Source organism: Tachypleus tridentatus, chromosome 10, assembly GCF_004210375.1.
Source record: "Tachypleus tridentatus isolate NWPU-2018 chromosome 10, ASM421037v1, whole genome shotgun sequence".
Taxonomy (NCBI): Eukaryota; Metazoa; Arthropoda; class Merostomata; order Xiphosura; family Limulidae; genus Tachypleus; species Tachypleus tridentatus.
The window spans coordinates 137,913,522-138,026,796 of NC_134834.1; the positions used below are offsets into that span (position 1 = coordinate 137,913,522).

At 33.8% G+C, this 113,275-nt stretch overlaps 1 protein-coding gene and 1 long non-coding RNA gene across 2 annotated transcripts; one reads left to right on the forward strand and one right to left on the reverse strand.

Annotated features, from left to right (window-relative positions):
- Nucleotides 1-21,741: 21,741 nt before the first annotated feature.
- LOC143230435 (nucleolar protein 4-like) lies at nucleotides 21,742-97,362 on the forward strand. Its single transcript, XM_076463979.1, has 10 exons — nucleotides 21,742-22,969; nucleotides 54,622-54,759; nucleotides 57,972-58,280; nucleotides 70,177-70,282; nucleotides 70,932-71,128; nucleotides 71,899-72,039; nucleotides 74,115-74,318; nucleotides 75,346-75,468; nucleotides 93,005-93,410; nucleotides 94,644-97,362. Exons 1-10 carry the CDS (start codon nucleotides 22,541-22,543, stop codon nucleotides 94,805-94,807), a joined length of 2,217 nt encoding a protein of 738 aa, XP_076320094.1. The 5' UTR covers nucleotides 21,742-22,540; the 3' UTR covers nucleotides 94,808-97,362.
- Nucleotides 31,648-44,089, reverse strand: LOC143230436 (uncharacterized). The gene is made up of 3 exons (XR_013016440.1): nucleotides 43,770-44,089; nucleotides 32,891-33,026; nucleotides 31,648-31,868 (listed from the first exon to the last, which is right to left on the reverse strand). It is a non-coding gene; the product is annotated as an uncharacterized LOC143230436 (long non-coding RNA).
- Nucleotides 97,363-113,275: the final 15,913 nt, after the last annotated feature.

Genomic DNA, 113,275 nt, shown 5'->3' on the forward strand with positions numbered 1-113,275 from the left:
ACTACATAGAGCCCGCTAATCAGATACTTTCAAAACTTCTATTTTGTGCGCTAAATCTATAAGGAACTGTGTGTGTTTTCTTATAACAAAGCCACATCGGGCTATCTGCTGAGCACACCGAGGGGAATCGAACCCCTTATTTTAGCGTTGTAAATCCTTAGACTTACCGTTGCACTAGGGGGGGCAATCTATAAGGAATAACACAGCATAGAAAATTATCATACGTTTAATTATTGCAAATTATGGTGACTGGTCGCTTTCAAGGTTCCTTTATTTTTCTAATTGAAAATACATCAAAGAACATAATAAAACCCGTCCTGCAAAAGGAGACTTGAAGTTCAATAAAACCATGGTGGCTGTGGAGGAGTTTATTATTGGATTCTGGTGATCATTGGTATCCCAAGTAAAGTGTACTACATATACAACTACACATGACGTTTGAATCGAAAATTTATATTGCTTGAAGATGTGAATGAATATAACTAGTGTTTTAAGTTAATATGATTTGAAATTTAACGGAATGCTCTCCATAGTGAATAACATTTTAATTTGTTTCATTACAAGCAACTACATCAATACATACGCAATTTTTTTCAAACATGTAAAGGAAACGTATGCCATATATAAAATATCAAATGGAAATCATTAGAACATTGTTGTACAAAAAGTGCCTACTTTCAACATAAAAAGTTGATGAGACAAAAACTTCATGTACAGTTATGCAAGATTTGTTTTGCAAATAGATATATATTTTGTGTGAGAACTAAAGAGTTTCTGATTTAAGACTATGACTTATTCAAGAAAAGTGAGACACACGTCTCAGTTATACATCTTGTGCTTTATCACTTATGCTTTTGCGTAGGTCGTACTGTCTCAATATATTGTTGGCCTATATACTGGACTAAAAACGTATTACCTTTGATTTTATAAAAAAACTTATGCAAAATATATCTGACACTTGTCTCTCTTTGATAGAGTGTGTTTTTCTTATAGCAAAGCCACATCGGGCTATCTGCTCAGCCCACCAAGGGGAATCGACCCCTGATTTTAGCGTTGTAAATCCGGATACATACCGCTGTACTAGCGAGGGGCTCTCTTTGATAGAAGTTCTGTAGATAATGAAATAAAGCTTAACTAAACAAACCATGCCTCGCCCACGCATGGCCAGAACCGAGATACAAGTCTTGTGGCTGTAGCTCCTGTTAAGGTTATTGCAAGATCGATGACCGTACGTCAGGGTCGGAACTCTTTTTTTATCACTTGTGCACTCAAGTGTATCACGATAAATCTTGTGTTCTATAGCATGAAAACTTGAAGTAATTTATTAAAATGTCCTCATAAATTACAACCGTCAAAATTTAGTAGGGCGCTTCACAATATACTTTTCACGTGCTTTCAAAATCTTCAGGTGAAAATGTTACCTGGGAGTTCTCCAATAAATGAGTTTCCTCGTTTTATACAAGTTAATATACACTGCTGGCCAAAATCTTAAGGCCAATGAACATAAAGAAAAAATATGCATTTTGCGTTGTTAGTTTCAACCACTTATTTGAGTACAGCTTGAAAAGATGAAAATAAGAAAAAGGAAAATAAAATTAAAAAACGTTTTTACCATTTAATACGGAAAATGTAAACACTATGAAATTAGCCTAGATACTAGCTGGTCAAAAGTTTAAGACCATACTGAAACGAAGCGTTAATCGGTAAACACGTAATTTTAGTCATTTGTGTTCAAACATTAGCGTTATCAGTATCTCCCACTGACATCTCCTGTGTTACATTGGGTAAAAACATGGCAAAGGCTAAAAAGTTGACAGAGTATGAACGTGGCAGAATTGTCGAGCTGCAAACGCAAGGTCTCTCTCAACGTGCCATCGCTGGTGAGAAGATTGGGCGAAGTAAAACTGCTGTTGCAAATTTCTTAAAAGACCCTGAGGGATACGAAACGAGAATTTCAAGTGGCCGTCCCAAGAAAATTTCGTCGGCGTTGAGCAGGAGGATTCGACCGGTTGTCCGACAAGATGCCAGCTGATCGTCGAACCAGATTAAGGCTTTTACGGACGCAGCTCAAGAACAATAAGACCGCATCTACGAGAGAAAGGCTTTAGAAACCGTAAACGTCTTCAAAGGCCACGCCTCCTTCCACACCACGAACCAGCTCGGTTAAACTTTGCTGAGAAGCCCCAAACATGAAACATAGAAAAGTGGACGAAGTTTTTGTTATCTGATGAGAAAAAAATTTAACCTGGATGGTCCACATGGCTTCCAACGTTACTGGCACGATATGGATATCCAACCAGAGATATTTTCTACATGACACAGTGGAGGAGGCTCCATCATGATCTGGGGTGCTTTCTCCTTCCATGGAACAATGGAGTTTCAGGTTATACAGGGGCGTCAAATAGCAGCTGGCTACATTGGCATGTTGGAGAGAGCCCTCGCTTGTGTGGAAATGACTAGATCTTTCAGCACGACAACACTGCAATCCATAATGCCCGCAGGACAAAAGACTTTTTCATGGCGAATAACGTGATTCTTTTGGACCATCCAGCGTGTTCGTCCGAACTGAACCCCATTGAAAATGTTTGGGGGTGGATGGCAAAGGAAGTCTATAGAAATGGACGTCAATTCCAAACAGTGCATGATCTTCGTGAAACCATATTCATCACTTGGAACACCATTTCAGCCACCCTTCTGCAAACGCTTATATCGACCATGCCAAAGCGAATGTTTGAAGTTATTCGCAATGACGGCCGTGCAACTCACTACTGAGATCTCTTGTTGGGCATTTCCTACCCTGTTTAGGACTTCATTTCATTATGGTCTTAAACTTTTGACCAGCTAGTATTTAGACTAGTTCCAAAGTGTTCACATTTTCCCTATTAAATGCTAAAAAAGTTTTTATTTATTTATTTTCCCTTTTCTTATTTTCATCTTTCGAAGTTCCACTCAAATAAGTAGTTGAGTCTAACAACGCAAAATGCATATTTTTTCTTTATGGTCATTGGCCTTAAGATTTTGGCCAGCAGTGTATTTTGATTATATACGTATTTTTCTAAATTTTCTACAACCGACGTGACGAATTTCCGATAGCCATTTAGAGATATATAACGTAAAAGCAAAATTTGTGTTAGGTTTTTAGTTAAGAGCCTTAAAAAAAAGCAAACTTGATTGGGTGACTGAAAAAACTAATATTGTTAAATATTTGGTCTAAATTAAGACATCGTTTCATTTTCAGATAACCTATCATGTCAAAAGCGACAAGGCATAAACCGTATTATAAAACTTGGTAAATGTTATGTGATAAATGAACCTATAAACAGTTAGGTTTGACTGGCCCAAACAGAATGTACACGTAATTAAATTAATGTTAATTTAAGACATATAATAAACGGGATGGTGGCTTTTGCCATTTAGCTTTCTAGCAACTTTGCCTGGGCTGTAACTTCTGAGTTAACAGCTTTTTTCTAGATAATTAACTTTAAAAAAGTGTCAACTGGCCACAAAGAAGTAATATTTTTTCAGATGTTTAAAGCGTTCATTGCTCACGTGCAGCTCTCATCTGTATCAGATATGGAACCGCAAAACACAATTTATTTTATGCGTATAGTATAACATCCAGAGCGTTTCTGATTTAAACGGCGGTTTCTCTTTGAAATTCTTTCATGTTGAGAATTCCTATTTTTTTGTTTGTTTTGTTTTTAATTTCGCACAAAGCTACTCAAGAGCTATCTGTGCTAGCCGTCCCTAATTTAGCTAGTCATCACTACCCACCGCCAAGTCTTTGGCTACTCTTTTTCCAACGAATAATGAGATTGACCATCACATTATAACGCCCCCACGGCTGAAAGGGCGAACATGTTTGGTGCGACGGTTATTCGAATCCGCGATTCTCAGATTACGAGTCGAATGCCTTAACCCACCTGGCCATGCCGGGCCGTTTCCTATTTTAATTCACTAGTTGTACAAACACGGAGTTACAAAACTATTCTTCACACTAGGCATGGGGCTGTCTGGATAATAATAATTTAATTCAAATATGTTCTTTATCTATAGCTATATTCATTAAGTTTGAAATTAATTATGAATTTTACAAGATATCTCACCTGCGGACGTCAAGATATTGAGGTAGTAAGTTGGGAAGTTAGTGGGACGCGATCAGTTCATCGTTGCAATTGTGAGCAAGAACATCGAGTAAAAACTCATCTGATTAATTACATAAGATGTCCAACGAAATTTTAATGCTTTGGTGAGGGGGGACGAAATGGTTAGAAATTGAGAACATAAGGCTACTAATAAAGAAGATTCTAGGTTTAATTTCCTGTTTTCTACACAAGTTGAAACAAAGTCAATATAACAGACTACACATCAAAAATAAAAATATTGATCAATTAGTTGCAATTACGAGCTCAGCACCATTGTCGATTTTTCAATAAACATTTTAAGGTGTAATAATCTGTTTACTGAGTCAGAAATGAGCTCTGAGGTGTCTGAACAAGCTAATAAGTAAAACTAAAAACAGTTTAATTCAATTTAATTAATTAGTTAGTTATCACCATTAGATTCCATCTAGGAACATAGGGCCGCAATCGCTTGCGGATTCTTCAACAAGTATTTAAGTGAGTAGGTTGTTAGCCCACTGCACCGAGCCGTCCCTAATTTAGTAGTGTAAGACTAGAGGGAAGGCAGCTAGTCATCACCACCTACCGTCAACTCTTGGGCTACTCTTTTACCAACGAATAGTGGGATTGACCGTCACATTATAACGCCCCCACGGCTGGGAGGGCGAGCATGTTTGACGCGACGCGGGCGCAAACCCGCGACCCTCGAATTACGAGTCGCACGCCTTACGCGCTAGGCCATGCCAGGCCATAATTTAATTAATTAATAAACTATAATTATAGTTACAAATCTTTCTAGTCTAGCTAATATGTAGAGATAATGTCCTTAGCCGACCTTTATGGTAAACAGTTATTCTATTCATCCCACTTCTTACTGTCCAAAATAAATGATAAAAAATACTTCTATCTTTTGTACCGTTCAGAACAATATCACAACACTTACAACATAAAAATAATATTGAAACATTTAATAAACATGGTATGCGTGCTCGCTTTTGATAAGGTTATGAATATTTGTTCGCCCGATACGTTCAAGAAAGACATCAACATTTGGTTAACTGCAATAGTGTGGTTGGAAAGTAATTGAATATCACTTATTTATTATGCGGTCAGCAGGTTAGATGGTGCTGTATGATAAAAAGAAAATTAACACTGTAACGTTGTTTTGTAACAAGAGAGTCTAAAAGAATGATTAACTGGTGATAAGAAGTTATCATTAGATATCAACATTAAAGTTAGTTGCTGCTTGGTACAGAAGAATATTATACTTTTGCAGTACAGTCACTTAAGGAACGGTATGATCATCAATAGTTATAAGTTCGGAAAGAGTAGTTGTTATTCATTTAGAAAATATCATTATTTTCTTCCCATGTGATATCTAAAGATGAGAACATGTTGGCAATTTTATAAGACCAGAGAAAAAACCACGCTGTTGCTAAGTTGCTAGTTAAAGATATGAACATTTCATTTGTGAATATTACTCTAACTACTGCTAACTATGATATAGGGAGGGATCTATATATAAAGTAAGCTACACTTGTCTAGTTATGATAATTATTCAATGTCGTCTTAAGAAAAGAAACATTATGGCAACTTAAATCTAATGAAGATCAAAATAGATGATTATGTATGGTAAGGAAGGATGTTAACATTAGTTTGCTTGTTTCTGTGTAGCTAAAAATGAATATGAGCATGATGCTTACTAAAAGTGGTTTGAAAAAAATGTTAACACTGCGTTAACCATGATGTTATATTGTAGTTAGAACAGTTGCGTAGCTAGGGTTTTCAGCGCCCGGGGACAAAGTCAGTTTTCGCGTCCCCTCGTGACGAAATGTAAGCCATAATTCCTAATTATGTAACATCAATTTGGCGCCCCCACCCCCGATGCCACGCCCGGGGACAAATGTACCCCCTTGCCCTTCCGAGAGATTTGATTTGATGTTACTGTGTAGTCGATAAGTATGCAGACATAGCTTACTGCTGTGCAGTTGGTATGAACACCGTGCTGTATATAATCATGAGCGATATGAATATTAATTGACGCTGTGTTATCGTGGAGCGTGTTAAACACTTGTAACAACATTTTGCTACACGATAGGGAAGTATGGGTATATCTGTTTAGAAGCTGATATGTGTTTAGGAAAGATGAGTTGTCATTCCTCTGCTTTATTATTGGAGAAATATTGAAAAAAGCTTGGGTAATGCGAGTGGTCAATAAAGATTAGGTACTTCTATGTGACCGTGGATGATATGTTGCTTTAGCTGTTGTTATATTTAGTCCAGAATATTATGATTATATTATACGTGGTCAAAAAAAAACATGAACAACAAGTAACGTTCGGGTATGTTATTATCAAATTAGCTAATATAACGCGGACAGGAAAGAAGTGAACATTATTTTAGGTACTATGTGGTAGAGAATTTGTTTGTTTGTTTGTCTTGGGAATTTCGCACAAAGCTACTCGAGGGCTATCTGTGCTAGCCGTCCCTAATTTAGCAGTGTAAGACTAGAGGGAAGGCAGCTAGTCATCACCACCCACCGCCAACTCTTGGGCTACTCTATTACCAACGAATAGTGGGATTGACCGTCACATTATACACCCCCACGGCTGGGAGGGCGAGCATGTTTAGCGCGACGCGGGCGCGAACCCGCGACCCTCGGATTACGAGTCGCACGCCTTACGCGCTAGGCCATGCCGGGCCTGGTACAGAATAATGTGAACATTTAAATTAACAGTTGCTAATTTTTAGAACAGAAGTTAAGAGAAGAGAATAGATATCGGGGTAGCTGCTTCAGTGCGACCTGGTAGGATACAAACATTGCTTAAGATGCTGACATGTGGTTGGGAAGGATATCAACATCAAGTAATAAAGGAATATATATACTCTTCAAAAACAGAAACGCAAAAGGCAAAATTTGAGACACATTGTTAACAAGTTTATTCCGGGTAGTTCTGTATGACATGTGTGAAACTTTGCACATTCACTGCTGAACATCCAAAGTCTGCAAAGGCGAAGTCCACGCTCACTAGTTGAAGTTTAACGTCACTTAACGTCAATAACGAGTATGCCCCCCGTCAGCATCAATAACTGCTTGGCATTTCCTGCCCATGGAAGCGATGAGATGACGAATCACATCCTGTGGAATGGCTGTCCACTCAGCCTGCAAAGCTGCTGCAAGCTGAGGTAGAGTCTGCTGTTGAGGTTGTCGCCGTCGCAGACGTCGGTCCAACTCGTTCCAAAGATGTTCGATGGGGTTTAAATCTGGTGATCTGGAGGGCCAGGGAAGAACGTTGATGTTGTTGTGTCTCAAGAAGACAGTGGTGAGTCGGGCTGTGTGAGGACGGGCGTTGTCATGTTGAAAAACGTCGTTGACGTTCACCATGATGGGTTGCACATGGGCCTAAGAGTCTCGTCGACGGTTGCGTACGGTCTCATCGGAAATCCTACGCAGCCCTGGTATGGTTGAGGCAGTAGACGTCGCAGTAGTGGTCCTATCCCGAAGGTGACGTAACCGAATGTAGCGATCTTGTGCGGGCGTGGTCACACGAGGTCTGCCAGATCGTGGACGGTCACGAGTTGATCCATGTTGTTGGTGACAATTCCATAGCCTTGTGATGGTGCTTGGGTGGACATTCACAGCTCTGGCAATATCTGATCGAGATTCGCCTGCTTCCAAGCGACCAATGGCGTTGTTGCGTTGTGCTTCAGTCAGTCTTGGCGTAACTGTATTGTGTGTCGGTGGCTTAACACTGGGCTATGGAAACCGAGAACCCGGTTTTTATAGGGATTTTGCACATGTTGCACTTGCAGAACATGTATATCTCTCAAACAAATTTATTGGACACGCATGCGTTTTGGCGAAAAATCCGATGTTTTCCTCCGTTTTCAAAGTGCACAACTTTTATTGTCATTTTGGTCTGACAATCAGTGCCTTAACACGTTTAACATCACATACTCTTAGCTTGTAACGTTATTACATATATTTCTCTTGAAAATAACAAATATATCCCTTTTGCGTTTCTTTTTTTGAAGAGTATATTAGAAAACAATGTGCTAGACGACTACAAAATGTGAAAATCAGGTTACCTATTGCTAAATAGTTAGGAAGGACATAAATATTACTGGAGAGGTTGCCATGTGGTTGTTAATGACATCAAAATGTTAGTTGCCGCCAGCAGCGAGCTTTAAAATTTGCCGCCCCAGCCCAAATTCATTTTGTAGCCCTTTTGGTTTCTCACATTTGTTTTGTTTTTCACGTTTCATTTTAAGAGTTCACATTTATAAGTTTTCTGTTCATATTTCGGTGCAGATATCAGTATATTTTATTCGTTAAGACATATGCATTCCATATTTTTAAATTTGTATTTATAGTTGTTCATGTTATATTTACGATATAAGTAGTCACAACTTTTCAAATATTTCTACATTTCTTGTATTTATTATAATGTCATAATTGCTAAAATACCAAAAGCAGTTGGTTTTGCTTCTAAAATATCTTATCTACTGTAATTGTTTAGTCTTTTTCAAAAGAGAAAAAAAGTCTCTTTGCAGTAAAAGTGTCGCAACTGTGGATACATAAAATATCTTAGTCATGTCCCAGTTTCGATATACACACTGCAAAGTTTTATTCTGAACTATTTTACTCATATTGTTAGTTTGATTCCTTTCTATATTTTCAATTTTTAAATAACTTGGAAATAAAGACATTCGTTTCTAATAGATTTCTTCAAACATTTTTGTGTGTTTTTTTTCTTATAGCAAAGCCACAAAGGACTATCTGCTCAGCCCACCGAGGGGAATCGAACCCCTGATTTTAGAAACATTTTTGAAATACTCTTAAAGATTCTCAGCAGACACCAGAATTTTTATTCTGAAATTATGTTTAATAGTCGATTACAGGTGGCGCCACTGAATTAGATCCGCACGTGACGTAATTTTGACATTATATTTGCACCCTGTGAATGAAGAAAAATAATGTTCTCCGTGACGAGAAACGGAAGCGAAACATGCAAATCATTACCCTTATTTCAAATCTACATGAACATAGGATAAAAATTCCTCGAAGTTCGGGGTTGCAAATTGCGTAACAAAACGTTTTTCATGTATCATATAAGCAAAATTTCAATTATAATATGATGTTAAATAATAACATAAATTATCGTTCAAATTTTTATATACTTCAGTTATTTTATTAAGTTCAAATTGCAGGCGACCTAATGTTATAGTTTCTAATCTAAATGTTTATATTCTCGAGTTTAATAAGATTGCAGTTTTGGTTTCAGTTTTCGCAGTTCTTGAGTTCATTATGCATCACAATGTCCCATTAAAATTTAAAAAATGAACATAAGAGGGCACATACACAGCATTCGGTTTTAAGTTTTGTATTATATCTCGCAAACCATTGTACGCACCCGATATGCTAGTAACGTTGTTTCATGATTCCCTTCGACAATCAGCAATATCAATTTTCTCATAAGTAATAGTATAAAGCTCTGCATTTCAAGGTTTTCAGCTTTGTGCCTAATACTGAAAGAAAAGTAAATAAAACGTTCAACTAGTGTTCAACCTGATTTAATAGATCGTAGAACAATGCCCAGTTGGTCGATATGAGATATATCATGGGTGTAATCTACAATGATACAGAAATCATTTGTATCTCTGAATGATCTTAGTATCGTTCTTTCTACTTTTGCGGCCATAAATTGAATGAATCCATTCCAATTTTTATAAGAAAGATAAGACGTTCTCCCACAGTCAACAATTCCATATTTTGCATTATGCTCTGCCAAAAATATATCGAATTCAGCAATTATTTTTAACGACCTAATAAAACTGCCCTTTTGAGGCGATTCAAACTTTCATATTTTATTCTAAAAGAGCCATGAGGATAGTTTTTTAGCCACAGCAGCAACTTTTTAAAATAATTCTGCAATAATCAATAATGTATATTAATAATGTATAATAATAATAATAATGTATATTTTAATTTGGCCAGTGTGATTAGATTGAATGTGTTGGGCTCGTTGAATAGCTTATCCCGCTTGTTTTACGTTTAGATGGATCTTTATGGGAAGTCAGGAGATGGTGAAGTTTTCCTGTGACAAAATAGAAGTGCCTTAGGACATTTGACATGCGTCACAAAAAAATAACAACTCCCAAGCTAAGTGAATAACAAAGTCGTTTCTACTCCATGTTTTTCTCCATTTAGCTATTGCCACGAGAACGTACTTCTCTTTAATACATCTATTTCGTCGGATTATTTTCTCACAAATCTTCAAAGATCATAATCTATAGTCTGTTTAATACGGTGTTTTAGAAATATTAGATGGTAGAATTAATGATTACCCATTAAACTAAGTCATCGCTAACAGGTGGTTTGTTCGTAATATTGCTAGGTTCATTGTTGATTATAATTTTACCTTCTAAACTTTTTATAGAATTGGAGACATTGGTATAAAAGCAAGTAATTGACTTTTCACCAAATAAATCACAAAAATAAATCTGGATTTTTGTTCACTAGTAGTTTTTGCTTATCTTTCTTTTTCTTAGCTTGTTCGTGATATTAATAACAATTGGGTCTTTTTCTTAATAACTAAAGTAGAACACACGTCATCCAATAATAATTGTTTCGATATCTATAAGAAATGTTATTTTATGGTATTAAAGGTAACAGTCAGGGGAGTTTTTACTAATTATTATAGACCCGGCATAGCCAGGTGGGTTAAGGAATTCGAGTCGCAATCCGAGGTTCACAAGTTCAAACCCCCGTCGCACCAAACACGCTCGCCCTTTCAGCCGTGAGGGCGTTATAAAGTTACGGTCAATCCCACTATTCGTTGGTAAAAGAGTAGCCCAAGAGGTAGCTGTGGGTGGTGATGACTAGCTGCTTTCCCTCTAGTCTTACACTGCTAAATTAGGGACGGCTAGCACAAATAGCCACCGTTTAGCTTTGCGCGAAATTCAAAGACAAACTAATTATTATACAAAGTACAGCACCAAACATTTTACGTTATCTGAAAACACATGTAATAGACTACACAGCCTGTTAAGCGAGTTGAAATGAGAAGGTGATAATGTTTCAAACTGGCAATGCTGGCTACAGCGCGGATGTAACAACACTCAGTTGATAAACAGAACTTGTATGTTTGTGTTTTTATATAGCAAAGCCACAAAGGGCTATCTGCTCAGCCTACCGAGGGGAATCGAACCCCTGATTTTAGCGTTGTAAATCCGGAGACATACCGCTGTACTAGCGGGGGTCAAACAGAACTTCATAAATGGAATTAATTAACGGTATCGCAATGAAACATTTTAAGAAACCAGCTGTATGATTATGAAATGTTCCCCAAATTATTTTCTACATTTTAGTATGAGAATTCTGTATCATATAATTAATGCGAGATTTCCAAATAACATACAAAAGTTATATATTTTTTATTTAAGAAACTTAGTGTCATACTCCGACAAGTACAACTAAAGTTACAAAATTCCAATTTTAAATTAAAACTATAAAAATATTATAAAAAATGTGTTCACTTTAATTAAATAAGTTTTAAAATTTATGAAAAAATATTCCAACAAAGTTAAAAGCACATAACTGTTCATGTTAGTACGTAAAAAGTAGAAAAATATTACTTCAGTTTTTACTCGTTGCTGCTGTAAGGTTACAGGAGATATTAAGATTAAATTAAATTTTGTCATGTAGTTAGCCATCTTGTTGGTAAAGACATTAACATAATGTTTAATATTTGACCAGGAAAGGTGAGATGTGAGGTTAGTTGCTGCTGTAGAATCGAGATATATGTAACCATCGTGCTAACTTTACATCGTTTGAAACTGCAAATGTCGTGCTCGTGTTATACAGCAACAAGTATAAATCATTTTTAATTGCTGATTTATTTATTGTCAGAAAGGATATTAACTCCGGCTTTATAGACTGGAAAGTATGATCATCATACAAATGCTATTTAGTTGAAAAGTGTTAGTTATATGATTTACTTCATCAATAGTAATATAAACATAGCAGTAGATAAAGAAAAGATGAGGACATAAGGTTTGTTACTTCTATGTATAAAGAAAGAACTTTGTGGCCAGGAAGGACGAGAACCTTATGATAACTTTTGCTTTTTAATTATCAATATTTTTATATAAAGAAAGGTACTGTTATATGGGAAGGAGGACTTTGAGTCAACTGCTTGTATGTGATTGTGAAAGTTATTAATATAGAATAAACTACTGTTATATGACTAGTAAGGATGAGAACCTCTGATTAACTGCTGCCAAATGATCATGAAAAATATTAACATAAAATAAGCTACTATGTGATTAAGAAAAGTATATTAAAAAAAAACTGAGTTCAGTCTCTGATCTATAAAAGGTCAAGTACCTTGTGTTATTCCTGCTATGTGATTATGAAAAAAATACTAACAAAATCTAAGGTGCTGTGCCGTCATCGGAAAGGATGAGTATATTGTGTTAACTGATACTATGTGATTGAAATTAATATAAAATAAGCTGCAGCTGTGCGATCAGAAGCGATGAAAACTTCGTGTTATTTCCTGCAATGTTATGGTTAAATAATTAGCAAATTCATTTACCACTATGTAGTCAGTATGCGTGAGAACCTCGGACTAACTGCTGACATGTGGTTATTAAAGATATTATCATATACCAAGCTTAGTTACCTGCACAGGAAGGATAAGCTTCAGTTTAACTACTGTTGTAAGATTACAAAACATATTAACATAACGTAAGCTGCTATGGTCAGAAAAGATTAAAGCTACTTTTTATTGTTGCTTTGCGGTTATGTAGATACTAGCACAAAGTGAATTACTGCTTCATGTTCATGATGTGTTAACTGCTGTAATGTGTTAATGAAACATTAGCAAAGTAAGGAATAGATATGTGCACAGTAGTAATAAAATTTCGGATTGGCTGTTATTATGTGATTATTAAATATAATAGAAAGAAAGAAATAGCTTCTTGCTCAAGAAGCTAAGGTTAGTTGCTGTTATGTGATTGTGGAAGTTAATATAGAATAAGTTGATAGTATATAGTAAAAATAATGCAAAACTCGGGTTAACTTCTGCTGTATGATTATGAAAAATTTTCACATAAAATAACTTACAGATATGTCATCAGTAATGGTGAATACCTCACGTTGATCTGTTTCTACAATATTATAAAATATATAAACATACACTGAAGTGTTGCTGTGCAGTCAAGAAAGGTAAGAACTTCTGGTTAACTGCTGTTGGGGGATTTAGAAAAAATTCAATATATACTAAGATGTAACTATGTGACTGGAAAAGATATGAGCAGATTGGATGTCTCTATATGATTATTGAGTGTAAGAACATCAGGTCCACTAATGATGTGTTGTCAGGAAGAAAGTAAACGTGTTAGTTGATTTTATGTATCCAAAAACGATGTAACGATCAGGAAATCATCTGCTTCTATTGGTCGATAAACATATGAAAATCTATTTAACTGTTATGTCGTTTAGGGAAGGTGTCAATATTGCATTAACAGGTAGTTAGTATAGATACCATCATGACGTTATCTGCTGTTTCACATACAGGAATGTTATTATTATTACGTTGTTATGAGGAAGGTGAATATCAATAAGTCGTTGCTACGTAATTGATAAGTATGTTACTATCAGGTTAGCAAAAGTAATGTGATCAAAAAGGGGTCAGATGTCAGATATCGGATGTCCTCAGCAAAGACGTGAATGTCAGTTTAGCTAATGTTGTTTGAATTACGTCAGTACCAAGATTAATTGAGGCTTAGTAGTCAAGAAAGATTTGAATACTGCGAATGCTTAGTTCTAGGAGATATCGCTGTTATATGGGAACACCAGGTTAATTGTTGCTATATGATTGATAAGGTTATGAACATTATGTTAGGTGCTGCTGTGTGATCAGGTAGCGTGAGACTGTCGGGCTTATAGATGCACATGAAAGATATGAACATAGGTTAAATGTTTTACGTAATTCACAAGAATACGAACGTCACGCTAGCTATGAAAAAGATACAAACATTTGACTAGCTGTATTTATGTCGTCTGCACGACTATAAACATCTGTGTAAATACGGTCAAAATGAATGAGAACACCAGACATACTACTGCTATATAGTCATGAATAAGGTGATTTAGAAGCATGAACTATATTTCTGTTTTCCTGTGATCTTGTGAGACAGAACCATCATATAACTCATTGCTACATGGTTTTTGTGTTTATGATCATTAGTCTGGCCATTGCAATGTGTTAAAAAAGTATAAAAACGTTAGATTACATACTTCTGAGTGGCCAGTTAGGATGTTAGCATCAAGTCAGCTGTAAATATGTTATCCGGAAGAACAGTAATACTTAGCTACATAAAACTAGATCCATCTTGACTTGGTGTTTGATGTTATCATTTCATATTTCTGTCTTTATTTGCTACTTAAATTATTTGATGTATGTTACAAAGCTGGAACACTGATAAAAGATCACCAAGCAACAAATATCATTTGCTACGACAAGCAGGAAGTCTTATTCAGTATATGTCGAGAAAACCCACTTGTAGAGAAATATATATGTAAAAACGGCTCGTTTGGGTTGAGAAAATATTTAACATAGAGGAGCGAACAAAGTTCACCTGTGAACCTGACGATAACCGAAGGTCAAAACGTTGTTCGCTCCTCTACGTAAAATATTTTCTCAACCCAAACGAGCCGTTTTTTACATATATATTTAGGTAGTCTTATTAGTATTAGAGATCGTTGCTATGATACCAGGGATAACAATTGAGAGTCATTTTTGCTACTAGTCGTAACACGAAAGTTCTCTGTGCTTTCGTAATTATATAATGGGTTTTAGTGGTGTCCATCTAAGTAACATTTTAATCATCGAGCTACCTTAAGACTCGATGAATACAAAAATAGATATACACGGCTTATTAAAAAAAATTCACATTTACATTGTTGACTGTTTTAATTCGAGATTGTTTAGTATTATTTTTATCTATATATCTGTTATGTTTATTATCTGTGAAAGATTATGAAAATCGCAACTTATTTATGATGCTTGATGGAACTTCTCATATGATTAAATGGTCCAATGTCAAACTTGCAGATTATGTGGAAATTTTGGAACGTGTAAGTGATGTCAGAGAGTGGTTCGGTTTGTTTTCTTTTTCTCTCTTTCTCTAGCTTGGAGAGCCACTTCTTGTAATAATAGCCTGGGCAGTTGATCTCGCGACGTATATATCAATCGTTTTCGTTATTATCTGTATATATATATTGTAATATTTATTATCTCAAATCTATTTTAAATGTTTTATTTTATTTTATTCATGGACGCCCCACAACCAGACTGAGCAGTTGGTCGATGATGTTTATAAGGTACACATGTCAAACCTTACACCACTATAAAGTTCAAATTAACCATAATATTGTGCATTATGCAAACATGACTTAAAAAGAAGAGCGATTATATATGTTGTAAGAAAAGTTAAGTATATGATAAGAGCTTCTTTGTAATTCGAAAAGTTGTAAAATACCCTTTTACTCGCTTACAGCTAGAAACTTGTACACCTTATTTCTTTAACTGACCTCCTAGCGAGAGACGAGCCCATCTCAAAGGGTAGTTTAGATACTTGTACGAGTTAGGTACTTTTCTCCCCTATGAATATCGTTTGGAATAGTCGGTGACTTATGCAACGCAGGATTATATTATAGCACATGTTTAACGCTTTATTTGAACTTCGGTAATTGATCCAGGACTTGGAGTTGTTTAATTTCGATCGCCTATTACATTATTGTACTCGAGTCTTAGGTTGATTAATTTACTTGGATCAAGTAAGGTATGCACATAATATAAAATTCCAAGTTTTAGAAAAAATTGCATCATATAAATATGACGAGATATAACCTTGATCTTTCCAAGATAATCTCAAATGTTTAACCCCACATATTTATAATTTTCTATGTTATATTTCTGGATGCTTATAACATCAAACAAGTGCTCTAAATTGTAATTCTTTCTTAATAGGAACAGAGGTTATAGTATTTGACAACAATTTTGGAAGCATGACTCCTAATCTTTTACAGATGACTTAAAATTTTAATTTTTTTTACTTTAATTGAATTTCTGGATGTGTAAAACGTCAGAAAAGTCTTAGATTATTTTTATAACTTGAGTATATTAAAATAATAGTAGCGATTTGGCGGCTATCTTTTTTCTTTGTTAATTTTAAAAACAAAACCACAGATTTGAGCTTTTCTGAACTACTAAATTAAAGTTGTGTGAAAACAATTGTATACTATATTCTATTCAAAGGTACCCTGATAAGTCTGATTTCCTTACGACGGTTTGTCGTTTATTTAGAAATAACACATTAATAGCTTAGTCCTATTTTACTTTTTTCATGTTGCTTTAACTTTAAAAAATCACTAATTATATAAAAAGCAAACTATTATTATTACATAACGTATAGCATATTCGTGATTTTACTTTATACATAGCAAATATATATTCTCCCAGGGATGTTCATTTGGATAAGAGGGAGGAAGTACTAGTTTTGCACTTTACTGTGTGTACTGTAAAGCAATAGTATTTTATAAAATTGAAGAGTTTCCAGACGTCTCCGTAAGAAATTGTTATCCACTAAATTAAACCTTAAGTGATGTTGGTGCTCTTACACTACAGAAAAAAAAACAACAGACCTAGCTTTTGACCTAGTAGTTGTTTATCGCCACAAATTTTCTCAAATACGATATAGTTTTTTTTTGGTGATATTTATCAACATCTTATAAATTATTTTTTAATTGAGTAATATAAAGTATTACAAGTTATCATTTAATACAGTGCTTATTATTTATTTACTAGTTAACTGTTGTATTTGTAATAGAAAAGAAATATTAGATAATGTTTTCTGAGAAATTTCCTGTCCAATCACTGTTTGAATGTTTTGTTTTATTATAAAAACGTAACTGCAAATTCTAAAATGTGTAATACACTAAAATATTTTCAAAAATTTTAGTGAAACCAACTAGCTAAACAAATTTCTATACTATTTTTCATGTGAGTGAAAATGCCTTTCGTTGTCTAGGACAGACTAACTAGTAGGATATAAGGCGAATCCTTCGGGCGTATATTCTTGTTCTTCTAACTTTTTCTCGCCATGCTGAACACTTCTTTCTTCCCTGCTTCTAGCCTAAACCACTCTCGTTATCACTGACTTAGAATAGAATTACGTACCGCCAAGAGGAGGAACCCGGTAAAAAAATTCGAACTGCCGCTGCTTTAAATTTCGTCCTCCTAGTGCAGTTACCACATAATTCTTACCAGCATCTTACTCTGTAACCACTTATTTATATGTCTATCCCTGTGTTTATAAATATAATTATTTACCAGTATCTGTGTGTGTTTGGTATGAACCGTGATTTTAAATAAAGACTAAATTTGAGTTTCATATAAACAGAATAATGTAAGAAATGTTCGAAACGATTGAAGTTATTTAATTTCATATACGACAAATTTGAATTAAGTGAATAATCCAATTCACTATGAAAAAAAAAATGGTTGTACTGTACTTATTTTAATACTTTTTGTGTTGTTGTAGTGATTTGCATTGAGAAGTATATTTTATAATTGTTTATCAGGAGTCCTGCAAGATAACCAAAGATACATTATGGGTTACTGATATTCAAGGTAATAAGCTCTAGCCACAGGGAGAGAGGCATATTTGTCGGTTATTCATGGGTTACAATTTAACGAACACGACATCACTATGAACATTTATTTAATAGTGTTGCCGTAGTCAAGAAGGTTTTAGTCTTTACTTCTTATATTTCATTTTTATGTCTTCCGCTGGTACAGCGGTAAGTCTACGAATTTGCTATACGAAAACACACACTTTTATAAAGCGATATGCATTAAATTAGATTTCCTGTAGGGCCCTCTTCCACTCCAAGAGTATCAAGTAAATATTCTAGTAATTTGTGTATCATTTAGTTACAAAGCAACTGAGGTCGGACTTAATCTATCGTTTAGTGTGCTGGGACTCGTGGATTCGTGTTTTTAGACCCGTTATCTCACAAACACACACCGAAGTTTGCAATTGCGCATGTGCCATAAGAGCGACGATGAAATCCTATTCATTCAGGTTACAGTAGCAGAAGAGTTGTCGGTAGATGTTTTTGGCTAGGCGAAAGACAGTTCCTAAGAGTATGGCAAACTTAAGAATTGCCGACAGGGGGAATAAATGTAAAAGGCTCAATTACTCTCTACCCTGGGAACATCTTTTGTACTTACGATTCCGACTGTATGAATACATTACATTGATAAGCTGTTCAGAGCTTTTAACATAACTAATTACATTGATTTCATGGTGTCAGCTTGTGGATCAAAACGCTTTTATACAGAGACTTCGTTTGTTGTTGGCCCTAACAAAGATCTTAAACAAAGCAGAATGAACGACAACATCATTTTTCCCAGGGTATATTGTAGTATACTTCAATTAGTGAATTACTGATGTTGGCGTGTTTTTTTTTTATTTGTGCTAATAAGTTCATTTTTGAAGAAGCAGTAAAACTTACTGACAGCGAAGACAAGCAAATATATAAACTACTGAAGACGACTGTAAAGTTGGAATCTATTTCTTAACTTTAAAGGAAGAAAGCAGGTTACAGTTAGGTATAAATAAACAACTTAATTTCTCTGAAAAGGGACTGAATGCCACCTGAAGGGGTACGTGTTTTAATCATTAACAGTAAAGTAGTTCGTTGTTTGTCGGTCAGTTAGTATATACTATAATGATGTCACATAAGAGACGCTTAACGTTGCAATATGTACTGTTGTGACGTCAGTAAACTCTGCGCATGCCACGAATTACAAGAAGAATTATGATTCTGTAGACTACAACACAAAATAACATACGAACTTCAAGAAATAAAAATATTTGTTTCTCTTAATTTTGGTTTTATTTATATTTGAAATAGAACCCTTTTGAGGACCCTACGGAAGTACATCTAGCTGTATCTATGGGTATACCCTTCGGATAACCTAGTTTAACTAATTCTTAACTAAAGAACATATGTACATATAAATAGTAAACTAATAACTAGAACGTATTTAAACATATCAGTTGGATTTACTATATAAAACTTCGCTTATCTTAACGAATACAAAATATTTTGTCAATCATAGAACACAGAAACATTTTACATAAAACATCTTTGTTAATAATCTTTTTAGCACAGTTTCATACACATTTTATAGCCACGGTAAAATACCAGTTTAATTAAATTTTATTTAAAAGTATTCTGAATAAAGCTTTCAAAATTATCATATAAGCTTGTGAATGTTTTCTTATGGTAAATTTCACATTGAAATTCATAACTGTTACTAATTAGGGTGTCCAAAAAAAGGAAATTTATAGTCTTGCTGATTTTCCTTAGCAACGTTTATACTGTTATGTCTACTATTTAGGTATTGAAGAAATTGGGAAAGTTGATCAGTTTTTAAAGATGGTGAAGATATTAACATATCTACTTTCGTACAATTTTTGCCCCTGTGAAATGTTTATACTGTTAACTCGATTTATGTGCTAGGGAAAAGCTGATCTTAATGAGTACTTCAAGTCTGATAAAAAAAGCAAATGAAATATTTTACTTCTATGTGACTGAATAAAACATTTGCACGCATTCAGAATTGTACCCGAATAGGATTTTAAAAACTCTTGCTCTATCCTAAAATATTCCCCTTTTCACATTATGATATAAGGAATTGTTGAAATGTAACAAAACATGATCAACAGGATGCTTCAAAATTAATCAATAAATAAACAACAACAAAATAAATGCTATATACTTTGTTTGAGTGGCTTTTTATATTTAACTTTTAAATTAATTGAAATGAAAAATATCAAAATAAAATCACATTCACTAGTCACACGTCATAATTACTTAACTACCATGCAATTTTAAAGGAGATCCGCGGAGCTGACATATCGTGAAAACAGTTTTTGTATATGGCAGACATTATCAGTGCAGTTACTGTTTTATTTTATTTCAAAATCACTGGATAGAATAGTTACAAATAAATCAAGTAATTTCATGCGTATTATGTCTCATGATAGCCTTATTTACTGAAAAGATCATCCCTTTCATTTACATAACATTAATGGGTTCTAGAAGATCTCAACATAAAAGTGCTGATAATTGTGAACAAGTGACCACAGATTTCGGACTGTACAATCAAAATAATATTTTATGTTACATTCACATAAATGTTTCCAAGATTCAGAAGCTTTCACAATAACAATTTAACTTTTTTTTATTGAAACACCAAGTTTCAACTTTTTAAAACCAAAATTTTATGCAATGATAATTTGTTAAATGAGAGCTTAAATTTAAAGTTGCGTGCATGCTATTTCAAAGCAACGCTCTTTTTCGAACCTTTAAGTTTAATTATTTAAACCCAAGATGTATTTGATTTTTTTCTAATTCTGAATTTTTAAAATTATGGATTATATCATTAATTAATACACCTTAATTTCTATTTATTATAAACATTATATTAACTATACTTTTATTGAGGGTATAACTACAAATATATACATAGAAATCCAAAACATAACCGTAATTATGAGTGTTAAAATGGCAGGATTTGCAAAATGATAACATATGTGAATTAACAATGTTGAAAGAATTACTGAAAATTTGTACTCCAAGTTGTGAAAAAGGTAGAAGTATTACATTCATCTCTTACCAAGAATTTCTAGTACTACGATAGTCAAACAGAATAAATTTTGTTAATAAATGTAGGTGTAGCACACTTTCAGTGTATAAGGTAGAGTTATGAATGTCTTTTAAAATGACGTTCTATCACAAGTGAGTGAGTCTTGACGTTTTGTTCTTTCTCAATTGTAATTCAACAGAAGATTTTGAAACTAGATGTAATATTTTATGAAAATGAAAACTATTTCTGTATCCTGTGTTTGGAATATTTTTAATCATCTGAACTTTTGTTTAAAATGTGGTTAATGTAAAATTAACAGAGAGAAGCTTGAAATTTCAGAATGCAACTTTTATTTGTAACGTCAGTTGTAACTTGTTGCAATACTAAGTAAGATATAGCAACCACTATTCTCGTCACGCCTACAAGATGATTTTTGACCTAACTTACTGTCTCTGGTCGTAATACATATTATGCATTGCGGCTCAAATCGAGTGGAATAGGTGAAAAACACACAACCACTTGCTATAGTACTACACACCCGCGCGTGGCAGCCAGGTTTTTCGCGTACACACCACAACACATTTGTGTTATTATTCGGACCCAAGTGACTTATCGAACGCCATTTGCTGTCTACTGATATAGTTGTGGGCACGCTATCACTCGAGGGGCTGTTTCGCCTTTGTGTTGCCATCCATTATAGATCATCCACGGGCCGGGCATAGATTCCCGCTAGCTTCGTGCTTTCCATCTTGCACGGCACAGGATATCCTTTCTTGCCAAATCAATAACTCCTGAGCACAAAGACACGCCAGGAAATACGAAACCTCATAGCCGCCAGGGAAACAATCACCATGGAGGAGGAGGTGGGGGTAAGGGGAATAAAAGATATTGCATCAAGGTGAACTGAGCTTCTACCTGACGTATCACATGACACCCTGAAACAGCCCTAACTTGTCTTATTTGTTTTTCTGTCAACGACACCGTACACGCAACGCCTCCACGCGGCAATAAATGTGAAAAGAAAGTTACTTAGTGTTATAATATGGCTAACTTATTCCAGTTTGGGACGTAAATTATGTGATTATTATTTCTATGCAAATTACATCTGTGTAAGATATTTTAACTTTCAGTTAGGAAAAGTACTATCCAAACAAGTAGAAATTTAAGTTTTTGAATAAAAGAGAATAAAAAGTAGTGTAAAAAGCTAGTCAAAGACAGGCTGTTCTGCCGTAATAATAATAAAACAATTTTGTATAAAGCTTGAGGAATTGCCTGCCGTGTTTAGTTGTCAAGACATAAACTTTATGGAAATGGAGGACCGAGACAACTTAGATTAGAGGCTGGTGGCGGGCACGAGGGACTGTGTGAAGGTTCGATAGTACGAGGGCGCGTGTAGGTCTCTGAGTGGCTGGCGGTCCTGGTTGTGACGTTACCACACTAACTGGAGGCGAAGCATTTGAAGGTGTTCAGCGTGTAGCGGCAGCCCGAGATTTCTACATCCCAGCAGAAGCAGCATGGGCCCAGTACTGATTATTTAACGCCCCGTGTAATCAGCTGGTTTCTAAGAAAGAGTGTTCTCAAGACAACCTACAGTCTTGTTACGATCATATTAATCGTTCTTTAGGACGTGACTAAACCATTACTTAAAGTTCAGTCTGGACTGCTACATAATTTGCACATTGGCGTATGGAAAGACGTCACAACACGCGCCACGCGGCTGCCCTAGCAGCAGCTATTGCCGCCTCTTCCTCCTGCAGTCCTGAACGTTCAGATGCGAGGAAAGAGAAGCAAAAAGAAGAAAAGGTACCCTTAAGTGTTAATTCAGATACTCCAGTTTTAGGAAAAGTTATCATAAACAAAGGAGAAATGTACGAAAACTTCAAGTCTTGGGTCATGAAGACTTACGGAGACAGTGCCAAGACTAAGACTGTAACCCGCAAAAAGTACACACGTATAATAACAATCCTGAAAGGAGAAGAACACAGCAATGCTGAAAATTCTAAATTCCGCTTCTGGGTGAAAGCCAAGGGTTTCAGAATTGGTTCTCCCCTTACCCAACGCATCGAAAGAGGACGTTCAGATCATCATCTCTACGTCCCTTGTAATAAATTGTCAGTAAGTCAAGCGCATTTTTTATTATTTAAAGTTTTCTAGTTTATTACTTCCATATTTATATTTATATTTTGCCCCAATTTACAGCCATGCGCCAGTCATTAATTGCTCAACAGATCAATAACTCTCCCTCAATCTTAAAAGAAAAAAAACAATCAGATTTTATTGTTGCCTTATACATTTGTATTTTTTGGTATAGCGAAATAGATAGAACAAAAAAGTATTTTCTATATCTTTTCTGGTTTCATTTTTAGTAGCTTACGATTGTTAATGGTATCATCACTAGTTAGTTTTATTTTTGTACACAAGGTCTAAAGTTTCTAATCAATAGATTTTTTTAGTCGATATTCATGACTGCTAAACACTGTGGGCTGTTTCAGGTGAATGTTATATAAGTGTCAGTACAAACCCAGAAAACAGTCAACACGCCATTACTGGTAAACTATACAATAGTGTAAACTATACAATAGTGCTTTACTTGATTTAAACAGCAATGAAATAGTTTATTTTACATCTTTTTAATTTCAAATGTTTTTTTGTCTGTGTGTATTTTCTGAAAAGTTATAGTAGTTTAGTTTTTATTATACATAGCAAAAAAGTTCAAGCAGTAAATGACGTCATAATTACATCACTTGACCTTCAGAACTACTGTCGTCAACAGTTATCTAGACAGCTTGGTGAAGCCTTGATCTTAAGAGTTATTGATTTTATTTCTCAAACTTTTCTCGTTCTGCTGCAACATGTGGCCGTTCAGCGGTGGGCTTCTCTGCACAGCTTGGTCTTTGGACGTGATAGTCTCACTTCTAGGGACAACAAATGGCGGGTCCTTGTCAAATAGTTGCTAAAAGGAAGTATAAAGACAAAGTACAGCTGATGTGCTTACCAGCATTATAACGTATACTGGTATTGCTACAAGTACTTATTGTTTTGTCGTGGAGACTTAGTTCCACACACGAATTAACAACTAGCTTACAACACACACAGACATTGGTATTGTGGAGCATCGCAACATAACAAAATTATGACATATTTGAACATCTATATGTATGTTTCTAGGTACAATAGTTGTTGTTCAAATGTTATATTGTACATTAACTGTATCGTAGGTTTTACAAGAATATAAACATATCTAATGAATGAATATGCGAAAACACTCTGTTACTTCAGGGGTTTTATTCCCTTTCAGAGAGCCCTTTCAATGAGTATTGGCATACATAAAATTCCAGAAGATAACAGTAATAATAGCTTATTTATGAACTAAAATGATTTACGAAACCGCTCAGTGCATTTCTCCTACAGTCCTGTATTTAGCATGCTGACGCTAAGCTAACAATTACAAATTCTAGTTATCCATTGCCAAAGAAAGACGGGAAAAAAAAACAAGCGGCAAAAATGTATTGCCGTATTATAAGCTGTGTTTAAAGATATCTGGTATGCGTAACGTTTCACAAAGAACACGTCAATAATTTTATTGGTTGAAGATGACTTTTTTAATGAAACTTTTACGTAATTCGAATATAAAGACTAAAGTTGATTATGCGCGAAAAGTGAGTACGATGAGAATGACAAATAACTGTAAATGTTATAAATGGTTTTACACTTGAACCTCTTACATTACTATTCACTCAGCAATAACCGCTGCCAAATAATATATTTAAATCAAACGTTATGCTGACTTTTTGTTGGAACAATAATCCATATCCTGGAATTACAAGATCAATTAGTATTGATTATAATGTTGTTTTTCTCGGATAAAAATGGTTCTCTTTTCCTTGTTTAGTTTAGAACAACTCTTAATGAACCAGATAAGAAGATTTGAAATCGTCATTGGAAAACAGGAACTTTGCCCTCCTACTCCACCTTCCCACTAAAATTATACTCTCGATTATCAATTGGATTTATTACAATTCCATCATCATCCTTTTGAAATAAAACGTGAATTGAAATATGGTCTATAAAATCAAAATGTCTCTGCTCTCTGGGTTATACATAATTCAGAGAGAGATCAAGTTTCATATGCTGTACTTATAATTAATAGTAGAAAACACGATACGACACAAATAAAACTTTCCGTGCTTCAAAACTTTGAATTTCATCTGTCTGAGATGTTGATACAATGCAAAACTTTAACTGTAAATATATAAAATCCAATACTAAACTAATCTGACGGTTCTTTCTTCCCACTTGCCATCATATTCCTGAACCTGTTTCCAAAAGTAATAACACCTCAGAGTTCATAGCGATAAATTGTACACTGCACTTAAAAATAGATAAAAAGGTATTAATACAAAGTTCTTAAAAAATTAACAACGCGTAATCCAGATAGATGTGGAGACTTTAGAGAGATAGGTAGTTCATTAAGAGCTCTTATTCAGTTTTAAGGTAACATCAAAAGATCCTGAATAACCAAATATTTCGAAGGAACTGCAAATTAAAATGAAGCAAAAATCGACTGTTTTGTTGTGAAAAAGAAACTTTATGTTACGATCTTATCCAAACAGTTAGACTACAAGTAAGAATATGACTAAAACCAATGGATATTAATCTTCTTAAATTTAATGTATAATACAGAGCACAAAATGTTATGTTTTTAGCAAGTTCAGCACTTAGCGTTTCCCCTGGTGTCTTTTGAACACTGGCTTCGTTATTTGTTTTATCCGAATATATTGTCAAACTGAATTTTACCGGATCTAACAGAACTTCTAATAAAGTCTAAAGTATAAAATGTGTATAGTAATACGCCCTAATGTGTACCTGGTTGCCTTGACAACGAGGCTATCGACATTAGGGAATTAGGCTCCCCCGAAGCTGAGTAGCGTCAGTGTTGAGCGCCACATCAAATGTAATGTATTGTTTAGGGGTTGTTCTTTGAAACTTGGTGCAACTTTAGCTTTTGCAGCATGTGTCTTTAGTACGTTATTAGACCTGAACGCATATTAATTGTAACAAATACGTGAAAAAGGGTATCTAACACATTTAAAAAATTCTGGAAAAAATACCTTTAAGTAAATATAAATACGTTGTTTAACAATAAATAAATAAATGAAATAAAGCGCATAAAATACAGATCTTACGAAATCATTATTTCATTAATAAGGATGAGTCCATATAAGTGCACTCCTACAAATAAACAGTTTTGAAGTTGCATATTCTTCTACACAAAACGTAGTTCTAAAGATGTGTATTCCTTGACAGAAGTGTAATCGTGTAAAAAAACTAATATATGTCTCCTATTTCATAAAAATATGTTTGGTAAGAAAATGGTTCTAAATAAGTATTTCCTTCATGCAAGAAGGTTCTGTAAATAAACATAATTGAAAGATATGTTTTCATTCGTACTAGTAAACTTTCATACGCAGAACACAATTTTCAAGATATGTATTCTTTTATACAATCGTTTCTCGCAAACGAAAACAGTTTTATAGCTGTGGTGCTTCAAACAAGTGTTAATTTAAATACAACACAATGTTAGGTGTGTTATTTATTAAGAAAACAGTGTTACAACTTACGTGTTTCTTCGTACAAGCGTGTTGCATAACTATATATAATTCTAAACTTGTGCTTAAATAAAATAGACGTGTTCTTGAACGCAGTAATGTAATGTTACTTTGTACAGTTGTGTTCTTGTTAATAAACCAAATCTGAAAATCATGTGTCCATTCAGAGAAACGTATTTTGTATACATGCAACATCGGTTATTCATAGAAAGGTACTTTCGCAAACATACATAGATATAAATTCTACTGATGTGTTTTTCATGAAAAAATGCTCAGTTAACAAACACAGCTTTAGAAATGTGTTTCATTCATAAAAACGTAGCTGTAAATTAAAGTTTTAACATGGGCATAATCTCATATAAGCATGTTTTATAAAGAATTTCTAAAGAAGTGTTTATTCTTATAGGTATTTTGTAAAATGATACTGACAGTTTTAAGAATACATTTCTTCATAATACGTTATAAACGAAATTCCGTGAAATGCTTTTGAAAGATTTAAAGGTTTGTCATCCGTCGTGGTAGTAAACTTTTATAAACAAAATTATGTTCTGAAGATACTCGTACGTTTTCTGATGTTTACTAGAAAATGCAGTGTAAGAAACACATATCTAAAAATGTGCATTTCTTTATACAAGCGTTCTTTTATATACAGAACAGGTTTAAAAGCGTGTTCCTTACGGAATACTTCCTCTCGTAATTAAATACATTTCTAAAAATCTGTGTTATTACACACAAGGTTTTCAGTAAACAAAGTTATACGTTTCTGTGTCCCTCATATAAACGAATTAATCTACACAGATTTACTTTTTCATACAGTGTTTATCATAATAAATAGAGTACTTAAGTTCTGTTCCTACATGTAAGCGTTTTATAAGTACACGTTGTAAACGTGTTTCTTCATACAAGTGTTTTCGTAAATAGTTTTGAAGTTCTGTGTTTCTAAATATAACCATGTTTTTCAACACAGAACGGAGTTCTAAATGTATGTTTCTTGGTTCTAAAGATATATTTCATTAAATAAAGGTGATGCTGTAAATAAAACATTATTTCAAACTCGTGTATTTCTTCGTACAGCGTCTTTTCGTTAGCATGCACAATTCAAAAGGTTTATGTTTCTTCATACAAACATATCTTTGTACATAATGTTAAAGATCTGTTTCTTCATAATGGCATGTTCTGTAAATAAAAATGTGTATGACTTCATACTAACATTCTCTTTCACACCAAACACAGTTCTAACTTTGTGTTTCCTTGTATAAAATGCAGTTCTATTAATGTCTGTTCCCTCAAACAAGACTGTTCCGTAAACAAAGCTACATGTACTTTATATAAACGAGTTCATTTATACAGAACACAGTTCTATAACCCCAGTTCTATAACTTATAACGCTAGAAACTTTATGTTTCATTACAAACAAATACAGTTCTATAAATTAATTTCTTCATTCAATGTACCTCAAGTAGTCAAAATTCTAAAGTTCCATTTTCTTCATACAAGTTTGTTAATTGAAAACAACATTCAGATGCTCTGTTCTTCTTTGAACAAGCATTTTATACATATATTTCTAAAAATGTATATTTTTCATTAAAATGCATTTAATAATTATAATGATTTTTGTCCCTTTGTATACGGGTATTCATGTTAAATAATTACGTCCTGAAACTATTAGTGTTTAAACGTGTTCTTGTGCACAAAGCATAATTCCAAAGATTTATTTTTCTTCCAACAATTTTGTCTTTAAACAAATACAGTATTAAAGTTGTGTTTTATTTTGTCGAGACGTTTTCTAAAGAAAAAGAACACGATTTGTAGTTGTATGTTGCTTTAAACAAGTGTTTACCGTAAATAAGCAACGCTTCAAAGATGCTTTTATATTTCTTCATACTAGAATGGTTTTGTAAACAGGACACAGTTCTAAAGATTTGTGTTCATTTATACAACTTGTTATTGTGTAGAAGTAAGCTATGTGTGGCCTAACTGTAAGTGTGCTTTAACTGTGAACTCTTAAATTTATTAGTTCGCTGGCAGTTGTCATAAAAATGCGCCCTGCACTTTGGGACCATGGATGCCCTATAAAAGTAATGGTTAAATCTCATCTTCGGTCAAGCGGTATTTACTATTGACTATCTGCCTTCCATCTGGCCTACCATTTCAAAATTAGAGACGGTTATGCAGAAATAACCTTTGTGGAGTTTTGGGCAAAAATTCTGTAACAATGCATAAAGAGGTTGTTCTTATTTTTAAACAATTATTTAATACATATTTCTAATAGTAAATGTTGTCTTTCCTTACACCACAGTAAAATAATCATGTGTATTATTATTTGTCTCGCTTAATAATATAATGAAAATAAATCATCTATATGCGAAGAGCTTTATGAAACGTAATACCAATAACATGAACAATGTAATTTGTAGAATCCGATTTGTCCATGTCAATATTAGAAATTACAACTGAGAAAATTCATAATATGTAAAATAGATTGGTATGTAAAATAAAATTGCATAGTAAATCATTAAATGTTTGAAAGGAAAAGATATAGATACACATTTAGCAAATGCACTTTGAGGTTGAATGAACAAAAAAATTAGTATATACCAAATTGACTGGTTAGAACGTTGGATGAAAAAAAGAGTTTGACTAAACTCACAAGATGTTTAGTGGCAAAATCTGAATATAAGTAAAATAGTTAGGATGTTGGGTAAAGAAGTTTTGAATACAATTAATAAACTGGCAATGATATTCGGTTTTGTGAAACTTGGATGCACATAATAAACTGGTAGGGGTATTTGATAGAAAATAATTTAATGTGTTTCGTAATGTGGAAAGAATGTAGGATGTAAAAGATGCTTATACACTTAGTAGGCAAGATGATGAATGGAAAATGTTTGAACGTGCAGAACCAGAGTTCTTCTTACTGCTCTTGACGAGGAGTTGGTGAAAAGGAAACAGTGACGTCACTAAGGAGGCAGAAAAAGTACAACATGTGTAAAATATTTTGCTACTTTGCAAATGTTAGGCCGCACAGTTGTTTCAGATATGTCACAAAATGAAATAATTAGCTCTACACGAGTGTACTTGAAGTGTATTGTATTCTTCATATACTAGGGGATAAAGTCGTCAAGATACTGCTACATCATCATTAAACTCTTCTTTGGACACAAACGGATAGGATGGCTGATGCACTTTGTTTTACTATTCCTGTTCATTTTGTTTATTTAATTGGAAAATAGCGTCCAGAATTCATAAAATGTTCTTAACATACCTTATCAGATTAGCAAAGATACTGTGATAAAAAAAAGTGGATTTGTTTTATATATCGAAAACTTGGTTTGGTTGTTGTTAAGCGCAAGGCTACACGAGGGGCTATCTGTGATATATTCTTTATGGGTATTGAAAGCTGGTTTTTAGCTTTATAAGACCGTGGATTTACCGCTAAATCACTGGAGAGCTAGCTCTAAATAATGATTTGTATAGTAAATTGCTAAACATCTGAATATGGAAAAAGCTAGACAACAACTTTATGTTTTGGCAAGAATGTTGTGCAAAAATATTTGGACATATATAAGAATTTGAAATAAGTTAAATAAGAGCAATTCCTCTTAAAAACAGTTTACAGAATTGTGTGTAAAACTGAAAGTGGCTTTCTTGACAGTGTAATAGGTGATATTGGGATGGATGTAAATCAAATTAATAACTATAAATATGTGTATGTGAACTTTGAACTCGGTCACTCAAAAAAATGAAAAAATGTGTTAAAATATTAGCAGAAATATGATAGATTTATTTTATTTGTTAAAATATTTCACACTAGAAAAGCAATAAAATGAAGTCAGACAATAAAGGAGAAGAAAGATTCATTACGAGCGGTTTCATACTACAGAGGACAAAGGAGAGTAGAAATCTAAAGGAGAAGAAAGGACGAAAGTTATAACTACTGTAATATTAGTTTTACGAAATATTGGGATGGGCTATGATGATCCTGTTCTACGTTTCTTCAAGTCTGCCAATCGATTTCTTGAATTCCTCCACGGCAAGATGGCCTAGGAACTGAAACTTAGTATTTAAGTGTACCAATGCGGACTCATCCATTAAGCTTGGAGCAGTACAACCTTGAGAGCCTACCAGCTGGTGCCAATGTTTTCCGCTTGCCGAATATAATGTGGTAGAATACTACATGCAAGGTATCTGGTTGAGCTTGATGAATATCACTACTGAAGACAATGTATTCTTCATGTTTATTAGAACTCAAAAAGAAAACGGTATAGAAATACTTATGCGCTAAAAGATATTTGTTAATGGTAGGCTATGATAAATATCTAACAGTTTTTTATTCCTTTGTTATCCATACCTCTACAATTTTCAAAAATAATACCAACTCTCTTCTAAACCATTGTCCAGAGAGAAAAGAAAGATTACAATTTGAAATACTTGTTTTGTTTTGTTTTTACTTGTGTATTAAACAGAAGCATTACTATTGTTGCAAAGTTCATACAAGTATAACTATATGATAATTGTTTTTGAGGACATTAGTATTAGTTATTGGACTAAACTGTAATAATATTATTATGCACAAAACAAATACATACACTCATTGCACACGATTACAACATTTGTTTTTGAACAACGCTACATTGAACAATCTCTTGTGTCCACCAAGAAAACTCGTATCCCGGATTTCAGTGTCGTAAGTCCGTAAACTTACCGCCATCCCACTGGGAGACACATAAATATACAAAATATCTAATTAGGATCAAGCCTAGCAATCAACAATAGGTTGTGTATTTGGTTTTGTTTATTTTTTCACTTTAAAATGAAGTTAGTGAAAGTGTGAGTGCACTAAAACAAATATAAAACTGAATATTATTGATCCATGCCTTATGGCTTATTCCATGTATACTTATTTAACCTTCAAGAATGTTCTTATAAATTAGGAGTCGACAACTTGTGGCTCCCGAGTTACATCCGACTATATAGTTGCACATACTTCATCAACATCGGAAATATGTAATAATTGGTTGCCTGTAAAAAAGAGAACCTTTACATGCCGTGAAAAGAATCTTTGTCCAATAATACGAGCAGTTGTTTCTTTTTTTCAAAAATAATGGATGGTTGCACGTCACTCTTCGTCAGTGATTGTTCTTGTGTCACTCTCTCTTTAGGTCATTGGTGCGAGTTAATAAACTCAAATCGCCACATTTTGTGAAAATTAGAAAACAACTCTTTTTATTCACAGTGTATTCGAATATAGAAGAAAAGCATGACTTAACCTACTAAACATAAAACTCTTCATCCTCATTCTGTTAACTGAAGGATTGTTTGTTATTAAACACAAAGGTACAAAAGGGCTATCTGTGCTCTGACCACCGTGGGTGAAAGTCTGTAGACACATCACTGGAGATTAACTGAAGGGTAAAGAAAAAGAGAAATAGAAAGTCCAATTTTACCTCAGCAAGTCGTAGTGGTTTCACTACTTAACATAACGTATAAATCATTATTATTAAAGAATTGTTGTTGTTTTTTTTTAGTCTGGAGAGTGGATAAGAACTGTGATGATGTGATGCAATACAAATACTATGTATGAATTTATTGGAAACAAATTAAACTTTTGTCACATATATTTTTGTTTACACGGTTTCAAACTGAAGAAAGAATATCTAAAGTCAAGGACTAAAAGAATTAAGGACAGACAAGTTTGTGAACAACATTGTAGGAATTTCGTTATGTTTTATCCTCATTAAGAAAGTATCCAACAGAAAAAACAAAACAAAAACATTTACATGTCGAAAAGTGTGTGTGTGTGTTTGTTTGTGTGTATTAAAGCCACTCTCTGTTCATAATACTCCCTTTGTGGGTAACGCTCACCTCTGTGTTGAGAACGTCCAAGTTCACTAAGTGATGTGTCTAAAGTAGAAATTACGTCTTCAAATCCTAGTCGAGTATGGATTTTTTATAACTGTTAATTACCAACTCATCCGGTTTACAAATATATTTTTTAAATCTTCAAGAAATACTTTTTAAAATTCAGTAACAAAAGTGTTAAAACATTTTTATGAAAAGTTATACCTTCCTGCAGTTGCTATTGACCATAAATCTCATTGGCTTTTCCATCACAGTTAATAACTCATAGAACTAGATATTTAAATATGTAGGAGTATTTTAAGAGAACTAGTTTTTTTCTCATGGTTCAATTCAACCTAAAAGGCTTTATCAAGGAAAAGATTTGAACACATAAAAATATATGTAACGCAAAATTATGACCAAGTACAACTTACAGGAGATGACAAATTATATACAGAAATGTTTTTAAAACTACTAAAAAAGGGTAAACCTTCTTCATACATAGATGTTTGAATAATTAATTTTTAGAAAAACTTTTATAAAACATTTATATAGATCTAATTTTGAGAATAAAATTGACACCTACCTTCTTATGACGGGCAGTCAGCTAGTTGTTTAATAAAATTAAAAGCCTTGTTGAGAGATACCAAGAAGGTGACATAAGAAAGGAAAAACAAGAAGGACTGTAGTTACTATAGGTGTGTTCAATCAGCGGATAAAATCTGTAAGTGGAACAGTGCTTTAGCTGCACACAAGATAATAATACAAAGAAAATAATTCTCTAATGTAAAATGTTTTAAGGTGTGTTTTACTAAAACACCAAAGAATGTTTCAATTGAACCTCAGTAGAATGACGCGATGGTCTGAAAGCGTGGAAAATAAAAATGCATGGATAGCAGTTGAAGAGGATAACATTCACGGGTGAATACAACATGTTTCCACCATGCAATCCAAACATGGCCAATGTTGACACCATAACTGTCGCAAAAAGTAAAGAAAAATCTAAAACTATGTACACGACTGTTTGGAACCTGTAAGAAGATGTCTTTGTAACAAATCACTAAAAATGGGAAATTTCATCACTTTTTATGCCAATGTATGGGACCTGTAGGAACATATCTTTGTTACTAATCCCATGTAAATTAGTCAAAATACGGCTGGATAATTCCATAAAACTCCATAGTTATGCTATTTGTGAGCTCTCACCCGTCCTCAAAAGACCCAGGATCTTCAAATTCAGCTTTTGTGTTTGCAAATGCGTTGGGCGCATGAAATTTATATTTATGCCAATTGTTATCTTAAATGCTGTAAATATGGCCGCACAGAAGCCCCAAAAATATATATTTGATTTGTTTTACCTTTGACCCCATACAATCCTTAAAATGGCTTATATTTCTATCAAGTTTCAAGTCAATCCGCAAAGAAATAAAGAAATTACCTTCAACTGCATAATTTGAATCATGTGATGAACATGACGTCACAAAAGCAACACAGGGAGGAACTTATTGTACGGATACGTAGGAAAGGATACGTAGGAAAGATATTTATTCTTCAGTTACTCAGTTTTTAAAGGACAAATATTTGACAACAAAACTATTACACTGACAGTTACTGACGGCAATGTAAGGAGGGATAAGGGTGCAAAGGCTTTGTTGCTCTATTCGAAAGAAAAAGTTGTAATTTATAACACTGTTTCACTGCATGCTTTATAAGAAAGGTACTCTGTGCACTGTTTTTTACAAATAACTTTATAAAGGCGATAGTTTGGGTTGTGAAGATTGTCAACAAAATAGTTAAAAAAAGACTCAAGTCATTGTTGGTTCTGTAAGCTTTTCTAAAAAAATTCAATATTCAGATTTCTTCATGCATTATAAAATAAAGTAGTTTTTTTGTGAGTAAGTGTCTTCTTCATTTTATATCCTGTTTCCAGGAAGTGAGAGCGACCTATCCACTGTGACTACAGGAATTTCATTAGATATTAGATATTACTTCTCACCTAAACAAACTGAATATGGAACTACATAGTAAAGAAAACACTGCTCTTACTCTTGTATATTTTTTTATTTTATTTTAACGAAGCTAACTGTATTTATGAATTATATTCAGATAAGGACACTACTTTATTTTGCTGCCTTGAGGCAGTAAAATATATGTAAGCTCTGAAAATGTATTGTTAATACAATCCTCAACATGCAGTCTGACTTTCAAGCGCATTTTCACGAATTTTGGAAATAAACAATGATCATGATCGTTTTTAGTGATGCAGAACACACATTTCTAATAATTGTTAACTATTGAGTCGAATTGAATTATAATTTCATCTGGCTGATTTACTGAATAAGCAGTTTTAAACTTCAAATAAAGCTGAAGAGCTGAGAACAGAAACTTTGCACTGGTACTAGAACAAAAACTATTCTGACGTGAAATGAGTTATGAAATATCAATCAAGTCATTTCAAAGCTTGTGGGGGTTTTTGATATTAAATTTTTCTTTACTTCGTCCTTTTGCAAAACCAAGAGTGTTTTGGAATGACAGACCTCTGCAAGCAAGTAGGTGTTTTTTCGAATATGAACTATATTAAAAGGAAATTTCAAAGAAAACTCTATAAAGTGATCTTGTCAGGTTTTAATAAAGCTGCGATTCCTTACAGTAAGATGACTGTGACTACCTGGCGACAAATTTCAATAATTCATTTGTAATATGTTATAAATAAGGCAAAAGCATGTGCAAAAATTCGTTACAATATTGGCAATCACATGTGTAGCTAAAACTTTAAATAACTGTCTCCTTTTCATCAAAGTTCATACAGGCGGGTTTAACTACTTTAAAACACTTTTGACAAAACAAATTTTCCTCCCAGTGGCACAGTGATATGTTTTTAGACTTACAATGCTAGAAATCAGATTTCGCTACTCGTAGTTGTCAGAACACAGAGAGCCCATTGTGTAGTAGCTTTATGCTATCCTCTATCCCTGTTATGACAATACAAGTCTGTGATACTTTCACTTTAGAAATTGTCTGTTATTGCAAAACTGATATGCAGTTTAATTTCAATTTTACTTTCATTTTCACTAACTTATTTGCTTGCCTATATTTATATACATATTACCCGACTTCCTACAAACTACGAGATATTATAGTATAACAGTAGTTTCTTAAAGAACGAGAAAAATCCAAAAGGTTCGAGAAATGTGATGTCAATTCACAGAAATTCTTGATTACAAGAAACCCACTTGAAGTAAAAATGTATCTCAGGACAGCTGGTATGGGTATTAACACTTTTACTTCAGGTTAACCTGAAGATGACCTAAGAAGGTCGAAACCTTGTTCTCTGCTTCATTAGTAAAAGTGTTAATAACCATACCAGTCGTCCTGAGGCACAATTGAATCATACAACAAATCATTCGTGAACAGCAAGAGTACGTGAAATAAATTACCACTTCTACAAATACTAAATTTATCACTCGTGCTTTATAACTATTTAAATTATATCTTTCATACGAAATTTATGTGGAGTGTCATGTATATCTAACAGATCTTATAATCACGCCTGAGTCTATGAACTACACAGTATGTATCCAATATCTTACAATTCTTCAGACAATCCTGCAGTCAAAATCTTACAGAGTAAGTCATTTTAAAACTATCTTTTAGATAACTTCTAGTGTAGTCTACAATTTATAAATGTTTGAAATGTATTATATACGTCTAAAGTTAATGTTAATAATTACAATTTCCAAACTTTATAAGAAAACCATCGACAGAACTCCCTTCAGTGCACAATTTACTAACCTTTTCTCCTGACGGATATACCTTCAACATTTTATATGACTAGCAACAATCTGGGCCGCCCTATAACCATGCAATATTTATTCTCTTCTCCAATAACTGTACATCCAAGATGTACATACACCTCTCTCCAATGTGTTTTCGTTAATATTTTCAGAATCGTCATCATTACAGGTAACATAATGGGCAATGAACAGGCTAATAATGTGATGCTCGTTCAATAAAAGTAGGTTTTATGGAACTTACATATCTTGCTACAACAAACTATTTTTTACAATTAATTTATAGATCCCTTCTATCCTGATACAGCTAATTTTGTATTGTTTTGTTATAATCCGATGAAAGGATTAAGGATAATACTGCTTTTCTTTGTATTCAAGTGTTACAATAAAATGATTTAGGATACTGCTCATTGTCGGTTGTTTCGTTAAAGTACAGTAAAATTATTTAGTTTACTGCTGTTTCTCTGTTGTTTTATAGTACAGCGAAAAGGTAAAGGTTACTGATACTTGTCTGTTGTTTTGTTATAGTGCAGTCAAAGAATTTAGTATAATGTACTTCTGTGTTTTGTTGCACTGCAGTAAAATGATTTAGAATACTGCTGCTTCTCTTTTGTTTTCCAATGGCACGGTAAAAGGATTTAGGATACTGTTGCTTTTATGTTATATTACATTGGAAGAGTTTAGGACACTGATCCTTCTTTATTATTTTCTTCATAGTACAGAGAAATGATTTAAAATGCTTATATTTTTTTATTTTGTTTCACTACAGAATAAGTATTAAGGATACTGCTACTTCTGTGTTGTTTCGTTACAGTACAGTAAATTAATTTATGAAAATCAGTTTCCATATAGTTTTGTTACAATACGATGGAATAATTTAAGATCTTGCTACTTTTGTTTTTGTTTTATATTACACTGAAAGGATTAAGTATACTACTACTTCCGTGTTATTTATTCTTTAGTATTTTGTTATACCCGGGTGTAAGGATTTACAATACTACTACTTCTGTGTTGTTTGTTACATCTGAGTGTAAGGATTTAGAATGCTATTACTTTTGTATTATTTGTTAGAGTACAGTGTAAGGATTTAGGACGGTATTGCACCCGTACTGGTTTGTCACTGTAAAAAATGAAAGGTTTTGTTTGATTTATTTTGAATTTCACCCTAATATACTTGGAGGCTATCTATGCTCGCCGTCCTTAAACTACCAGTTATAGACTAGTGAGAATCCAACACCACTCACCGACAGTCCTTGCGCTACTATTCTCCAAACGAACAGTGGGATTGACCGTCATATTACATCGCTTTTTTAACTGAGAAGGAGTGAATGGGGAACTTTGAAAGAATTTAGATTTTCGCTGCTTCTCTGTTATCCTGTTAAAGTACAGTCGAATGATGTGGATTTCTGTTGCTTGTCTGTTGTATGTTATTTTAATAGTATAGTAAAAGAATGTTTATGTTCCATTTGTGTTGTTTCGTTATATACGGTGTCTGAAAAGTCTCAAACCTTTGGCCACTTCAATGAATTTTACAAAATGCGTTTAACAAATTGTCCTAATTCCAAATAAGTTTGGATTAACAACAGGATGAACTCGAATCTCTCATGCTTTGACAGTATCATTATCACAGGCACATACGCAGATGGGAAGAGAGGTGTAGCTAAACTTCCTATTCTCGTGATTTAAAATATTATGTTTATACAGTTATAGCGCAGCTGCTTATCGTATTTAACGTTTCATACATGATCTACATTCTTCTGATGATGTATTGCCACGTTTTGGCTTTAAATAGTCGCGTGTCCAATGACCTTCGTAGCATTAACATGTTTTGCATGTTGATTGTGCTTCGCACAGTATGTGTTGGCTTTTGATCTCACAGATTAGAACCTCCACTTTCAAACATTCTACGTGTAGACCTGTATCTATCATGTATCCGAAATTAAACATCGTAAATTGCCTATGTTTTCAAATGTCTGTACACCCTACAGCATTGTGAGTGTTTTGCATAACACTGCTTCTTTGTTGTTTTGTTACTGTACAAAGAAATTGTTTAGGATGACAGTGATTCACTTTTGTTTTGTTATAGTATAGTGAAAGGACTTAGGATATTGCTGCTTCACTTCAGTTATAATATACTCAAAGAATTTAGCATACTTCTACTTATTTGTTGTTTCATTATACTAAATTAAGAGAAAGGATTTGTAATACCACTGCTTTTTTGTTGTTTTTTACAGTAGAACAGACTGATATACTTTTGTTTTAGTATTATATTGTTATATTACAGTGAGAGGATTTAGGATATTGCTGTTTTTTTGTTGTTGTTTTATAGTACATTGAAATTATTTACAATACTGTTTATCTGTTGTTTTGTCATAGTCCAGAGGAAGAATTTAAGATATTGCTGCCTATCGTTTATTTAGTTTTAGCACAATAAAAGTACTACAAGAATTTTGCTTATTTTGTTACAGCGCAATGTAAGGATTGAGGATGCTGCTGCTTCTGCATGTTTATTTGTTTCAGGGGAGTAAAACAGTCTGGATACAATTGCATATCTGTTCGTTTGTTATTTTTTTGTTTTTGAATTTCGCGCAAAGCAACACGAGGGCTATCTGCGCTAGCCGTCCCTAATTTAGCAGTGTAAGACTAGAGGGAAGGCAGCTGGTCATCACCACCCACCGCCAACTCTTGGACTACTCTTTTATCAACGAATAGTGGGATTGACCGTCACATTATAACGCCCCCACGGCTGGGAGGGTGAGTTTGTTTGTTATAGTTGTTTTATAGTACAGTGAAAGTTTCTTATACTGCTGTTTCTGAGTTTCTTATAGTGCAGTGTGAGTTTTTAAAATACTGCTGCTTCACTTTTGTTTTTTTGTCATACATTGAAATGATTTAGTGTATTGTTTCTCTGTGATTTCGTTACAATTACCAGGAATGAATTTAGGATACCGCCTCATTTCTGTTGTCTTATAGTACGCTGAAAGCATTAGTATACTAATGCATTTGTGTTATTCAGACGAAACACGGTATAAGGATTTGGGATAATGCTGCTTCACTGTTGTTTGTTTGTTTTTTGTTATTGTTGTTGTGGTACAACGAAATGATTTAGTATACTACTGCATTTCTCTTGTTTTTGTTATAGTATAATGAAAAGAACTGGGATAGTGACGATTTTCTGTTTTTTTGTTACTATACGTTAAAACAATTTAAGAGTTCCTAATTTGTTGTTTGGAATAGTACACTGAAAGCACTTGAGTAGTTTTCTCCGTTCTTATAAATATTAGTTCATTAAAATAAACATTGATTCAGTTTGTATTATGATTCTACTTCTAAACTTCAGTAGGCTGTTTATTTTTCTCCAGATAATAACGTTTAATACAGAAATTAGTAATTACAAGTTCTAAGGCTTGTTTATTTGAGTTTACTATAACATTATAAATATATCTAATTAAGGAACCGTTTTGTTTTGGATGAAAATAACAACACAATTTTGTTTTCAGTGTGTGGTATAAGCACTTCGTGATAGTATAGAAGTCGATAAGAATGCACCAATTGATTTTGTGAAACCTTACTTGTAGTCCGTGGACTGCTGGTGGTAAGAGCTGTGTTCGTGAACTGGGGTATTACCGTAGAAACGCCATTTCAAGGTACCGGTTGAGTGACCCATGCTCTCCAAATAATCGATTTCTCACACGTTCGCCTTTGTGCATCCAATGAGCACACGTCATCGTTATTCTGATTATGTAATAGACAACTCGTTTACCAACTTTCAAGATTAATTAGTTAAAGTAACTTATATTTTTAAAGAAACTTATTATATTTTCCCCTGATATACTTTTACATAAACAACAATAACAGCTGCCCTCCAGTGGCTCAGCGGTATGTCTGCGGACTTACAACGCTAAACACCGGGTTTCGATACCCGTGGTGGGCTGAGCATAGATAGCCCATTGCGTAGCTTTGTGCTTAATTCAAAACAACAACAACAGTTTACAGCATGCAGCTAATAAAGGAAGTTTTTAAAATATATATTTTATGTCAAACTTGAAGCCATTTTAAAAAATAACAATAAAACAGCATTAATTTCATCAAACAATCCCTCTTTATGATTCAAACGTTTTTGCTGTATCGTCAGTGATATCGAATTTAGATGTTATATTTATTATAAGGGTTGTGGTTTATTTATTGGTTGATGTAATGTATTATTAAAAGTTTTAGGTTATTATCTTATAATTTACATAAACTTACACAGTAGAACATTCTAACATAGAGGTAAATCTGTATAGATTGATATAATTTATATGTGAATCCCTCAGTTAAAACTACTCGATTCATCATGGAGAATTATTGAAAAAAAAAGTGCATCTAGTTGGAAAACTACTGGTAAGTTGGTATCGTTCAACCAAGAACATAAAATGAAAAATGTCTCTATTCGAAGCCCCCCAACCAAACCACAAAAAAAAACTAAGAGTAATTGAATTTTGAAGCGCCATGTATAATTTGTTGTAGTTTTTGCAAATAGCAGTGAAAAATATATAGATACGTTTACTAAGCTTCACGATAAAAACAGTGGATGTGTTTTTGAATTGTACCTTCATTGTTAATATTTGTTTAACCAGCAAGTAGTGTAAAAGTTCTGTGATATTTGAAATCAATATCCTTGTTTGACTGGGTAATAAGATTATCCCTTAACAAAATATTTTTTGTACACTTTCTAGTCATTACATTTTAGATCGAATAATGAACACAACTTGATTCGCACAACGTTCAGCCCAAATTATTTGCATTCTTTTCATATGCGTATAGACTCCGAGCTAATATTATCCCGACCCCCGCTAGTGCAGCGGTATGTCTCCGGATTTACAACGCTAAAATCAGGGGTTCGATTCCCCTCGGTGGGCTGAGCAGATAGTCCGATGTGGCTTTGCTATAAGAAAAACATACACAATAATATCCTAGTCTCTGTCTTTTCTAGCAGACACGTTGTTTATTTAGAACAATTAGAAATAAATATTATTAAAAGCACGTTCACAAAATATGGAAGTCTTTGTTTGATGACTTGCAGGACAAGTTCAAATTTTATTTTGCAACGAAATTTCTTGAGTTTACGAAATAGAGTAGTTTTCTAGTTATCATTTTATAAATATTTATGAAGATGTAACATATGCTGAATGTGTTATAAGAATAACGAGTTATTGTATAAAGAGAGTAAGTCGTTCATTTATTCACATCATTACACATCAAAATCATTTATGAAACATACATAAACAAATAAATTAGGGATAGAAAATATAAACTATATCCTAGTAAGAGAGGTGTCTAATAACAATTCCTGAGGTTTAAACTGCACTTGCTAGCATTGTGTGACAAAAAGATGTTCATACTGGAAGTAATTGTTCGGTGCTCAAACTTCCATTCTTAAAATATATTTTATTGGACGAAAACTATTATGGGAAGTTAGTTACTACCAGTGAAAGAAAAAATAGGAATACAATCCGATTAAAAATTAACCAGAAAAAGACATAAGTGACACTTACTACTTAGTGTTGAAAGATCTGTAATAACAGTGTAATAAAACACTAGTTAAGAAAGTTAAATGCGTAATTATTGTTAAAATAATGTTGTTGTTTTCTATTATTAAGCACAAAGCTACACAAAGGATTATCTTTGTCCTGCCCATCACGAGTATTAATACCTGATTTCTTGCTTTGTAAGTCCGCAGATATGCCGCTGTGCCACTGGTTGGGTTAATTTATTTCATTGTATAAAAATTGTAATTTGTTCGTCAAATCGTTCTGAGATTTGCATTTCTGGTGAAGCCTTTCAAGCACAGAGACATATGCTCTCTAATTAGAAACGTCTTGACAAGTGTCGTTGTTTGAAAGAAACCACGAGGCCCTGCTTTCTCTCAAGCTCAGCAGAGCGTCCAGTTCTAGACAGTATAAAATTATCAGTAAGTAATGCACATACAGTAAACTCTGTACAGATGGACACATGTATATATATATATATAAATGATGTCAACTAAGTAAAATGTATCAAATTACATTGTATATTGACTAAGAAAACAATTTAGGAGAGACAGTCTTGTACCAGTAACTGTACGAGTTACTAATCTTTCGTCAAAACTTGCTTCACCAATAACGTAAACATGCCAAAACTACGATTACCTGCGTTCAATGTTCAAACAGACCATAACGGGTTATTTTATATTTATATTGACTTTTGCTTTGTTATTTACTATTATTAGTTTTTATTAATTAAAAACAAAAAATCAACCAGAAAACTTGTTTTAGTGTCTTGTTTCCACATTTTATCTTTTAAAGATGGTCTAAGTACAATAACCGTAATTTGAATTATTTACAAATATCAATTCAATAATCGAATTGCATTTCAATAGTAATAATAACTCATTACTATATTAAACCTCCATTTTATGATTAGCGAATTTAGAAAGAAAGTTGGAGGTCAGGAGATGCTCTTCTATTATGTTTTCTTTGCATCAGTTAAATCTAATGTAAGTGAAGTTCGCGTGTTGTTAGTCGACTTATTAAATTTAGTACTTCTAAAAGTTTTACAAGTATAATCAGAAGTAAAGTGTGAAATTTGGTGTAAGCTTATTTCTAATTCTACAGTGTAAATTAAGTACCGAAAAATGCTAAGAATAAAATTTGTCTACAGTGGTATACTTTGAAGACACCTTTTGAGTGGCATTTCGCTATTCTATGTTTTCACAGATGTGTACAACTCTTTTCCAAAACCATTGCACACAGAAAAGGAGATATTAAAAGCTCAAGACTTCTGTCTGCTTTTTTCTCATAAGAAAACAACAATCTGAACAACAAATAGTTTTCTAACTTTTCACATCATTCCCCTCTACCATCTTCCTACCTCTTTAACAACCTTTGACGTCTTACACGTGCATGCGACTCGAGGTCAAAGTAATTACTGGAAACACTTCAATGGCAAAATATGGTGCTCACAAAGCTAAGAAAAAAATCTCAGGATATTAGATAATGCCCTATTATCTTTTCTTCAATATCAAAATCTTTATAGTTGATTTTTTCTTTAATTCTTTTACGAATTTCGCTTTTAATCTTCTCACGTGTTGTTGCAATTAAGAAAGCAAAATTATGCGTGGTCTATTTTTGCGTTTTTTTTTAATATATTAAATATAATCCAAAAAGAGACACATTGTAAAAGTGCTTTGATGAAACAAATATATTACATTCATTAATGAATTCGTATTTAAAAAATAACAACGAACTTTTATTACGCTTATAAATCTATAGGATTTGGTGCGTAAAAACATCGATGAAGCGAACTTTTTGAGCTAGGAATACAAATCAGAAATTACTGGCACTGTATTCAAGATTATTCCACATATTCATAAATTTAAAAAAAATATACAGTGGTACCTCAGTTCTCGAACTTAATCTGCTCCAGATGGCTGTTAGAAAACCAATTTGTTTGAAAACCGAATCAATTTTTCCCATAAGAAATACTGTAAATTAAATTAATCCGTTACAGACCTCCAAAAATTACGCATTATGAAGCATTTTAAGTAAAAATATTGCTTATTTATACCTGTATAATAATACTTACATGCATAAAGTCAACCACAAAGACTATAAGCACAATAAAAAAATAAATGAAAATTTAACTGCATTTTACCTGTGCTGAGGAGAGCTGATGGCGTAAGTGAAAGGTGGTGAGGAACGTGGAGAGTAGGAGGGTTATTATTGTTTGGAAGAGGAGTCACCTTCTATAAAAACGTCAGGTAACGCTCCTTCTGAGATTATTTCCCTTTTCTGTCTCTTTGCACCGCTACAACCTGCTTGAGACTTACTGGATCTATTTCTCACTAAAAACTTGTCTAATGAGGTTTGTTTCTGCCTGGCACCCTAGGGCCCCATGTCTCACCACATTATGTATGCCACTTCGCTTCCTAAATTTTTCAAACCACCCCCTACTAGCATTAAAGGCATCACTTGTATCAGCACTTCCAGGGGTGTTTTTCAGGAGGTCAGCATGCAACTGCTTTCCTTTCTAACAAATGATGGTCTCAGAAATACTATCACCAGCTAACTGTTTTTCGTTTACCCAAATCAACAACAGTTTTTCTACCTCTTCCATTGTTTGTGATCTTTGTTTTGTAAGCACTGTCACTACTTTTGCAACATCAGCTCCTTTGATGACCTCTTTATTTTTCAGTATGGTGCAGACTGTAGACTTCGCCATACCAAACTGTGTAGCAAGGTCAGACACACGAACACCACTCTCATACTTCGCTATGAGATATTTTTTCACCTCTATTGTGGCTCTAACAACTTTTCTTTTTGGTTTGCTGCTTTCATTACCCTTCTTTGACCCCATGGTGGCTTATTTAATCAAAATATTTAGAAAAACGACAAAAAAAAAACAAAACAAAAAGGAAAACGAGAACGTTCACAGCAGATTTTAGCGGGGGTGTGGACTGAGCGACAGGTGCGAGTAAAATGTTTTGTGCAAGCTTGGTGTGGGCCGAAAATGGTCGAAGGGTTGTTCGGATCATTAGTCGGGTTATTTCGGGGGTTCGGGCCACGACAGCTTGGTTCGGGAACCGAGTTTATGTTCAACAACCGAGACATTTTTTTTCTTAAACAATATGTTCGAAAACTGAATTGTTCGAGAAGGGAGTCGTTCGAGAACCGAGGTACCACTGTATATGGAAACTGATCGTATATTTGGATATCAATTTTTTCTTGAGTATGATTTTATCACAATATATAAAATTAACACAAAATATTAATCAATAGCTTATGACATACTGAAATTAGTATATCAGTGCAATAGTTCCTGTAAACTGAGAACTTATTTCAAGATGTGAGATTAAATTATACCCACCTTTTCAAAACTAAAAATGTATACTATTTAATAGTCTGCTGAAAAATGCCAATTCATCGTATTCTAGAAGTTATAAAACTGTGAAAGAGTCAAATCAAATAATTACGAACGAAGCTGAACTGAACTGAAACAGTGAATTATTGACCATAAAATAAGTTATATATTTTTCTCCTGAATTTTCTTGATTTTTAAACATCATAATTTGTGAAAAGAGAACTAAATTTTTACTACTCAAAAACATTGTTAAGTTGTTAGAAATTCTAATTGTATTTTTTTTAAAAAAAGCCCATAAATGAAGTGATAAATATCACAAAAATTACAAATTAGGTAGATAGCGCAAGGGAAAAACTCTGAGGAGTTCATTTTTCATAAAAAGTATGCTAAACTGTATTAAGATGTTATAGATACATATTTGCACCAACATATCTGTTTCAAATAACAGTAATATATTGTTAATGTGCTTATAACAATTTTAAATACGATTCAGTTTTAGTGCTTTCTTTAGGGAAACTGAAGATTGGAATCAACAGAAGGTTGTTACACCTAATCAGATATTGGCCCAGCATGACCAGGTGGTCAAGGAACTCGACTCGTACTCCGAGGGTCGTGAGTTCGAATCCCCGTCACACTAAACATCCTCGCCCTTTTAGTCATGAGGGTGTTATAGTGGTACGATCAATCCCACTATTCGTTGGTAAAAGAGTAGCCCAAGAGTTAGTAGTGGGTGGTGATGACTAGCTGCCCCCCCTCTAGTCTTTGCTAAATTAGGGACTGCTAGTTCAGATAGCTGTCGTGTAGCTTTGCGCGAAATTCAAAACAAACCAAACCTAATTAGATATCAACCGTGACTATGACGACAGTTTTGGTGAAATGGAATCACATACCACAACCGCAGAGAGAGAGCGCTATCACCCAGATGGTCAGACTAATTTTTAAACCGTGCTTGTCAAGGCCTGGGATTGACTTATCAATGCAGGCCAATAACACTTTTCTTTTGAATTACGAATAGGAAAGGCCGGAGTTAGAAGCATAATTACAAAGACAGAACTGTGCTGGACAAGTTGCTTGAAACGCTATCGATCGGAAGAACATTTTTTTCCTGAAGGATGTATACAGGCCGAACCATATTCGCGTTTCCCAATTGGGTTCCTCAGCCACGAACCTGATCACGAATGCGTAACTTGCATGGACTGCGAGCATTGCTTCCCTACGTCCTTTCATTCGTGCATGTCACAAGCATATTTGTACTAGGTAGCTATCAAAACAAAAGATTTTCCTTATGGCCATTCAACTAGGACGTTAATCGTATGGAGATTCATACTGTACGTAACAACAAAGAAGAAGCTTTCTAATAACGAGTCGCTAGTATTGACAGTATCTTATTATCCTAGTGGCGTTTATTCAAGTCTGGAATGCGAGTATCTAGGAGCTATCTATAGAATGCGGATACTACCTGAACTGAGGCGTATCAAGTGATCGGAATTTGTTTCACATTTTGTGTTTATAAGGCTCTGGTCTTGTCGAAAATACCAGAATATTAATTCTAGTAAACAAATAATATTTTACTGACCGAACAAATGACATTATAGTTTGGTTATATTATACTGTATGATGATTATACTAATTATTTCAATTTTCATTTGCTAATTTTGTAGATTTGTAAATAATAGAATGATCCAAAATGTTCTGTATTTCCATTTATTATTATCAGCATACTCTGAGTTAGTCAGGTATTTAGATTTATTCAGTAGTTAGTGCAATAATCTCGAGTATTTATCTAACCTGGATACCATCAAACAAAAGTTATTCAATAAGCTGCATAAGTATTCTACCTCCGAAGTCAGTTAGTTACGGATGTTGTATTTTAACTCTTGCCTTTCTAATATATCGAATAATATAAAGATTAGACACCTAATTATTTTATAACAGATATACGATACTACTTATCTGTGTTTCAAGATGATTAACTGCGTAAGAAACGGTCAAATCAGAGCATTAAAACATACTATAACGATAATCAAATTATACTGTGATGTTGTTCAGTAAGTAAACAATTTAAAAAGAGCATATAATTATCAGACAAAAATACTTGCTAATCAGTGTATTAATATTTAATCAATGGTGTAGCATATATTGACCAATCAAAGCATGTAATGGATTTTTAAATACGCTATGTACAGACTAATCACACGATTAGCACCTGATTACTAAGTGCATTATATGTTGACTAGTCAAAGTATTAATATACGGTTTATGAGCATTACCATAACGGGTACTGACCGGTCAGAACGTTGGCATTTTTAATAAGTAAGAGAATATAGTCATTAATCTAAATACAAATACTATTTGTATGTTAACATATTTAAGCTTGATATTTGGTTTAAAATTTTGATCATGTAAGCTGTAACATTTCACCCACAATATAACAGTTAATCAGTCTGTGTATTAATACTGAGTTTCTTCTTTTTGGTATGATATTTCTTTGAAATTGTTTTCGTAGTAAATATTACAAACGTATTATAGCTTAGAATATGAAGTAATTGTATCTATTTTTAGATAAGATTGTAAAAAGTATTAGTATGTTTACGTTATTCCTGTTCTGATAAAGAATAAGATGTTATGTTTAGATCAATAACAACCTTATAAGTTAATAAAAACAAAAAAAAATTGTCTGGTCTTTCTTTAGATTTTATTTTGGAGAGAACAACGTCATCTTCAAAGAACCGAGTAAGGTCGAAACGTTTTTCTCTTCTTTATGAATGAAAGTGTTAATACTCATGCCAGCCGTTCTGAGAATTATTTTTAATTTACCTATAACAGTTATACAAACGTATGTGATGCCACGTGTTGGTACATAAATTACTTTGTGTTTTTTTTTTTTTTGTTGTTGATTCCTGAAGTTCTGGCCACAAACAAGACACCCCTTTCTTTCATTCACGCACAAACACATAATATAAAATCAAATTCTTTAGTCACCATGGAAACGAAGTATATACTCCAACCACAAAACAAGTTAATTGGAATGTACAGAAAATGTAGCGTCGCGCGCTCCACGAGATTTGTCAATGTCTCACGTGGTCTGGACGGATATTACAAATTCGTCTAATCGCCCAATTTTAACAGTCAAAGCCAATATAAAAGGGCATGAGAACCGGAACAGGATTAGAGAAGATATTTATACACCATTCCCTACTCCTGTCTTTCCGTCCTCCTTGTTTCTCATTAAAACCATCCATGCAAGAGAAAAACGGCCTGGACTCCAAGAGTTGATATTGATTGTAGTATGTTGGCGTGGAATATTGCTCGCGCTTAACATGAGCATACCCGAAGCAGTTACGTACATAAGCATACATCTAGAAATTTAAGACAGTATGATTTCTGCAACTATATAACAAAGTTTAAAATGTAGGTTATCCCATTTTTGTAAGAATAAACAAATGTTTGTGCTTTCCGTCACTTATTAAATACAATTTCAGAATTTTACACTTGTTTGCATTAGTAATGTGTAACAGAAATATAAGCAGATAGTTAGATATGCAGAGACGTATTTATATATAATATTCACTTTGCATTACCTTTTATCAATTGATTTCTTAAAGAATGTTTAAGTACACGTCGTCTAGTATATTTCCCTCTAAACCAATAACAATGGTCTTCGTATTATTCAATCTGTACAAGGATCATACTGGAATTATGGGCAATATTCATATACACTGTTTAACTTGTGCACCAATAATAGTATATTTATGAAGTACAACATTAAAACTAAAATTACCTAAGTATTTTTTGTTCAGCAGTGATATACTTTTACATAAACAAGTTACTATTATAATACGAATCTATATATTTTAACCAAGATAAACTTAAAGGAATGAGTTACTATTACCTAAATGACGTGATTATGTATTAAATAATTTACAGAGTCACCGTATAGATGTTTCGAAATAAGTTATTTGTTCCATTTTTAGACTCTTTGCTGTCAATAATTTTCAATTGAAAAATTGGACACTCATTGCTAACTCGTTGGTCACTCTTATCTCACCAGATAATGAGAGTTCACTGTTACTCTTAAAGCGTATTTACTGTCTCAACAGTGGAGAGTTCGTTTTTGTAGCAAATGGATGCAAATAATGAACCCTCTGATTCACAGTGGGACCGCGTACAAATTATTATTGAGAAAAGATAAGTTTAGACACTTGGTAGTAATGATAATTTTATTACAATATATAATTCCAATAAAAAAGGACTTATCTAGTATTAAAATATTGGTAATATTCAAATTACAAAACATTTTAAGAGACCTAGTAGTATAATATTTAGTATTTACTTCAGGTAAAAATATAACCTAGCATGTCTTACATTCACTGTGGAAATTTGCGCATAGAAGCAATATATTTACCATTACAATATTATACAATGATGGTTATTTTAAAAATATAGTGATTATGCGCATCGAGTAACAGAAAAAAACAAAAATAACCGAATAACAAAAATAACCTAATAACAACTATGATATTTTAGGAAAGAACAACAACACACACACAAAAGAAATAGCGTTGTTGTCTTTCTGAGTCAAGTATGACATGTACAGAGCATTGTCATAAAAAGAAAATGTTAAATAATCTGATTTATTCTGATAGTGTTGTTCTAATTTCCACGACTGTATTTTTGTTTGTTTAATAGTATTTTGCAAGGAAGATGGGAAGTGTGATTTTGTGAAACATGTACTTCAACATCTTTATCTTTCCTAACTTATCATAATTAATTCTCAAATGCTACTCTAATTCCACTCTTGAACTCACTGTGCCTTCAGAAAAAAAAGGTTGGCCGAAGTCAATAAATATTTAATAAAAACTGTCTTGGTGATCATGTAGCAGGATAAAAAATAGAAAGATAGCGATTAACTGATAATTAGAAATTGATGGTGCTTTTCTCTCCGACTTGGCCCGGCATGGCCTAGCGCGTAAGGCGTGCGACTCGTAATCCGAGGGTCGCGGGTTCGCGCCCGCGTCGCGCTAAACATGCTCGCCCTCCCAGCCGTGGGGGTGTATAATGTGACGGTCAATCCCACTATTCGTTGGTAAAAGAGTAGCCCAAGAGTTGGTGGTGAGTGATGATGACTAGCTGCCTTCCATCTAGTCTTACAATGCTAAATTAGGGACGGCTAGCACAGATAGCCCTCGAGTAGCTTTGTGCGAAATTCCCAAACAAACAAACAAACTCTCCGGCTTATTGCTTACCTCGAGACTACGGCAAGCACGTGCTCATGAACCAAGAAACGTCCCATTCCTGACAAGCAGAGACACTGAAATCGATCAGTCCTGTGTCAGTGTGGTAGTAAGAGTATTCCTTCAATGGGCTATGTAGTACTCGTTAATTATTTTCTATGGACTGTTTGCAGAATCTAATACGCTTTTTTAAGTTTCAGAAAGAGCAAGCGTATGGCTGTGCACCCAGGCATAATGTATAAATAATATTTACTGAACAGTGTAAAGTAGATTATAAAGGCGACGCATATTTGGAAAACCTCTTATCCACGTGTTAAAACATAGTGTATAAAGAAAATACTATAGCATGAAGTGGAGGCGGATTGTATTTCTTTGCACTACATGCATAGACTGGATAGATAATTCCCCGTTTGTTTTTTTCTGCTTCAAGTAATTCAGTGATTATATTATTTCTTGAATCAAATTCTTAACGTCAGATTTTTGCACACAAAAAATTATGATGTTAATTACAGATATTTATTTATTTAATATAAGCATAAATTTTTTGCAAACTGAAAAATAAATAGAAAACTAGTCTTTACAATGAAACATAACACATATAACTGCATTTATTGTCACCTAGTGCAAAGTAAGGATAGCACCAATGTTTTGAGAGGAAGAATACTTAACAGATTGACCACTGGAGTTAGTCATCCCATAGGGCGTCTCCAAAAATAATAAAACTTGATGGTCCATACACATTTTCCTAACACACCCATTTTAACAACCAGTCACCAGAATAATGCTACTGATGAATTGTTTATATATATATATATAAGTATTTAGTTAAATCGATAACCTATTAATTCAACTTGTTATTCCAAAGTCTTTAAGTTTAGCGTTAAAATGTTCCCTATAAAAGTTCAAATACTAAAAATACAACATAATATCAAATGATATTTAACAATTGAAAACGTTAAACTACTGTTTATTTCTTTGCCACAAGATTTGTTTCTTAACTTCTTTCTTGAATTATTTTACTCACACTTAAACAAATCGTAAATAAATGTGCTTCAAATATCTATTAACTTTCATGTATTTGCACCTGCGAAGGTACATGATAAAAACAACAACAACAAACACTTATGTGTTGAAGATAAAACTGCTTTCAGATTAATTCTTGCCTATTTTTATTGCCCATGTACCTATTACAATTTGATTTCTAGCAAATATATTTCTAATCCCAAGTAGCACTTTATTAAGAGTTTCCTAACTGGACGTTAGATAATATTCTTCAAAACCTTCGTGTACACTTACATTACTTCAGACAGTACTCGTACTCTTTGAGACTATGAGTGCACTATAGTGCCTCGATTCACTTGACGGTGAATACTACTAACTAGCTGCATTCCCTATATTGTAGTAATTCAAAATTAGATGATAGACTCTTTTGTAGTTTTGCATGAAAATTATGAATCAACAAACAAATAAGCTTTTTAATTTCTGATATGACTGTTAGTATTAATGACTACAGCACTTAATAAAGGCTTAGCGTCTAAACTTCATGCAGTTTGGGTATGGTTTTTGTTTTTAATTTCGCGCAAAACTACATGAGGGCTATGTGCGTTAGTGTCCGTAATTTAGCAGTGTAAGACTAGAGAGAAGGCAGATAGTCATCACCACCCACCGCCAACTCTTGGGCTACTCTTTCACCAACGAATAGTGGGATTGACCGTCACATTATAAAGCCCCCACGGCTGAAAGGGCGACCATATTTGGTATGACGGGGATTCGAACGCGCGACCTTCGGATTACGAGCCGAGTGCCGTAACCACCATGCTGAGCCTAACTTTATGCAGTAAAACTTATAAAGTCGTAAGTGTATTTAGCAGCACTTATTATATACATATTTTATATTTCCATTTTATATAATGTTCTTTTTTCACACTTGTAACTTTCTATGGTCCAAAAATGAATACTCTTTTCTTTACAATTGCATGAAGTAAGGCGTTTAAGGTAAGGTATTTTACGTCTACTTACTGAAGTCTGCCAACTGCTACCTGACACTATTCATAAAGTGACATACATGTATTCTACTCATCTTCGTTACATTGGACTGCTGTTCTGGGATTTCACTCCATCCATAAAAAAAACCTTAGTCTTTAAAACGTGCTGTTTGTCGGTATCATGCGGTACTGTGGAAGGAAATTCGAAACCTCTAAAGCTGTTAAAGATCAAAAGTTTCTATGTAATACATTAAACATCTTAAATATAAATTCAAAATCAAATGTACAGTTCATTAAAATGAAGATGTTGGTTTTTTTTTTCTAACTGAACAACACTAAAAGTAAAGAGTGAATCTAGCTTAGAAATCTGATGCTTTTATAATAAAGATTTAGTGAAAAGTTGCAAACGTTTCTAAACACACATCAGGAAGTTGAAATGTGAACACGTAATATCCTCTCTTTACATATTTGTAATAAGTATCAAAACCGGAACAAGAGTTCCTATCTTTTATTGTCCACATGTAAATCAAAATGCTAAGAGACATATCAAAGTGACCAAAAGAAAATGTTGAAAATCTTATGATCTAAGAAACGTCAAGTTTGAGTATTTTCTATACCAGAAAAGATAATATATGGTGGGAAAGCGGATTCTGCATAAAACCTCTCTGGAGTTTTTACTCAGAAAATTAATTGAAAGTAACTTAATACTACATATATGTTAAATATTTTAGTTTTTTTTGTTTAAATTTATAAGTTTTATTAACGATTGGAAACCTACAAATTAAAGGTAAAATATGCTCGTTTTCAATGTACAGAGACCTTACCACTCGTATAAATATGCCAGTCTACACTATATGCACGTTTGTATGGATGGATAAACAAGCAGATAGATATACAAATACATAAATATCAAGAAAGAGGTACACAGTTTCAATCAAGAGCAGAACCATCATGTCCTAATCAATATACACACATGCCTTCCGTGTTTTAGTCAGAGCTAAATCAACAGCAGTCAACCACACACATACAAAAACAACTTGGTATTTAGAGTGCCATTTTATTGCTTCGTTTTTCGGTTACGTTATGAAGAAACTGACAACATTATTAGATTTATATCCAACAGTGTTTCTCATTTAAGGGATAACCTTCCTTAACAGAAATCAAACCATGAAGGTAAAGTAGACACATCTATCTTTTACAGTCAGTTAGGTTCAGATATTAGATTTAAGTCCTATTAACTAATTCCTTTCAAATCTCACGTTGTATGTTACTACGACGATGTTTTCTTTGTCACTAAACAAGAATATGTGACTTTACAACAAAATCAATTTAACAATAACCAAAGTGATAATTAAAAGTAACTTTAGAACATTTTCTTCACATTTGATCTTCGTTAGCGAATACAAAATGTGTTTCTCTCGTCCTTGTGTTTACGTAATCATGCAGTAAAAAAACCCTTCTAATATTTTACTAAACGGTAGACAGTATTACAATATATTAAAGATATTTCAATTAAAGCACAAAAAATAACAAAGAATTCTCTTAGAAAATATGATCATTTGGAAATATAGAATAGAACATAGTCTTATTTACGGTGGAAAGGCAATAGAAGATACTCGTATTAGATTCACCCAGATTCCAACTTATGAATTTTATTAGATCTTTACATGCTACTTGTAAAGGGATTTAATCAGAAGATAGTTTAATGGAAAGATCAGAATACCATTTTTATATAATTGAAATTTCTTTAGACATGAAATTTCTTAACAATCAACGCTCCTGACCATTTATATTGCTAAGAAGTTAATGTTTTGATCTTTGATTTGTATCTATCAAGTTTAATATTATATATACTTTATGTATACTTTACTGATTAAAAACTAGAACGTTGCTTTTGACTTACATCTGCACATCTTCTTCCATCTTGGACAGCTAGATAGCCTATTGTGTGGCTTTATGTTCAATTTCAAACAAACATTGAGCATTTCCATTGTATCGGAAAGTAGAGTGCCTTATCTCAGAATACTGTTTTTTAAAATTTAAAAGAAAATGCGCCCACTTACATTACATATATCAAATGTCTTCTGAAGATGTCAAATAAAGAAATGTTCGGTTTTGTTTCTCCAGATTTCAGAAAAATTTATTAAATTTACAAAGAACAGTGTACATATTTAATTTTCCTAAATATTTTCAGTAATTTGGATTGTAAATAATTTACGCAATTTTTATATGTTTAAATAAAACTCAAATTTACAGACAGATACCCCAACGCTAGTAATCATTTTTCTTTTCTAAAAAAGGGGAAGTACAAGTGTTATTTCTATAACTTACGGTTTATTTTTCTGTCTGTGTTTCGTATTTTAATTAATTATATTTCAGTTCACATTTTTGAAACTGGACTTTATTATATTTTTCTCTTACCTTCAGCCTAGCACCGGAAAAGAAGAGATTGTTTACAAAAAAGTAGCTGTTGTTGAAAACTTTTTCGACATCATCTATGAAGTTCACGTAGATATGGACTTACGGAGCGGCAAGCATGCTGGTCAGAAACGAACGTATAAAACTGTAAGTTTTATCTAGTCTTATCTTCTGCTCATCAAAACAACATGACTTTCTCACTGTTTTAACGTGTAGAGTTAATGTAAGAAGTTGTATCACAGAGGAAAGTAACGCAATAGACATTTATTTCTCTGTGTAGTTTTCTGCTCAGTTCTTACAGAACGTATATGAAACATATTTCTTTCTCTCTTCTCTATGTTTTATTTTCATGTATATATCCAGAAATATAGCTATCAGTCTCTGTATGTGCCTATTAGTCAGTTAATTTGAACGTATTTGTTTATTCTACTGTCTGTCTGTAGCTATATATTTCTGTTTGATATTGAGTTGGCCTGGGAAAAGTCATGTTACAATATTATGAGTAAACGATGCTATTATATTACACACGTCATGTTTCAATCGTTACACAACCAAAAACAAGTGTAATTTTTAAAGGATTCACAGTTTAACGATAGAACTACAAATACGTAACAAACTGTAGATATAGTTATAACGGATTTGCTATTAAAACTGTAAGTTTTATCTAGTCTTATCTTCTGCTCATCAAAACAACATGGCTTTCTCACTGTTTTAACGTGTAGAGTTAATGTAAGAAGTTGTATCACAGAGGAAAGTAACGCTATATATTTATAGTGGACACAGTGGAGGAGGTTCCATCATGATCTGGGGTGCTTTCTGCTTCCATGGAACAATGGAACTTTAGGTTATACAGAGGCGTCAAACAGCACTTTGCTACATTGGCATGTTAGAGAGAGCATCCTTATAGACTGAAGGCCCTCGCTTGTGTGGAAATGACTGGATCTTTCAGCAGGACAACGCTGCAACTTATTTTAATATTCGTGCTTTTTTTTTTTGAGACAGTATTTTTTTACATTGTTGGTTTGCTACAGTTAATATACTATACACCTCGGAATAGTGGGATTGACCGACACGTTATAACGCCCCCACGTTTGGTACAACGGGGATTCAAACCCGCGACCCTCGGATTACGAGTTGGATGCCTTAACCACCTGGCCATGCCTGGCCTTCCTTTTATGAAAAGTTGTTTTATGTGTTAAAATGAAATCAATGGAAAGAGCAGTTGCTTTCTGCAGTATTTTAACTTTCTTTTCATTCAAGTAGCATTTGAGGTCCTCACTTGTACACTGTTTAAATTCGTCGGTAAAAGGGTAGCCTAAGAGTTGGCGGTGGGTGGTGGTGACTAATTGCCTTCCCTCTAGTCTTACACTACTAAATTAAGGACGGATAGCACAGATAGCCCTCGTATAGCTTTGCGCGACATTCAAAATAAACCAAATCTTAAAAAGTAATTCCTGTCATCTTAGTATAAACCCGTATTTGTTCAACCCACTAAATTTAAAGATTCTTATAGAAATCCAGCTGCTAATGACACTGCTAATCCCATACCAATACGTATTCTACATGGTACTGGGGATATTCAGTCATTGTTTTTAGAAGGAATATTGCTTTTGAATTCGAGTTTTGCCACTGGAAAGTCTGTTATTGCTCAGGGTATAAGGGTAGCTTTGTTTAATGTTCCTTTTCGTAACATTTATTTAACATCAGACCTAGTTTCGAGACCAGTTAAGGGTGTATCATTATTGTTTGGAAACAATTTGGCTGGAGGAAAATGAAAAGTTGTTGCTGAAGCTCATATGGTTTGTGAGCTGATTTCTATTTCATTTAAAGATGATAATGTTGTTGAAGAGAATCCAGACATGTTTTCTTCGTTTGCTGTGACTCGAGCTCAGGCTAAGAAATTAAGTAAAAAACAAATAACAAACAGGTGTTCAGACGACGACATTATAAATTTATATCAGACATTTTTTATGATCGACGAGGATTTCGTAAATAATTTTCCTACTGAGTGACAATCATGACAGTGAGTAATTAGGCTCACCTGTTGAAGATGTTTTCTACAGGTATACGAATCGCCGAGCGATATAAGGATGTACAAACCTCTTCACTATTTAAATATTCGTCGCAAAATTCCCACTTATTTTCTAAATTTGTAGAAAGTTCTCGAGTGTATGAATGAGCAAAATACGTTGTACATTGTTGCCAACTGAAATTTCTAGAACCTCGCCTTAACATTAATAAATTGGCACGCTGTAAGACAGTTTTTTATATATTGTTAGTTTGCAACAGTTAGTATATTTTAAACAATAAACGATGCTCTACCTGTGATAAACGCTTGTTAATTGGGAACTATAGATATTTAACCAGGAATATTTATAGATTTCGAACATTATAAACCGTTTAACATCAGTGAATTAACTTCTGACGGACATTAGTATTCCTACGAGGACATTAGATATCTTCGTCGGAGAAAAATTAGTTTGTAACCAGCCAAGAATAAAGAGCTAGCCATTTAGAGAAGTGTAACAATATCAACTCAGAATTAATGTGCTCGTCGTGGACTCGGATCATCGATAAAATATTCAGTTCTAGACCAGACTGTCTATATTTATACAACTCTTGTACTTGTGCCAATATTTGTAATAACTATTTGTAAGAACCATTAACATCAATTGTATTGTTCTTTGTATATTAAAATACATCGATAAAAATATATTGAAATATTAAATATATTAACATTTCGGATTATGTGAAAACGTAATACATAATAAAGTGTATTTTGAAAGTCTTGCGTCAGAAGAATACAGTGTCAGAGTAGTATGGGTTGTTTAAACAATAATTATTAGTACGATGGATTCAATGCAATGTTTACACATTCCTGAAAGTTGCTACGGGTTTTATTTTGACATCACTGTTATTTCATTAATTTCCAATATATTTTAAAAGTAATTTCTTGATGTTTTTTTCAAAGGAATGGTATCAGCATCACAGAAGAAAATATAAGTAACATATTCTTCGAGCAAATAATGAAAAAGAGAAGGATCCATTAACAGACAAAAACAATCAGGTAGCATGAATAAAACTAACAATAAAAAGGAAAGTAATATTCTACTTCAACACGTGTATAATGAACTCGCTCCATGAACTTTAGAAATGGCAACTTTTTCGTTCACATATAATAGAATTAAGCCGACAATAAAGTCATGACCAGATCAAAAAATTTGCCTATATATATAAAGCAATAGTTAACAAACTTTACCCAACTTTGTATTTTTCACGTTTACGGACTGTAGCATTATGTATCAAAATACATTTGCAAATAATGAAGTAAATGATAATACTGTTACTTATTTCTTCAGATTGCCGAAACGTATGCCTTCCTGCCGCGGGAAGCGGTAACTCACTTTCTGATGTCCTGTGTCGATTGTCAGAAAAGAATGCATGTCGGGACAGAAATTGGCGGAAAGAGTGGTTCTCATGGCAACAAGGAGCATGGCGCCAGCAGCGGTAACACTTCCCCAGAGTCTGTCTCATCAGCACGTGGCGACAACAGCGCTACACCCTTAACAATAGACATTGATTACAGCCTGCCAATAACGACAACGTATTTGAAACGTATGCGAAGTCTAGGTTATACTGAAGAAGAAGCTTTGAATTTTGATGGGGAGGTAAGTATTGTGATAAAGGATTGCATCTCACCTGTAGAATTTTTTATCAAATAACATATATTTGATCACTGATACTTACAACATCATTACAATGTGATGTATAAAATATTGCTGTTATCACTATCAAAAGTTGACGTGAGTAGTAGTCACTGAAAATTAACTACTCATATTTGAGAAAATATTTTCTCAACCCAAACGAGCCGTTTTTGCATATACATTAATATTAAACCAAATATGCTGCATATTTAATAAAAACGATCCTATGATACAAGATACAAAGTGAAATTAGTTAAAAATAAGGTCATTTAAGAACTTGGCACTACTTTATGCGGATGTACACCTTGAGCCGCATATAAAAGCACGACAGTCGCAGTTAACTATCGAAAAAACATATAAACAATATACACTCATCAATCAGAAAAAGGATTTCACATCTAATGACTATAACCGGTAAACAATCGAAATGCTCACCAAACACCATTATACAAATATACAAGGCTTACATCCGTCCACTAATAGAGTACGGATGTCAAGTAACATACAATATGTCAAACAACACACTCCAAAAAATCCAAGTTCAACAGAACAGAATATTAAAATCTGCATTCAGCCTACCATCATTCACGCCAACAAATTATATACATCAAATTAGCAATTTACCAACAATAAGAGAGAGAATAACGGAAATATCACACAAATATTATCTAAAAGCAGAAAATAGATTGTTTGTTTGGAAATTTCGCACAAAGCTACTCGAGGGCTATCTGTGATAGCCGTCCCTAATTTAGCAATGTAAGACTAGAGGGAAGGCAGCTAGTCATCACCACCCACCGCCAACTTTTGGGCTACTCTTTACCAACGAATAGAGGGATTGACCGTCACATTATACACCCCCACGGCTGGGAGGGCGAGCATGTTTAGTGCGACGCGGGCGCGAACCCGCGACCCTTGGATTACGAGTCGCACGCCTTACGCGCTAGGCCATGCCGGGCCTAGAAAATAGAAACAAACTAACGGCATCACTACACAAATTATCCAGTGCACCAACAAAATACATTTCACCTTGCAACATATTTCAAGAATCACAAATTACTCAACAAAGAATGTAAATAAATAAATCCATGTCATTAACATGTTTTTTTTTTTTTCAGATACCGGGCACACGACAGGCAAAACTTTCGGCGCCTGTCCTGTGAAAGTGGGTTTTCTCGGGGCACTGCCGTTTCCCCCCACAGCAAAAAACTTAGGCATTGGATTTATAGATCCCAGGCAACTTTATTGCCAGACCCCGAATCGCGCCGTTTGATTTGATTCGATTTGAATTCTATTCATGTTGACATTTGCTTGACTTCTTCCTTTCGGAACAGGTCTCGGCCTTTCTTACTGGTGCTGCCTTTGCCTCCACCCAAGACAACATTTAGAGAGACATCCTCCACCCAAAGAATTAAAAATAATAATAATAATTAATTAAAAAAAACACACAAAAAAACTTATTCCTAATAACAATTCACGAAAGGGGACGAAGAGGAACCACAACGTTCCTGAACACCCCAGTTGGAGAGAGAACTCTTCTGATTTCTCTCTCTCTAAACTAAACCCCTGCCACGTTAGTTTGCGTTTTGCATTTTTAGTTAACTATCACCTTACTGATGTCGTGTTAATTAGTGCCTTTACCATATTGGGGGCAGGAATGTTAACTTCAAGAGGTAAGTACCTTATTTTTATTTTTTTATTTTATTTATTTATTTTTTCATATTTTTTATGTTTATCTATTTCTTATTCTTATTTTAACTTGGGAGAGCAGTCACCTTCCCACAACTGTTTTCAGGCAATGAGGGGTGATATAGATGTGGAACGTTTTGGGATTGAACACCCACAATTCGCTCTTCTAATTTCTAAATTTCTAATCTTCTTATGTGAGACTAGCGAATTGGAGGTTGAGACTGATAGACGTTGTATTCCCACCGCAATGTGGGTCCTATTTCCATAGTCACCTCCAAAACCTAGGATAAATTTTATAGTCCCACGTTGTAGCTTTTACCTTAGGATCGTTTTTTTAAAAAAAATATGCAGTGTGTTTTGTTTACTTTTAATGTGTTTTGTTTATGGCTAAAACAATTATGGTTGTAATATAATTAATCATAAGTTGGGATTTGCTATTTTTAACGCAGCCCTTCTTCATGAATTTGTTAACTAATTTGGCTTCATTTGGGGGTAATTATTTAATTTAACTATATATACAACAAACTGTATTCAAGAGAAAAATAATATTTATGTTGTATTGGTTACTAAACCTGTTGTCATACTATGTATTATTCAACTTATTAAAAAGACCTGCCGCTTCGTTCGTTTTTGTAGAAAGTATCAGCGATCGTATTGTTCAAGTTTGTACCTGCTAATTAGCGTTGTAGTAACGGTTAGTAGGTTTAAGTTTTATATACCGGTCCATGTTATATAGGATCTCGTGTTCATAACTGCATCCAGTTAGTATAAATTCTAAAACATACTTTTGTTGATGGTTATGTTTTCCACAATGTTATTTTTTCGTGATGTTTAAGTCTTTTACCAAACCCATTGTTTTGTTTGAAAGTTTCAGTTGTCCTAAGTAGACGTATTCAGTAAATGTTTATTTATAAGGCCCAGTTCACTAATCTTGTTAATTGATTTCTTTCGTATGTTTCCGTCTTCGGAGATTTTGTTTTAATATTTTTTATTATTTGACATATCGATTCAACGCACAGGGAAGACATAGAGACTTTGGGAATGATATATGCGAGTCAGATCCAAACGTTAAACCACTATGCTACTTTCCGTTGTACCCTAAGAATACATTCAAGGTTTGATAATATTCTGTCCATCATTTCGCCAGTAATAAGTGGTCAAATACGCACATAAATATACACGATTTTCTAAAGTAATAGTTTATATAATAATTGGATATTTAACCACTTCTCAAAGTAATCTTTCACAAATTGATAGGAAAAATCTACTTCATTTAACGTCACGAGCACGTGGTTTATAAATTGACGCATAGTGGCAGTGAAGAAAGAAAAATCACTTTTGGCTTTCTTAATCATTTGTTGTAATTCATAGTTTGTACACAACCTTTAATAGTTTATATGATGGTAAGACAGTTTTCGTTTGTGCATAGATTGGCTCACAGAAAGTTTTTGTTTATCTATGATTCTACTGCCAATTGTCGTGAATATTTAGATTTGTTTTGGGACTGGTTACGAAGATCTAATTACCAAATAAAACTGATTAGTGGAAATAAACACAAAAATATTCCTGTTCCTTGGGGACATCTTGTTAAATGTTATGGAAACCCTGTATTTTCAAGACGGCTGGTATGGGTATTAAATCTTTAATTAAAATAAAATACAGAACAACGTTTCGACCTTCTTAGATCATTTTCAGGTTAACAAAGAAGGTCGAAACGTTCTTCTGTACTTTATTGTAATTAAAGATTTAATACCTACGCTAGCCATCTTGAGAATACATTGTGCAAACCCTGTACACTGTCAACCTTATACAAGTAATTATGCAGCTTATTTATGAAAACAATGATTTTTGTTTTGCTTATTATTACTCAAAACATCTAATGAATACTCTTATTCATTCACAGATTTGCGTTCTTCTTTTCAATAATGCATTCCACCAGATTAAAATCAGACTATTTCTTACAAACTTTGGTTTATTTTGAATTTCGCGCAAAGCTGCACGAGAGCTATCGGCGCTGGCCGTCCTTAATTTAGTAGTGTAAGACTAGAGGGAAAGCAGCTAGTCATCACCACCCACTGCTAACTCTTGGGCGACTCTTTTACCAACGACTAGTTGGATTGACCGTAACATAATAACACCTCCATGGCTGAAAGAGCGAGTATGTTTGATGTGACGGGAATTCGATAACGAATCAAGTGCCTTAACCATCTGGCCGTAACGGGCCCATTCTTGCAAACTATGTTATATAATAATGCAAGTCAAGAGGATAATATGATCGCTTGTAATAAATATTTTTCAGCAAAAACACCTTCATTTTAACGTTTTATACGTTTTTTTGATCATTTACACTTTCTAGATATCTTTCGAAAATTGATAATATGTAAATTACAAATTATTCATTTTCTGACTGAGAAATATCTAAAATTAATATAAACAAGCTGATTTTTCAACGTAATTCTAAAATGTTTCTTACGGTACTTTTGTAGTGAAACGATACAATCTTTATTTTTAATATAAACTTAAAACAATAAAATGTGGGCTGAACCTATCGTAGAATTTTGGATTTCAGGTCTGATACGGTAGAGTGGCAGCTTAAGTTCTGTGGTGAGGTGAGCGGTAAAGGTGCTGTTGACAGGCTGTCTTCACCAAGGTCAGTAGTTCAAAGTTAGGGACGGCGGCAGATAACCTTAGTAGTTTTGTTGTTGTTGTTTTGAATTAAGCACAAAGCTACACAATGGGCTATCTGTGCTGTGCCCTCCACGGCTATCGGAATCCGGATTTTAGCGTTGTAAGTCCACAGACATACTGCTGAACCACTAGGGGGCAGTAGTTTTGCTAGAAATACAAAATACACATACTTAAAGCGACATATAGCGCACGCTATTATATTTTCACATCTTTGGATTGATTACACCATAGGCTTTAGTATAAACTTTCGTCGATATAGTGGGTATATATATTTTATATATTTGGCATGAACAAGGCCTATATGTAGGTTATAAATAATATAAATCCACATACTGACCTTGAGTATGCAACCTATACTAAAAATGTTTTATTATTTCTAAAATTAAAAAAAATGCGTAACTGATTAATATAAAAATCAAAATCAGGTAATTAGATAAATGAAAGAAATAAACAAATACAAGCGCAATAACAAAGCGGTAATTTAGATTGACTTTTATGGCCCTAAAGCTATTTCAAAATGAAGTAAAATTCATTCCATGCACAAGACGAAACAAGAATGCAAAAAGCCATATACACAAGAACTCTCCTTAAACAGTACCGTGATCACAGTACTACATCTTTCTGCGTCATTATATTACATACCTTGCTTGACCTTTAACCCTCTATTTCTAACCCATTATTAATTTGCATTACTTACATATTTTGGCATATCATGAAATGCTGTACAAGTGTGAAGATCTTCTTCGCTTTAAAAGCTAGTTCGAATGCTTATAATTGTGGATTTGTTATTATTGTAAATTCCCGCCAATCTCTCCCCCTCCTTTTCAATAGTAGGTTAAAGATTTTGTGTCTAATTTTCAGGAACAGTACTGTAAAGTTTGAATTATACAAACACATCATAACTTAAATTAAATATTCTTAAAGTGATCAAAAATACAAAAATTATTTTATAATCATCTAAGCTCATGTGCAAAAATCCTTTTATACACCACAACTCGTTTTCTCGACGAAATGTAAAGGCCCGTTGAACTGAGACAGGTGTCAAAAAATCTTATTTTATGTATGTATTTTAATGAGCTATTACTTGAACACTACCTCAATTGCTAACGTTCGGTCATTCGTATTGCCAGTACCTCATTGTTAACTTGCTTTCCTTTTTAAACGAACCCCTTAAAAACACGGTACACACTGGAAGATATGAAGAACAAGTTTACTTCTGTTCATAATTACTAGTTCAAGAGCCTCGAGTTTTCAATATCAGTATTTTTGCCTGAATTCGTGTTAACATTCTACTATTTGAGTGAAACGAATGTATATATTTCTTTTGAAATGAGCGAATCATGTCAAACCTTTTAATGACCATGATGCTAATTTCCTCCTGTCCAATCATGTATTGTTCGTAAACGTCTCAGTGACTGACTGCCTTGTCTATCACACAAATCGTTCTAAGAAGTTACAATTTTAGGTGTATGTGTCACTGGAAGGCCATTACTCTGCATCATTTAATCACGAAACGAGTCGTGGCTGTGTGGGGACGATTAAGGAACCATTTATCTTGATATCGTTACCATGGTAACGCATACTGTTACCGGACGGATTTGTTGCTACGGCGTTCTTGCACTAGTTTCAGTGAATACCTTGCAATATCGAACCACGGAAAAGTGTACACGTTTCTTGTGCCATAGAAAGCAATGAAAATGTGTTCAAAAGAACATCATGGAAAAGTTGGATCCATCTCAACCTTCCTTTAGTCGTATGTGGGCGATTTGTACTACACAATCCGATTTGTCTAAACACAAAGATAATAATAAGTGAATGTTTAATATCTGTGTTTAGTGTAAGAAACTGTAATAACTATAAGAAAACTAATTATCATTCTGTGTTTATAAAAAAAAAAAATATTGTTTTACGTGCTTGGTACATATGTTAGATATTTCTTTTCCAGGAAAAAAAATGACTAGTTGTGCACATCTAATAATACAATGACTTTTCCTAATTTTGTTATATTTATACATTTTGTTGAAATATACAAAAATGGCCGCTTAAATTCTGTTAAGTATACATTTTAACGTACCTGTTCACTAATTCAGTTGTAATAACACAAAATTATGTATAGATTAGAGTCTAGATTATTCATAAAGCTTTAGTGTTTTTAACCTTTAAAAGGCTAAATGCAGTAGTGAAACTTAGGAATTAGAACTGTACATTCGCTAGAAGCAGATTTCTTGTAACTGAAAAGTTTCAGTGTTTTAAATACCTTTGCGTGGTTAGGTATATGAAATATTTAAATGTATTCCGAACTTATAAAGTTCCTGCGTGGAGCACGTAACACTGGTGCCCTAAACACCATCTTCAACAAAATTCGACCAACTCTGCTCTTCACCGAAATTAGTTGGGCTTGTTACACAAATTGTTTCGAAGTTAGTGACCTTAATATTTCGACCACTAAGGGTTAAATATTTATCTACATATAAATGTTATCGACTCACAACTCAGAGTAACTAACATCACTATCAACACTTGCAGGTAAATAACTTGTGAAACACTAAAGTTGAATACAGTGGTTCACAAATAAAATAAATAGCAAAAAGAAAGAAATATACTCTGTGGATTTACGGTTTATTTTACGGCTGTAGGTAAGTAGTATATCATATTATTACTAATATTTATGTCACTCTTAATTAATTAATTAATTTAAAGAAAAAATAAATAATTCTAAGGATTTATTCTCCAGTCTTACTAAAACATAGTTTTGACAAATTCGGTCAATAATAAAAAGGAGCCTGCAATGTCTAATATTAAAGATTGGTGGGAACATGTTTCCAAGCGACAAGTATAAAAGTTTCATGTAGCCCTTTGCCATTAGGTTTTAACTGACAAGATCTTAAAGACGATGGTTATTTTAAATTAACGACCAATCGTAAATAACCTAGTTAAGTAAAAGTCCAGGCAAAGTTCTGCCATGCTTTGGTTTAAAAATCAAAAACCATAGTAATGAAGTTGATTACAAATCCAATACAATATTTTGGTAATGCTGTGTTTGTTTATAAATTAAAGAGAAAGCTTTGATTAAAATACATTCTCGAAATCAAAGTCCACACTTTTATTCTTGTATTAATATTATATTTTGGCACAATTTCTCACTGTAAATGTGTTTTTTAATGTCGGGCTGCAGTTTTCAATGGATGATTCTTTTCACTGCCTCATGATTTAAAACACGCACATACATATATAAAGCAGTAGATATTCGGAAGTACAACTACATAATGAAATATATATATTATTTTTGGTCCATTTCAAGCAATAATGTGTGATGCTCACATTTAATGAAGAAAGGTTTAATACCACAAAATGTTAACTTCAATACCTTTATCTGTTCGCTATTTAATTAAACCTACATCCATGTAGTTCTATTAAACGGTCTGTGAACATTGATTGTCTATACAGGTCAAACTCGGCTTCGCTAGTTGCAAGAAGTTTTATAGACGTGTAAGAGAAGTTATGTATTAAACCACAATATTTAATATATACTGTAAAGACACAACTTCTGTTGTGACAATTTTCTGCTTGCGTGGCACTCAGCATTTTAATGGTTTCTCCATTTTTCGTAAATAATCTCAACCAGTATCGATAAGATGGAACTATTGTAACTATTTTAAATTATTGTCTTAAAAGGCTTCCTTCTAACAAATAACGTGCATGATGTAAAACATAAACCTACCGATTATCAAAACAACGACTTGAATAATGATATAGTAATAGAGTGTTTGTTGGAATGATACGCACAAAACAAACTGCTGTTACTTTGGCCCGCTTGTAATTCTTGAAGATGAATGACGTTAAACTGACAACTATATAATGCATTAGATCTGATAAACACATTTATTAGTGTCGTTTACATAACTTACAGAGTTATTGTTTTTCAAAGAAACATTGATAAAAACTTATAATCACGAGAAAAACTTACAATGTAGTTAAAGTCTATGAAATCAAAGTAACAGTTTTGTTATGGCAACGGTACTCAACTGATGATTCAAAATATTTTAGTTTTTTGGGTATCGATTTACGACATAATGTATCGATACTTTTAGCACCTTTGCTAGAATGACTTCATTTATTTTTAGCTTGCTTCTTCTTTCTGATCTGTTATACAGATAGTTTACTTTGCGTCAGTTAATCGTTATGAGAATTATGCCCCTTGCTGAACCTTGAAACTTCTTCCTTATGTCTCATGACTAACATTACGCAATGTTGTTCGATACTGCCATTTTCACTGTAACTTAAATCACGCATGTTGACAAATTCTGTATGTAGATCAGTAGGTAAGACAATGTTTAAGCAGACCAAAGGAATAAAAATCGATTGTAAAGAGCATTTTTGAAAAATATGTGGTCGAATGAGGTTTCTGTGATTAGTTTCTTCAGTAATCTGCGCTAGCCGTTCCTAATTTAGTAGTGTAAGACTAGAGGGATGGCAGCTAGTCATCACCACCCACTGTCAACTCTTGGGCTACTCTTTTACCAACGAATAGTGGGATTTACCGTCACATTATAACACCCCCATGGCTTAAAGAGCGAGCATGTTTGGTGCGACGGGGATTCGAACCAGAGACCCTCAGATTACGTTGTGAAAGCAGTTGTTGATTTCGTGATATGGTTGAGAACTTGTTAGCTCAAGGCTTCATCAATTTCAGTACATTTTTTATTATCTCACCTGGAGAATTGCTCGGTTTTATCGTAATGTATTTTTGAGTCTCTTTTGTAACCATAACCTTCACTGTGCATAACAAAGTTACTACGGGCTGTTTCGAAGTGTCATTTTAGATCTCATAACTGTCCTAAACACTTTTTGCTGTAATGATTTTTCCTCTTCCTTGGAAAAAACAACAACAACTAAGGTTCCATTCTTATACATTTTATGCATTTAACTGTAAATCTATCAATAATATAATATATATCTATATAATTTCTTATAAAGGATAGTGTTATATTTTTCTAGCCAAAAGTGGCGGCATAACATTTTCATGTCGGAAGTTCTCTGTTAACAAATACAAGTGAGAACCATGTTGTTCATGCAACCATGGCTTACACCTGTGAACTGCATTAGTATATGCAAGTCAAGCGTTCTTATAAATCACTATAAACCCTCTTCAGTTTATACAAAATTACGATAGGTATTCACAATATGTGAAAATCTACATTAACATTTTTAAGTTCTATGCAAACAAAAGCAGCAGTTTTATAGTTTTGGGAAATTGCATAACTCTTATACTCTTCGTAAAACTATAATATTTTAGTGTGTAAGTAAGAATAATGTTCGAGAAATGCTGTTCAATAGCTATGCTGAAAAGTATAGAGTTTAAAATATGTGTATGATTTATCAAAATGCTAGTGATATTTAGTTTGTCACAAAAACATCGAATTAGATAGCTTATGAAAGAATTACGTTGAGAATAATACAGTCAATAGGGAAAATATAATTGACTGTTAAAAGCATTAACCCGTGATGTTGGAAACATTATGAGCTCGCTCTAAAGTCAGTCGTTGTTTATAGCAGCAATTTGTAACTATATACAACTATATGATGGATGAATCAGACAAAATATTGGGTTGAGGAAGAATTCGTGAGCGTTTTTTCAAGTTAAACAAATATTTTCATTTCGCAAAATATTTCATGTCATTTGGTAGATAATTTTTTGCTCTAATAGATGGTGTGTTTGATTTTCATATGTCTTTAATTTTTGCTTTCATTTTCAGTTCATTAAATGGACTGTCAAGTGGACAAAATCGAGCATTTTCGACACCATCTGCTTTTCGCATTTAATTTCTTGCAATTTCGTTTAAAACAATGCGTACTATATACCTAGGTATTACATGAAATAACGTATCATAATAAATGTTTTGGGTGTAATGTGTTCATGCATTGAAGTATTGTATAGTCTTGCATGTAATGCTTGAATGAAATTATTTAAAAACGCTCACGAATTATACCTCAACCTAATATATTACGCGTAACAAAGATGTACCGCAGAATGGCTGGTATGAGTATTAACAGTTTTATTAATAAAGCAGTGAACAACGTTTTGACCTTCATAGGTCATCTTCAGGTTAACAAAGAGAGGTTTGCAACTGTTGCCTGGTGACAAATTACACGTAACAATATTCTAAGGCAAAAATAACTGCAACATAGCAAATTCGTGAGTTGGGGCAAAACAGCAACAAGTAGATGTCTTGAAATATATATATATATATAAATTATACCTCTAGACAGCTTTATGAATCAGCTTCAGTCAAACATATACACAGTGCAATCTCTTGAGGAACATATTGCCATGGTAACCATGTGCATCGCACCCAGACTCTGATACAGAGCGCCACCATTTGTACTGTTGCAACTTTTCTCATTCTTATCCCTATAAACAAAATGTAAAATGTTAGCTGCAAAACCATATAAAACTATGTGTGTTTGTGTTTTTCTTATAGCAAAGCCATAGAGGCTATCTGCTGAGCCCACCGAGGGGAATCGAACCGCTGATTTTAGCGTTGTAAATCCGTAGACATACCGCTGTACTAGCGGGGGGTATAAAAGCTATGAAAATACTCTTATCGAGACCATTGACTTCATTATAACACTATAATAAACTCAGATGCTTGACTTAACTCTGGCTTTAAGGTGAATTTCAACTTTTGATTTTCAATTCAATAAAGGAGTATAACGATTGTAAATTTGTTTGAAACTTCTATAATGAGTTATTTTGTTTATATACCACAACAAAATAAGGATGTATGTTATGTACCAAAGAAAAGAAAATAACAATACATGACACTCACATATGTTAAAATTGATTCGGAAAGAACGAGAGCAACTAAATTAATTTCTTACATAGCACGACCATCGTATCTCAGTATGATGGAAAATTTTAAAAATAAACTCGAATGAGAAACTTGCCACGATATTCTTCAATGAATAGGCTAAAATCAAACAACTACTATCTTTATGCAGACTACGCCACACAAAATTAAATAATTTTCGCGACGAGAGATGATCCAACCCGATATTACTTAGTGGTAATAACAAAATTCAGTTAGTTTACATTCGTGAATACTTAGAACCACAACTTTTTCAGGCCTTCTGTATATGTATTCTTGAGCACCATCCAGGTGACTACAAATCAAAGAAATAAATGTCATAAGAATTTTATTAAAAACTTTAATTATATAGCTCAAATGTGATATATATTCCTTGTAACTGTGTGTTTTCTTATTGCAAAGACACATCGGGCTATCTGCTGAACCCACCGAGGGGAATCAAGCCTCTAATTTTAGAGTTGTAAATCTGTAGACATGACGCTGTACTTACGGGGAGCTCCTTGTAACTCCTGCTTGAACTAAAACATGTATGAGAGTACAAATTATTACTTACCTTAAGCATGTTAGTTTTTGTTAAATATGTTTACCATTTTATTTTATTTTGTGTGCAACCTAAGGAAATTTCCTCGAACATTGAGAGCGAGGGTAGTGAACACGAAGCAGGAGGAATGCTACCTACTGAAGAGGAAAGAAATTGCCCCATTACAACAAATGCTAACGATGGTAAAATTTCAAGAATGATTAAAACTTTTTTAATGTAACTATTGATCGAAACGTTATAATTATTAAAATCAGAATTTCCTACTGTAAATATTGATGTTATATTTTTTAATTACATATTCATTTTACTAGGTTCGTTACTAAACATTGATTAGTGACAAATTAATATTTTTTAAATTTAAATGTTTGTGTTCTTACTTCTCATCTTATACGAATGATAAATATTTCAATTTCAAACAGCAATTGATGATTCCCTATGTTTTTATTTTGTAAATAGATTAAAGGCTTGCGTAATTTTCGTTCGCTTTGTACAATAATTAATATTTATTATAACCCATAAACTACAACTTACACATTGATTTTATCAAACGCTTTTTTGTCTTAACTAGAAGCTTTTTTGAGGAATATTTCTTAGTTATTGACATTGCTGAAGGTTCTCGAATATTCTAACTGTTAATATTTATTAATCAGTTCTAGTTTTCTACTAATAACTGTGATAATAGCTGTGATTATGGAAAACGTATTTAATTATGTACATTATTTCAATGAAAACGTTTTAAAATGCTTTCTAAACTAAACTAATATAAAAAATCGAATGATATTCATATATTTTTAGTGGACCATAAGATATTATTATATTTATTTTTCTAAGGAGTAAATGAAAATAAAAAGAAAGGATCGATTCAGCATCCATCTGAAACTGGCCTGACAGATGTACCACTTGATATGAGTGGCCAAAAACGAGAAAATGGACATGTGAGATGGTCTCAGGAAGAAGCAGTCAACATGATCAAAATTACTGAATCTGAAGATTGTGACCAAAAAGATCGTCATCTATTACGGCTATCTGTAAGATTTCAAAATTTGATATTTAATTGCATTAGAACATTAAAACTGAAGAAACGAATCCCACTGAATTGTACTATAAACATCTTAAGTATACAATTAGAATGAAGCATTAATATTTTAATCAAGTGAAACGAAACTCAAATTACAAAGATTACTGTTAGTGGCAGTATTCCAAAGATTTCATTTTCCATTAAGGCTCGGCCATTTCAAATCAAGCGAATAATATCTATAAGGCAAGATAACACAGAAGAAACGTGAAGAATGAGAAGAGAGTGTCAGAAAATATATCGTCACAGTGGTCAAAGTAGCTGTGATGCGGACAAAATATATAATTAAACAATAACAAGTGAAGACTACAAAAGTTACAATTCTTGTATGCATGCTAAGGATATCAAAAGAAAGATATTCAGAATAAAAAGAGGAAAGGAAAAGCGAATTAAATGTTACTATAGACACGAAGATGGTGAAAATAGTGTTTAAAATAAAAATATTATTAATACAATCATGACCTCGTTTAAATGTTAACTACTATAATTCTTTAGTAATAAGTTCTTAAAGAATATTACAGCCCTTAAACTTGAACGTTATTTCAGTTTTTATCCTGAAAACCTATGCAATCAAGCGTGAAAAGTGTAGAATATATATATATTTACGTATATTTAATTTCTTATCTTAAAACAAGGATGGTTTTTCACTGGTTTCCAATTTTTACCTAACTTTATTATATAGTATATGTGTAAAGTTTTAATATTTTGCTCTACTTGTTTCAGAGCTCGAAAAGTGTTGGAGCTATGCGTGAAACTTCGGCAACTTCTGATGGCACGAAGGATGAGGAAGATGATGACGAAGAAGATGATACAGACAAGATAGATTCGAATTCGTATGACCCTGAACGATTAAAGGCGTTTAACGTATGTAAAAATAAACATACTGTGGTACTACACTTTTAAATTTGATTTATGTTGTCTTTTTTTAGTACAAATCTACACAACAGGCTATCCGCTCTCTGTCTGCCACGTATAAGTAAGTTGTAAGTATAAATTTATCACTGACTTAGGGGACACATTGTTTACAGTAGTTGTAATTGTATGACCTAACAAAAGAAGTAATGACCTGTTACTAACCTACACTATGATTACTTTTAATTTTTGCAGGTAATTTATGGTTAGATGGGAAGGCATGTGCTCAGTGTATGTTTAACATGCAAGAAATGCTCAATTTTGATTAGACGTAATACTATCTAATACTTTAGTAAGGGAAAGCATTATGCATATATATTAATAAACAGACAAACAACGATTTACAAACATGAGGAACAGTTTTGTTGCTGGCGGAAAATTCCCTGACGAAGACAGACCAATGTTCTGTCGAAACATGTAGTATGTTCCAACATCGATAAAACTGGTCTTTATGTTTGTAAGTCGTTGTTCGCGTATCTGTCATCATTCTCTGATACTACATTTATTGCGAAAGTTGATGTATTGATACTTTTCATATAGGCTCTAGCTTAACGCAAGACTGATTCTTAAATATCAAGTTATAATCATAAGAGAAGATGACATATTTTACTAGATGATCTTAGTTAAAGTTTCAAAGATAAGTTTAACAGAAAAATTAGAAACTATTTCTAACACAGCGTAAGTGAAAAATTGTTATTCAAATTATGTCATAATGGGGTCAGCATTAAACAAAATCATTATTAAACTACTAATCTACTTAGTATTTAATTTAGTTCGATAACAGTCAACCGGCACTTCTACCAGTCTTAAACTGTATGATTACAGCGATCAGGCATGGATACTAGCCTTTGTTATCCCATTTGTTCTTTCTATATTTGTGATCCTTTGTAAAGTGTAAACGCTTATCCTCGATCACAACTGAAATAAATGTATCAAGGTCTGTGCAACTTCTGTCAAAGAGTTCTCTTATTTCACAAGCATTTTGTTTTTATTAATGTATTTTAGAGCGTGTTTTTTTTAAAGTCGATCTGATATTGAAGTTCTTCAAATGAAACTACCCAACTCATCGAATGATTTTCATAATTGTTCTTCCTTCTTGTGAGATCTTTAACTCCCTCTCGCGCGGTGGAACACTGTAGTGTTCCGGACAAGTTATGGTTATAGTTAGCGTGCTATGTCTGTAAATAAGAGTCCGTGGCTTGTGTTTCGTTGACACATAAACTAACTTCACATATTTGGGCTGTTAATGTGTTTGTACGATTTACGGTAAATTCCTACTTTCCGTAAGGTAAGAGAAACCCAACAGCTAATGGTTGTTGATCAACTGCTTTCCCACAAGTATATTAATCAAAAATAAGCGACAATTAATGCAGATAGCCCTTTGTATAATTCTAATTCTAATACAAAGAAACAGCAAATATCTTTGAAACACTTAAGTTCTCGTTTTTCAGTGCAAGATTCTAAATTATTTTCCTACTTTTCACAATTTTATGCTCTTTGGCACTTTAATGATCATTCACTGATATTACATCAAGTGAAAGAAGAATGTTGATGATTCAAAACAGTGTTGTAAATAATATATTGATATGAATATGTGCTTCAGTGGATAAAACACAACTGTGTAGTTGGTGTACCACTACATCATAATAATATTTATGAAGTGAATAACCGTGTTATTGTCCTTATAACACAATATGTGGATATAACACAGATAACAGCAAGAGAGAGACAGAAACCTTGAATATTATGTCAACACTGGTAGACAAGTTTAAAAGCAAAAGTTTGCCTTTTTACTTGTTCGATAACGTATGGTAAGTAGTGTGAATATGGGTGATGGAGTGTGTGAATATACATTTACGAAACAATTCTTGTAGTTTTAATTTTATTTTTGAAAATATATTTTCCTTTATAAATGTACTTGCATATTTAAAAACGTGTATTTGCACAGAGTAAACCATATTTAATAAGTTTTATTTTACTCTGTAGCAACCTGTAATGTATGGCTATCCATTATTTATTATGGACAGATGTTTGTGCGGCTATTTATCGATGAAAATCTTGATCGAATGGTACCAATTTCACGCCAACCGAAAGATAAGATACAGGCGATTATTGATTCGTGTAGTCGACAGTTTCCGGAATTCTCTGACCGTGCACGAAAACGAATAAGAACATATCTGAAATCTTGCCGAAGAACCAAGCGTGCAAGAGATTATAACGGATTGGATTTCGTAAGTTTCATTAATTTGAACTTTATGCTCATACTGAGTAAAATGATTTTTACGTGTAAAACATATCTCTAATTTTAAACATAGAGTATCATAACATGAATATCAAAAACAATATTTAATAATAATTTAATTTTTTAAAATATTTTTTGCCATAATGAATTTTCACTAAATTTGTCAGATCATTTTGAAGAGGAAACCTAATTTTTTACGAAAATGAATCTACGGTGAATTTTCGTATACTTGAGAGCCAAGTATTTGTTATTTCCTTATGAATGGGTATTTTCCACTTAGACAAATTTATTACCAAATCGCTTAAAATAAATAGCTTTGGTTCTCGGTACATCGGAAGTTAGAAGAATAATTAAATTAGTTAATACTAAAGTTGAAACTTTATTTTTTTTCCCCGAACAATTCATTTTGGGTGATTAACTACATCGTTATAAGTCAAAATTTACGCATTAACTATTTTTGTGAATGTACTTGTATTAAACGCCATTGACAGTTGAAATATTTATTTAATAAAATAAAGAGAATGACGTATTAAAGTCATTGGATTATTAATATTTACATATTTGTAATTCAATTCTTAGTTTTCAAAATCAATATCTTATCTATGTTGCAAATAGTAGTGACTGATAGTAAATAACGTGTATGTACGCCATGTGATTTCACAAAACAACATATATTAATATCTTTCAGGCGAATTTTTGAAATTAGCCTAAAATGTCTACTATTAAGTTGACAAATGGTTAATTTTATTTTATTTTGCACAGAATTAGAGATCGGAACAATTCCCAATTTAAAAATAAGGTTTTGAAACAGTTACCAAAATATTACTTTATTCAAACAACGATAAACTAATAATTACTTTATTTACTTCTGTATATTAAATCAGTTACGAACTATAAGCTTTCAGCCAGAAAAGGGAAAAATAAACAACAAAAACGCATGCTTTTCATCGTATTTTAATGATGTCGAAGATTTGGATTTAACATTTTTCGATGTTTTTTCTTTTGGTACATCATAGGAACGATCTACACCCCATCTATCGTCTTCGCTGGCTGAACAAATTTTGTCAGTAGCGTGTGATAACGAGAGTCATAATGCCAAGCGAATGCGATTAGGCCTAAAGCCCATATCAGTCTCCCTGGTAAGTCAACGCAATTCGTATTCATGCTGCTGCAGACACTCGTGTAAATTTTACATTCCCAAAATAAATGCCATGTTTAATTCGAAAAAACAGATGACATTCAGATAACACTCGGGAAGTTTTATCCACACTATTAATTAATATACGCAAAGACTATAGAAAACAACTTAAGAGTACCAACTACATAAAATAAATTTTGACACGTGGTCATGACAGTTTTGTTTATATAGAAGTACGTAGTATGTATGTGCATAACACAGAACATTTAACAGGCAAAAGAAATGTGTAATATTGCAGTTATGACAAAGCAGAACTACTGTTCAGTTAATGACAATACGTTAATATGCGAATAATGCATCTAATAATTAGTCATGTAACCTGAAATACAAATGATTATTCATCCAACTAGTGTTGTCTTTATTCGGCTCACTTAAACTTATCTCCTTTTTTCCTTTAAAGTGAATCAAAGTGTACAGTGTTACAAACTGTTCTTAACCCATGGCTAGACACAAGCGAAGGGACGTGGGTGTTTTACTAACATTGAAAGACACAGAACAACATGATGCTGGCCAATCACAGCACATTTTTATACACAGGCCAAAGGTAGCTAAGAGTGTCGCCAGTATAATCTGAAACCTTCTTTAAGGTGATGGTAAAGCTGTTAGGATGCTTGAACAAGGTAGATCATCGTTCATAATAAAATCAAATAATCACTACCTGTTAATTTTTGCTTACTGCAATAATAGATAACTGCTTTGACACTGAATTAGATATTTGAGGCTGCAGCTGGCTGTTGTGTAATTCTACATTTGGTTAGAAACATCCTTCAGAACAGCTTATATGCCAGACACGTAATAAGTTATATTCCAATCACACCAAGAGGAATTCCTCAAATGAACCGACCAGAGATATCTGAAGAAATATTTGTACAGTCGTAATTCATCCTGCAATTATCTAACTAGCATATATTCAGTTGGATAAACTTGAAACCAGATCTAATCTTGTTTTCATGCAGGGATGTAGTGCATCTAATAGTAGGTTTGCAAACGAGGTCTGGGGTAGAAAAAAGCGCTGTTGGACATACTGTCCTCTAATTATAGATTCTTTATTTTTTGATCTTGTGCTGTCATATGCTTGTCCAATATTTACAAGATTTAAACCCACATTAATTATCATTACTTTACTGGGCAATATATGTATTCATATATTGACAATATCCTGGTCTCTACGCAAACCTTGCCTATATGGACAAGTGGCAAGAAAGAAGCCATTACGGAAAAAAGAATCATTTAAAATCTAGCAGGGAGTTTACAACAAAGCATGTAAACAATGTGGTAGACATAATGGCAGAAGGGTTTATAGTCATACGAGACAAAAATTTAGCTTTTTGGTCTAAATTCGAATATTATGTCTGACATATGCCTAATACAGCGCATCAGCCAGCCAACACAATCCCATCTGCCATGCATAGTAGCGACAGTGTAATGTCATTGGGGTGCTTTTCAATTGCAGATCCTGGAAGCTTGTCAGGAAGGGGGGAGGAAATGGATGGTGCAAATTGTAGGCGAATCCTAAAGGAAAGTCTGTTTGAATTAGCCAAGAATATAAAACTGGGTCGAAAATTTGCATTTTCAGTACAATTAATAAATTTCAGTACATTCCTAATAAAGCCACATTAGGAATGATTTCAAAAGAAGAATGTGAATGTCTTGGAGTGTTTTAGTCAAAGTTCTGACTAGAATCCAAGAAAGTTTATTGTGAGTGTAGAAGATTGCAGTCCATTAACGATCCCCTAATGAACGTATCAAAATTGGAGCAATTGTGCGAGGAAAAATGGGCAAAACTCGCACCGTTTCTTTGTGGAAAGTTGGTGAAGACCTATCCAATAAGAATTACAGTGCAGATTTTGCTGAAATTAAACCACCTTCAAACATAAGAGCGTTAAGTTTGGTCATTATAATTCGGAATAAAAACAAGTTCATTAAAAAGTTGTTTACATTGTTTGTATTTCATCAAAATGTAACATTATTGATAGGGGAAGAATACTTTTGCAAGCAAGGTACTGTACATTATAATAAAACGATTCTGAATATCAAAATCAGCCAATATAAAGTTCAGGTGGAATGGCATATATCAGCACAACATTTTGACGTTTAGGTTGTGGAATGCTACAGAAAATTTGTCACTTCAGAAAACGATATATGGTTCCCTTTTCCAATGCAAAATATTCATATACTCATTTCATAAACGTGTTCAAGGATTTAGATTTCAAAAATGAGGATATTCTTTCTACTTAATGGCATTGGATAAAAAAGGAATACAGATCAACTTGGGACAAAGAACCTCCCGATATCTATAACAAGTCATGGTAAGGAAAGTCTGGCATCTTTGAAACTAGTGAAAATTTATGAGCACATTGATTAATGGTCACGTGTCTCAGGCAACAGCACGTATCATAATCAACCATGTAAATGAGACACAAATAACACATACAGCTTGCTTACTTGACATGTACAGAAAAAGAACTTACAGAAATCTGTATGTATGGCACTTAGTCAAATAAAAATGACAGTACGTGGTGACACTTGGCGAAAAATAGTGTACCTTAATAACTGTGAGAAATCTCTACTGATCAATGGGTAGAAAAACATTTCAGAACAGGGATGTCGAGAAATCCACTTGTTGAGAAATTTATATGCAAAAACGGTCAGTTACCTCTTTAAAAAACGGTCAGTTACCTCTTTCTTTGTGAACCTGACGATGACCGAAGAAGGTCGAAACGTTGTTCGCTCTTCTATGTAAAATATTTTCTCAACCCAAACGAGCCGTTTTTGCATATAAATTTCAGAACAGGCATACTAGTTGGATCTTTGTAACAAGAAAAGCCGATTTTGTAATGAGACGAGTCAAATAAGGTATGATTTTACCTAGATAAGGCACCTAGTACCTCCTGTTCGACCATTTTACACCTTAATCAACTGAAGAATAAAACTAATATTCATGCTGTTTCAAATGAAGATGTAGCACCTATAGATGTCTTTTTAAACTAGTGATATACTAGACTAATTATGAAAAGTAAGCAGCAGTGGTGTGCTGTGCCAAGAATGACATGACTTTTTTTTAAGATGCATTTGTCAGGTAAAGCATGAAACGGACGTGGGGGCATTGATTATATAGGCATGATGATGCTCCAAAACAAAACCATTTTAAAATGACGTAACCAACTCTCCGTATGTATATATAAAAATATATATGTTTTGTTGTTTGCTGTTAAGCACAAAGCTGCACAAAGGACTCTCTATGCTCTGTCCACCACAGCTACTGAAACCTGGTTTTTAGCAGTATGAGTTCCTAGACATACCGCTGTGCTACTGGGGGGCAAATACATATATATAGCAAGAAAACAAAATGTATAAATTTTAATGTACTTCCTTTCTCTAGATGTGTATGGATAAGAGTAAAATTAAATATGTTAAAATAAGACATGAAGTATAAACTAAGTGCATCCGAATACCTATTATCTTGTGAGTTATTCTTTTAATAAATTTTATTATTGATTGTAACCTTACATTTCTCATCTGGAATATATGTTTTCGTAATATTTAAATGTATCTTAATATCATTGATTAATACTCTGTGTAAATATGCTTGTAAATGAGTAAACGTATGGTTTCAGATGTTTTGCAGATATGAAACATATTTCTGTCATGGTTAGTAGCTAATACAATATTTTAAATCTGATTATTAATTAATAACATATATATATAAGTAGATGCTAATTACTAATTAGTTCTTCCTACGTTTTGACAACTAATTTGCGCTGTCTTAAAGGTTTGGTTTGCTTGGAATTTCGCACAAAGCTACACGAGGGCTATCCGCGCTAGCCGTCCATAATTTAGCAGTGTGAGACCAGAGGGAAAACAATTAGTCATCACTACCCACCGCTAACTCTTGAATTACTCTTTTAACAATGAATAGTGTGATTGACAGCTACATTATAACGTCCCCACGGCTGAAAGAACGAGCATGTTTGGTGTGACGTGGATTCGAACGCCCTAACCACCTGGCCGTGCCGGGCGCCCGTCTTAAGGGAAGTCCTGAGAAGGACTACTTGCGTGTTGATAGTTCTATTCTGATAAGAGTTAGCACATATAATTACACACAAATGCTTTCAAGTAGTTTGCTATTATTATTCAACTGAATAAAGGACAACTATTATAAAATGAAGAATTGGAGCAAAAATAGAAATAGGAGTTTGCGATGTAATGTGGGGGGAGAGAGTTTCAGCAAGAAAAATCTGAAAACTACAGATTGTTTGTAAGTAAGTATCTCTTTCAGATTAAATTTTGACTTGTGATTATGATAAACCTACTGGGTAGGGTTCTGTAGATCCAATACCATAACTATTGTAAGGAAGGAAAATGAAAATGCCTAAAGAAAACCTACTTTCTTTACCCGAATATCGAATAATCTATCCTGGTAGTTCCTAAGTTGTGAGGCAGAAACGAGAAAAATGCATATATGATAAGTACACTCCGTGTTATTAATCACACAGGCGAAAAGGAGACAAATTGGCATGCCATATTTCAGTAGTTGCTGTTTGTGTTGGAAACAGTTTAGTTTGATAATTTTGAATGGCTGTTGTGAAGTAATACTTGTTTACAAGCTTCAGAATTTTGTTTTTGAGTTGAGGTAGTACATTTAGTAAGTAAACGTAACTAGGTATGGTGTGTTTGAGTAGGCAAAAATATGAACAAGTTGCTTTGTATTGAAAAGCTTGTAAGTTTGTAAATAATTTGCTAGACACATGTTACCTTAGGCTTACTCAGTTAAGTGTCTAACAGAGGTTTTATAGATAGTGATGATGGTGTCTGGTGTATACAAGACGTTGATTTACTAATAGATTTACTTTTTTTTTCAAATTGGTTGGCCTGATATAACAGTGCTTCCACGGGTTAAGAACTTAGAATTTTACAGAACCTAATTTTTAAGTCGTTTCGGATCTTTTATTTATTTGCTAACACTGTTATTAAAACCTGATTGGACAAAAAACATCTACTACTGGCCACAAAACAAATATCGACATTCTGTGAATAAGTGTATCGATCTTGTATTGATAAAGCTTGTATTAATACAGGAAAATAAGAAAATAGCTTGTAAGTGCGAAATGCGTATGTGTGATAGTCGTGGAAAATGCCCTCGATGTCGGTGTAGATGGATAGGGTAGATTTGACCCAGAGGTCAAAATGATATGAAAAGCAGGCGGGAACAGCCGCAGTGCAAATTAAAGGCACGAAGAAATAAAAAATTAAGGATTGATTACATTATTTCATTGAAAAGTGATGAAGATGTAATGTGTAACGATACTTTTAAAGATCCCTTGGATTCCGTGATACCGAAGAAATGACGCAAATATTCTAAGAATTCAAATGTGTGAATAAAGATGTTCTTGTATTACTCCAAAAGGGCGCAGGAACGATATTTATTTCTGTTCGGCAGTTTTTTGGTATCGAATCCACAGCGACATCGAACTTTTCAAATGAAGAAGTTCGATGGAAGACATCGTTTTTCAGTGCTCTTGACAAGAAACCTTAATTGTTTGCGTGCTGCATGACTGTATTAAGGATTCTATGCAGCATGTTACTCCCACGAGATCTAGATGGTCTTATGAACGCGATTGGAAACGACTTTTTTAAGAAAGCTGATAATACAAAACTATTCACATCTACAACTATATCTTCCAGACAATTGTATTCAGAGAAAAGTTATACTTGCATCGTTATGCTACTCGATAACATTCAAAGAAATGAAAAAGAAACTGAAGGTTGAAGAACATGCTTTTGAAACAGCTAGATGCTACTTTCGTCGATTGAAGTCTGGGTTTTAGCTAGAAGCTACAGTATAATCTGTCCAACATTACTGTAAACGGTAGAGTACCATTGATCAAGTGATGAGAATTATCCCACTAACACCAACATCAAGGCCTATGTATCTACTCTAAAAACAAAGAACTAGAACGAGAAGAAACAAAAGATTCTTGATCTTAGCCAAGAACCCGAGCAGGTAACTCCACACTATAACATTGCACGTATATATCTTCTGAGTTTGCTACTGTGTACTATGGGAATCAAAAACTTACGATAGCGTCATTTGTTATACGAATCTTTTCGTTAAACTTTGTGTGAAATTTTAGTTTAACCTGAAAACGCTGAAAGTAGAATTTTAACTCCTTCCGAAATGGGTTTATATGTATTAAGGCTTTTCCCACAGTACAAATCCTGGTTGCCTAACCCGTGGAAGCACTGTCAAACTACGATTAAATATAATGCCGAGAAACACAATAGTTTTAGTGAACTGAACTTAAAACTACCTCAAGTCTTAACCAGAAAGTTTCTCCCAACCTTAAATTGTGGAAATTAACCTCAGCCATCCAGGCCGGCATAATAGAAAGATGCAAACTTATACGGACATGTGACCGCCAAATTAATTAATAGAGAAAACAATAATATAAAAGTTTCAATTAACCAGCAACAAGACAGCAATTGAAGTAACGTCTGTCAATCTGTAGACAAGCATAAATTCGATTCCTTCACCCTTTGGGAAAAATTTAAATCTGTATGTAACACCTCTCAAGCACAGAACAATAGTTTCATTACATATGATAATGCTATAGCTAACACAGTTTTTTATTTGGGGTGACAAATAATAATTAGTGGAACACGAAAAGAATTTGTTTCAGTTTAGTATTTCGAGGCAAATTCATGTGGAGTATTGTCAATTTGTTGAATCACAACGCTCTGCTTATAATCTTTTTTGGCCATACAATTTGTCTAAATGAATCAACAAGACGGTCATAGTTTTTAATGTCAAAGTAGGTTTTCTTCAATCTAAGAGCTTGATTGAATGTAATATTGCGTTTGGTGTATGGAAAGTAACTAGGTTGAAAATGTAAGTATTATTGTCTGTCAGTTGGTTTTCGGTACAAATCAGTATGCAGAATACCATCAATTAATGTTAAATTTAGATTTAAAAATTTATTTAGGTAGTGGAGTAATCTAGAATGAATTTAGCAGAAGTGGAAAAGGAGTTTGCACGTTTATAGACGGACAGTAATAAATCTTCATCTCCACCTAATTAAAAAACTATCATCAATGTAACATCTCCAAAAATTTGGCTTGACAATACAACTTTCCAACAGTCTCGTCTTTAAATTTCCTTTTAAAATATTGGCATAGTTTGGTGTCATCTTGGTATCCATTGCTTTGCCTTTTGTCTGACTATAGAACCCATTTGTAAATTAAAATGCATTAAGTGTAAATTAGTTTAGCTAAGTGTGCAGTAGTTTCAGTGTTGGGTTTGTCTAGTTCAACAAGAAAATCCTAGAGCTTTGAGGCCTACATCGCGGGTTATATTTTTATAAAGAGAAGAAACATCCATAGTGCAGATTACTTCCTTCAAATAGTATTTTCTGTGATTGTTAATGTCAAAAATTATATTTAGAAAATGTGTCGTTAATGTATGATGTCATACGTGGAAGGATGGATACCTACGATGTGGCGGACAACGTAATCAGATAAATTTTCAGTAGGCATATCTCAATCGTAACTAATAGGGCAACCAGCTTAATGTGTCTTCAGTACATGTAAAAGTGACTTCGAATTAGGTACTTAAGTGAAAAGAACTGTAAAGTTTCACGACTTATGTGTTTCTTATTCTGTAAGCCATGTAGCATGTTTTCAATAACTAAGAAATTGCGGGGAGGGTTCCAAACATATATTATAATAGTGTTTAATGGATGGCATCCATGAAGTGGTACAAGAGGCCGTGGGTGTTTTAGTGGGAGGGGTGACATCATAGTTAGAGTGTGTTATTAGGGTTTATTGCTCTACAAAGTGGAACCAAAAAGCGTGATTTTAGGGGCTAGAGTGATATCATAATTCGATACTAGAAAGCCTGTAGTACAGACGAATGGTATTACGAATGTTCTATAGATATAATGGGCTACTAATGGTAATGTTTTGCGTAAACGGATGATCTTACTAAGGATTTAATTTATGGAGGAAGGTGTTCATATAAAGTGTATAATATGTGTTACGATACTTCCATAGAGTTGTATACAGATTTCAACAAGACCCAACACATATTTATAAATTTCATTTATATGTATTTGATTGTATAATGTAATAACGCAATTTGTTGATATAATCCTTCTGAAATTGTTGGGAGTCATATATGAAAAGGGGAGGCTCCTAGTTTAACTCTTAATGATAAGATTATGATAGATGAAACTATTCAAGGAGCTATTGAGATAGTTGTATATTTTACAATGAAGGATGGTGTTACTAAGGTTCTATAGACAGATGATATTACTTAACAAATTGTGTTACTAAGGTTAGTGCTGCTTGGGCAAATAGTGTTTCTATAAATATGTAACTCAATGCGATGATGAACTTATCATAGTGTTTTTTAACTTGTGACGACTACATCAATGTCTAGATTTGATTATATGTTCTAATGGGTCCGGCATGGCCAGATGGTTATGGCATTCGACTCGTAATTGAGTGTCGCGGGTTTGAATCTCTGTCACACCAAACTATACTCGTCATTTCAGCCGTGGGAGCAGTATAATCAATCCCATTATTCGTTGATAAAAGAGTTGCAGTGGGTGGTTATAAACACAACATAACCATAGAAAACACCCAAATAATAAATAAAGAAACAAACATAAACAAACGCAAAATTAAAGATTTACTCATACAACAACTCAAGCCCAAAATAAATGAAGGAACACCTTTATACCTATATTAATAAATATTATCAAACATATAAGCACGCCCTCTACATTCCTACACTCAGTTACACAACCCCCCTTCAAACATGTGGTCAGCTATCGGTCAGTTACCTTTTTCTTTTTTGTGAACCTGATGATGACCGAAGAAGGTCGAGACGTTGTTCGCTCCTCTACATAAAAATTTTCTCAACCCAAACCAGCCGTTTTTACAAATATATTTTTCTCTACAAGTGGGTTTTCTCGTCATCACTGTTAATGTAAATCACTTTTACGTATCAGCCCTCAAATAGTCTCCCATCATCTTTTCGTTATACACTCCTTGGTAGCGGCGTTCAAAGTCCAGTATATTCTCCTTGAATTTATCAAGATGAGCGTCAAGGAAACAGACTTTTAGGGACATCCTGCAGCCCATTTTGCAGTAGTTCTCCACCACAGCCTCAATCAGTTTCACATAATTTTGGCCTTCTGATTGCTCAAAAAGCCTCGAACCACTGCAACAAAGCTGTCCCAAGCTTTTTCCCTTCCAACTGAGCTTCTAGGGGGGATTCTGTGCACTCCAGGATCTTCTTTATTTGTGGTCCAACAAAGACACCAGCTTTGACCTTTGCCTCAGACAATGGCCCGGCATGGCCAGGTGGGTTAAGGCGTTTGACTCATAATATGAGGGTCGCGGGTTCGAATCCCGGTCGCACCAAACATGCTCGCCATTTCAGCCGTGGGGTCATTACAATGTGACGATCAATCCTACTATTCGTTGGTAAAAGAGTAGCCCAAGAGTTGGCGGTGGGTGATATGACTAGCTGCCTTCCCTCTAGTTTTACACTGCTAAATTAGGGACGGCTAGCACAGATAGCCCTCGAGTAGCTTTGTGCAAAATTAAAAAACAAACAAACAAAACCCTAAGACAGCTTAGGGAAGAAGTCTCGAAGGTACTTGAAGACTGCAAACTCCTTGTCAAGAGCTGTGACAAATTGTTTCATAAGACCCATTTATATGCAATGGTGGGAACAACGCCTTCTGGAGGTCTACTAGCGGCTCACACTTGACATTGTGCCTCCCCACAGAGAACTCGGTTCGTTGTGTGCCGGTGTTTCCTGTTGTAGTGCGCTGCAGTATCCCTGCTTTCCCAAAGGCAAAGATAACAGGGAACTTTGGTAAAGCCTCCTTGGATATCCATTAGGAATGACACCATTTTGAAGTCTCCAATAACCTTCCAGCCACACTCATCATACTTCAAGGCTACTAGCTAGGTCTTGACGCTGTTGTATTCCTCTTTGAGGTGCACCGAATGAGCCAGGAGAAGAGACAGATACTTATTCCCGTTATGGAGCAGCACAGCTCTAAGGCTTCTGCATGAGCTATCAATGAAGAGTGAAGAAGCTTGACAAATGTCCGTGACGCTTCCTGTGACTTGTGACTTGCACACTTTCATCTAACAAATCCCACTCCTTGAGCCTAGATATCAAAAGCTCGGCATTCGACTTTGTTAGACCAAGATCTCTGATCACGTCATTGAGGTATTTTTGGTTGGGGTAGTATGGGCTTCTCTCACCAGCTGTACCTCTGAAATTGTAATCTGGATCTTCAGCGTTCACCTCTTCTTCTGATTTGCTGCTCTCTTCTGAGGATGGCTGCTTTCTCTTTGGTGGAGTGGATACAGGGAGCACAGGGCAGTGTAGCACTGGGGTGATGGATAATGGTAGGTCTGGATACACGAGAGCAGATGCATTCTTGCCAGCTTGAGTGGTCAGTGGGTTCACGCCAAATTCTTGGAATAGCGAATTGCATGGCTCTCCTTCCCCTCTGTACCATCCTTCAAAAGAACAAAATAAAATTGTTACTATGAAGAATAAGTTTAAATTTACACAAATAATGTGTAAGAGGTTCATGCAAAATATTTTATGTTATATTTTTTCTATACTACTGGAAATTTAAAAAAATAAATTAAAAGATATTTGAATTTTAAAAGGTCTTACCTTCTAGAGGTTTTTGCAGTGCTCGCAGGAAAATGAGATGCCCAGGGTTTGTCTTTATCCCTAACAGGCATGCCGATATATACCCTGTAGGCTTCACATTTTAGCAGATGATGTCACAGAATACTTTTTCGCTCTCGTCTTGATGAATTGGCCACATACATAACAGAATGCGTCTGGAGAATGCTTGCAGCTTCTTGATGCAATCTCTGATAAAATCAGATAGGTCTATGTGTTCACTTTGGCAGCTAGAACTAAACTGAAGGGGTGAGTGGTGAGCCCTGGTATCTATATTACTATGGAAAGTTCTAGAAAACTCTAAAAGGTTCTTGAAAATTCTTGTAAGTTCTACAACAATCTAAAAAATTCTAGTAAGTTCGAGAAAAATTATGTCAGCTACTCAGCACTGAATACGCCTAGAATGTTATGGAAAATGTGTAAATTTGAAAATTTATTTATCCAGGTCACAAAAGCAAAATTTGAAGAGAAAAATAGATCTTTTCTATTTACTTTAGGCATAAGCAATTGGAAAATATTACTTTCTACCCAGGAACAAGAAAAAGTAAACATTGTATTACATGATGTTATGTTACAGCTGCAAAATACAAATTATCATCGTTTAGGCACTGGACAGTAGGAATAACTACTATTATTTTGTACATTTAAGCCAGAGTTAAGGACATTTTATTACTTCATTCTTATTTACAGTAGAAAATCTGTATAAGTGTGGTTCTTTGTTTTGAAGTTGTTTGCTTTAGTTGTTTTATTGTGAAATAATTCCCAAAAGTCTTGATTTGCATGCAACTTCTTTTAGGTGAGATATTACTTCGAAGCTATCTATGTTTTTTGAGGTAAGGGATAAATTGAGGCCTTTACTGAAAATTTATGTTAAGTTTCAATTAATATTTTAGAGAAAAGATTTATGACATTGGAAACATTTCTGGTTTAGGTCAACACTGCAATACCAAGCAATGCCAGAACTATAAGTTCATGTAGTAGATTGACAAATGTTATGATAAAGATAAAGACAATTTAAAATCACTAAACCTATAACCTACTCTACAATAAGTGCTATTTAATTAATTCAGTGCTGAAAATGTAACTTCTAGTACATATTTAAAGCCCGAACAAATATACGGGAATAATTAAATAACCACAAACCCTCAGTTAAAATGAACAAAAAAATCCTAGTTCCAAAATACTTTAATATGCTTGACCATTTTCTTGAAGATTAGAAACTGACAAATATATAGACAATTTTTACATCAAACAGGAACAGAGAAATAAATGAAACTTACTGGATAACACTGTTAGCTACTCTAATGCTGAATGGCATCAGCCTCCATCCTGGGATTGTTGACCTTTATGTGCCTGTACAAAACTTCCAAAAACAGCTTTATAATTTCTTGTTATTAGTTGTAGTATTATCCACATTTTCATTCGTGTTTCTGTTTTTCTATATTGGTATTATTTCTTATATGGGGCATTACATTATCGTTGTCTCTAATTCTCATCCAGTTTTTTTCTACTTTATGAAACCTGTTTCAACATCCTTCTAACTATTATTACTCTCACGTTTTTCATGCATAATTCTTTGTAGATACTAAATCTAACACCAACGTTTCCAGTTATAATTGACTAGTCAGTAAGGTCAACATATCTGAAATGTCAGGTTTACATCAAATCGACAACTGTACCTGTATATTGCATTGCACTCACTAATCATCACCCTTTGTTCTTCTGAAGAAAACTATTCGAAAGCGCTTATATATTTTGTTTTTGAAATTAGTGTGTCGTCAGTGTCTGGAATCTGATTCTGAACCTTTTTGAGGAGAGTCTGATGCATTAGTCACTTCAGTGTAGTCTACTCAATTATAACTTAAATTAACTATTTACTTGTTTTCAAGAAGAGTGTCCATTTTTACCGACTTCTATGTCAGGTTGGTTGAAAGTATTGTCAATAATGGAGTGGAGAAGGGCGTAAAGGGGTTACGTGAGAGTAACTTTTTCTGTTGTCTTTCTTTATTCATTGTTACAAGTATAGTTTAGTTTATTATTCAGTGTTTCGTGGTACTTCAGAATAAGCTTAATTTTAAAAGTAAATTAAATTTGCATTTTGGTGCCATAACGAGAAATTTGTCTACATGAATATAAGTTGTTTTTATCTCCTTATGAGTCTTTCTATGTTTTTTTTTCTAGTTTTTTCATATTTTTTTGAAATTTCTTTGAGAAATTATAGTTGTTAGAGGGAGATGCTGCTGGATTTTAGCCAAGGTTGGACAATCTTAGATTGTTGTTGAGAGGCCCTCTCTTAGATCTAGAGTAGTCTTTAACAATCTCCCAAGCCCTTCAGAATATCACAATGTGGTCTCTGACCGAAAGGACTGCAATTCAAGCTATCCGGATTTTTTAAAATGTTATTTCAATAAAAATTAAGCAAAGTGGAGAAGATTTCAGTAGCAAATGACTGAATAATGAAGCCATATGGACATAAAATACCTAATAAATTGAGTCATCTACTATCAGGCCCGGCATGGCCAGATGATTAAGGCACTTGACTCGTAATATGAAGGTATCGAGTTCGAATCCTTGTTACACCAAATATGATCACCCTTTTAGCCGTGGGGGCATTATAATGTAATGGTAATGGTCAATCCCACTATTCGTTGGTAAAAGAGTAGCCCATGAGAGGGCGGTTGGTGGTGATGACTAGCTGCCTTTCCTCTAGTCTTACACTGTTAAATTAGGAACGACTAGCGCAGATAGCTCTCGAGTAGCTTTGCGCGAAATTCGAATCAAACCAAACCAGTTACTATCTTACTGTATTAAATATAATTTCTGACTCAACTAGGAGCTTACTCTGGTGAAGGTAGTTGAGTAAATAGGAGTTAGCCAAAAAACCACGTTTAAGCAAATTTGAAAAATGACATGCTTGCTGTAAATCTTTTCATTCCACCCATCTTGATTACAAGTTCAGCATTCAGCCAAACAGCAGGGTCATTATTTGTTAAAATATTGAGTCAATGCCTTTGTTAGTATTGGCTCCAGAACCATATACTAGAAAATAAATCAAAACATTACGGCTGTCCTCATTATCTTAGAGAGTAGATGAGAGGGTGAAGCAAACGAACTTGCTATTCCTAGCAGATTTACTGAAAACAAATTGAACCATTTTCTTGAGTAGTTCTGGAATGTAACTGAATGCAGAAACAGGCAACACAGCATTTGACGCATAACCCAAAATATCCACCACTCCACACTTTGAGCACTTGAACAGCTACCATCTCTGTTGCCGGGATATATGAACAACAAAACTATTTTGATGCATTTTCTAGCAAAGAATAATTATTACAGAATATGTTTAATAATTGAGAGTGTGAAATAGCCCACAATAATTTCCTGCATCTACATGATGTCTATGATGTCTGCAGGGAATGGCCTATCTTAAAGCTGAGCAGTAACTGTAAATATTCATATAGGAGTTTTTCAAAGGTCTTCTAAGAAAAGTTCAGACACCACATTGGCGTCAAGGGCTTTGAAGTGCTGAAATAAGCTGTATCATTCTCAGACTGTTGTGAGTTAAAAATTTTAAGAGATAGAGAACAAGAAAATGTTATGCCGCAAAAGTTTTTAGGCACTTAGTACAGCCAAAATGTTTTCATTTGCCTGACATGGTTGTCCTAAACATGTCGTTTAAAATGATCAGATGCTGCAAACAGAAAATCGTCTAAACCAGTAAAGAAATAGAGAAAATAGTGGTCTGTTGATTGTTTGTTTGTTTTTGGTTTTCGCGTAAAGCTACACGATGGCTATCTGATATGAATATAATATCAAAGAAATAGTTGAAAACTGATACTTAATTTGTTGTTTTATGTTTTTATCGTAAATAGTTATTTTAATTTGGAAAAATATTTCCCAATACATACACTGCTGGCCAAAATCTTAAGGCCAATGAACATAAAGAAAAATTATACATTTTGCGTTATTGGACTCAACCATTTATTTGAGTAGAGTTTCGAAAGATGAAAAGAAGGAAAGGGAAAATAAAAATAAAAACCTTTTTCAGCATTTAACAGGGAAAATGTGAACACTATGAAATTAGCCTAAATACTAGTTGGTCAAAAGATTAAGACCACACTGAAAAGAAGCGTTAATCGGTAAACGCGTAACGAAATTTAGTCATTTGTGTTCAAGCATTAGCGTTGTCAACATCTTTCACTGACATCTCCTGTGTTACATGGGGTAAAAACATGGCAAAGGCTGAAAAGTTAACAGAGTTTGAACGTGGAAGAATTGTCGAGCTGCAAAAGCAAGGACTCTCTCAACGTGCCATCGCTGGTGAGATTGGGCGTAGTAAGACTGCTGTTGCAAATTTCTTAAAAGACCCTGAGAGATACGGACCGAGAATTTCAAGTGGTCGGCCCAAGAAAATTTCGCCGGCGTTGAGCAGGAGGATTCGACGGGTTGTCCAGCAAGACACCAGCCGATCGACGAACCAGAGTAAGGCCCTTACGGACAAAAAATACAGCTCAAGAACAATAAGACGACATCTACGAGTGAGAGGCTTTAGAAACCGTAAACGTCTTCAAAGGTCATGCCTCCTTCCACACCACGAAACAGCTCAGTTAAACTTTGCTGAGAAGCACCAGACATGGGACGTAGAAAAGTGGACGAAGTTTTTGTTCTCTGACGATAAAAAATTTAACCTGGTTGGTCCAGATGGCTCCCAACGTTACTGGCATGATAACGATATCCCACCGGAGACATTTTCCACACGACACAGTGGAGGAGGCTCCATCATGATCTGGGGTGCTTTCTCCTTCCATGGAACACTAGAGCTTCAGCTTATATAGGGGCGTCAAACAGCAGTTGGCTACATTGGCATGTTGGAGAGAACGTCTTCATTGACTGAAGGCCCTCGTTTGTGTGGAAATGACTGGATCTTTCAGCAAGAAAACGCTGCAATCCACAATGCCCGCAGGACAAAGGACTTTTTCATGGTGAATAACGTGATTCTTTTGGACCATCCAGCGTGTTCGTCCGAACTGAACCCCATTGAAAATGTTTGGGGGTGAATGGCAAGGGAAGTCTGTAGAAATGGACGTCAATTCCAAACAGTGCATGATCTTCGTGAAACCACCTTCACCACTTGGAATAACATTCCAGCCAGTCTTTTGCAAACGCTTATATCGACCATGCCAAAGCAAATGTTTGAAATTATTCGCAATGACGGCTGTGCAACTCACTACTGAGACCTCTTGCTGGGCATTTCCTACCATGTTTAGGACTTCTTTTTGGTATGATCTTAAACTTCTGACTAGCTAGTGTTTAGGCTAATTTCATAATGTTTACATTTTCCCTATTAAATGCTAAAAAGTTTTTTATTTTTATTTTCATCTTTCCAAGCTCAACTCAAATAAGTTGTTGAATCTAACAACGCAAAATGCATATTTTTTCTTTAAGTTTATTGGCCTTAAGATTTTGGCCAGCAATTTATTTGGATATTAATTATTTGGTTTGATATAAGGTTTTTTATTTGTTTGTGGAGGCCCAGCATGGCCAAGCGCGTTAAGGTGTGCGACTCGTAATCCGAGGGTCGCGGTTTCGCATCCCCGTCGCGCCGAACATGCTCGCCCTTTCAGCCGTGGGTGCGTTCTATTGTTACGGTCAATCCCATTATTCGTTGGTAAAAAAGTAGCTCAAGAGTTGGTGGGTGGTGATGACTAGCTGCCTTATCTCTAGTCTTACACTGCAAAATTAGGGACGGCTAGCACAGATAGCCCTGGAGTAGCTTTGTGCGAAATTCAAAAACAAACAAACATTTGTTTGTGGTTCTGGTTCACAGACAGAAATCGATAGATCTCGAGTCTTGCCTTATTTTACTAGTATGGCTTCATATTATGGAGTTGAGGGCGAAATATCTCGGGATGTTGGTGAGTCAGTAAGCAGGAACTCCTTTGTATAAGAGTACATTCATACAGAAATTTTCGACTATCCTATATGTCATACCATATACATCGCTATTTGTGCTTTGACATTACGGGTATATAAACTTGGTTTCTAATCATAAGTCTGTAGACATGTCACTGTGCCACTAGTGGGCTTTAATATTAGTTTTTGGTGTTAGAATCATTGTTTGTAATGATACATCCGGGTGTTACTTTTAGGCACCGCGTTGGTACAGCGGTTTGTCTCCGGATTTACAACGCTATATTTAGGGGTTCGATTCCCCTCTGTAGATAGCGATAGCGATGTGGTTTTGCTATAAGAAAATAGACACTTGTTACTTTTCAACACTGGCTCTTATTAGATGTTAAGTTTAATTCTTAATATTATTTTTAAGCATTTAGTTTAACCATCGGTGGCTCATCAAAAATTCTGGTTTCGATACCTACGATGGGCAGAGTACAGATAACCCATTGTGAACATGATTACTGACAAACAAACAGATATATCTATTCTTTGTGCCGATTATCTTTGAGGAAACCACAACATTAACATGAAAAGGAAATTAACCAAAACCAAACATATCAGAAGTGAATTAGCTTGAAAGGTCATACAATGCCCGAATATGTGTATATTCGCAACAGGTGACATTCATCAAAGAATTTGATATCAAAGAAATATTTGAATACTGATACTTAATTTGTCGTTTTATATCTTTTGTGTAAATAGTTATTTTAGTTTGGAAAAATATTTTCAAATGCATATTTGGATGTTAATTATTTGGTTTGATATAAGGTTTTTATTTGTTTGTGGTTCTGGTTCATAGACAGAAATCAAGAGATCTCGAGTCTTGCCTCATCCTACTAGCATGGCTTCATATTATGGAGTTGAGGGCGAAATGTCTCGGGGCGTTGGTGGGTCAGCAAGCAGGAATTCCATTGTACATCCTGTAGAATCATCATCCCAGCTTCATACTCAGCTTACTAAGCCTATTCAGCATTCTCAAAATCGAAACGCAGCAGTCTTAAAGACAACACAATCTTCTACTGCGTCAACTCGAATAAAAATCATAAACGATGGCACATGTGGAATACAGCAGTCTAGTAACTCTTTGTTGCCAAATGGCGTTACCTATCGGGAAATGTCGCAAGTTCACATTCCTGCGTCAGACACATCGTCACATTTTAATAATAATCATCAAGTGACAACTGCGTGTGGTGTTCTAACAAATGGTAAGCCTCTGATTTATTTCTAATTGTTGTATATAAAGTAAAGCTGATAAACGAATATGGATTTCACTATTAAACAATTTATTTGTTTTATACTTTTACAAAAAAAAAAGAACTACAAAATCCTTTATTATTATTTACATATTATACAAAAATTTATCCAACATACATGTTGTTTTGAACAACGCTACACAATGGGCTATCTGTGCTCTGCCCATCGCGGGTATCAAAACCCGGTTGTTAGCCTTGTAAGTCCACACACATACCGCTGAGCCACTGGGCTACCCGACATACGTTTTTTTTTGTTGCTGTTTTTTGTACTAAACATACACATTTTGTTAGAGGCGAAGAAATAAGTCAGGTTTTCACCAAACAAGTCTAACTTTATCTTTATTAATTAACTATTTTTGTAAAATTATTTCACCAAGAAATATCAACAGAGAAAGCATCAGATTCAAAAATAATACTAAACCAGTAACATCCTAATTTCAAGCTATAAATTTTGTTAATAAAAGAAAATATTCAATTAATTTTTTTTGTATGGCTCAAACTGAAACATTTTGTTGGTTTTTGAATTTCGCACAAAGCTATACGAGGACTATCTGTGCTAGCCGTTCCTAATTTTGCAGTGTAAGACTAATGGGAAGGCAGCTAGTCTTCATCACCCACTGCTAACTCTTGGGCTACTTCTTTTACCAGTGAATAGCGGAATTGACCATCACATTACAACGACCCCACGGCTGAAAGGGCGAACATTTTAATGGGACAGGGATTCGAATCCACGATTCTCAGATTATGAGTCGAGTACCTTTAACCACGTGGCCATGCCGGGCCAACTGCAATATTAAGAACATAGCTATTATCAATGATTTGAATATTAATGTCACTTTAAAATAAAATTAGGAAGGTTTTAATTTCATTTCCTAAACAATAAAAACAAAAAGAGATAATTAAATTTTTAATTTTGTCGTATTTTCTACTTAGATTGTGCATAAATACGCTGTTTATATAAGGGGTGAAAAAGTTCGTCAAGAATTTCATGTTAAATGTTGTTTAACTTGAATGTACAGGTTAAAATCACATCAATAAAACTGTTATTGAACAAAATTCTAAATAAGAGCACTGAATTAATTTTTAATGTATAATGCTTTGTAGTTTACGTTGATCAAATGATTGAGCAACCTATATAGAACATCACGATGTAGTTCTCTGTAACCTAATATTGTTTTATTACAGGTCCAACTGATCTGACCATGAACAAACCTACCTTACCACGTTATTCTCTGAACTCAAGCGAAGCCAACGCTGTTAAACAGCTGATTGCTGGCTACCGTGAGTCGGCTGCATTCTTACTACGATCAGCTGATGAACTGGAACAGTTATTAATACAACAAGATTAACGAGGAGAACGAATTTACGATAAATAAAATGCCTTTTTTTAATATTTCACTCTTAACGCAGAACAGAAAGAGAGCCACTTAAAGTTCTGTGTACTAACTAGCTAAGGTGAATTCATTGAGACAAACTGATTTTTAACATCTTTTGGAACTTTCAGTAAAAAGGTGAAGAAAACGTGCTGTCATTAATTATAAAATTGAAGTTACTGAAGTGCCAACATTTTTTTCCTCAGGTCGGCTTTGATGCGTTGTGGTTGATAGATGTAATCCATTTTTAATGAAGTTCCTTAGTATTTAGCAACCAACATTTGTTTAAAAGCTACTGTTCAACACAATCAGAGAAATATTTAATATCTATTTAGACATTTTATTTATTTACCTTTTGTCTTTGAAAATATTATGTGTGACGTAGAGGCCTAATGCAGTTTCTAAAGCAGTTTGAGTCAACAAACTAAAGTGAATTAAAATGAACTCAACCCCCCATAAATATTATATATGCATTACTATTATAATTATAAGAGGCCTAATTGTATTTCTTTTGTTCGTAACCGAAGTTGTGCCAATGATGTTTGATATGCTAATCTCCAGGCTACATACAACAAAGGTTACGATAATAAAAGAGAGCGCATTAGGCCTCTACATGAGAAGCGATATTTCTTAATTTTATCGTAAGTGAAAAAGAAATGAAATCTGTAACATAAGTATCGAATCAGTTTAAAAAAAAACATTGTTTCAAACTTTAGCTAACTTTAAACATCTATAAAATGTTAAAAGTTTACATTGGTAAAGTGAAAACAGATAAAAAGCGATTTTCTCAAAATAATGTTCGGGTGTTAACTGCGGAAAATTATTATTGAATGTTACTTTTTCACTTGTAAAAGTAATGTTACTTCTGATGTGAACATTATAGTCTGATTTTAATCACCCCAAAAAATCCAAATGTACTTTTTCAGTATAAGTAGATTGAAAAATAAATAGCTGTTATAACTCCATTTCGAGGCCTGGCATGGCCTAGCGCGTTAAGGCGTGCGCTTCGTAATGTGAGGGTCGCGGGTTCGCGCCCGAGTCGCGCCAAACATGCTCGCCCTCCCAGCCGTGGGGGCGTTATAATGTGACGGTCAATCCCACTTTTCGTTGGTAAAAGAGTAGCCCAAGAGTTGGCGGTGGGTGGTGATGACTAGCTGCCTTCCCTCTAGTCTTACACTGCTAAATTAGGGACGGCTAGCACAGATAGCCCTCGAGTAGCTTTGTGCGAAATTCCAAAACAAACAAACAAACAAATAACTTCATTTCAAGTATATTAGGTTGTCTAGTAAATGTCGGAATTCGCACGAAGACATTTAAAAGCTGAATATTGAGTAACTTATCATTGGTTGGTTGGTTTAATCCAACGTTTGTCGCTATTCAGGTGTCTTAATTGTTTACTATTTCAACTCTACTCAGAGTAAGTTTCATAACCCCCAAGGCAGCATAGACAAGAAGGACTTTCGTCTGATTTTCCTCTGCGTCTTCAAACTTAGACAAAAAAGCTATCGAAACTGCACGGAACTTCAACCAAGTATTCGGCCATGGATCTGTTACTGTACGTACAGTTTAGCGTGGTTTGAAAGGTTTCGACATGGAGATGAAAATCTTAAGACCACGAAGGTCGTGGAAGCCATCTTTAGATGAAAACACATTAAGGGAAAGTAGTTGAGACATACCCTCGCACAACAGTACGTGAGCTTGCAGAAAAACTAGGTACAAGCAAATCAAGCATTGCCACCCAACCTGAGTGCGATTGGGAAGACGGAAAAGTTGGATATGTGGGTTCCGAATGAGCTGACTGAAGATCAACAAAATCAGCGTTATGAGACCTGTCAAGGATGACGCTCCAAAAATTAAATGAATTGAGAATCGAGGTTCTGCCTCATCCACCTTATTTCTCAGACCTTTTCCATAGAGGTTTTCATTTTTTCAAGCACTTTGACAACTTTTTGAACAATAAACACTTTCAAAACAAGGTAGCCACAAAAGAAGCTTTCAGAGAGTTCATTGACCACAGAAACTCTAATTTCTACAGCAGGGACATAAACAGCATCATTACACGTTGGCAAAAGTGTGTTGAAGCAAATGGTGCTTACTTTGATTAAAGCATGTTTTACAACACTGGTTTATACTTTTCCAAACTTCACAGTTCAAAAACGACATTTATTTCTGGACAACCTAATATATTAAGGCCATTTTTATGTTTTAATTACTATAAAATGATTTTTTTGTTACCGGTTAGCTCAGGGGTTGAATTACTAAGGTTCATACGCTTTGTTTGTAAAGTAATAGCCATAAGCAATAGCAAGCACGATATAATTACTGAATATATATTGTGTGGTGTTTAAATTTAATGTAAGTCATGATATAAGGTTTAAATTTTTAAAAATATACAAAAAACTTTTAAAAGATACAGAAACAACTTTATATAACTCCATAAAGTTAGTCTAACTATAAATAGTTACTTGCTAAGCGAAAAGGTTGAACCAATCTAATTCCTGAGTTTAGTTTGTTTGTTTGTTTTTGAATTTTGCATAAATACTCGAGAGCTATCTGTGCTAGCCGTCCCTAATTTAGCAGTGTAAGACTAAAGGGAAGACAGCTAATTATCACCACCCACCGCTCGCTCTTGGGCTACTCTTTTACCAACGAATACTGAGATTGACCGCACATTATAACGCCCCCACAGCTAAGAGGGCGAGCATGTTTGGCGCGACGGAGATGCGAACCCGCGACCTTCAAATTACGAGTCGCACGCCTTAACACGCTAGGCCATGCCGGGCAGTTATGTCAAACTGTTAATCCAGAATTAGACACAATAACTGAAATCTTCAAATGTATAAATTATTGACATTTTCAATCTTTAAGTAAATACAACAATTGAAATAAAACTTGAGTGCGCTTTTAAGACTATGGTCCAAATATTTAAATAAAATATAATTATTCTTTTTAAGCTATAACGAAATGACTCAAGAAAAAAATAGTTATGCTCTCTAGGTTATGCGAAACATCAACTCAAGTGAAACATATGTATGCTTTCTAGACCATGATTCTCACAGAAAAATAATAAGATATGATTTTGAGTGAATTAAATAATCTATATATAACTTTAGCTGTCGCATACTTTAAAACTATTAATGCTCTCACTTCAAAGTGAAATCATGTACGTAAGTTTAAACTGTACAAAACATTAGACAGCACCCCTACAATTCCGAACCCATTTACTCTCTCGTCCCTAAGACACGTGCCTGGCAACTGTTAGTTGCAAACTCTCTTTATTAACCTGAAGATAGCCCAAGAAGGTCGAAACGTTGTTCTGTACTTCATTTTAATTAAACTTTTAATAGTCATACCAGCCGTCTTGATAAAAATTAGTCAACACCCTCTGTTTCCCGTTGGGTCAGATGTAAGTTTACAGGCTTACAACTCTATAAATTTGGGGTTGGACAGAGTTCAGATAGCCCTTTATATATCTAGTATATTCACTTTCTGATATTTAAAGACAAGAACTATAGTGTACAACCCTGTAATTTTCCCTGATCTTTGGTTTAATATTTGTATTGTGAAAGTTCCGTTTCAAATCATTGCTAGATAAAAACTCATAAGCAAACGAACTACGTTTTACGCTCTAATTCTTAACTCACTATCAGGAAATACATTTTGTATAGCATAGGGGCTAAATAACTTTAATGGGAATCAAATATTGTAAATGTCTTGTTTACAAATATATTCACTCCATGCTAAGTCAGGGGTCAAATTCCGCCGGTACTCCTCAGCACTGAGTATATCAGAACTTACTTTTTAAAGCAGTACTAGTACCGAGACTTATTTAAGCTGCTTTGCCATTTATAATGTTCACACGTAGGTTTTTTTTTTTCAAAAACTGGTACAATTCACTCATCTGAGTACCTATAACGTTTTTTTCTTTTTAGAATTTCATTCCTGCCCTAAGTTGAATATTAATGTTGACTTTATTAACGAAAGTGAACAAAATACGCAATATGTTAGCACAATTTAAAACAAAATTATTTATCATTTATAATTATATCGTTTATTTTTTGTTTCATGTATTTTTGAGTATACAAAATATAAAAGATACGTTAGAAACTTTTTTTATATAAATCAGCACAAAAATTATTGTCGTGTAATTCTAAGATGTTGTCTACTTCTTCGTTGGCAAAATTGTTTTGGGATTATACATACCGAGATATTTTGATGGTTTTACTTTTTTTGCTTGCTTTCGTGAAAAGTTATTTAGTTCATTCAAGAATGGCTACCATATTGGTGAACAATTCCAATATTTATTTTTCCTAATAAAATGTCATTATGATAATTAAGTGATAAATATGCTGAAGGTTTTGTATATGTTTTAACGTTTTGTAGTGTTCTGTGACTTTTCAAAGACTGAGTTACACTGCAATACATGTATATATTATTTAAAAAAAAACTGATATTGTACTTGAAGGTTTCAGGTTTACATGTATATTGGATTAATTGTATAAGCAAAATTCTTGCAATTTTGCTAAACAGCGTGTTCTAAGTGAAATAATAGAAACTGAAATAAATTTATAGCTCATTTATATTTTCTGAATGTAAAAAATTATTTGGTGTAATCCATCTGTTTTTAGTATTATCAAAGATTTGTGATTCTCCAATGATATTTATATGTATGGTATTGGTGTGCTCTTACGTAAGCCCGCATTTTACATCAAACAACGGGGGAATTGCAGCTTTAATTATATTACAGATAAACAACGGAATAAAGCCACAACCACTACTATGTTACAGACAAAATATATTCTAAACAAACAAAGGGGTAAGTGCAGCTTAATTATGTAACTGAGAAGCTGTTCTAACGAAAACAACACGTAAGAGCATCTTAATTTTGTAAAAGATAAACTCTTCTGACTTAGAAAATGAGGTAAATGCAGCTTAATTACATGACTGACAAATTGTTCTAACCGAACAACGAGGTAAGTTTATCTACCATCACAAGAATATTCTCGCATCTACTTTTTGAAGTGGTAACCGTCTACCATATGGCTTGTGGTTTCTAATCGTTGTGTAAGTTTAAGAATTCCTTTATGATTACGTTTCATAGATTGCATTATTATAAAAGGCAGTGGTTAGAGTTTCGTCTTTCTATTTAAATATCGATCTCATTGTTGTAGAGAAAATCAATTACAGTGAGAGTTTGGAACCTATACATTGTTTGCGTTAAAATGTGATAAAGAACCCATGATTCAATTTAAAGGGCAAAAAACAAAAGTTAAATGACGAAGAAAAATTGGGGTATTTATTGTGATACGTAATAGACATAATTAAAAATGTATCACGAATAGAAGATTAGAAGAAATGAATAAAATAATCTATTTATTGAAAAATTATAATATAGTGAAAATGTTAATATAGATTGTTTTTGTTAGCTTAAACTGAATTTGTTTTATTTATCCACTGTATTTACCGCGATGTTTCGAAAAAAAAAAGAAAAATATTGATTTTTAGTCATAAGCCTATCCATGCCATATAATTAGTCAATAGTTATTCTGTTAAACAACTTAGAAGAAAATTTATATTAAGGGGGATAAGAAAATTGCATATATATTAAAAATTCCCATATATATTTCTCCTTTTAATTTAATTCAAAATTAATGTATCAACCAAAGACAGTTGACTATATTTGTTATTTCCTTCACATTGGTGTTTTTACAGCTTGGTAATTTAAGATTTTATTCTTTTGTTCCTAGATATGTTATTCCTATGCTAATGATGCTAAATCACAACTGCGTTGACGTTTTCTTAGGTCATTTCAGTTTACTTTTATGCTCTTCATCATTCATAGTTAGCAATCCGTTTTTCTCTTATCTTTTTTTTCCATATGTTCCGTGTCCTTTCGCCAAAAAATTATCTGATATTGTTTTGTTTTGTTTTAATGTGTTTTCCTCTAATTAAAAAGTTAAAATATAAGGTTATAAGTACAAGGCTCGTAGATATGCTATCTTCATAAAATATAACTTTCGTGTATTTTCTATTTAAGCTGTGTCCCCTATTCTTGAGATGTTAGTAACTGAATTATTACCCAGAAATATTGTGCACGTAAGTGTAATTTAAAAATCTTTCAGTACCCACCTTTCCATATTTTTATTGAGTTAGGCTAAATATGTACAATTCCTAACACTTGAAGAAGCTAGTTTTTTATTACGTAAACCAGTCAATTGTGTTCAAAGTGTCGTAGTTTAAAGTCCTGACTACAAAGTGTAATAATTTTAAATACGTAAATAAGTCCATATACAATGTTAAAAAATTATATATAAATACAGATCTAATTAACTTCAGTTTATCATGATCTTAGTTAAGAATTAAAACATATCTCAAAATAACCAATCCAGTAAACAAAACCTTTAGTTCCTAGTTGGTTTTTATATTTACCAACAAATAACAACCTAGAATTCCAAAACGTTGATAATTAGCCACGACGAAGATTCTACTAAATAAATTAAACGTTATTTGAGTCTCTGACGAAGCTATCATAGTGAAATTTCGGAAATCATTCTATTTATTTGAGATGCTTTGATTTATCATCAATATTTGCCAAGTTCTTCTGTAAACTAAATAGAGGATTGCCATAAAATGTTCAGTATTTATCAAAACATGGTGCTAGGTATATACAATTCAAATGAATATGATGAAACTGAAACCATCAAGCGTATTAGCTCATAAAATTGGACTTTTGTTTAAACCTGTTATTGCTCTTCTGACAGTGCTTACAACTGTGTTTAAATGAAATAGTAATAAGAGTAAATTTAGATGTAGAATGCCTTCACATCTCAAACCGAAATGCTGTGATAAATTATGTTTTTTTGTTTGTTTGTTTGTTTGTTTTGTTTTGTTTTTGAAATAAGTAACTCCGCATCTGACTTTATTAACTTTTTACGTTGGCGTTACATTCTTTAAATATATTAGACTCAGTCAGAGTGCTTGAAATTAGTCAGAATTAAAAATATCCAAGAAATATATTTTTAGTTTGAGTCATAATTACAATTATTATGTGAGACTGGAAATATTGGTTCGTGTATATTGATATTGTTAAACGATAACTAAAATATAACATTTTTCCCCACCAGTAAACAGACTAGCAAATGTATATGCAAAAACGGCTCGTTTGGGTTGAGAAAATATTTTACATAGAAGAGCGAACCTCGTTTCGACCTTCTTCGGTCATCGTCAGGTTCACAAAAAAAAAAAAAAAAAAGAGGGGCCATATACAATATTACTTTATAACTTAAGTTCACTAATCCTTCTTATTTGCTTGTTTCTCTCTATGTTCAACAAATAGTTAAATGTTCGTTTGCCATCTGCATTCCTTGCATCATTTCTGCCTTGTTGTTTTCATATATTACTTTTTTTTCTGGCGCTAATATTTCACGCGTCACTAACACGATATTCTTGTCGAGTAATAAAAAGAAGGAGCTTTCTTGGATGGATTCATTTTCAGTACTTTTATATACTACTAATAAAAAAAACTATTCATCCCACGTTTGTTTTTATCTTGCGCACTGTATAGTGCCTTCATATCTAGTCATGTTTTATTATATCTTTCTACTAAGCCATTATTGCTTAGATGACAGGCAGCAGTCTGTTTTCTTAGCACTTACTAATTCGCCAATTTCTTTCAATATATTAGAAACAAGGTTTGTACCTCTATCCATAAATAAATACTGTGTTATGCCATGCGTGGCTATTATATGATTAACAAGTGCTTTTACACAGTCTAATAAAATAAAAGGAGCAAACTACTCTTACATACATATCGCAGTAACCAGTATGTTGACTCTTAGAAGAAATCTTTAATGCTTAGAGGTCGTGAAAACCCATTGCATCAGATAAACAAAAAAAAATAACTCAGCCGAACCTCTATTACTTTTCGGTTTATGTTAATATTTCATATGTTTAAGCACGTCTTCTTGTTGTATTTCTGAACAAATGTTCATGCCGACTTATGAGAAAGATCATAGGTTTCTAAAAAAATGTTCTACAGGCAAACATCCTCTAATACTGAGTACAAAACATAACGTGGGTACTCAGAAAGCAATAGCTACGAAGTCTTTACAGCAGATTGATGTGTCGGAATTTCCAGTCATCATCAACAGTCAAAATCAATTATCACTTTTCCAGGATTTTACCTTACAACTTTTGCCACCATAGATGCGTATCTAGCACCTTTCACACTATGGACACTGCAGATACGCAAAAAATGACTTGATAAATCAAATGACGACACAACAATAATCACTTCACATTTTGAAATTAGACCAAAACCACATACATTGAAAAGTTACATGGTAATAGATTGTGTAAGGGTAGCGCGTAGGAGAGGCTTAGGAATGCTTAGCCTCCCCAAATGGGTGAAAAGAGATAGTTCATATCTGACTGCCCAACGTGTAAATTCCTTTTAACGCCTGTTGTGGACAAACAAGCAACTTTCCCAAATAACACACCTCGGATAGAGCATTATTTTAAGTAACTCAAGAATATTATACAGTAACTGTCACAGAATAGTCTTCCCAAAACAATGGCTTACGCACTGCCTATGATGTTATGTTACAATCAATGAAAAGAAGGAGAAAATTAGATATTAAACTCTAACAAAGAATAATTAAAGAACTACACAGCATATCATATATAACACATGAGGAATTTTTAATTTTGGTCTAAGTAATAATTTTGTTTCGTCATACAGACTAGCATTTTGACGTATTAAAGGGACTAGCCTGTTAGTTTACGAGAAAGAACTAGAAACAAAACAAAAACTCAAAATATGAAGAAACTAAATAAACACAGGCACAAAACTATGGTCACCAGATAAAATTAATAATGAAATCGACCAAATGAAATAACACTTCATCAACATAAACAAATTTTCTTCAAAATCCGTTTAAAATATTACAAGCACAACAAATAGACAACAAAATAGTCAACAACAAACAAACAATAATAATTTCAATGAAACAGTAAACTATAAAATCTTACACTGCTTTATACCATATATTTCCGATATATAGAGAGGATGAAAAGTTACAAGTTGATAATGAAATATTTCAGGATCTCAACAAAGACACTTGGTCGTTTCAGTGATGTTGGCCAGAAGATGGCAAAACCCGACAAATTACACTGTATAACTGGCAAATTACTGACTTACTTTTAAATCATAGATACAATTAGTCTACAGGGTAGACAGTTGTTAAAACCCCGACAAGTCTACCAGCATTTGACAGTGTGGGCTTAAAATCCCAACTGAATCAGCAATTCAGAGGAGCAACTGTACAACAACAAATCAGCGTACAGATGGTCAGAAACAGTTTTCACAAGGTTTGGTTTTATGCCAGACAAGTAATAGTCTAGTTCCTTGTATCTTCACAAAATACCAAAATTTTATCCGTACAAGAACTTGTGGAATAGTCGACGAAATGTGGGTAAATGTTTTGCTTACAGATGAGTCATGCTTTATATTGTAGCGAGGTAGGAGATGTTTATACCAATTTCGAAAGTGTCCAAAACCATAGCTAATTTTAATCTATCTGAGGACATTCATACACATAGTAGTAGTGGGATCAAAGTTTGAGAAGGATCAGAACTATTGACCACATTTATATTCATATGTCATGACGTGGAAGTTTTCAGTTGATACAATCATTATGTCAGAATGACATTTCTATCAACTATAGTAGCTCTTCAGAATTTCGAACACTGTTATTTGTGAGGTTCAACACAGTGGGAAGGTGTTGATAGGGTGTTGATAAGCGTGGAATTATAAAATATCTTTCAATCTCAACTCAGAAACTCATCCAACTCGTTACAGAAAACAAATTCAAACTGCAACATTCTCCGAAGCAGTGTTGTAAATCTAATTTCCAGTACATTAACAGAATATGATGAAAAGGATATTTTTATTATTTTCAGCCTCTCTTCAACTACCAAAAAGTACTAATATTTGACATTATTGTAGCTACTGAAGACACCTTCCAGAGGCTCATAAATACCTATAGAAATGAACGTAGATGACTATGTTATAACAATAACACTATGTTCAAGAATTATTTATGTGATAGCAATTTTATCATTTTGTAAAGGGATATAATACAGGGATGTGGTCTTGCAGCCTCTAATGTTGCCGTTTTCAAGTTCAACTGGTCAGCACATTACTCTGCTTGGTTACAAAACACATCCTACCATCTCCAACTGTTTAGTAACTTGTTTAATACAAATTTTATACAGAGATAATTGCCATGGATTAAAGAATTTTACTGATTACACCTGTTTCTTTGATTGAGGATGACATTTCTATCAACTAGGGTAGATCATCATTTCGAACACTGTGATCTGTGAGGTTCAACACAGTGGGAAGCTACTGTCAAAATAGGATGTTGATAAGCGTGGAATTATAAAATATCTTTCAATCTCAACTCAGAAACTCAACAAACTCGTTACAGAAAACAAAACCAAACTGCAACATTCTCCAAAGCAGTGTTGCAAATCTAATTTCCAGTACATTAACAGAATATGATGAAAAGGATATTTTTATTATTTTCAGCCTCTCTTCAATTACCAAAAAGTACTAATATTTGACATTATTGTAGCTACTGAAGACACCTCCCAGATGCTCATGAATACCTATAGAAATGAACATAGATTACTAAATTATAACAACACCCCAAAACGTCTCAAAATGTAACGTACAAGTAAAAAAAACAATAAAAGAAGACCTAAGACAGGACATTTATATTGGTGTTCTCCTTGTTGACAAAGGAAACAAGACTATTATAATAAACAAGTTTCACTGCCATGAAACATTACAAACTACCATTGAGAAAGGCCGATGAAAACATGTGCAAAAAGATGTTCGTTTGTTTGGAATTAAGCACAAAACTACACACACCACAAGTATGGAAACCCGCTTTGTAGTGGTGTGAGTTCACATACATACCGCTGCGCCACAAAAAGATGTACATGTAACTAGCAAGCTAGAACGTATCACTAACAAACTGATTAATGCAATTTAATGTTTTAATATCCATACCAGCCGTCCTTAAAACACATTTCTACTTCAAGTGGGTTTTTCGTCACCATGAAATTAATTAATGATTAAGATGTTTAAACTTGGAAAATAAACAACATCACCTCAAATAATAGCAAACTATCGCAACTATTTAGATTATCAAAGATACTCAAACCAAAAAGTCCTCTCATGCCGTTTTTAATGCTATATGTTCCCCCTTGCACAACTTAGTACTCATTGTTACTATTCTATACTCTGTAAAGGATAGTCTGAAAACCTGTGTAAAACTTATTGTTCAAGAAAAACGTTACTGAAGATTCTCCCCTGAAACTACAAACCATCTTAAATATCATGCCATCTTGAACGACATTGACATTCAAACAACAAAACTTTTCAAATCCAAGAAGCCTCCATTGGACAAATTCATGGCCATTTCATTAGGTCCTCCTCTCCCACCATCATTGAATTACATAGTAAGATTTTGAAAAGATAATTTTACAATTTAACCTTATGAAACCGCGGCTATGGAATGTATATTCATGATACATTCATAATCTGTCTCCACAGTCCTCTTTATAAATTTATTAAGTTTATCTTTTGATTATAGTGTTACCACAAATTTCCTCTCTTACTTTACTTATTATATTCCAGTATACCCATAATTTGCCCCCAAATTCATACGTTTGTCTTTACCCAAGTTTTGAAAATTGTGTCAATATTTATATCACTAATAACTGAACAACATTGCGATGGATACATAAAAGCATATAAAAATCATTACATAAATTGCCAAATCTTTCCAGTAATAACTTTTACCTAGGCTAAGTGTTGAGTTTCTATCAGTTGCATAAATTCAGGTTTGAATAAAAGCATTTAAACTGAAAAGTGATTTAACCATCTGGCCATGCTGAGCCACTACAAAGACACAGATTTTAATTTTTTTTTTCCCATTCGCTTATGTCTAGCTTGGAATTGTAAATTACAAATCTTCGTGCGGATAGTTAGGCGTGGCATGGCCAGCTGGTTAGGACACTCGATTCGCATCCTGAAAGTTGCAAGTTCAAATCCGCGTCTCACCAAATATGATATTCCTTTCAGCGGTGGGGACATTATAATGTGACGGTCAATCCCACTATTCGTTAGTAAAAGAGTAGCTCAAAATTTGACCGTGGATGGTGATAAGTAGCTGTATTACCTCTAGTCTTAATTTTCTACATTAGTGACGGCAAGTGCAGATATCTTTCGTGTAGCTTTGCGCGAAATTAGAAAAAACAATAACAATTATACAGATATTCAACTTTTAAGTAATAAAAATGAATAAATAAATATATAAAACTTTAAAATAACATAAGCTACTAATCTTACATTAATTTTGTTGCTACATCATAAGCGTTAAGATTAACTTCTTTTTTTTCCAAAACTAATTACATTGACTTCAAGCCTCGGAGTTTGGACTAAATGATTTTCTTTTATGGGAAGACGCTGTTTATCATCCGTTCTTGAAGGATCTTTAACAATTAAAATGAACGACACCGTTACATTTCCCTAGGTCATGTTCTAATGTTTTTTTGGTTTGAATTTCGCACAAAGCTACTCGAGGGCTATCTGTGCTAGCCGTCCCTAATTTAGCAATGTAAGACTAGAGGAAAGGCAGCTAGTCATCACCACCCACCGTCAACTCTTGGGCTACTCTTTTAATAACGAATAGTGGGATTGACCGTCACATTATAACGCCCCCACGGCTGAAATGGCAAGCATGTTTGGCGCGACGGGGATGCGAACCCGCGATCCTCAGATTACGAGTCGCACGCCTTAACACGCTTGGCCGTGCCGGGCCCATGTTCTAATGTACTTAACTTAGAGGATAGTCTAGAGTTGACGTGCTCTTTTATGAATGTTAATAGTTTCTCTTTTTGTAGACAGCAAGGACAAGCACATTGATAAACTACTAACGATGATTATAAAGTTCGAATCTGGTCCTTAAATTAAAAAAAAAAAAGAAAGTTGGCGACAGTTAGACTTAAGTACACATCTTAATTGTGTTTATGGGTTCTGTTCATAGGGAAAAGCCATCCGCTAGTACAGCGGTAGGTCTACTGATTTACAAGGTAAAATCAGCAGTTCGATTCCCCTAGGTGGGTTCAGCAGATAGCCTGATGTGGCCTTGTTATAAGAAAAAAACATGCACTCGTAGGAAAAGAACAAAGTGACAAAATGAAAAAATAATAATTTTGTATATGAAAACATACTAAGAATTTTATGAAATTAAATAAATTCTAGAATAAGAAACTTATAATATGTAACAAAATGATTGGCAATGGGAAGTTACACACTTCAAGTATGCGATTTATCTGAGCCTCTTACAGATTAAAAATGACACAGACAGTGTCAATTCAATAAAAATCTCAGTTGCTTTGGTTATGAAAAACTAAAAGGACGTGCATCTTAACAAAATACGTACCAAATGCTTGTATACGAAACAAGTATTAGTTTAAGTACATTAAGCTTTTATTCTAACAGACAGAGATAAGTAACTTCTGTGAACACTTTAAGCATTGATGAAAACATACAAAGTTATTTTGAATATAATACTGTCATCAGCACATCTGCTGGGCCGCTGAAAGTTGAAATAACTCGAACCTTCAAATCCCAGTCAATCACTTTGTTCAAGAGCGAGTACGTTTTCACATTTTATGGAATATTTCTAGTTTAGTTCGACTTCTCTGGCATTTTTTCTAAATTAGTTCTTATTTCACTTGTACATAATAGAAAGTAATTAAGAACATCCGCTGTATATAAAAACAAATACACAACGTCAACATAGAAAAATACATGTACGATCTTTACCAGTGTTTCGTGTGACATTATTACATTAAAATAACACTGACCATAATATGTAACCAATCTTTCTTTACTGATTCTATACAGGTTTTCAGTAAGAATAACGTTACATACCTTGCATGTTACATGGTGCAGCCAGCATGGATTATTTCGCTTAGTAACATAACTCATCCCGCTTTGTTGGTATCAGGCGTTAGATACCATTATAATTGATATGTTATAAATGATTGATATATATCGTGCTTAGATCACATTCTAAATCAGCCTGATAAATCATTATCAATCTCACTGTGATGTAATGTCACATCTACTGATAACTAACTCTTCGATGGCATGCAGTGCTAATTGATATAATAATAAGATCCATTTATCATCAAAAGCTGTATAAAAATTCCAAAAGAAAAGAAAAAAGGTGTGTTTGGTTTGTGTGTTGTTCATGAAATATCATTCATTGTAAAATATTTACAGTTGTGGTATTCATCTGCATTAAGTTTTTGTTGTTAATTATTTTACTCATGAGGTTTTATTGATTTATTCGTTTTTCAAACTTTATATAATTAAATTATCTTCAACCATTTCCTCACGTATCTTCACTGTTCAAAATTTTTCTTTTGTTTCTTTTGCAATTTCGTAATATTCGGTATGGAAGAACGGACTTTGCAAGTATATCACAGAGGGTTCACGTGCAAGTACAGATGGTTAAAAGAATTATATGAACACGATTTCAGTACGAAGATGAGTGAGTCGTACAACAGTCTATTCAAAGTCTTGATGGAACGGATTGGATTATTATTAGATTTCGACACTGTTTGGTGTTTTATAAGCAATATGATAATACCGAATATCGATTGCTTTTAAGAAAGCTATGTGATAGTCCTTTCCGACACACAATATTCATACATTCATGTTATAAAGATATGTTCAGATCGTATATACGAAATCTTCAAGACAGGAATATCTCTTTTACTTAATGGCATTGGAAAACAAAAGAATTCGAACCAATTTGGCGTGCCAGGACTATGCAGAAAGGAACCTGTAGTAAATCTTAGCTACCCTTGGTAAGCAACTTCCATCATATTGTAATAGGCAAGAATCTCTAAAGACAAAGGTTAGTGACAAAAGCCATCCAACTGTTTCAACATTATGCAATATAATCAAAACGATCTCCATTTGAAAAGACGTATGCATACGTTGCTTACATGACAGTTACCTCTAGTTCTCGCATTCGCATACTTTAAGTTGTTGAAGAAGGAAACATGTATTTAATGCTGCAATAGCACATACGTGCACGTTCTGGGATTTTCAGTATTATTGCTGAAGTAACTACAATTTACTGCATCTGGAATCGTCCATAATAATAATAAAAAGAAGACATTAATTTGATAATGAAAGAAATAAAAAACGTTTTCGAAATGTATGAAAAATATGCTTTACTAAGGAAAAATTTGCCCTTTAGAATGACGAATGCAAAGTCTACTCTTATTTATTAAAAAGAAGACATTAATTTGATATATTCTTGATATATATTTGTAATATATCCTCTCTCCTAAGGAGACCTTGTTACAATGGAAGTGTGGTTAAAACGTGAATCATACCTCAGCAACAAAACGTTGTAGAAAGGTACAAGGATTTTACAATTTAAAATAAAATGGTTAAAGCCACCTTGCCAGTAGAGAGTTTTCACGATCTGTTATCCCTTCAATCCTTTTGGGTTTGAATGTCGAACTTAGAGAGTGTTTATGGATGAAAATGATTGAGCAATTTTTCAATGATTCATGTCTGTAGCTTAAATCATTTAGCGGTGATGAAGTGTACATACTGAATGGCATATGCGATATAATGGCCCAAATCTCCAACGTGCATGACATTCCTGAAATTTATTCCAGTAAAAAATTTGAACAAAACTACATGAATGGTACAGTGACCACGTATTTTTCGCTGAAATGGAAGGATAAAGTGATGTGGCATGTTTTCGTGATATGGCTGATTTTATTATCAACAACAAATGCTATGCTGACAGAAAAGAAGGCATCAAAGACGACACAGAGAGGATAGTAGAAGCAGCAGGTAAAATAATCAGACCATAAATTCGAGATAAAGCGTGAATGATGCTTTTTTATCCAATAAATAAGGAACTAAAACGTGAAATTAGTACAGAGTGTATTCCACCTTCTTTAAAACTAATGATGCAAACGTTATTGTAATTATAGCTAAAACATACATCATACATGCATCCAGATCATAATCTGTTATCCCTTCAATCCTTTTGGGTTTGAATGTCGAACTTAGACAGTGTTTATGGATGAAAATGATTGAGGAATGAACTAGAAAGATGGAATTTTCAATTTCATACGATGAAGTAGAAAAGTACAAGGGTTTTAATTTTAAAATAAAATAGTTGAATCCATCTTGCCAGTAGTGAGTTTTCCTAAAAGTTTCACGCGGTAAATTGCTGATAAGGTGAACCATAATACAGCATTAAACGATAGCAATGGATCTTTTCATAACATCGTAATCATAATAGCTTCAATGGCATCAAACCTACATTCTGTACAAAAGAAAAAAACTATTACACGACTGAAACGATTATCAGCTAGCGAGCTTGTGAGGGAAAAAGGAATTACAATCACTGTGTATGAAATGCTAGATACAACTGAGTTTTTTTCCACTGTATTCTTACCACTTCTAGAGCTCCAGGTTCCATACACATTACCAACGTCATTTTCCTTTGACCTTCAATGGGAACCAGAGCTTATCTCACATAATAGGCCAGAGCTGAAGCCTAGCTAGCTAGAACTCATGCAAAATTTTATATGTGGTGCATAATTACTATAATATGAAGTTAAGCTCCTGTTTGTTATCATTCTGAATCAAGCTAATGAAACCTTCATCTGCTCCACACTGTTCAGAATTAGTGCAGACTTTTTGAACTGAACTCTGGAATGCTATATCTCGTACGTTAAGAGGACATATGCCGACAGAAACAACACTGATAGCAAAGTTACTGCATACAATAACGTCTTGCAAAGAACATAAAGTGTCTGAGGAAATGGTAGTTGAACCTGATGAAGGCATATCCGACCCTCTACGTTTTGTAGATGATAATATTTGTATAACAGTTGATGACGCATCTAACACTCTTGGTAATCAGGAAGGAAGAAGCCCCAAAGTTCAAGATAGAAATCATGAAAATATTCGAACTGCTAAAGATGGCCTTTACATTATCTCTAAAGAAGAAATGGAAGCATTACAGAACTTGTACACCAGCGTAATGCAGAAAACAGCCACTATAAAAAAAATAACGACATCGATAGAATTTGGAAAACTACAAAAATATTTTGCAAGTTATATAAGTTTTCTCTTAGCAAAATTAAAAACAGCAAAACTAGGACTACAATACATGCAACGTATTGCAACAGTCAGCTGTTTATATGAGCCGAAAAAAATTGGCGACTGACACCTGTACCTCGTTGCAGTGAGTCATATAATTCATTTGTTTGTAGCTTCTAGCCACAATAGTTATGCTAAATTTACACGACTTTACCCACAGATGATACGTCATTTCCCACGAGACCGCCCTTGGTTATAAAACAAGTTCTTGAAGCATGGTTACCACACAATTCGAATCATAATGCAACCAATTAAAAACCATGAAGGGTTGACACATGAGACAGGCATAGCAGAATCTACTTGACATACGTGGATTTATGATATTTATATCTGTGCCAGTGTCCATGAATCAATGGCATCTTTGACTGCTACACAACATGATGGTAGTAAACTAATAGTAGATCTGATAAGAATGAATCGTGACTGCAGTGATCCTTTAAAGACCATAACTAGTTTGACACATTTGAAACCTTTGATCCCAAAAAGTCCAATCTTTGATATCTTACTACTGGATTTAGTTATGAAGTGCAAGATATAATAAATTATGATGAGGCTGATGACGATATAGCCCAAATTCAAGGTAAATTTGACAACAAAAATGTGTCTGAGGTATGTATGAAGAAGATAGACCATGTCAAGGTCCTGCTGCTTTAAAGAGGAATCAAAATTGGCCACCAGGAAGTTCACATCAATGCTATCAATCTTTCAAAAACTTGTTAACTTTTGTAGGAATGAACTGATAACATGGAGTCATACAAAGTTTGATCTCGATGATGGAGCGCTTTAACATCGAATGAATTTAATACCACTGGATCATACTGCTTAGTACTTAAGTATTATTACAGTCACGTTCAGACTTGACACAGCTAAAGCATTACAGTTTTTGATGGCTATTGCAAAGAATAGCCAATGAAAGATCACGACTGTGAATAATGCTCTGGAAAATTGTCAGCTACCCGTTCTTACCTCATACCACTCACAAGCTGACATTTTACCGATGAAGATATCTAATGTCTTCGTAGAAATACTAACGTCCAAAGTTAATTCAATGAAGTATGTATTGTTCGAAATTTATAAACGTTCCTGGTCAAACTATTATTACTACTTCCGTGGCTTATAGTAAACTGACTGTAACAACCAAAAACATATACTCTTCT

Bases quoted from the DNA above. Each gene is read 5' to 3' on its own strand.
- LOC143230435 (XM_076463979.1), top strand. From the start codon at position 22,541: ATGGAAAGACGTCACAACACGCGCCACGCGGCTGCCCTAGCAGCAGCT. The intron at 58,281-70,176 runs GTAAGTATTGTG...GTGCAACCTAAG, and splicing joins CTTTGAATTTTGATGGGGAG to GAAATTTCCTCGAACATTGA. The intron at 74,319-75,345 runs GTAAGTTTCATT...GGTACATCATAG, and splicing joins ATTATAACGGATTGGATTTC to GAACGATCTACACCCCATCT.